This window comes from Hypanus sabinus, chromosome 4 (assembly GCF_030144855.1).
Source record: "Hypanus sabinus isolate sHypSab1 chromosome 4, sHypSab1.hap1, whole genome shotgun sequence".
NCBI classification, from domain to species: domain Eukaryota; kingdom Metazoa; phylum Chordata; class Chondrichthyes; order Myliobatiformes; family Dasyatidae; genus Hypanus; species Hypanus sabinus.
Window position 1 is genome coordinate 180,943,906 of NC_082709.1, and position 144,179 is coordinate 181,088,084.

At 42.5% G+C, this 144,179-nt stretch overlaps 1 long non-coding RNA gene across 1 annotated transcript; it reads right to left on the reverse strand.

Annotated features, from left to right (window-relative positions):
* Nucleotides 1-49,129: 49,129 nt before the first annotated feature.
* Nucleotides 49,130-115,759, reverse strand: LOC132392406 (uncharacterized). Its single transcript, XR_009511525.1, has 3 exons — nucleotides 115,649-115,759; nucleotides 67,068-67,114; nucleotides 49,130-49,261 (listed from the first exon to the last, which is right to left on the reverse strand). It is a non-coding gene; the product is annotated as an uncharacterized LOC132392406 (long non-coding RNA).
* Nucleotides 115,760-144,179: the final 28,420 nt, after the last annotated feature.

The following is a 144,179-nucleotide window of genomic DNA, read 5'->3' on the forward strand; positions in this document are numbered from 1 at the left end:
AGGGGACTTCACTGCAATAAGTCAACTGACTAGAGGGGCACAGTAATTGAAACTTGAATCCAGGAGGAAATGCCTAAAATTAAACAGATTAACTGCCTTATAAATCTCTTTTGCCAATATTTTCTTTTCATGACCTCAGTCAGTAGGAATTAATGCATCTCTCAAGTTTATATGCTCTTTCTGTGCACTTAGTGGGTTGGTAGAGGAGGGCGAGTGAGTTACACTGTATTTGTAATTAGCTTGGGCCTGTCTGACAGAGAACCGACTGTTGATAATGGTGTACTGAAAAATACGAAGAGGGAAGCACCTGTATGCGATTAAGTCTTAAATCATTCAAAACCGAAGCAGGGCAGACTCTGAATAAGTGGTAAAACTCCTGCAGGTTTAGATGGATGTTATAGGTCGAGATCAATTAAGTGAGAGGGGAAATCGATCTCATAGACATCCAGGTCACCCCATACATTGTGATAGAGGTGTACAAGATGATAAGAGGCATAGATGGAGTGGAAAGCCAGAGACTTTTTCCCAGGGCGGGTATGACTCGTACCATCATTATGTGCTGTGTCATATGACATAGGCCATCATGTTCTTGGCAAATATTTCTACATAAGTGGTTTGCCATTGCTTTCTTGTGGGCAGTGTCTTTACAAGACAGGTGACACCAGCTATTGTCTGCCTAGTGTCTGTGGTCAGGTAACCAGATTTATGATACGCACCGGCAGCTCATACGACCATCCACCTACTCCCATGGTTTCATGTGACCCTGACCGTGGTGCTAAGCAGGTGCTACCCCTTGCCCGAAGGTGACCTGCAGGCCAGTGGAAGGAAAGAGCGCCTTACACCTCCTTTTGTAAAGACATATCTCCATCCCACCGCCCTTGGCTCATTCCAGGAAGCATAATTTTAAGGTAACAAATGCAATATGCTAGAGGACCTCAGTGGCTCAGGCATCATCTGTGAAAATGAATAAATAGTCAACGTTTCAGGCGGAGACTGTTCCTCAGGACTTGGCCTGAAACGGTGAATATCTGTTCATTTCCATCGATGCTGCCTGACCTGCTGAGTTTTTCCAGCATTTTGTGTGTGTTGCTCTGGATTTCCAGTATCTGCAGACTTTCGCGTGTTTATAATTTTAAGGCGATTGGAGGAAAGCTATTGGGCGGATGTCAGAGGAGAGCACTTTACGCAGAGAGTGATGAACACATCCTTCCATAAGTACCGGTCCAAAATTTCTCAGTATTCCAAATGCAGTCTGACCAATGCCTCAGCAATGTATCTTTTCTTTTGTATTGTAGTCCTCTTGAAATGAATATCATTGCATTTGCCTTCTTTACCAATTCAGTCTGCAAGTTAACCTTTAGGGAATCCTGATCTTGGATTTACAAGTCCTTTTGCAACTCCGATTTCTGAATTTTCTCCCCACTTTGAAAATAGTCTATTCACTTTTACTCTTTGTACCCAAAGTGCATAAGGTCACATTCCCTATGTTATATTCTAACTGCCATTTCTTTGTCCATTCTTCCAACCTATCCAAGTCCCTCTGCAGACTCACTGCCTTTGTGACACTATCCACATATCGTGGCATCGTCTGCACACTTGGCCACAATGTTATCAGTTCCTAACATTGACTTGAAGAGCTAATATATTAAGGTGAACTGTAGCTATTCAGGATTAGGGCTACCTGTGACAGTTTTCACAAGTTTGTTTAAGATTATTAACACCTGTGATAATTGTTTAAGATTAGGGCTTTCTGCACTGAGTTGGGTGTTCATGTTAACAATATACTGTCCAAGATAGCTTTGAAATGTTAAGTCTGTCAAATTTGTGTTACAAAGATTTTGAGAAGGTTAGAAGTTAAGGACCCAGAAAGGGGAAGGGCTGGGTGGAGTGGTTCAGCCACAATCACTCACATCAATAATTGAAAAACTAATGAGACAGAAATTTGAAAGCACGTTTCCTACCTGGCAGGAGATCTCATCAACTTGCTGAGTAATTTGGCTTCCTAATGTTTCATTTTTGACACCTACGCTGAGATTTTGTTTTGCTGAGCTAATCTTTGCAGGCAACCCTGGAAATATGTGTTGCTTTAAAATCAGGACAATTCATGAGTGGACAATGGAAATTTCAACAAGAGTGCAACTCCCTGTAGGGCAGGGTGGGATTGTGAATCACACATAACCAGCTTCAACCAAGAGTTTAATGAAGGAAGCACTGTAACCCAGCAGTTAGCTCAATTGCTTTACAGTGACAGCAACCACGAATAGGGGTTCGAATCCTGCTGCTCGCTGTCCGTAAGAAATTTATACATTTTCCCTGAGACGATGTGCTCAGAACCACATTCAAACAATGCACAGTTAGTGTGCTGTGGGGATGCTAAGTTAGCTCTGACGCTTGCGGACTGACCCCGATTATGCAAACTGTGCATTTCACAGTACGTTTCAATGTTTTGATATACGTGTGATAAATAAAGCTGACCTTTAGGCTGCCTGAATGAGATTACTGAGCTTCACAAGACTCATAGTGGATAAAGGAGGGCAAGACAGTAGGCAGAATATCTTACCTCAGTTACTTTATATTTGTTCTTATGTTTTGAGTGTAGTTATAGAGGCATAAGATCATACAGATATAAAGTTCAATGTAAAATAAATTTATTATCAAAGTATGTATGTATATGTCACCAAATACTAAACAAAGAAACAGAAACTTAGAAATTTGCAACACTTTACAGGCCCTTCGGCCCACAATGTTATGCCTACCATGTAACCTGCTCTAGAAACTGCCTAGAATTTCCCTACCACACAGCCCTCTATCTTTTGAAGTTCCATGTACTGTACCTATCTAAGAGCTCTTTAAAAGACTCTATTGTATCCATCTCTACCACCTTCGCTGGCAGTACATTCCATGCACACACCTCTGACATCCCCCTTGTACCTACTTCCAACCTCCTTGTGTTACCCATTTCAGCCCAGGAAAAAAGCCTCTGGCTATCCACATTATCAATGCCTCTCATCATCTTATACTACCCAAGATTTGCTTTCTTGCAGGCATTCTCAGTAAAACAAGGAAGTACAATAACATCAGAGAAAAACTACACACAAAGACTGCCAAGCAATGTGCAGAAGAAGACAAACTGTATAAGTAAACACACAAAAAAATAATACTGAGAACATGCATTGTAGAGTCCTCAAAAGTGAATCTATAGGCTCTGGAATTAGTTGAATGTTGAGGTGAATGAAGATAACCATGGTGGTTCAGCAGACTGATGGTTGAAGGGTAGCATCTGCTCTTGGACGGGATGGTGTAGGACACAAGGCTCATGTACCTCCTGCCTGATGCAGCAGCAAAAGGAGAGCATGGCCTGGCAGGTGGGCGTCTTTGATGATGGATACTGCTTTCCTGTGGCAGTGCTCTTGTAGGTGGGCTCAATGTAGGAGAGCTTTGCCTGTGATGGACTGTGCTGTAATCACCACTTTGTGTAGATATTTCCATTCAAGGGTACTGGTGATTCCATAGTAGGCTGCAATGCAACCAGTCAATATAGCCTCCATCGCTCATCTGTAGACATCTGTCAGTGTTTTAAATGACATCCCAAATCTGTGCAAGCTTCTGAGAAAGCAGAGGCACTGTCGTGCCTTCTTTGAGATACTGCTTACGTGTGGGTTCCAGAACATATCTTCTGATATGATATCACCAAGGAATTTAGTCACTGGCCCTCTTCACCTCTGATGCTGTAATGAATACTAGCTCATTGACCCATAAAGAATGCAGATAGGCCTCTTAGTCCAACTTGCCCACGGTGCTCACCAGGCTAGTGCCATTTCCCCACATTTGGCCAATATCCTTCAAAATTCTTTTAAACATTGTACCTGCCTCAACCATTTCCTGTGGCAGCTTGTTCCACGTTTGCTCCAAACCCTGTGTGAAGAAGTTGCCCCTCGTGTCCCATAGAACGTAGAACAGTACAGCACAGGAACAAACCCTTCGGCCCACTATGTTAGGCCAAACCAGCTAAAAAGCAAATCAGTAACAACTAACCACTAATCCCTCCATCTTCTTCACATCCATGTGCATATCTAAATGTCTCTAAAAGCCTCTAAAGTTTTTGCCTCTGTCACCATACCAGACAGCACATTCCAAACATCCACTACTCTCTGAGTAAAAAACATATTCCTCATATTCCCCTGGAAACTACCCCCTCAGCTTCAATGCATACTCTCTGGTATTAGATATTTCAACTCTGGGAAACAGATACTCTGTCTACTCTATCTATGCCTCTCATCATCTAGTAAACCTCTATCAGTTCTCCCCTCAGCCTCTGCAGCTCCAGAGAAAAAAACTCAAGTTTATCCAGTGTCTCAGGCCCTTTAAACCAGACAGGATCCTGGTAAACCTCTTCTGTATCGTTTCCAAAGCCTCAATGTCCGTCCTGTAATGGGACCGTCAGAACTGTATTCAATACTCCAGATATGGCTTATCCAGAGTTTTATAAAGTTGCAGCATAACCACTTGACTTTTGAACTCAGTGCCTTGACTGATAAAAGCAAGCATTCCATAAGCCTTCTTAACTTCCTTATTGACCTGTGCAGCCACTTTCAAACAGCTATGAACTTTGACCCCAAGATCTCTTTGCTCAGCGACGCTGTTAAAGATCTTGTGTTTAACAGCGTACTGTTCCCTTGCATTTGCCCTACCAACACCTCACAATTATCTGGGTTAAACTCCATCTGCCATTTCTCTGTCCCTTTTAAATATTTTCCGTCTCAGCTGAAACCTACGCTTTCAAGTTTTTAGTTGCCCTTCCCTCAAAAAGACAATGTGCTGTTCATCCTATCTATGTCCGTCATGATTTTAAGTACTTCTGTATGGTCACCCTTCAATCAATTACTTTTCAAGGAATAAAGTCCAACCCTATCCCATGTCTCCCTGTAACTCAGACGTTAGACCCTTTCGTCCTGGTAGCAGGGAACATACCAACATTTATAACTTCCTGCTCATGTCGAGGCACTGGTGAGCTGTCTGGGCTGCAGCTTTAGGGTGGTTGGACCAGTACTGTGATCTTTGCTTCTAGGAATTTGAAACCTTCAACCCACTTGACCTCAGCATCGTGATGAAAGCAGGAGCCTGTTCACTATCTCCCCTCCTCAAATCAATGACCAGCTTTTGTTTCTGTTTTGCTGACAGTGAGGGAAAAGTTGTTCTCATGACACCATGTCACTAAGCTCCCTACCTCCTTCCTGTACTCGTCATTGAGACGAGGCACATTATGATGGTATCATCAGCATAGGTCAAAGTTCGATGCAAATTTATTATCAAAGTAAATATATATGTCACCACATCCAACTCTGAGTTTTGTTTTCTTATGGGCATGCTCAATAATTCAAGAAGCATAATAGAATCAGAGAAAAACCCAATAGGACTGACAAACAACCAGTGTGCAAAAGACAACAAACTGTGCAAATACATATCAAGAATAAAAGATACAGAGTCCTTGAAAGTGAGTCCATATATTAGGGTTGGGGTTAGGTTGTGGGAACAGTTCAGTGATGGGCAAGTGAAGCTGAATGAAGTTATTCCCTCTGGTTCAGGAGCCTGATGGCTATGGGTAACAACTGCTCCTGAACCTGGTGAGGCTTCTGTACCTTATTCCTGATGGCAGCAGTGAGAAGAGAGTGTGGCCTCTGTGGTGGTGGTCTATGATGATGGATGCTGCTTTCCTGCGACTGCACTCCATGTAGATGTGCCTAATGTTGCGGAGTGCTTTACCTGTGATGGACTGGGCTATATCCATTACATTTTGTAGGATTTTCCATTCAAGAGCCCTGGTGTTTTCATACCAGGTCGTGATACAGCCAGTCAATATACTCTCCAACACACATCAGTAGAAATTTTTGACAGTTTTAGATGTCATGCCAAATCTTTGCTTACTTCACAATTGCATTTAAGTGCTGGACCCAAGGCAGATCCTCTGAAATGATAACGCCAAAGAATTTAAAGTTGCTGACTCTCTTCACCTTTGATCCTCTGATGAGGACTGGCTCCTGGACTTCTGGTTTCCCACTCCCAAAGTCAACAAACAGTTCCTAGATCTTGCTGACATTGAGTAAGATGTCAGCCAATTTTTCAATCTTCCTCCTACATGTTGATTCAGCACCACCTTTGATTCGGCCTGTGAGAGTGGTGTCATCAACAAACTTGAATATGGCATTGGAGCTGTTACAGTCTCACAGTCAACTGTGTAAAGTGAGTAGAGCAGGGGGCTAAGCACATAACCCTGTGATGCTTCTGTGATGGAGATTATGGAGGAGATGTTATTGCTGATCTGAATTTACTGGGGTCTACAAGTGAGGAAATCCAGGATCCAATTGCACAAGGAGGTATTGAGGCCAAGGTCTTGAATCTTCTTGATCAGATTTCAGGGGATGATAGCACCGAATGCTAAGCTGCAGTTGATAAAGTGCACCCTGATATATGAACCTTTGCTGTTCTGATGTTCCAGGGTTGAGTGAGGAGCCAATGACATGGCATTTGTTGTTGATCTTTTGTGCTGGTGGGCAAATTGGAGCAGATCCAAGCCACTGCTCAGGCAGAAATTGATATTTTTCATTACCAACCTCTCAAAACATTTCTTCGCGGTGGATGTAAGTGCTATGAGACAATAATCATTGAGGCAGTTGAGGGAAGGTTACCACGTTCTTCTTCGGCACAGGCATAACTGAATCCTGCTTGAAGCAGGTGGGTACCTCAGGTTGTTGAAGAGAAAGGTTAATCAGCACAGGTCTTTCATACTCAGCCAGGTCTCCCATCTGAGCCAGATGTTTTCTGTGGGTTCACCCTCTTGAAGAATGCTCTCACATGAGACTTAAATCACAGGGTCATCGGGATCTGTGTGTTCATGAAGATTTATCCTTGACTTAATTGTCAAAGTGAGCATAGAATGCACTGAGCTCATCTGGAAGCAAAGCCTTTTTGTCACCTATTGTATGTTGCTAGCTTTTGCTTTGTAGGAGGTGATGGCACTCAAGTCCTCCCACAGCTGTTGAGCATCCTCCAGTGATTCAAATTTAGTTCAGAATTGCAACTTCGCCTGTGAAATGGTTTTCCAGAGATTGTACCTCGACCTCTTGTATTTTACGTAGTCACCAGACCTGAATGCCACAGACCTGGCCCTTAGCAGATCGCAGATCTCATGGTTCATTGAGAGCTTCTTGTTGGGGAACCCTCTGAATGATTTTGTGGGGACGCACTCGTCTATAACTATTTTGAAAAAGTCTGTGACAACTGTGGTGTGTTTGCTCAGATCCACAGATGAGCTCTTGAAGACGGTCCATTCCACCAACTTGGAGCATCCTGTAGCCACTCTTCTGACTCCGCAGACATTGCTTTGTTGTCCTTATCTCTGGAACTTTAGCCTCAGCCTATATGCAGGTAGGAGAAGGACAGAAAAGCGATCAGATTTCCTGAAATTTTGTCTGGGCATGGAACGGTAGGCACTTCTTATTGTAGAATAGTAGTAGTTCAGTTTGTTGGGACCCATGGTGCTGCATGTTGTACGCTGATGGTAAACGGGCAGAGGTTTCTCCAAACAAGCCTCATTGAAGTTCCCAAATGTGGTTTGAAAAGCTGGAAGAATTCTGGAGAAAGTACGAGAGCCTCCGGACTCACACCACCAGGTTCAGGAACAGCCTACCTCTCAGAAATCAGGCTCTTGAATCAAAGGGGGTAGGAAACCAGAAGTCCAGGAGCCAGTCCTCATCAGAGGATCAGAGGTGAAGAGAGTCAGCAACTTTAAATTCTTTGGCGTTATCATTTCAGAGGATCTGTCTTGGGCCCAGCACTTAAGTGCAATTGTGAAGTAAGCAAAGATTTGGCATGACATCTAAAACTGTCAAAAATTTCTACTGATGTGTGTTGGAGAGTATATTGACCTCCATGCAGAATGTGAACCATCTACAACAACCTTTTTCTTCTGCTGGCAAGCCAACTCTGGAACCACAATTCAAGGTTTCCTCGGATCCCATGCCTCCTTACTTTCTGAAGGAGTCTTGCATGGGGAACATTATCAAGTGCCTTACTGAAACCCATATACACTACATCCACTGCTCCACCTTCATCAATTGTATTTTGTTACTTCCCCAAAGCATTCAATCAGACACTGGAATCCAGTGAACAATCACGGTCAAAGACCATGATCACCCATGCCATAGGTAATGGCACATAATGCTGATGATGAATTAAAAGCCTGCTAGCCACTAGTGGTGTCAAGTTTCCCTCATGTATATAGAATAGATAGAGTTATTGCAGCCATTTAGCACATAAGCTGGCCTTTTAAATGTTGTCAATACACCTGCCTCAGCCATCTCTTTTGGCAGGTCAGTCCATATACAGACCATCCTCTGGGTGAAAAATTGCCCCTTAGAATCCTTTAAATCTCACTCTTCTCACCCTAAACTACAGTGTTTCCTCTCATTCTTCATTCCCCACCATTGGAAAAGTGCTGCACACATTCACCCAATCTATTCAACTTATGATTCAACTCGATAAACCTCATTCTCCTGTTGCTCCAATGAATAAAGTCACAAACTTCTGAACTTCTCTCTTCAACCCATTCCACCAAGTTCCTGACATCTTCCAGCTTATAGTGATAGAGCACTACAGCACAAAAGCAGTCCCTTCAGTCCATCTAGTCCATGCCAAACTGTTTTTATGTCAGTCCCATTGACATACATCTGGACAATAGCCATATGTGCCTCTTGGGCCGAAACATTGACTGTTCATTTCCACGGATGCTGCCCGATCTGCTGAGTTCCTCCAGCGTGTTGTGCGTGTTGCTTGTACCGCTCCCATCCATGTACTTATCCAAACTTCTTGCAAATGTTGAAATTGAACCCACATCCATCACTTCCTCTAGCAGCTCATTCCATACTCAAACCAGGCTCAGAGTGCAGAATTTCTGTCTCAGGTTCCCCTTAAATATTTCACACTTTCACACTTAACTTATAACCACTTCAAATAGTTCAAGTGGTCCCATTAATTAATTCAGAGAATGTATACAATATGCAACCTGAAATACCTGTTCTTCGCAGACATCCACGAAAGCAGAAGAACCCCAAAAAATCATTAGAACCCCAAAGCCCAACATCATGCCAGCAGCAGTGAAGCATCAACATGTCAATCTCCACCCTCCCCCCACCCTGCAAAAATGCATCAGCATGCACCACACACTTAGCAATACCAAAACACCTAAAGAGAGATCATGATCTGCAGTCATTAAAAAAATTAATGTTTACCCAACTAGTTCTAGGTTCAAAGCCTGTTTGCATTAATCCTATCTTGCTCCCTCAATATTTTTCATACTTCTATCAAATCTCCTGTCATTCCTCAATGTTCCACAGAATAAAGTCCTAATCAATTCAACCTTTTCAAACTTTCCTAAAACTCAGGTCCTTACATCCTGGCAACATTCTTATAAACTTTCACTGTGTTTTCAGACTTATTCATATATTTCCTGTAGATAGCTGATCAGGACTGCACACAATACTCCAAACTCGCTGTCAAATAGTATCTTTCCTTTAGCAGGATAAGTGAAAATGAACAAAATATTCCTCATGCAATCTCACAACCTCTTGCCCAACAACAATATATATCCTAATTTCTATACTCAGTGCCTGATTGATGATGGCCAGCATTCCAAAAACCAACCAATAAATTATTTAAATCTATAATGACCAGCCAAAATAAAAGTTAGCAATTATACTCAGCGGCCACATTATTTGGTATCTCCTCTACCTTATAAAGTGGCTACTGAGTGTATGTTCATGGTCTTCTGCTGCTGTAGCCCATCCACTTCAAGGTTTGATGTGCTGTGCATTCAGAGATGCTCTTCTGCACACCACTGTTGTGTTTATTTGATTTACTGTCGCCTTCTTGTCAGCTTGAACCTGTCTGGCCATTGCCTACTGAGCTCTCTCATTAACAAGGCATTTTCACCCAAAGAACTACCATTCACTGGGTGTTTACCTCACCAATCTCTGTAAATGAGTGTGAAAATCCGAGGAGATCAGCAGTTTCTGAGATACTGAAATCACCCCACCCAGCACCTCCAGTAATGCTATGGTCAAAGTCACTTAGATCATCTTTATTCCCTAATATTCTGTTTGGTCTCAACAACAACTGAACCTCTGGACCATGTCAAGGTTGATAGCTTCTTGATTTGTCAGGATGTGAAAGGTTATGGGGAGAGGGCAGAAGATTGGGGTTGAGAGGGAAATGGATCATTCATGAGCAACTGGCGGAATGGAGTCGATGAGCTGAATAATCTAATCTGCTCCTATGTCTTACGGTTCTGTGGGCATACGTCTGCATGCATTTATGCATTGAGTTGCTGTGACATGATTGGCTGATTATATATTTGCATTAGTGAGCAGGTGTACAGGTTTACCTTCTAAAGTGGCCATAGAGTGTAGTTTGACATAACTAAGAATTCCCAACCATTGGAAAGTGTGTTTGGGTTCCAACAAAATTTGCTTCAAATCTAGTTGTGACAAGTTCCATGAATCTGTTCAGATGAGTTTCATGAAGGTACGCACATATGATTCAGAATGGCATAAGCACAAATCCTGGGATTCTGTAAACTGCAGTAGCTGATACACATTGAAAACGGTGTAATGGGTAGATATGGCCACAAAGAAAGCTTTTGGCACATTGGCCTTCATAAATGAAAGTATAGAGTACAGGAGATAGGATGTTATGTTGAAGTCATTTAAAACTTCTGTGTGGCATAATTTGTAGTATTGTGTGGGGTTTTGGTCACATACCTACGGGAAAGGTTGAAGGGATACAGAAAAATATTACAAGGACGTTGCCGGGACTGGAGGACCTGAGTTATAAGTAAAGATTGAATAGATTTGGACCCTTTTCCTTGGAACATAGAATATTGAGGGGAGATTTGATACAGGTATAGAAAATTATGAGGGCTATAGATAGGGTAAATGCAAGCAGGCTTTTTCCATTGAGGTTGGGTGGGACTACAATGAAAGGTCAAGGGTTAAAGCTGAAAGGTGAAAAGTTTAAGGGGAACACAAGGGGAAACTTCTTCTCTCAGAAGGTTGTGAAAGTGTGGAGTGAGCTGCTAGCACAAGTGGTCCATGTGAGCTCGATTTCAACGTTTAAGAGAAGTTTGTATAGGTACATTGATGTATGGAGGGTTATGGTTCTGGTGCAGGCCAATGGCAGTTCAGCATGGACTAGATGGGCTGAAGGGCCTGTTTCTGTGCTGCACTTTTCTATGACTCTAATTCTAAGACCCTGGAGGAACTCAGGCTCTTTATTACTTTCCGTTGATGCCCCTGACCTGCTGATTTCCTCTAGCATTTTGTGTGCATTAGCAATATTGGGTACTTGTGGACGGAGGGGGAGAGAGCCTGTTCTGTGCAATATGACTTGAGGCAAAGTTGCAATATGGAATGCTGAACAATATGTCAATTCAATGAGATGTTTGAATGCTTGCAAAAGAGAAGCAGGAAGAAGCTAAGTTTCAGGAAGAAACATTCATTTCAGATTGGTCCCTTGAGGACAATATGGGCACTCCGAGCAATGCAAAAGACCAAAGTCAGATTGTTTTAAGTATTTCTAACATTATTTTGTCTGCTATCTTCTTGTGGAAATTTTTATAGCACAATTTTTAAGCGTTTCTTTTGGAGTTAATAAAGAAGAGAATGGTTGTTAGTTTTATAGCATGCTCAGCACACACTTCTAACCGATATAAACTTTTATTGTTTAGCGGGCTGTGTTATTGGGCTGCCTCCCTGCGTTAATTGCATTCGTGTATTCATGTTCCTTCCTGTGTACCACTCCTACATGATTGTCTAATGGAGGGAGTAAGTGGTGTACATTCCGGTGAGGTTTCCTGTGGTGGTCCCACCTAGTTTCGTGAGGGACGACATCAAATGGTTATGCCTGGGTGACAGGAACAGTCTATCCCTTTCTAGGCATTTATTACTCAGAACCACTTACTAGGGCAAGCAGCCATATAAAATTTATAGTCTTGCACTTTTCTACATATGCTAGTAATAGTTTGAGACCTAGAACTGGAATTAATTGGCAGCCTTCCTAATGTCTCTGAATATCATCCTTAATATTCTTCCATTACGCTGGTTTTAACTGTGTCTTAAATCCATAAGAATGTAAGAAATAGGAGCAGGCTTAAGGCTCAGACATCCTCAAATCTGTACTAATGATCTCTTTATTCATTCTATGTTCCTATGATATGGGAGCTACTGGTTGGGACAGCATCCAAAGACTGAAGGTGAGGTTATCTCATATGCACAAGTCGAGTACTGTGCAAAAGTCTTAGGCACCCTAAATTTTCCACATGGTTTCAGATGGTATGGCCTCTACAGTTTAAAGTACATTTGTTATGAAAGTATGTATACATTATACAATCTTGAGAGTCATCTCCTTACTAGCAACTACAGAACAGGAAACCTAAAAGAACCCATTAAAATAATTCCAAGAAACACCCAATGTACAGAGAAAGAGAAAGACAAATTGTGCAACCAATAAAAGCAAGCAAACAGCATTCAGAATAAAAAAGGGTCATTGACATGAAGCCCGGAGCAGGCCCACAGCCTCGGTGCAGCAAGGATCGGAGCAAATGTCGTGGAGTAGTGAGCGGAATTGGCCTGTTCCTTGCCTCTAAACCTGATCTCAACAACACCAGGGCTGTTTGGGAATTACCTGGAGAGACGGAAGCAAGTGAGACAGCAGAAGTCTGCAGAAGAACTGTGGCAAATTCCCCAAGATGCTTGGAACAACTTACCAGCCAATTTTCTTATAAAACTGCACGACAGTGTACCTAAGCCAATTGATGCATTTTTAAAGGAACAGGGTGGTCGCAACAAATATTGATTTGATTTTGCTTTTTACTGTTTACTATTCCTTGCAGTAACTTTTTTGATATTTAGACACTTCTCACTTCCTTACCTTTGAAAGCATCTTCGCTCAACAGAATATTTTTTTAGATAAGCCTAAGACTTTTGCACAGTTCTGTCCATGTAAGCACAGATGCAACAGGAAGTTTACTTTTAGCAGCATCACGGCCACATAGAAAAATATAAACAGCTTTCACAACAGATTTTGCCCTGACCTGCTGAGTTCCTGCAGCATTTTGTGTATGGCTCGAGGCCTTGCTGAAGCTGTAGTCAGACAGCAGCATGATCATTGCTTACAGTTCCGGTCACCACATCATAGGAGAGATGTGATTCCTCTGATGACTGTGTGGGGTTGTATAAGGATGATGTAGGGAACAGAAGACATAAGGAAAGATTGCATGAGTTGGGTTATTTTCCTTCAGAAGTCTAGAAGCTGAAGAGAGACTCAACTGAGATGCATAAAATTATTCAGATCCCAGCTAATATGAAACCATGAGACTCCATGATATAAGAGTGAAATTAAGCCATTCAGCCCACTGAAACTGCCCCACAACTCAACTATGGCTGATTTTTTAAACTCCATTCTCCTGCCTTCTCCCTGTAACCCGTCACAGGAGAAAGTATAATGAGGGCTAATGATCAGTAAAAAGGGCCATAGATTGCGCTAATGTCATAACAGGGAACTGCAAAGGAGAGACATGGAATACAGCAACAATGACACCCAAGTTTCAGGAGTTTCTCTAATTGTGTTTTAGTGTGCAGCCATTGTTGTATTAGAAAACTGGAGTCGCTATTAGACCTGTGGATAATCATTTTAATCCATAATAAGGACCTAGTTCATAACTTAATTAAGTCTTCCTGTAGCCACCATTCAAAATCAAAAGGTAGATATACTGGTAATCTCGTCAATTGAGGATGTAAAATTGCTTACTGATGTCCTTGCTTACTGGGGCACAGACCACCAACAGCAGCTTCCCAGAGTCCTCTGTCCTGGACCAGATTTTCAAATTGTCCCCAGGTGTAGCCCATCTTGTTGACATCCTTCCTCTTTCAGGGATGAGATCTTAGGAGCTTCTGTTGGCTTTTCTGTAGCTCTTTGTTTTTACAAGTTGGTTGCTGGCCCCTTGCCCAACCCTTCTTCTTTTGCAGCCAGGCTTGGGACTGTCCATGACAGCGTTTGAGAAAGAAAAGCTGTACTACATTCATGCTCAGGTAGATCAGCTTTGACTCGTCTCCTGGTGCACAACAGCTTTTTAATAAATTGCCCGTTACTTCGAACACCAGCTCCTTGTGATCATTCCTTTTGTTTCTGCACCATATATCCCTTTTATACTAAATACCTGTTTGAAGCACTTAGTTTAAAGTTCAAACTGCAAAGAGCATAGAGTTAAAGATCAGAGAGGAGATGATGAAAAATTGCTTTCACAAAGAGGCTGATGGGGGTCAGAAATTCACTGTCTGAAAGGATCGAGAAGAAGAAATCCTAATCACTTTTAAACTGTACCTGAATGTGATTGTATATGAAAAATCAAACGCTTGAAGTTCTACACACACACACACACACACACACACACACACACACACACACACACACACACACACACACACACACACACACACACACACACACACACACACACACACACACACACACATCTATGAAAAGGAATAAAGAGTCAACATTTCAGGCTGTGACCCTACATCAGGAGTTCCTGCGGCATTTTGTGTGTGTTATTCTGGACTTCCAGCATCTGCAGAATCGCTTGTGTTCTTGAAGATTTGCTGCCCATTTCTATCTGTGGCAAATGTGAGCCAATTTATCTCAGGTTTCTTTATGTGTCAGTCCCTTCGAACTCTTATTCCTGTTTCAGATCTACTTCAACAGTGACATCGAGCATACATCCACCTCAAAACAGCATGGACATCTTGTCTAACATGTGCTAAGTATAGGCCACAGCTTTCTGCATGAGTAGCAAATGGCCAACATCATTTATAGAATGTAATAATATAGAATGTCACTGGCATATGTCGTGAAATTTGTTGTTATGTGGCAGCAGTACATTGCAATTCATAATAATAAAACTGTAAATTACAGTAAGATATATATATATTAAAAAACAACTTAAATAAGTAGTGCAAACAGAGAAAAAAGTAGGGAGGTAGTGTTCAAGTATTCAATGTCCATTCAGAAATCTGATGTCAGAGGGGAAGAAGCGGTTCCTGAATCACTGAATGTGTGTCTTCAAGCTCTTATACCTCTTTTCTGATGGTAACAATGAGAAGAGAGCAGGTCCTGGGTGATGGGGAGTCTTTAATGATGGATGATGCCTTTTTGAGCCATTGCTCCCTGAAGGTGTCCTGATGCTGGGGAGGGTAGTGCCCACGATGGAGCTGACTGAGTTTACATTTTTCTGCAGCTTATTTTGATCCTATACAGTGGCTACACCAAACTAGGTGGTGATGCGGCCAGTTAAAATATTCTCCAACATACCTCTGTAGAAATTTGTGAGTATCTTCGGTGACATACTAAATTCACAATTCAGAAGATACACAGGATAAGGGACAATATCAGTCATGAATGACAGAGGAGTTGAGCGGATCATCTGTCTTATGGTCGTCGAGTCCAAGAGAAGCAGGAAGACCATAAGATATAGGAACAGAACTAGGCCATTTGGCCCATTGAGTCTGCTCTACCATTGACTGATCCATTTCCCTCTCAGCCCCAATCTCCTGCCTTCTCCCTGTATCCCTTCATGCCACAATAAATCAAAAACCAATCAACCTCTGTCTTAAATATACCAGATGATTTGGCTTCCACAGTCCCCTGTGGCATAGATTCACCACTCTCTGGCTAAAGAAATTCCTCCTAATCTCTGTTCTAAAAGGACACCCCTCTACTCTGAGGCTGTGTCCATTGGTCTTAGACCCCCCCCCCACCTTAGGAAAGGAGTACAGCTAACTGAAAAAGTAACTTCATTATTGCTTAACTCATGAGTATAACTAACCAAAGCATAAGTACTGTGCACAGTCAGTCAGTTTGGAAGGTTGAAGCATCATCTCCCATTTCATTGAGCAGCATCTTACTGAGATTAGACTGTTGCCTGGCCTGCAACCCTCGCCCCCCCCCCCCCACCCACCCCCTGTCTCTCGTTTTCTTTCTGCCGTCATCTGTTTGGCTTCCATTGTCCTGTCTGAGGGCTGGAGGAAAAGACAGAGGGAAGAGGAGCAGTAAAACAGCCGGGCAGCAGCCTGAACAAGCAACTGCTTCTCATCGTTCAGGAAGACCTTTCAAGCCATTTTCAGCAGAAGGTGCCAAAACCAACAAGAGAGAGAAAAAAAAACATTTAATTTCTTAACCCACTTGGAAAAAATCTGCAAACAAAGTAAGAAACAACAAAACAATTTAGTGCAAGAATATAAAAGTCAGATTGAAATACACTTGTGCTCAGATTGAATTATTTTCTTTCCTGGGTGGCCAGTTTGCTAATAAAGCTCCATTCAACTTCCTGTAACACAACAAACAGATTTAACCAATTTTATATTTCCTGGCTGTCTCCCAAATGTATATATTGTACTCATATATTGGGATCTCAATTATTCCTGGTAACAGATGGATTCCACTCAGTCTATACTTAACAGCCCCTGACTGTCCTCTCAACAGCTGAGGCAGTAAAACAAAGCCATGGATTATTCAGACTTATCTTCCTCTGGGGCCTCCATTTGATGCATACACACAAGGCGATGCAGTGGCGCTGCTAGCAGAGTTGCTGTTTCCTAGTGCCAAAGTCCCCACCTCAGATGCTATGGAGTCTGCATACCCTCCTGGTGGCCACAAGGTCTTCTTTCCAAAGACATTCTGGTTGGGAAGTTAAGCGACCACTGTGAGTCATTCCTCGTGCAGGGGTTCCTAATCTGGAGACCATGGCTCCATAAACTTGAATGGTAAAAACATTACTTTTTGTTTTCACTAACAGATAATTTGGAACTTCCTTCAATTATGAATGTAGGCAACAAACCACAGAAGTATTAGTAGTACCTGTGACTTTGTCATCAATAGAAATCACAGATATCATATTACAAAGTTGCTTTGTCAAAGACTATCGCATCTCTAGTTGTGAACTTCTCATGATTCAGGACACTTACAAAGATAGGTGTGAGAAAAGGGCCTGAAGGATCACTGGGGACCTGAGTCTTCCCAGCTACAAACTGTTCCAGCTGCTACCATATGCAAAACGGTACCACAGCATAAAAGCCAGGACCAACAGACTCTGGGACAGATTCTTCCACCAGGCCATCAGACTGATTAACTCATGCTGATCTGAGTGTATTTCTATGTTACATTGACTGTTCTATTTATTATAAATTACTATGATGGCACATTGTACATTTCGACAGAGATGTAACGTAAACATTTTTACTTCTCGTGTATGTGAAGTATGTAAGAAATAAAGTCAATTCGATCACCCCACAGTTTAATACTCTTATTCAAGCTAAGCAACATCAGCCTTCACACAGATATGTCTTTTAAAAAAACCTGAGATGCATAGGGACTTGGAATTCCTTGTGCAGGATTCCTTAAAAATTAATTTGCAGGCTGAGTCGACGGTGAGGAAGGAAAATGTGATGTTAGCATTCATTTTGAGAGGACTAGAATATGAAAGCAAGGATGTAATGTTAGGGCTCTATAAAGCACTGGTGAGCCCTCACTTGGAGTATTGTGAGCAGTTTTGGGCCCCTAATCTAAGAAAGGATGTGCTGACATTGGAGAGGGTTCAAAGGAGGTTCACAAGAATGAGTCCAGGATTGAATGTCTTGTCATATGAGAAGCGTTTGATGGCTCTGGGCCTGTGCTCACTGGAATTCAGAAGAATGAGGGTGGATCTCCTTGAAACCTGTTGAATGGTGAAAGGCCTTGATAGAGTGCATATGGAGAGGATGTTTCCTATGGTGGGGGAGCCCAAGACCAGAGGAGACAGCCTTAGATTAGAGATGTCCATTTAGAATGGAAATTAGGAGGAATTTTTTGAGCTGGAGGCCAGTGTATCTGTGGAATTCATTGCCACAGGCAGCTTTGGAAGCCAGGTCATTGGGTATATTTAAGGCAGAGGCTGATCGATTCTTGATTGTTCAGGGCATGAAGTGATACAGGAAGAAAGCTGGAGAATGTGGCTGAGAGAGATATGGATTAGCCATAATGAAAAGCTGGTGGAGACTTGATGGGCCAAATGGGCAAATTCTGCTCCTATATATTATAGGCTTATGATAGGTGTTTGAAGAATAAAATTAAGTTTTAACTTGCCTGTATTTTAAATGGATAGTCTTGTTATTTAATATGTTAATAAAGAAGCACATATATTACTGTATCGCAAATCAGTTTTTTAATATTTTGATAATTGTGTTTCAATATAATTGGTTTCTTTTGTAATCCTGTGCATTTTATTTTATATATTTAAATACGTTATTCGGAGAAGGGAACCATAGGCTTCAGTGGACTGCCGAAGGGGCCCATGGTGTGGGAATCCCTGTCCTAGTGTGCAGGCGCATGCTAAATGAGGCAGGAGTTGATGGAAAATAAAAAAATGTTCATAAGAGCACAAGACATAGGAGCGGAACAAGGCCATTCGGCCCATTGAGCCTGCTCTGCCATTCGATAATGTCAGATCCTTTTTTACCCTGCTCAACCCCATTCCCCGGCTTTCTCCCCGTAACCTTTGATGCCATGTCCAATCAAGAACGGCCTTAAACACAACAAACAACCTGGCCTCCACACCTGCACGTGACCTTAAGATACCCCAGACGCTTCCCCAGAGCGACCACCGTAGAGCCCCGTTGGTGGCTATCCACAGCTGCCGGAAGTGAGACCTCCGCCTCCGACCTCAGAAATCGAGCATGGGCCTCGGCTGGAGTGGAGGCCTCTGCAACCGTCACACAGTTCACAGATGTTTCAGCTGGCAGCCCGGCCCTCTGGGATTAAGTGTCGGCTTCGAGGCCCGACCCAATCGACAGCCCGGGCCCCCGACAGTTGAAAGTGGCACTCAGCCCGACCTGGAGCGCCCGATGACGCGACCCGCCGATCGATCCCCACGGGACGCGTCCACCAACCTCAAAGAGCTGCCAACCACACAATGCATTGATGGAAATCTGGAAAAATGCACAAATTGCTGAGGAAGTGTGGGAAAAGAGCTGGGCTGCTGGTCGGATTGAAGTGGAGGGGCTTTAGGATCCCTCTGCCCACCATTTTCTTTTGTACTTCAGGGAGCGCCAAGCACAGAAACAAATATCACTGCGATGATTGTATGCTCTAGTATCAATTGTTTGGTGACAATAAAGTATTTGTTTGTAACACATTCCTCAAATTCACCACCCTCTGGCTAAAGAAATTTCTCCGCATCACTGTTTTAAATGGACACCCCTTCATCCTGAAGCTGTGCCCTTTTGTCCTAGTCTCCCCCATCATGAGAAACGTCCTTTCCACGTCTACTCTGTCTAGGCCTTCCAAAATTCGAAAGGATTTAATGAAATATCCCTCGTCCTTCTAAATTCCAGCAAGTACAGACCAAGAACCATCAAATTTTCCTCGTATGATAACCCTTTCATTACCAGAATCATCCTCCTTTGAACCCTCTCCAAAGCCAGCACATTTTTTCTAAGATGAGGAACCCAAAATTTTTCACAGTACTCAAGGTGAGTCTCATCAGTATCTTATAAAGCCTCAACAACACCTCCCTGCTCCTGTATTCAAATGAATTCTGACATTGCATTTGCCTTCATCACCACCAACTCAACCTGCAAGTTAACCTTTAGGATGTTTTGCACAAGGACTCCCAAGTCCCTTTGCATCTCAGATGTTTGGATTTTCTCCCCATTTAGAAAATAGTGTGTACATTTATTTCTACTATTAAAGTGCATGACCATACATTTTCCAACATTGTATTTCATTTGCCACTTTTTGCCCATTCTCCTAATCTGTCTAGACCCTTCTGCAGCCTACCTGTTTCCTCAAAACTACCTGCCCCTCCACCAGTCTTTGTATCATCTGTGAATTTCGCAACAAAGCCATCTATTCCATCATCTAAATCATTGATATACGGCATAAAAAGAAGTGGTCCCAACACTGACCCCTGTGGAACATCAATGGTTACTGGCAGCCAATCAGAAAAGGATCCTTTTATTCCCACTAATCAGCCAGTGCACTAACCATGCCAGTAACTTTCCTGTAATACCAGAGGCTCTTAACTTGGTAAGCAGCTTCATGTGTGGCACTTTGTCAGAGGCCTTCTGAAAGTCCAAATATACAACATCCACTGCATCCCCTTTATCTATCCTAATTGTAATATCCTCAAAGAATTCCAACAGGTTTGTTAGGCAAGATTTTCCATTAAGGAAACCATACTGACTTTGTCCTATGTCATCAAGTAGTCCATAACCTCATCCTTAACAATTGACTCCATCATCTTCCCACTCACTGAGATCAGACTAACAGTTCTGTAATTTTCTTTCTGCTGCCTTCCTCTTTTCTTAAAGAGTGGAGTGACATTTGCACCATGCCAGAGTCCTATGATTTTTGAAAGATCATTACGACTACCTCCAGAATCTCTACTGCTACCTCTTTCAGAACACCAGGGTGCAGTTCATCTGGTCTGGGTGACTTACGCATCCTTAGGTCTTTCAGCTTTATGGGGTCCTTCTCCTATGTAATAGTAAATCATTCACTTCTCTTCCCTCACACACTACAACACCTGGCAGATTGCTAGTGTCTTCCACAGCGAGGACTGATGCAAAATACTCATTTCATTCATCTACCATCTCCTAGCCCCCCGTTTCTATTTCTCCAGTCTCAGTGGTCCGAAGTCAACTCTCATCTCTCTTTTACTTTTTACATATTTGAAAAAGCTTTTACTATCCACTTTGAAATTATTTGCTAGCTTGCATTCATATTTCATTATTTCCCTTCTAATGATTCTTTTAATTGCTCTCTCTAAGTTTTTAAAACCTTCCCAATCCTCTATCTTCCTGCTACTTTTTGCTTTGTTGTATGCCCTCTCTTTTGCTTTTATATTAGCTTTGACTCTCCTTGTCAGCCATGGTTGTACTATTTTGCCATTTGAGTATTTCTTTGTTTTTGGAATACCCCTGTCCTGCACCTTCCTCATTTTTCCCAGAATCTCACGCCATTGCTGCTCTGCTGTCATCCCTGCCAGCGCTCCTTCAAATCTATTAGGGCCAACTCCTCCCCCATACCACTGTAATTTCGTTTACTCCACTGAAATACTGCTACGTCAGACTTTACTTCCTCCCTATTAAATTTCAGGTTGAACAATCATATTGTGATCATTGGCTCCTGAGGGCTCTTTTACTTTAAGCGACCTAATTGCCTCCAGTTAATTACAATCCAGTATAACTGATCCCCAGTAGGCTTAATGACAAACTGCCCTAATAAGCTCTCATAGGCATTCAATAAACTCACTCCATTACCAACCTGATTTTCCCAATCAACCTGCATGTTAAAATCTTCCATGACTATCATAGTATTGCCCTTTTGACATACCTTTTCTATTTCCTGTTGTAATCTGCGGTCCACCTCCCAGCCACTGTTGGGAGGCCTGTACATAACTGCCATCAGGGTCCTTTTACTCTGCAGTTTCTTAACTCAATTCACAAGGATCCAAAAACTTCTGATACGTTCTACTGATTTGATGCCATTCTTTACCAGCAGAGTCACGCCATCCCCTCTGCCTACCTTCCTGTCCCTCCGATACAATGTGTAACCTTGGACATTCAGTTCCCAGCAACAGCCATCCTTCAGCCACGATTTAGTGATGGCCACAACATCATACCTGGCAATCTGTAATCACGCAACAAGATCATCCACCTTATTTCATATACTCTGTACATTGAGATATAAAACATTGAGTACTGCATTTGCTACCCTTTTTGATTCTGCATCCCTAATACCCTCCCCCAGCAGCTCTAACAAATCTTCCCACAAGAAATTTGGTCCCCTCAGGTTCAGGTGTAAGCTGTCCCTTTTGTACAGGTCATACCTTCCCCAAAAGAAATCCTAATGATCCAAGAACCTAAAGCTCTGCCCCATGTATCAGCTCCTCAGCCATGCATTTATCTGCCAAGTCATCCTGTTTCTGCCCTCACTAGCATATGGCACTGATAGCAATCCAGAAATTACTATCCTGGAGGTCCTGCTTTTCAGCTTTCTGCCTAGTTCTCTAAACTTCCTCTTCAGGTTGCATTGATTTTCCTGGCTATGTCAGTGGCACCAATATGTACTAAGGCACCTGGCTGCTCTCCCTCCCTCTCTAAAATGCTGTGGATGTGATCTGAGACGTCCCTGATCCTGGCTCCTGAGAGGCAACATACCATCTGGAAGTCCCGTTTACGTCCTCAGAAACTTCTGTCTGTTTCCATGATTATTGTATGTTACAGTACACATGTCATGAATAAACCTGAATCTGAACCTCAACCTGAATGGCCTGGAGGGCCTGTGTCCACGCTGAGTCTTTCTATGACTCTAACTCCTACTGATTTCCTAATCTTTGGATGGACCAACATTCTGTCTTTAAACTTTGTACTGAATCCAAACCTGTAAAGTTGTTAGCAACTGTTAATCCTGTGATCCTGTTCTAACTCCAGCTGTTGCCTATATAATATATATGTGGTCTTCACTGTTGTTCCTTTCCCTGACTGAGCCAGTTTCATCCCAAATTATGTGCACAGCAATATATTGACTAGTACAACAGAAATGCTTTGCTATCAGAGTCACAGTGTTGTACAACATCGATGGTAGTGGTGCAGTCACTCAAATTGAGTATGATGTTCTCCTAAGGGGCTGTCCATTTATTGGGTCCTCAGGTGGCTGTTGAGGCCGATCTGGGATCCATATAATCTGCCCTTAGTGGAGAATCCTTGTGCGTATCTTTGTTTAATGTGGGGAGGGTGATGCACAGACAGCCACCCTACAGTCCTTGACAGATTGGGGTCAAGGTCTAGTGATATGGATTGCTAGACAACTGAGGATCCTTTGTTTTTGCTGACTTCCACCACCTTCATTGCTGTTGTGATGTGCCATCATCATCTACCAGCTCCACTGCTAAGGTCTTGGTTGGATCACTGTTTGTCTGGAACCCCCCTCTTGACGTTACCATCATGGGTAACCCTACCAGGAGCTAAATGCCATAAGACTAAACTCCAGGAATCTCTTGGGATCTCAGAAGCTCACACACCTCTCCAGCATGAAGAAGAAAGGATCTGTGCTGTAGTGTTCTATGACTCTATAGCTCTCTGGCCTTGGTGCTTCTCTTGAATGCCGGTTATTTGCTGAAATTCTTCCAAGGGTGTGACGCTTGTTCAGAATAATACGAGCTTTCCAAGTTCAGCAAAAGGTTTCCAAACAGCCTTTAAACAATTTGCACCTCCCTCCGCACATCTGAAAAAATACTCCAGTAGAATTTACACTATGAACTGTTTAAAACATATGTGTGGCAGTTGTTCTAACTAAATTGATTCTTCCTGAGTGGGAATGTTAGGTTCTTAGGAATATCAGTGCTGTGTTTTGAGAGATTTCTTAAATGACAAACAGTGCTTAGGTTCTTAAGGAAAATGTGCATTGGTGGCTGCACTGTACTTGAAAAATAAAAAAGGCTTGCATTTTTATGTTGCTCTTCACATTCCTTCTCAGACAGCACACCATATTTCACAGCAAGTGTGGTCACTTTTGCAAGGTTCAGAGCACATTGTGTAAAGGGAATGCCACATTTCAGTCCATACTTTATATCTCACTGTCAACTACATGGTGAGCCCATTATAGGAACGATGTGCAGGCCATGGAGAGGATTCAGAAGACATCTGCTAGGATGCTGCCTCGATTGGAGATCATGTACTATAAGGAAAGAATGAATATAGCAGGGTTGTGTTCTCTGGAGCAGGGGTTCGCAACCTTTTTGTGCCATTAACCGAGGAGTTTGTGGACTCCAGGTCAGGAGCGCCTACTCTAGGGCAATGGAGGCTGATGGGAGACCTGATAGAGTTTTATTAAATTATGAGAAACACACACTCAATGGCCACTTTATTAGATACCTTCTATACCCAATACAGAGGCCACTGAGTCTATGTTCATGGCCTTATGCTGCTGTAGCCTATCCAATTCAAGGTTCAATGTGTTGTGCATTCAATGATGTTCTTTTGCGCACCACTATAGTAGCATATAGTTAATTGAGTTACTGTCACTTTCTTGTCAGCTTGAACCTCTCTGGCTATTCTCCTGTAATATCTTTCAATAATAAGTTTTTTGCACTATTGTCAGTAAACTCTAGAAACTGTTGTGCATGAAAATCTCACAAGATCAGCAGTTTCTGAGATACTCAATTCACCCCATCTGGCACCAACACTCATTCTACAATCAAATATCACTTAGATTACATTTTTTCCCCACTCAGATGTTTGGTATGAACTACTGAACCATCTTGACCATGTCTGCATGTTTTTTATGCATTAAGCTGCTGCCACAGGATTAGCTGATCTGATATTTACATAAATGAGCAGATGTACTGGTGTGTCTGATAAAGTGGCAGTTGAGTGCACATCTCATTGTTAATTCCATGGTCGTCCTATTATAGGAAGAATTTGGAGGACAAGGAGGGGTTCAGAAGAAATCTACCAGGATGCTGTCTGGATTTGAGGTGAAATAAGAAGCTGGACAAAGCAGGGTTGTTTTATTCTGGAACCACAGAGGCTGAGGGAAGATTTGATAGAAGTTTATATAATTATGAGAAGCAGAGATAATAAGCCTGATTCTAATTCTGTTTCACACTGCTGGATGCAGGTCTACTTACTTAAATAACTTCTGGGAAAAATAAAACAAAATTGTAGATGCTGGTAATCCTAATGGAAAACAGAAATCAGGTTAGTGCATCAGAGTCTTCTGATGGAAGATAATTAACTGGAAGCATTGAACCCATTCCTTTAAATACAGATACTGCCTGACCTGCTGAGTCTTTCCAGTGTACTCTGTCTTTATTGTCAACCAATGTGTTACTTGCTTTCATGAACTTCAGTTCTGAATCTTATTTGCTTACTTGTATTGTTTCACAATTTGGTTTTTTTTTGCACATTAGGTATTTGTTGTCCTTTTTTAATGGATTCTATTGGGTTTCTTTGTTTAGTGGCTGCCTGTAAGGAGACAAATCTCAAGGTCATATATACAAGTCTATAAAAATTATTGCCCCACTTGGAAGTTTTCATGTTTTATTGATTTACAACATTGAACCACAGTGGGTGTAATTTGGCTTTTTGACACTGATCAACAGAAAAAGACACTTTTGTGTCCAAGTTGAAACAAATCTCTACAAAGTGATCTAAATTCATTACAAATATAAAACACAAAATAGTAGTGTTTTACTCACCCCCTTCAAGTCAGTATTTAGTGGATGCAGCAATTACAACCTTGAGTCTGTGTGGATAGGTCTCTATCAGCTTTGCACATCTGGACACTGCAAATTTTCCCAATTCTTTTTTACAAAACTGCTCAAACTCTGTCAGACTGCATGAGGATAAAAAGTGAATGGCCCTGTTCAAGTCCAGCCACTAATTCTTAATTGAATTGAGGTTTGGACTCTGACTTGGACTCCCCAGAGCATTAACTTTGTTGTTTTTAAGCCATTCCTGTGTAGTTTTGGCTTTATGCTTGGGGTCATTGTCTTGCTGGAAAACAAATCTTTTCCCAAGTTTCAGTTCTCTTGCAGACTGCATTAGCTTTTCCTCTAGGATTTCCCTGTAGCTTGCTAGATTCATTTTACCCTCTACCTTCTGAAGCCTTCCTGGGCCTGCTGCAGGGAAGCATCCCCACAACATGATGTAGCCACCACCATGCTTCACAGTGGGGGTGGTGAGTTTTTGTGGGGTGTTTGACTTATGCCAAAGATAGCACTTAGTCTGATGGCAAAAGCTCAATTTTGGTTTCATCAAACCATAGAACCTTCTTTAAGGTGGCTTCAAAGTCTCCTACATGCTTTCTAGAAAAGTCCAGCCAAGATATCATGTGAGTTTCTTTCAACTGTGGCTTTCTCTTTGCCACTCTCCCATAAAGCACCTGGACAACCTGGTGAAGCACCTGAACAACGGTTGTTGTATGCGCAGTCTCTCCCATCTCAGTCAGTGAAGCTTGTAACTTCTCCAGAGTTGTCATAGGTCTCTTGGTGGCCTCCTTTACTAGTCCTCTTCTTCCATGGTTACTCAGTTTTTGGAAGCGGCCTGCTCTAGGTAGATTTACAGCTGTGTCATACACTTTGCATTTCTTGATGATTGACTTAACTGAACGCCAAGGTTATTGCTTTTCAATAACCTTTTTGTGGAGTTGCTTAGAGTGTTCTGTCTTCATGGTGTAATTTTTGCCAGGATACTGACTCACCAGCAGTTGGACCTTCCAGATAAAGGCACAGTTTTACAACAATCAATTGAAACAGCTCAACTAAACGCTGGTCTCCAAAAACAAATCTTAATTTAACTAATTAGGTGACTTCTAAAACCAATTGGCTGCACCAGCGATGATTTGATGTGTCATATTAAAGGGGGGGGGGGTTTGAATACTTATACAATCTTAATTTTCATGTTTTATATTTGTAATTAGTTTAGATCACTTTGTAAAGATCTGTTTTCACTTTGACACAAAAGTGTCTTTTTCTGTTGATCAGTGTCAGAAAAGCCAAATTAAGTCCACAGTGATTCAATGTTGTAAAACAACGAAACATGAAATCTTCCAAGGGGGTGAATACTTCTTAGAGGCAGTGGAGTACATATACTTCGGTAATAAATATACTCTGACTGGAAGTGAAAATGTTTACCCTTTCATTCGACTGAGGGCCTTAAATAGATCATTAATGTTTCCTGTTGTTTCCTATAGTGGGGGAATCTTCAACCAGAAAGTTTAGACTCTGAACAGAGGGATGTCCAGTGTGGAATTTCTTTGGTCAGAGGGTGGTGAATCTGTGGATAATAAGTCAGCCATGATGGAATGGCGGAGCAGGCTCATTGGGCCAAATGGCCTATTTTTGCTCCAAAGTTTTATTGTTTTACGGTCTCATTAATTTTTTAATGTAGAGAAATACAGCCTCCTTTCATCAGTCCTCCTCAAGGAAAATACAGGGAATGTTAGAGTCTGGGTTTCAGAGTTTGGACTGCTACAGTACTTTCACTAGATTACAATTATAGTTACTGTGAAGACTGTAGGAAAGGTGAAGGTGGGCGAGCAGAGTAGACCCAGGACTGATGGGGATCTTGTTGTTGAGTGCTGCGTTGCAAAGGTAGAAGGGCAGATTGATACCCAAACATAGTCTGGAATCCATAATTGGTTGTGGGCTGGCCTCTCCCATCGGTGCTGCCTTACAATGTTTTCTCAGTGGAAGCCAAGCTGGACCAGGATAACATCCCATGCACCATCAATGTACAGGTCATGCCTCTCAGGGACTTGGGCTATATTTTTTTGTGACTACATTTTTCTGCAATTGAAGCTATATGTGTTATGTGCTGTTTGTCGTTGGCACTGTCTTGCACCTTGCCTCCAGAGGAATGCTGTTTCGTTTGGCTGTATTCGCGTATATGGTTGAATAAAATTTAAGCTTGAACTTGACCTGTATTCCACACCTATTGAACAATCTGTTATTGGTTGGTTGGTTTGGGTACCATTGTTACATGTACTGAAGTATGGTGAAGAACTTGTCTTGCATACCACTCATACAGCTCAATTCATTACTACAGTGCTTTGATGTCGCAGAATGAAGTGTTATGGAGAAAGCGCAGCTCAAACAAACAATACAATCCAAGGATGTAACTGTATATATTCTGAGGTTATGATTTTGCCTTGTCATGCTAAGGGGCCATTCAATCATCTTATAATAGTGTTCTTGAAACTGTTCTTGATCCTGGTGGTACATGCTTTCAGGCTTTTGTATCTTCTGCCCAATGAGATGGGGAAGAAGAGAGAATGTCTGGGGTGGGTGGGATCTTTGTTGGCTGCTTTACCAAGGCAGGAGAGTCCATGGAGGGGAGGCTGGTTTCCCTAATCAGTTGTATGGTGATATTGATTATGGAACACCAATTTTTCTTCACCAGAACAAAACTTTTCTAAGAACTTTTTATTTAATCATGTATTTTGGTCTCGAGATTCAAGGGTTGAATTTGGACGTTTTGTAGGTTTCTCCGGGATCACATTGCAGACATCTGCCACAGGAACAACCTTCAGCTTTCAATGGGGCAGAAGTCAAGACTTTAACATTGTGAGAGATGAGATAGAAGACAAAAGGAGTGGAATTTTTATGTCTCTCTGCAATCTTCTGGGAACCATAATTCAGTTTGGGAAAAAAATTGCTTCATAGATTCGATTTTGTATGTGTGAATATGTGTAGTTTAGGATTCCAAATGGTCAGTCTCTTTGTGTTAAAAATAAGCCAGTCAAAATAGGAGACTGTCGCATCTGAAACCTTGTGATTGTAAAGTGTCGGTCATGGATTTTTTCTTAATTTGTTCTGCTGAGTGGGCAGATATGACCAATCTAGTTTTCAGTTGCCAAAAGACCATTAGCACAAGGGCATAGTCACCTGTAAACATCAACAATTTTGGTCTAATGATGTTTTGTTTTCAATACTCCAGCAGTTTTCCTGGATAATAGTACACTTGAATTCACAATTTCTGGAATGTAATCTTATATCAGGACTGCCAAACATTGTTGTATGGTTCTCTCTTTCTACAAAGTATTTTACTATGAATACTTTGAATGGTGACATTTGGAACAAAATGTTCAACCACAACAGAAAAGTAAAAAGCAAAATGCAGATGCTGAAGATGGAAGTGCAGTGGAGTCCAGATGAAGGGTCTGAACTTGAGATGTCATCAGTCCATTTCCTTCTCCAGATACCATCTTACCCACTGACTTCAAATTTCAAAATTCAAAGTAAATTTATTATTGAAGTTCATCTATGTCACCTGAGATTCATTTTCTTGTGGGCATACCCAATAAATCTATGGAATAATAACCACAATGGAATCATTGAAAGACCACCCAACCTGGCTGTTCAACCAAGTGCAGAAGACAACAAACTGTGGAAATCCCAGCAATCATCGGGTTTTGGAGAGATGTCAGAGGTAGGTTTTTTTGCACAGAGTGGTGCAGTGCACTGCGTGGGTTGATGGTGGAGACTTATACAATAGCGAGTCTCTTCGGCCTGTGGATGCAAGAAAAGTGGAGAGGTATGGGGTTTGCAGGAGAGAAGGATTAAATTGATTGTCCAGTAGGGCTATGGAGGTTGGCGCAACATCCAGGGCTGAAGGGCCTTGAAGGGCCTGTGTTGTACAATGTTCTCTGCATATGAGATCAGATCAGTCAGTGCTCTGTTTGATGGTTTTGAACGCCAGGTGTTGGATTTCTCAAATTAAGAAGAATAAAAATATAAATTCCACATGATTATTGCCACCTTGGAACTGTAATATTTCTTATATTTGGAAGAAAGTATAGGTGGGGGTGTTTGAGGTAAATTCTTTATGCAGAGAATGGTAAGTGTGTGGAATGTGCTTCCAGCGGTGATGGTAAAGGCAGATCCATAAGGGGCATTTTAGATGGGCACATGAAGGATAGAAGAACGAAGGGTTATGCAGGAGGGAAGGGTTAGATTGATCTCAGAGTAGGTTAAAAGGTCAGCACAACATCATGGGTGGAAAGGACTGACTATGCTGTAAAGTTCTATGGTCTATGCTTATCTGGTGATACTTTTTCATTTACTTAGTCATTCATTGTTTGAAATTCAAATAGAAAATCTTGGTTACTCTATGTAGATTAGTTTCCGAGAAAAGAAACTTGTTTTTCCTTAAAGTGTTGGCTGAAGCACTTCTGATGGGGCGGGGGGGGGGGGGGGGACACATAGAATTGTTAGAGGAAGTCTTGCTATGACCAGGCATTGACACACAGGGGCCCAGCTGCTGTTCAACAGCCTCCACCCAGAAATTGCCTACTCTTTTCCAGATGTCAACTAGCCCACTGAGAACTCCCAGTGTTTTCTTTTTACTTGCAGTTTGTTATCTTCAGATCTGACCATTCCAACTCTCTCCTGAACACCCACAATGCGCTATCCATATCCTATCGAGTACTGGTGTGGTGGTTCAGTCTGAAATCCGTGGTCTGGTCCGCGGACTCTGGACTCCGGGTTTTCCAGCGGTCCCTTGCTGTGGTTGGACTTAACTAGAAACACCTGAGGCTCATATTGGAACTGGGAATATAAGTGGCCCTGGTATTGAGTGTGGTTGGAGGGTTGTCAAGATGTTCATGGTTAGAATGGGCTCTTGCCAGCCTTGGGGCTGTGTTGGAGAATCATGGCTTCTGGGAGCCTTGCTGGTAGTAGTTGGAGTGGTCATTGTGCTATGGATTCAGCTATTTCCTGGGCCAGCTGGGTGGCTGTCAGCCACTCTGAGCTAGGTAGGATCTGGTTGCTTCTGTAGCCAGCCAAGGCTGCTGGCTGTAATGGCTACTCAGAGCTACCCTGATGCAGAGGTGGAACTGTCGTTGTTCCTTGGTGTTTGTCTCTTCCTGTCTTTGCCCCTGTGGGATGAATCTGGCTGTTCTGCTGTTGCCCTGTAGGGGGATCTGTCTAGTGTTGTCCTTGCCTCTGTTGGGTAGGTCAGGCTATTCTGCTGTAACCTGATGGATGGTCTTGCCCCACCTTGGTGTGAAGTTATAGATGAGTCCTGGCTAGTTGGAGGATAAGTTCTGGCTCTGTGTTGATATACAGTTCCTAGTCTGCCCCAGTTTTAAGCCTCTGAGTTCCCCAATCTCCAAGCTTGCAGCATCTAGCCTCAAGCCTTGACCTGAGCCTGCAGCCTTGACCCAAGCCTTGTCATGTCCTTGCCTGGGTTTGGGGGTCTGAGCCTGAGGCAAGACCCAGGTTCTGGGTCCTTGTCCAGTCTTGGGCTTGGAGTCCACCCCAGGCTCTTTGTTCCCAGTCCCTTGTCCTGGTCCTGCTTTCCTTGCCTAGACTGCATCCTGTTCTGTCTTGTCCCATTTCTGGGACTACAGTGTCTGTGTCCTGCAGTTGGGTCCTGATTCAACACCTGACTTATGACAACTGGTTCCTGTTTCTCCATCAGTGCAGCCCAGGCTAACCCACACTAGCTCCCAGTTAAGTATCAGATCCATTTCAAAATTATTTCCCTTATTGTCAAAACCTTTTGTGATCTGGCCCTTCATTATTTCACAAAGTTGTAATCCAATTAAATCTATCTGTTACCTTCCAACTCTTGTTTCTTGAGTTAACCTGAATTTAATCATTCCACTATTGGCAGCAATGTTTTTCTATGCCAAAGTATTAAGCACAGGACTTAGAATACAGAATAGTACAGTGAAGAAATAGGCCCTTCTGATAATAATAATTTATTATTCTAATAATAAATATTATTATTTATTCTTAGCTCAAGCTGGTAAAACCTAGGTTTGGGCATAGCAAAGCACCCTCATTTCTCAATTGCTAGAATAGACTACCCTAGTAGTGTTTAGTATTGTCTTTCTAGTGATTTACATAAATTGGTCAGGGCATGAAGGGATATGGGGAGAAGGCAGGAGATTGGGACTAAGATGAAAAATGATCAACCATGATAAAATGGTCGTGAAGACTTGATGGGCCAAATGGCCTAATTCTGCTCCTTGATTTTATGATCAGTTTAATCTATTGTTTAGTGACTTTAAGAAGATACCAGTTGTAGATAATACTATTGGGACAATGTATACCCTGTTCATGTTCCATAGACTTTCAATTTCCTCTTTTAATTCTGAATATTTCTAGAGCTCTTCACTTATTTGTTAATTGATTAGTAATAGAGCCAATGGTTATTGGGGAGAAGGCAGGAGAATGGATTTGAGGGATATTAACATTAGACCATAAGACAGACAGAATGTGTGGAGGGAAATAAATAGCCAATGTTTCAGGCTGAGACCTTTTATCAGGACTGATGCAGCTCCTTAAAGAGTATGTTAGGGAACTGGAGCAGCAGCTAGATGACCTACAGGACAGGAAAGAAATAATTGATCAGAGTTACAGGGATGTAGTTACCCCTAGTAGGAGGCGAGCAGCTGCGTGACTGTTAGGAGAAATGGAAATGTGAATAGGCAGTTAGTGCAGAGCACCCCTGTGGCCATTCCCCTGAATAATAAGTATACTGCTTTGGACACTGTTGAGGGGGATGACCTCCTGGGGAATGCTGCAGAGACGAGGTTACTGGGACTGAGCATAGATCCGTAGTACAGAAGGGAAATATAGAGATGTGGGGAATAATAGTGATAAAGGACTCAATAGTTGGGGAACAGACAGGAGATTCTGTAGACGTGAATGGTATGTTGCCTCCCAGGTGCCAGGGTCAGGGACGTCTTGAATCACATCCACAACATTTGGGGAGGAAGGGAGAGCAGCCAGATGTCTCGGTACATATTGGTACCAATGACATAGGAAGGAAAAGCAAAGAGATGTTGAAAAGAGAATTGAGAGCTAGGTAGAAAACTGAGAAGCCTGGAATGCCAGGTAGTAATTTCTGGATTGCTGCTTGTGCAACAGTGAAGGTAGAAACAGGATGATCTGGCAAATTAATGTGTGGCTGAGAAGCTGGTACAGGGGGCAGGGCTTCATATTCTTGCACCAATGGAATCTTCTGGGGGAGGTATGACCTTTTCAAAAGTGGTGGGATGCATCTGAACCTGAGGCGAACCAATATTCTCATGGGCAGGTTTGTTAGAGTTGTAGGGGGGTGGGGTTAACCTAATTTGGCAGTGGGGGTGGGAACAAGAGTGAAGGGATTTAGGATAGGACAGATGGTTTAAAAAAAAGCAAAGATAGTGTGCAGACACACTGTCAGGGAGGGCAGGCAGATGATAGGACATAATTGCAGCCAGCAGGGTGAGTATCAGTGCATTTGGGATGCAGAATCAAAAAATGTAGCAAATACAATGCATGGAGGATAAGAAAAAAGGTGGATGATCTTGTTGCACGATTACAGATGGCCAGGTATGATGTTGTGGCTATCACTGAATCGTGGCTGAAGGATGGCTGTAGTTCGGAGCTGCATGTCTAAGGTTACATATTGTGTTGGGGGGTTAGAAAGATAGGCAGAGGGAATAGCATGGCTCTGCTGATAAAGAAGGCATCAAATCAGTAGAAAGATGTGACATAGGATTGGTAGATGTTGAATCCCTGTAGGGTGAGTTGAGGAATTGCAGGGGTAAAAGGATCCTGATGGCAGTTATATACAGGCCTCCCAACAGTGGCTAGGATGTGGACTACAAATTACAACAGGAAATAGAAAGTGTGTCAAAAAGGCAGTGTTATGATTGTCATGACAGATCTCAACATACAGGTTGATTGGGAAAATCCGGTTGGAAATGGATCTCGAGAGTGAGTTTCTTGAATGCCTATGAGATAGATTTTCAGAACAGTTTGTTGAGCCTACTACTGGACTGGGTGTTATATAATAAACTGGAGGTGATTAGGAAGCTTGAGGTAAAAGAACCCTTAGGAGCCAGTGATCACAATATGGTTGAATACAACTTGAAATTTGATGGGGAGAAAGTAATGTCTGACATAGCAGCATTTCAGTGGAGTAAAGGAAAATTACAGTGGTATGAGAGAGGAGTTGTCCAAAGTAAATTGGAAGGAGCTGCTGAAAGCTGGCAGAGATGGCAGAGCAGCAATGGCACGAATTTCTGTGGAAGAATGAGGAAGGTACAGGATAGACTTATTTCAAAAGCAAAGAAATGCTCAAATGGCACAATAGTACAACACTGGCTGACAAAGGAAGTCAAAGCAAAAGAGGGCATACAACCAAGAAAAAAATTAATGGGAAGATAGCCATAGAACACTACAGCATAGTACAGGCCCTTCAGCCCTCCATGTTGTGCTGACCCATATAATCCTTTAAAAAAAATTCTAAACCCACACTACCCCATAACCCTTTATTTTTCTTTCATCCATGTGCCTGTCTGAGAGGCTCTTAAATACCCCTACTGTTTTAGCCTCCACCACCATCCCTGGCTAGTCATTCCAGGCACTCACAACCCTCTGTTTTATATATAAAAAAACAACTTACCCCTAATGTCTCCCCTAAACTTCCCTCCCTTAATTTTGTACATATGCCCTCTGGTGTTTGCTATTGGTGCCCTGGGAAACAGGTACTGACTATCCACCCTATCTATGCCTCTCATAATCTTGTAGACCTCTATCAAGTCCCCTCTCATTCTCCTACGCTCCAAAGAGAAAAGTCCCAGCTCTGCTAACCTTGTTATGACTTGTTCTTCAAACTAAGCAACATCCTGGTAAATCTCCTCTGCACCCTCTCCATAGCTTCCACATCCTTCCTTTAATGAGGTGACCAGAATTGAACACAATACACTGTGCAGTCTCACCAGAGATTTGTAGAGTTGCAACATGACCTCTGTACTCTTGAACTCAATCCCCCGTTAATGAAGCCTAGCATCCCATAGGCCTTCTTAACTATCCTATCAACCTGTGCAATGACCTTGAGGGATGTATGGATTTGAACCCCAAGGTCCCTTTGTTCATCCACACTCTTAAGTAACTGACCATTAATCCTGTACTCAGTCTTCTGGATTGTCATTCCAAAATGCATCACCTCACACTTACCCAGATTGAACTCCATCTGCCATTTTTCTGCCCAACTCTGCAGCCTGTCTATATCCTCTTGTAACCTTCGACAACCTACAGCTCCATCCACAACTCCTCCAATCTTCGTGTCATCCACAAACTTACTCACCCATCCTTCTGCCTCTACATCCAGGTCATTTATAAAAATCACAAATAGCAGGGGTCCCAGGACAGATCCTTGCGGCACTTCACTAGTCACCGACCTCCAGGCAGAATACTTTCCTTCCACGGCTACCCTCTGCTTTCTTCCTTTGAGCCAATTTTTTTATCCAAACAGCCAAGGTTCCACTTATCCCATGCTTCATGACTTGATTGGGAAGCTTTTAAAAACCTACAGAGAGAAACTAAAAGAATCATTAGGAGAGAGAACAGGAAATAAGAAAGCAAGCTAGTAAACAACATCAAAGTGGATTGTAAAAGCTTTTTCAAGTATGAAAAAAAAAGAGAAATGCGAATGGATATAGGACTGCTAACAAGTTAGGCCAGAGAAATAATAAGTGGAGACAAGGGGATGGCAGGTGAACTAAATGATTATTTTGCATCAGCCTTCACTGTGAGAGACACTAGCAGTGTGCCTGATGTTGAAGGATGTGAGGGAAGAGAAGAAAGTGCAATTATAATTACGAGGGAGAAGGTGCTCATAAAGCTGAAAGACCTAAGGGTACACAAGTCACCTGGATCAGATGAACTGCACCCCAGGGTTCTGAATGAAGTAACGGTAAAGATTGTGGAGTTAATTTGTTAAGGATGAGATTATGGAGTACTTGGTGACGCAGAACAAGATAGGACAATGTTAGCATGGTATCCTTGAGGGAAAATCTTGCCTGGTGAACCTTCTGGAATTCTTTGAAGAGATTACATGTCTGATAGAATAATGGGATGCAGTGGATGTTGTATAGAAACATAGAAAAACTACAGCACAATATAGGCCCTTCAGCTCAAAGTTGTGCTGAACATGTACCTACCTTAGAAAATACTAGGCTTACCTATAGCCCTCAAATTTACTAAGCTCCATGTACCTATCTAAAAGTCTCTTAAAATACCCTATCGTATCTGCCTCACTACAGTTGCCAGCAGCCCATTCTAGGCACTCACCACTCTGAGTAAAAAAAACTTACCCCTGACATCTCCTCTGTAACTACTCCCCAGCCCCTTAAACCTGTGTCCTCTTGTGGCAACCATTTCCACCCTGGGAAAAAGCCTCTGACTATTCACACGATCAATGCCTCTCATATTATATACCTCTATCAGGTCACCTCTCATCCTCCGTCGCTCCAAGGAGAAAAGGTCAAGTTCACTCAACCTGTTTTCATAAGGCATGCTCCCCAATACAGGCAACATTCTTCTAAATCTCCTCTGCACCCTTTCTATGACTTGCACATCCTTCCTGTAGTGAGGCGACCAGAACTGAGCACAGTACTCAAAGTGGAGTCTGACCAAGGTCCTATATAGCTGCAACATTACCTCTCAGCTCCTAAATTCAATTCCACGATCGATGAAGGCCAATACACCGTACGCCTTCTTAACCACAGAGTCAACCTGCGCAGCTGCTTTGAGCATCCTATGGACTCAGACTTCAAGATCCCTCTGATACTCCACACTGCTAACAGTCTTACCATTAATACTATAATCTGCCATCATATTTGACCTACCAAAATGAACCACTTCACATTTACCGGGGTTGAACTCCATCTGCCACTTCTCAGCCCAGTTTTGCATCCTATCAATGTCCTGCTGTAACTTCTGACAGCCTTCCACACTGTCCACAACATCCCCAACCTTTGTGTCATCAGCAAACTTACTAACCCATCCCTCCACTTCCTCATCCAGGTTATTTATAAAAATCACGAAGAGTAAGGGTCCCAGAACAGATCCCTGAGGCACACCACTGGTCACCAACCTCCATGCAGATTATGACCTGTTTACAACCACTCTTTGCTTTCTGTGGGCAAGCCAGTTCTGGATCCACAAAGCAATGTCCCCTTGGATCCCATGCCTCTTTACTTTTTCAATAAGCCTTGCATGGGGTACCTTATCAAATGCCCTACTGAAATTCATATACACTACATCTACTGTTCTTTCTTTATCAATGTGTTTAGTCATAACCTCAAAAAATTCAATCAGGCTCGTAAGGCACAACCTGCCATTGACAAAGCCATGCTGACTACTCCTAATCATATTATACCTCTCCAAATGTTCATAACTCTGCTTCTCAAGATCTTTTCCATCAACTTACCAACCACCGAGGTAAGACTCACTGGTCTATAATTTCCTGGGCTATCTCTACTCCCCTTCTTGAATAAAGGAACAACATTCGCAACCCTCCAATCCTCTGGAACCTCTCCTGTCCCCATTGATGATGCAAAGATCATCGCCAGAGGCTCAGCAATTTCCTCCCTCGCCTCCCACAGTAGCCTGGGGTACATTTCATCCGGTCCCAGCAAATTATCCAACTTGATGCTTTCCAAAAGCTCCAGCACATCCTTTTGCTTAACATCTACATGCTCAAGCTTTTCAGTCTGCTGAAAGTCATCACTACAATCACCAAGATCCTTTTCCATAGTGAATACTGAAGTAAAGTATTCAATAAGTACCTCTGCTATTTCCTCTGGTTCCATACGCACTTCCCCACTGTCACACTTGATAAGTCCTAATCTTTCACGTCTTATCCTCTTGCTCTTCACATACTTGTAGAATGTCTTGGGGTTTACCTTAATTCTGCCCACCAAGGTTTTCCCATGGCCCCTTCTGGCAGTCCTATTTTCTTTCTTAAGCTCCTTCCTAGTTGCCTTATAATCTTCTAGATCTTTAACATTACCTAGCTCTCTGAACCTTTTGTAAGCTTTTCTTTTCTTGACTAGATTTACTACAGCCTTTGTACACCACAGTTCCTGTACCCTACCATAACTTCCCGGTCTCATTGGAATGTACCTATACAGAACTCCACACAAATATTCCCTGAATACCTTCCACATTTCTTCTGTACTTTTACCTGAGAACATCTGTTTCCAATTTAAGCCTCCAGTTTCCTATCTGATATCCTCATAATTCCCCTTACTCCAATTAAACGCTTTTCTAACTTGTCTGTTCCTATCTCTCTCTAATGCTACTGTAAAGGAGACAGAATTATGATCACTATCTCCAAAATGCTCTCCCACTGAGAGATCTGACACCTGACCAGGTTCAGAGCCCAATACCAAAGCAAGTACAGCTTCTCCTCTTGTAGGCTTATCTACATACTGTGTCAAAAAACCTTCCTGAACACACCTAACAAACTCCACCCCATCTAAACCCCTCGCTCTAGGGAGATGCCAATTGATATCTGGGAAATTAAAATTTCCCATCATGAAAACTCTGTTGCTATTACACCTCTCCAGGATCTGTTTCCCTATCTGCTCCTCAATAGCCCTTTTACTATCGGGCGGCCTATAAAAAGTACCCAGTAAAATTATTGACCCCCTTCCTGTTCCTAACCTCCACCCACAGAGACTCCGTAGACAATCCCTCCATGGCGTCCACCTTTACTGCAGCCGTGACACTATCTCTGATCAGTAGTGCTATGTCCCCACCTCTTTTGTCTCCCTCCCTGTCCTTTCTGAAACATCTAAAGCCTGGCACTTTAAGTAACCAGTCTCTGCAATGGCCACCACATCATAGCTCCAAATACTGATCCACATTCTTAGCTGATCAGCTTTGTTCACAACACTCCTTGTGATAAAATAGACATTTCAAACCTTCCGTCTGAACTCGTCCCTTCTCTATCACCTACCTATCCTCCCTCTTGCACAGTCTACAAGCTTTCTCTATTTGTGAGCCAACCTCCTCTTCCCCAGTCTCTTCAGTTCGGTTCCCACTCCCCAACAATTCTAGTTTATTTGGATATTTGGACCCTCAAAATGTCTTTGGCCAGATGTCACACATGAAGCTGCTCACCAAGCCATGGTATTAAAGGAAAGTTACTGGCATGGTTAGAGCATTGGCTGGTTGGTAGGAGGCAGTGAGTGGGAATAAACAAATCCTTTTCTGGTTGTCTGCCAGTGATTCGTGATGTTCTGCAGGGATCAGTGTTGGGACTGCGCTTTGTTGCCAACTTTACAGATGATACAAAAACTTGGTGGAGGGGCAGGTAGTGTTGAGGAAGTAGGTAAGCTGACTAAGGACAGATTAGGAGAATGGGCAATTCAGTGGCAAATGAAATATAATGTTGGAAAATGCACGGTCATGCACTTTGGTTATCGAAATAAATGTGCAGACTATTTTCTAAATGAGGAGAAAATTCAAAAATCTAAGATGTAAAGGGATTTGGGAGTGATTTTGCAGAACACCCTAAAGGTTAACCTGCAGGTAGAGTTAGTGGTGATAAAGGCAAATGCAATGTTTGGCATTCATTTTAAGAGGTCTGGAACACAAGAGCAAGGATTTGATGTAGAGGCTTTATAAGGTACTGGTAAGGCCTCACCTTGAGTATTTGTACAGTCTTCATCTTAGAAAAAATGTACTGGCATTGAAGGGGGTTCAGAGGAGGTTGATGAGGATGATTCTGGGAATGAAAGGGTTATCATACGTCTGATGGCTCTGGGTCTGCACTCGCTGGAATTTAGAAGGATGAGGGGCAGATCTCATTGAAACCTTTCTAACATTGAAATGCCTGGACAGAGTGGATGTGGAAAGTATTTCTCCCACGGTGGGGAAGTCTTGGAAAAGAGGGCACAGCCTGAGGATAGAGAGATGTCTATTTAAAACAGAGATGCAGAGAAATTTCTTTAGCCAGAGGGTAGGGGTGAATTTGTGAAAGTTATTGCCACAGACAGCTTTGTGTATAATTAAGTCAGAGCTTGATAGGTTCTTAATTTGACAAGGCATCAAAGGTTACGGTGAGAAGGTTGGGGAGTGGGGTTGAGAAGAAGAGAAAACGATCAGCCGTGATTGAATAGCAGAGCAGACTCTGTAGGTCAAATGGCCTAAATCTGCTCCTATCTCTTATCGTCTTACGGACTGGAAAGGAAAGGGGAAGATGCCAGAATAAGGTTGTGGAGGGAGGAGAAGGAGTTCATCATGGATAACATTTCCATGAATTGTCTTGCAGTTCTTTTATTACATTAAAGGCACTTATATCCATGGCAGCAATTGACCTTGCCTTCCTTCCCAATTTTAATCATTTGCAGTTCTTTCCATCTTCTTGACTCAGTCACACTGCCACCTGATTGACAGTCTGGCTGCTGAATCTAATCCACATTAATCACCGATGATGTTGAGGTTATTAGCAGGGGGTGGGGTATGGAGTCAAGGTACTGCAGCTGTTAGCTTGATGCTATTTCAGCACCAGCGACCCCGGTTCAATTCCTGCCTCTGTCTGTCTGTCTGACTGTGTGGGCTTCCTCCAGTTTCCTCGTGCATCCCAAAAGGTGAATGGGTTAGTAGGCTAATCAGTTCTTGTTGCTGCTCCTCTCTGTGGATTGCGGCACATCAGATGGCAACCTTACCACTTCTTTAGCATTTTTTGTCTGTTTTTTATAAGGTCGAGATGCTCGTTCAATGCTCTCCCAGCACAGATGGAAAGCAAGCAAGGAGCCGGCTGGATTCGAACCCTGGACTACTCACCTCGAAGTCTGGTACGGATGCCATTGCACCTCTGGCTGGCAGGTTAATCAGTCACATGGATGAAATGGGGCAGTGTGGGCTCATTGGGCCAGAAGAGTATGTTATCATGCTGTATCACTTCATAAAATATAGCACTTAAGGGGAAAGCAATTAAGAAATCATATTCTGGCATCTTCTCCAAAATGTGCCTAGTCTTTCAAAGACGTTAACCAAGAGTGACCCACTGATGTGACCCACTGATGAAGCCTCCCTTCAATAGATTCTGTCTGTGCTTCTCTCTGCCTTGGTAAAGTAGCCGACATACTGTAATCCCCAACCCCACCCACTCCAGACATTTCCTCTTCTTATCCCTCCCATCAGCTAGAAGATTAAAAGCCTGAATGTATGTGGCATAGTTTCCATTCTAAGACTATTGAATGTTTCCTTTGTACCATCTATCTTGCCGTGGCCTTATTGTCTGCTTGTACTGCATTCTGCATTCCATTGCTGTTTTACCCTTGTACTACTCCAATGTACTGAAAGTTAACTGTATGCAAAGCAAGGCTATTCATTGTACCTGCGACAATACTACACCTGCTATGCCCCTGCAGGCCTCTGTGGCTTGCTGTAGAATGTCGGGCTTATAGTTTTCTGGAGTACCTGAATTTACTAATTGCTGAATTATCTAGAGTCATTAAGCCTTTGTACATTCTGTTTAATCTTGTCAAGTTAATTGTGACTGGCACAGGTTTTCTGCTTTCTGCGGTGATTTAAAGCGGACTCCCGATTAGCACTCATCACGGGGTCTTTTTGTTCAGAATGATTTGTCTCATGGTGTCACTTGGTCATGCCATTGATGCTCTGTTGGAATTCCTATGTACGGTTTGTATAACATCTTGTTTTCATCTCTTCATGGAGAGTCTGTCATTCCTCCGTACCCGGGTTGAGTCGTTGCCAGCGCTCACAGTGACAGAGCCGGCCGTTCCTCCGCTCTTGGGTTCAGTCATTGTGAGAGCTCACCATGACAACACCGATTTAACAACGTACATTTGGGCCCACTCTTGGTTAACATCACTGAAGGACTGGGCACATTTGAAACAGATACATGAAGAATTTTGCTTAATTGCTTTGTCCCTCTGACCTTAATATGAAACTTCCTTGAACATTAATGGGAAAATAATGTGCTTAGTGCAGTGATTCAACTCAGCCTGGGCCTGGCTTTACTTTCTAGAATGTTCCCAGAGGTGTCATCCCTGACATCAGGTCACTTCCTCCTTCTCCGGTGAAGTAATATAATGTTTCTTTGGAAACAATGATAAAGTACTTGGGACAGGAATCAGGTTGAATTTAAATAATAATTGCTGAATTTTAATCTATTATCAACTGCACTGGAGTCACAATGTTTCATTGAAAATGTCTGAAGGATTTTGTTGGAATGAATAGGAACAGAAATACTTCTGTGACTTTTTTATACACTTGGTGGCCACATTATTAGGTATCTCCTCTGCCTAAAAAAGTGGCCACTGAGTGTATGTTTGTGGTCTTCTGATGCTGTAGCCCATCCACTTCAAAGTTTGATGAGCTGTGCAAAGATATTCTTCTAGACACCACTGTTGAAACACATGGTTTTATTTGCGTTACTGTTGCCTACTAGTCAGCTTGGACCCGTTTGGCCATTACTCCTCTTAACTCTCACTAACAAGACATCTTCACCCACAGACCTGCTGCTCACTGGATGATTTTTTTTTTGCTTTTCAATCACTCTCTGTAAACTCTAGAGACTGTTGTGAGTGAAAATCCTAAGAAATCAGCTGGTTCTGAAATACTCAAATCACCCTGTCTGGCACCAATGGTCAAAGTCACTTAGACCATACTTATTCACCAACCTGATTGATGTGAACAACAGCTGAATCTCTTGACCATATCCGGATGTTTTTATACATCGAGTTGCTGCCATATAATTGGACGATTAGATATTTGCATTAACGAGCAGGTGAACCTAATAACATGGCCACTGAGTGTATATTGTTTAAGGAAGTGAGTGATGAGGAGAGGTCAGGTCCAGGGAACCTCCATTGCAACAATAGCAACTACTAAGGTGAAGAGCTTAATGTTTTGTAAGGGTATCAACAGGGTGAATTGACTAACAAACCAAAGGCAGGTAAAACACTGTCAGAGTGAAGAGGGTTAACGTGTTTTGGGGTGATGTCCAGAGATTAGAGATTAGTCAGATAAAAATATTTAAAAAGATTAGCTTTACTTGTCACATGAACATTGAAACACACAGTGAAACATACAGACAAATTTCTATAGATTTGTGGTGGATGGTATATTGACAAGCTGCATCAGAGCCTTGAATGGAAAATCTCACAAAAAGTAATGGTTTGGCTCAGTCCATCATGGGTAAAGCCTTCCCAACTGCTGAGCATATCTACATGAAACACTGTTGTAGGAAAGCAGTGTCCATCACTTCTTGCTGCTGCCAGCAGGTAGAAGGTACAAGAGCCTCAGGACTTGCACCACCAGGTTCAAGAACAGTTGCTACCCCTTGACCGTCAGGCTTTTGAACAAAAGGGGATAACTTCACTTTCCCCATTATTGAAATGTTCCGATAACTAATGGACTCACTTTCAAAGACTCATTATCCCATGTTCATGATACTTATTGCTATTTATTTATACTTACCTTTGCTCAGTTTGTTGTCTTCTGCACTTTGGTTGAATGCCCTAGCTGAGCAATCTTTCATTGATTCTGTTATAGACACTATTCTATAGATTTGATTATATCAACGAGAAAATGATATCCAGGGTCATATGTGGTGACATACATGTACTTTGATAATAAAGTTTACTTTGAACTTTGAAATGCTTCATTTTTGCGTCTGTGACTAACAAAGCCCAAAAGTGCGCCAGGGACAGCCTGCAAGTGTCATTATGATTCCAGTGTGAAAATAGCATGCTCAAAGCTTATTAATGTCTGTTTGGAAAATGTGGGATGAAACCGGAGAAACACAAGTGATCACAGAGTGAATGTATGAACTTATAGAGAGTGGTGGGAGTTGAACCCTGACACTCTGCTCGCTGGCGTTGTAAGGTGACATGCTGACCACCACACCACTGTGCTGATGATACATGGTTCTTAGCAATGGCCTTAAGGAAACAAAAGGCATTCAAGAAGAATGCATACTAATGAATAACCCACCACCACTGAGGTCTCATCACGAGGACTGTGAGCTGTTTACTGTTTACCTGTGCTGTGCACTACATACATTTCAAATTAAATTTATTAATTTATTTATGGTAATATTTTGTTTGATGTGCTGTGTGTGTGACATATGTTTTGTAGGTACACTGTGGTCCAGAGGAATGTTGTTTCGTTTGGTTGCATATATGGGCAGTCAGATGACAAACTTATACTTGATCAATCTCTTGGGGTTGTAGGTCATCATGAGGTTACAGAGTTGGAGGATTGAGGGGTTTGGAACTGTGCAGTGGAATTCCAAAATTTGGGCCTCAATAGACTGGGAGCCAAGATGGATTAATATGAAGGCGAGATGGGTGAATGTGACTTGGCAAAAGTTAGGATAATCATCTGCGTCAATAAGGAGAGCTATTATCATTTTGCAAGATATTTACAACACAGAAACAGGCCACTTGGCTCAGTGGGCCCCTGTTTACACTCCATAGTTCTCATCAGCTATCTCTCCCTCCCATGATTCAGTATTCTCTTCAATGTAGTTACATCAGTTACCTTAGTTACTCCTTGTCTGAGTTAGTTCCACAGATTAACCCCACTCTGGATGAAGAAGGCAATTCCCCAGTGACTGCACCAGTCCAATATTTCAGCCACCCATACCTGATGTACTTTAGTGCCCTTCTCAAAGGGTTTGCCATGATCTGTGCAACGTTACATATGGACTCAACCTCAAGTACTTTTCCAAATAGTTTAATTCAATTAGCTGGGACAGAGATCTTGGCTCCTCTAGTGTAAGGTTGTGTGTGTAAACTGTAAGTCTGACTGTGTGAGTGTATATGATTTGTGTGTGTCAGTGTGTATGTGAGTGTTTGTGTGTGTAAGGATGTCCTTTTAGAACAGAGATGAGGAGGAATTTCTTTAGCCAGAGGGTGGTGAATTTGTGGAATTCATTGTTATAGACAGGTGAGGAGGTCAAGTCATTGGGTAAATTTAAAGCAAAGGCAGATAGATTCTTGATTAGTAAGAATGTTAGCATTTATGAGGAGAGGGCAGAAGAATGGAATTGAGAGGGATAATGAATCAGCCATGATGGCATGACAGAGCAGCCATGATGGGCCAAATGGCCTAACTCTGCAGCTTTGTCTTATGATCTTACGATATATTTGTCTGAGTGTGTGTGTGTATAGGCATGCAGGGAAGTGCCTTGTTTGGAGATAGAAACAGGGATAGGACAGGACAAGAAAAAGCAGAAACAAAGGGTGAACATTGCTTTTGGAGGAAATAAAACCTTATGTATATGTACATAATTAAGGACACATGTACAAAATTAAGGAAGGGAAGTTTAAGGGAGACATCAGGAGTAAGTTTTTTTACACAGAGGGTTGTGAGTGCCTGGAATGACTTGCCAGGGATGGTGGTGGAGGCTAAAACATTAGGGGTATTTAAGAGCCTCTTGGACAGGCACATGGATGAAAGAAAAATGGAGGGTTATGGGGTAGTGTGGGTTTAGTACTTTTCTTAAGGATTATATGGGTCAGCACAACGTGGAGGGCTGAAGGGCCTGTACTGTTCTGTAGTGTTCTATGGTTCTTACAGGTTAGCAACTCAGATTGTTGATGTGGAAACAAGAGTTCGATTCTATCTGTCGATTCTATGTCTGTTTACTCTTTACCATTGAAGCTGCCTGTCCTGCTGACTTCCTCCAGCACTTTGAATGTGTTGCTACAAGAGTTTGGCACATGGAGAATTTATGTTTGTATTTATAAGTGGGATTAAAAAAGAACAAGTCCCTGAATTAAGACCAAGAAACCAAGGGGTTGTCATGGTAACCATTCTGGGTTCATTCATCTTCTTTAGGAAAGGAGATCTGCTGTTCTTACCCAGTATGGACCATATATGACTCCAGATTTATTCACGTGGTCCAGCAAGCAACCTGCTGGACAAACTCAGCACATTGAGCAGCATAATTGGGAGGAAAGAAACTGCCGCCATTTTGGGTTGAAACCCTATGGCAAGACTGGGAGTGAGAAGGCAATATGACCAGCATAGAGAGGCGAAGGGGAGTGGTGAGAATGGAGTTTGAGGTGATTGGTGGACTGAGAGAAGTTTACAATGACAGACAGATTGTACAAGGTACGGAAGGTGAGTGGGGAACCTGTGGCAGACAAAGGGGGAGAGAGGAAAGCACATAACTGATGTTACTTATGTATTGATTGATTGAGATACAGTGCAGAATTGGCCCTTCCAAACCTTCGAGTCATGCCGTCCATGCACCATTCCCCCCCCCCCCAATTTAACCCTAGCCTAATCACAGAACGGTTCACAATGACCAATTAACCTTCCAACCAGTAGGTCTTTGGACTGTGGGAGGAAACCGGAACCACGGGGCGAATGTACAAAGTCCTTAGAGTCAGTGGTGGAAATTGAACCTGTGTCACTTGCACTGTAAAGCACTATGCTAACCACTCAGCTGCCGAGGAGCAAGGTAACAGGAGGGGGGTGTAGAGATAGGAGAGAGCTCCAGGAGGGAGATCTACGGGAACTCAAATTGCTGCCAGAGCTGTGTTCAGTAAGCAAAGGAGGTGAGAATGGGAACCATTAGGGGACAGGTGAATGACAGCTGGAATCAGATGGGAGTTGGGGGGGGGGGTGATGAGAACCTGTGTCTGACGTGGGTGACCACAGCAGTGGTTAGCATGATGTTGTACAGCTCGGGGCTTTCCTGAGTCTATGGTTCTGTCAGGTGTTTGTTCTTCCCTGAACCGTATGGGTTTCCTCTCTCATTTCAAAGGCTGGTTAGTCAGTTAACTGGTCATTGTAAATTGTCTTGTGATTATGCTATGGTTAAATAGGTGGGTTGCTGAGTGGGAAGGGCCTGTTCAAAGATTCCACACTGCATTTCAAAATAAATAAATAAATACATTAACCAGGCGAGCGAAGGGTTTGAAAGTCGTTGAAGGGAGACCTGGAGAAAGGGGGAAAAATTGCCATTTGAAGTGGGAAAGCAAGCTATTCAACTTGGATGAACAATGCCCTTGGAATAAGTAAAACAGGGAAAGAGGATTAACTGCAAAAGTTAGAAATCTAGAACAGCACATAAAATATTGGACTATTAGATATAGGAGCAGAATTAGGCCATTCAGCCCATCAAATCTGCTCTGACATTCCATCATGGCTAATTCCAGACTCCACTCAACCTCATACACCTGCTTTCTTGCCATATCCTTTGATGCTCCGACCGATCTGGAAACGATGATTTTCTGCCTTAAATATACCTATGGACTTGGTCTCCACTGCAGAGCATTCCACCGATTCACTACTCTCTGCCTAAAAAGATTCCTCCTTACCTTTGTTCTAAAAGGTCGCCCCTCAATTTTGAGGTTGTGTTGTCTAGTTCTGCACACCTCCACTACAGGAAACATCCTCTCCACATCCACCCTATCTAGTCCTTTCAACATCCAGTAGGTTTCAACAAGATCCCTCTGCATTCTTCCAAATTCCAGTGAGTGCAGGCCCAAAGCTGCAAAATGCTCCTCATATGTTAACCCCTTCATTCCTGGAATCATTGTTATGAAACTCTCCAATGACAACACATCCTTTCTCAGATATGGGGCCCAAAACTGTTGACAATGCTCCAAATGTGACCTGACTAGTGTCTTATAAAGCCTCAGCATTATCTCCTTGCTGGATATAATTCCTGACTCTGAATTCTTCCTTATCGGAAGTGTACAGAGTCAGGCAGCATCTATGGAGGGAAAGGGATAGCCAACATTTCAGGACACGATACTTCATTACTGGGAGACACCCGGTACTAAAACGTGAAGGAACAGGCTGGAGCAAAAAGCTGTTGGGTGACAGGTGGATCTAGGTGAGAGGGGTAATGATGTAAAAAGCTGGGAGGTGATAGATGGAAGCTGATAGGAGAGGACAGTGGCCGCGAAATAAAAAGAAAGAGGTGCAGAGGGGGAACCAGAGGAACAAGTGAGTGGACAATGGGCTGATTGAGAGGACAGAGATAGTAGGGTGATAGGGTTGGTGGGATAAAGGCATAAGGGAATGGAGGGGAGTGGTTACAGTGCCTTAAGCCAGTTCATTACATTAAGAACTCGAAACCTGGAACACTTCAGCACAGTAGAGGTCCTTCGGCACAGAATGTTTCTGACCTTTTAACCTTCTCTAAGATCAGTCCCTGCATCCCTCCCACATAGCCCTCTGTTATTCTATCATCCATATGCCTATGTCTTTTCTGGTGGTTCTCCATTGCATCTGACGATGACATGAAAACTATGGTGGAGAGATTTTAAAGTAGGAAAGTCATTGCACTGGGGCAATTCTACTTCCAGTCTCAGAAGTCAGGATCCAGTGACATGAGTGAGAGTCACAAACTTGAGTCTTCCTCGGTTGCAGTGAATGACCATGATGTCCGCTGTGCCTCGTCATGCCCTTCACTCTCTGCAGAGCGTTGCTGCACCGCCATCCTGACCGTTGGATCGCACTCTAGATCTCATCCATCCAGTCCGCTTTGCATGCTGGGAGAGGCGTGGCCCTAAAGTTCACCCGGGAGTGAGGCCGCTGGCTACCCTCACCCGGGTTAGCCGATTGTTGGAGCGGTGTACCGGGATGTGGCTACTGTCACATCCAAACAGCTACTTGGAGCCACAGGTGACAGTTGAGTGTCCGGTGGGGATCAAAGGTGAGTGAGCTGCCCCAGAATGGATATGACAAGCCCCTCCACCAGAGGAACTACCCCTCCCTGGTCACCCCATAAACCTCATTTATCTAAGAGTTTTGAAAATGACGCCAATGTACAGCCACTTTAAAAAAAATTATTTAAAGATACAGCACAGTATCACAGAATATGTCGGCGCGTGGCCAAGTGGTTAAGGCGTTGGTCTAGTAATCTGAAGGTCGCTAATTTGAGCCTACGCTAAGGCAGTGTGTTGTGTCCTTGAGCAAGACACTTAACCACACATTGCTCTGCGATGACACCGGTGCCAAGCTGTATCAGCTCTTCCTTTGGACAACATCAGTGCTGTGGAGAGGGGAGAATGGGCAACTGCCGGTCTCCCATACAATCTTGCCCAGACCCAAGGTGCAAATCCATGGTCTCTTGAGAATAATGGATGCCTATATATACAGCATAGTAAGAAGTCCTTCCAGCTCAATGAACACATGCCTCTCAAATAACTGGTATGTCTTTGGAATGTGGGAGGAAACCAGGTCACCAAAGGCTGCAGGGAAAAAGCAGGGGAAAGGGGATGACTGGATCAGCCCGATTGAATGGCGGAGCAGACTCGATGGGTCGAATGGCCTATTTCTGCTCCTATAGCTTATGGTCTTATGGTCTAAACCAGAGCACCTAGAGGAAACCCATGCGATCAAGGGGAAAATGTACAAACTCCTTACAGACAGTGACAGGAAATGAAGCCCGGTCGCCAGCACTGTAAAGAGTTATGCTAAACACTATGGTACATTGCCTGTATATGTTATAATTCTTAAATAAGTGGAATTTATAAAGTATTTAAATATAAGAGGAATTTTGAAGGTTAATTAGGAGAACTGAATTTGGCTGACGTGGTTTTACAAGGAGTGTCACTTTATTGTTCAAGAAAAGGCAAAATCGAACGAAAGGTGATTCACAGACACTCCAGAACAATGCATCGTGCTGACAGGAAGAGCCGTCAGCTCCTGTTACTTAGCTGCAGGGGAAGGGAGTGATTGGGATCGGAAGGCAGTCTTCCCCTGCCAATCCAAACCAGGGCAGTTAATTCCCTTTCTTTCCCGGAAACACCACTGTGGGAGGATCAACAGCCCAGTGAGAAACAAGGGATATTCTGAAGAATGATTTGCAGGTGGGGCCTGTGGGAAAAAAAAATCAGCATTACTAATATTGATGTGAGAACATCAAGTCATCAGAATTAAAGCAGACTGCTTCTTAAGATCCTGTCAGCTGCTTTCTTTATAAGACCATAAGATGCAGGGGCAGAATTAGGCTATTTGGCCCATTGCGTCCACTCCACCATTTCATCATGGCTGATCCAATTTTCCTCTCAGCCCCAATCTCCTGTCTTCTCCCCATGTCCCTTCACGTCCTGACCAATCAAGAATCTATCAACCTCTACCATAAATATGCATAAAGACTTGGCCTCCACAGTTGCATGTGGCAAAGAATTTACCAGATTCATCACTCTCTGGCTAAAGAAATTTCTCCTCATCTCCATTCTAAAAGGACACCCCTCTATTCTGAGGCTGTGTCTCTGGTTTTAGACTCTCCCACCATAGGAATCATCCTTTCCACATCCACTTTATCAAAGCCTTTCTACATTTGATAGGTTTTGATCAGGTTATCTCTCATTCTTCTGAATTCGATTGAGTACAGGTCCAGAGCCATCAAAGATTCTTCGTATGACAAACCATTCAATCCTGGAATCATTTTCGTGAGCCTTACTTGAACCTTCTCTAGTTTCAGCTCATTCTTTCTAAGAGAAAGGGCGCAATCCTGCTCACAATACTGCAAGTGAGGCCTTTTAAAGTGCTTTCTAAAGTCTCAGCGTTACATCCTTGCTTTTATATTCTAGTCCTTGTGAAATGAATGCTGACATTGCAACTGCCTTCCTCACCAGAGATTCAGCCTGAAAATTAACCTTTAAGAAATCCTGCACAAGGGCTCTCAAGTCCCTTTGCACCTCAGGTATTTGAATTTTCTCTCCATTTAGAAAATAGTCAACACTTTTTTTCTACTGAAGTGCATGGCCATACATTTCCCTTCACTGTTTTCCATCCGGCATTTCTTTGTTCATTCTCCTAATCTGCCTAGGTCATTCTGTAGCCTAGCTACTTCCTCAAATCAACCTGCCCCTCCACCAATCTTCATATCATCTGCAAACTTTGCAACAAGGCCATCAATTCCATCATCCAAATCATTGACATATAATGTAAGAAAAATGTCCCTGAGGATCACCACTAGAACACCACTAGTTACTGGTAACCAACCGAAAAGTATCCCTTTATTCCCACTCTTTTTACCTCCTGCCAATCAGCTACTGCTTTATCCATGCTAGAGTATTTTGTGTAATAACATGGGGGTCATAGATTGTTAAGCAGCTTCATGTGTGGCACCTTGTGAAAGGCCTTCTGAAGTTCTTTGTCTATCCTGCTTGTAATTTCTTCAAAGAATACCAACAAGCAAGATTTACCCTTGGGGAATGCATGCTGACTATGGTCTATTTTATCATGGGCCTCCAAGTACCCTAAGACCTCGTCCTTAATAATCGACTCCAAGATCTTCCCGACTACTGAGGGTCAGACTAACTGGCTTATAACTTCCTTTCTTCTGTCTCTCTCCCTTCTTGAAGAGTGGAGTGACATTTGAAAATTTCCAGTCTTCTGGAACCATTCCATAATCTAGTGATTCTTGAAAGATCATTACTGATGCGGCCACAGTCTTTTCATCCATCTCTTTCAGAATTCTTGGGTGTACACCATCTGGTCCAGTTGATTTATCTAGCTTCAGGCCTTTCAGTTTCCCAAGAACCTTCCCTCCAGCTATGGTAACTTCACACACTTCGTGCTCCCGAGACTTGGAACTTCCACCACACTGCTACTTGTCTTCCACAGTGAAGACTGATGCAATATACTTACTCAGTGTGTCCGCCATTTCATTGTCCCCATTACTACCTCTTCAGCATCATTTTCCAGTGGTCTGATATCCACTCTCACCTCTCTTTTACATTTTATGTATCTGATTTTGTGTCCCAACTTAACCTTTTAATTACTTTTTTAGTTGCCTTCTTTTGGTTTTTAAAAGCTTCCCAATCCTCTAATTTCCCACTAATTTTTGTTCTATTATATGCCCTCTTTTTGGCTTTTATGTTGGCTTTGACTTCTCTTGTTAGTCACGGTTGTGTCATCTTTCCTTTAGAATACTTACTCCTCTTTGGGATGTATATGTTCTGAATTGCTTCCACAAATTCCAGCCATTGCTCTGCTGTCATCCCTGCCAGTGTTCTTTTCCAATCAATTCTGGCCAACTCCTCTCTCATGCCTCTGTAATTCCCTTTACTCCACTGTAATATTGATACATCTGACTTTAGCTTCTCCTTCTCAAATTTCAGGGTGAATCAGTCACATTATGATCACTTACCCCTAGGGATTCTTTTACCTTAAGCTCTCTAATCAACTTTAGTTCATTGCACAACACCCAATCCAGAATAGCTGATCCTCTAGTGGACTCAACCATAAGCTGCTCTAAAAAGCCATCTTGTAGGCACCCTAGAATCTCCCCCTCCTGTAATCCAGCATCATACCTGATTTTCCCATTCTACCTGCATATTGAAGTCCCCCATAACTATAGTAACATTGCCCTTTTGGCAAGCGTTTTCTATCTCCCATTGTAATTTGTAGGCAACATCTTTACCACTGTTTGGAGGTCTGTATACAACTCCCATGAGGGTCTTTATATGCTTGCGGTCCCTTAGCTCCATCCACAATGATTCCACACCTTCTGACCCTATGTCTCCTCTATCACATGATTTGATTTCAGTTTTTATTAACAGAGCAATCCCACCTTCTCTGCTTTCCTGCCTAACCTTTCGATATAATGTGTATCTTTGGACATTAAGTTCCCAACTATAATCTTTCAGCTATGATTCCGTGATGCCTACAATATTATACCTGCTAAACTGCAACTGTGCTACAAGTTAATCAATCTTATTCCGTATACTGCGCGCGTTCAGGTACAACACCTTCAGTCCTGTATTCACCCTTTACAATTTTGCCGCACCATGCTCAACCTTTTGATTCCTAACTTTGTGTGACATCTTACCAACGTCTGCCTCCACAGACTCTCCACTAACAATCCTGGCATGCTGGTTCCCATCCCTCTGTAACTCTAGTTTCAACTCCGCTGTGCAGCATTAACACAAGGATATTAGTCTTCCTCCTGTTCAGGAGCAAACAATCCCTTCTGTTCAGAGCAAACACGAGGAAATCTGCAGATGCTGGAAATTCAGACAGCACACACAAAATGCTGGTGGAACACAGCAGGCCAGGCAGCATCTATAGGGCGAAGCGCTGTCGACGTTTTGGGCTGAGACCCTTCGTCAGGGCCTTTTGTACAGGTCCCACTTTCCTTGGCCCAATGATCCAAAAATCTTATACTGTCCACCCTGCACCAACCCCTTGGCCATGTAGTAAAGTGTATAATCTTCTTAGTTCTAGCCTCACAAGCATGTGGCACATATGTATGCACCTAACCACTTTCAGGAAGGACAACTTCTACACCTACTGCTGCTATCGATTAGGAGGTATAGGAGTCTCAGGTCCCACACAACCTGGTTCAGGGACAGCTATTAATCTACAACCATCAGACTCCTGGACCACTGTAGATAACTTCCGTTTTCTCAACCATGAACTGATTCTATAATCTACAGAGTCCATTTCAAGGACTGCACAGCTCATGTTCTCATGTTAATTATTTAATTTGGAACATTGGCTGTCGGCAGAAAACAGAGAGTGGGAATAAAGGGATCCCCTTCTGGCTGGCTGCCGGTTACAAGTGAAGTTCCACACGGATCGGTGTTGGGACCGCTGCTTTTTACAATGTATGTCAATAATTTGGACTACGGTATTAATGGATTCGTGGCTAAATTTGCTGATGATACAAAGATAGCTGGAGGAGTGGGTAGTGGTGAGGAAACAGAGAGTCTGCAGAGAGACTTAGATAGTTTGGGAAAATGGGCAAAGAAGTGGCAAATGCAACTCAATATTGGAAAGTGTATGGTCATGCACTTTGGTGGAAGAAATAAACGGGCAGACTATAATTTAGATGGGGAGAGAATTCAAAATGCAGAGTTGCAAGAGAACTTGGGAGTCCTGGTGTAGGATGCCCTGAAGGTTAACCTCCAGATTAAGTCGTTGGTGAAGAAGGCGAATGCAATGTTGGCATTCATTTCTCGAGGAATAGAATATAAGAGCAGGGATGTGATGTTGAGGTTCTATAAGGCACTCGTAAGACCAGACTTGGAGGATTGTGAGCAGTTTTGGGCTCCTTATTTTAGAAAGGATATACAGACATTGGAGAGGATTCAGGGAAAATTCACGAGAATGATTTCAGGAATGAAAGGGTTACCATGTGAGGAATGTTTGGCAGCTCTAGGGCTGTATTCCTTGGAGTTCAGGAGAATGAGGGGGTATCTCATAAAAACATACTGAATGTCAAAAAAGCCTGAACAGATTAGATATGGCAAAGTTATTTCCCGTGGTAGGGAATTCTAGGACAAGAGAGCACGACTTCAGGATTGAAGGAGGTCCTTTTAGAACTGAGATGCGGAGAAATTATTTTAATTAGAGGGTGGTATATCTGTGGAATTTGTTGTCATGAGCAGCTGTGGAGGCCAATTCATTGGGTGTATTTAAGGCAGAGATAGATAAGTTCTTGATTAGCCAGGGCATCAAAGTGTATGGGATGACTGGAAGAATTGGATCAGCCCATGATTGAATGGCGGAACAGACTCAATGGGCCGAATAGCCTACTTCTGCTCCTATATCTTATGGTCTTACTTTTTATTTGTGCAATTTGTCTTCGTTTGTATCTGTGTTGTTTGTGAGTCTTTATGTATAACTTTTCATACATTTTATTGCATTTATTTATTTTCCTGTAGATACCTGTAAGAAAATGAATCACAAGGTAGTATATGGTGACATATATACACTTGGATAATAAATCATCAGGATCCTGGGGATTTAGTGGATTTCTGTCTCAATAATTGAAGTTTTTTAAAAAATTAATGCACAATTTAGCAATTTATCACTCATTCTATTCCATATTATGTTTGGGAGATTTACTGCATCAATCCAGACAGAAACAACATATTCAATTTGTTTCCTCGTTCCTCAATGTAATTCCTCCCAATTAGCCCCTAACTTTGTTTTCAATGTTAAAATTACTTGTAGAAGCAGCCACTTCATCTGCTTGGCTATAAGGAAACTGTGCATTTGTCTTCCCTAACTTATGTTTTCCAATTTGTCAAAATGTACGGAATTTCTAATGCAAAACCAGGTGGGCACTGATTTCAATTCAACTTCTAATTTCCATTCTGACACATCGGTCCGTGGCTCCTCTACTGTCAAATCATGGTGCATGACCAACATCTCATATTCTGCCTGGGTTGCCTCCAACCTAATAGCATGAACATCAATTTCTCCCTCTTTCCCCCTTTCCCCTTCTCTCTTTTTCCATTCCCCACTCTGGCTTCCCTCTTACCCCTTTTCTTCTTCTCAGCTGCCCATCACTTCCCTCTGGTTCCCCTTCCCTTTCTTCCATGGTTTCTCTCCTGTCTTTCATCTCTCCATCTGACCATTGCCTCACTCTGGCTCCCATTCTTCCTTTTTTTCCATGGTCCAATGTCCTCTCCTGTCAGATTCCTTCTTCATTCCTTTACCTCTTCCAGCTATCACCTCCCAAATTCTTACTTCATCTCTCCTCTGCCCCACTGAACTTCCCCCTCAATTTGTCTCACCTATCACCTGCCGGTTTCTACTTCCTTCCCTCCTCCCACCTTCTGTTCTTTCTTCTTCACTTACTTTGAATATTGAACAGGCTATATACAGTAGATGTGGTGGGAATTTTTCCTGTAGTGGGGAGTTTGAAACTAAAGGACAGTCTCAAAATAGAAGGATGTCCCTTTAGAACAATGATGAGGAGGAATTTCTTTAGCCGGGGTTATTGAATCTGTGGAATTCAATCCTACGAAAGGCTGTAGAAGCCAAATCTTTGAGCATATTTAAAGCAGAGGTTGAAAGGTTCTTGAGTAAAGAATGGGGTTGAGAGGGATAATAAATCAGCCATGATGGAATAGTGAAGTCTCAATGGCTAATTCTGCTCCTATGGCCTTATGGTCTATATCTATCCCATAAGTGTGATGATGGTAGTCTATTGGGAGCAGTCTAAATGGGGCCAAAGGCACTGAAAGGAGTGCTGTAATGGCAATAGTCAGTGCTGTACAGAGTGCACATTGGTATGGGATGGATACGAGGATGTCTCAATAATGAGGGATTTTTCAAAGCTCCTGATGGCCTCTGTAATGAGGCAGTCTTGCTCAAGAAGGTTATGTTGGTGGATCAAAATCTTGTGAGCTTAAGGGCCAGTTCTGTGCTATGTCCTATGTTCTATATTTTATAAGACATTTATTCACAACGCAGCGGGCATTGGATGTCTCTTTTGCAGATGTGTTAAAGAAATCAAAGTGTACTTGTACAATAAAGATGAATTTGATCTCACATTCTACCTCATCATGGTCCTTGCACCACATTGAATGTCTGCACTGCACTTTCTCTGCAACTGTAACTCTGCATTCTGTTGATTTTTTTTCCTTTTGTAACATGTACCTCGATGTACCTATGTATAAAATGATCTCTCTGATAACGTGCAAGCGTATCTTGCTACATGTGACATTAATAGATCATTTTCCACTTCTATTCTATTCTTTTGGTGTTATGATCATAAGAGATAGGAGCAGAATTATGCAATTTGGCCCACTGGGTCTGCTCATAAGTATTATGACATTTGGGAGTAACTGGGAATCAGAATCAGGTTTATAATCACTGACTTTTATAAACATAGAACAATCTAGCACAGGACAGGACCTTCAACCTGTGATGTTGTCCTGCCCTTTTACTCTATGCTAAGATTAACATAACCCTTCGTATCTATATCCAGAACTGTGCAGATGTCTTAAGCAGATGTAAAAATTCTTTAAGGTGAATATGCTTTCAAAAATAATGAAAAGTTCCCAAATATCAAAAAATTATTATAAAAGCAGTACACAGTAAAGAACTAAATCAAATTAATATTTGATGTGACCACCCTTTGCCTTTAAAAGTGCAACAATTCTCTTTGTTACACTATTGTGCTGTTTTATAGGAAAGTCAGCAGGTAGGTTGTTCCAACCATCTTGGAGAAGTGAGCCAAAGTTCTTCTGTAGACTTTGGCTGTCTTGCTTGCTTCTGTCTCTCCAGGTAATCCTAGACAGCCTCGATGATGTTGAGATCAGGCCTCTGTGGAGGCCGTACCCTCTGAAGCCATATAAAAAATCTAGGCTGTCTAAGACTTTTGTACAGTATTATAGCTCTCCACTTTTCTATCATCCATTTGTCAACCCAAGAGTTTCTCAAATGCTGCTAATGTATTTCATGACATATGTTGTGAAATTTGTTATTTTGTGGCTGTGGTACAGTGTAAGACACAAAATCATTACTTTAAGTTATAATAAAAATAAATAAATGAGTAGCATATAACAAAAATAATGAGGTAGCGTTCATGAACTGTTTAGAAATCTGATGGCAGAGAGGAACAAGCTGTTCCTAAAACGTTGAGTGTGGGTCTTCAGGCTCCTACACCTCTTTCCTGATAGTACCAATGAGAAGAGAGCACGTCTGGGATGGTGAGGGTGCTTAATGATGGATGTTCCTTTTTGAAACATTGCATTTTGAAGATGTCCTTGATGGTGGGGATATTAGTGCCCATGATGGAGCTGGTTGAGTCTATAACCCACTGCAGCTTTTTCCACATCAGGCAGAGGTGCAACCAGTCAGACCACACAACTGTAGAAATCTGTTGAAGTCTTTAGTGACATACTAAGTCTCCTCAACACCTAATGAAGTATAGTCACTGTGAGACTTCTTCATGGCTACATCAGTATGTTATGTCCAGGATAGATCCTCTGAGATGTTGATGATCTGGTCTTGAAGTTGCTCACTGCTGACCCCACAATGAGAATGGGTATGCGTTCTGAGAACTGGCATGGCATTAATGGGATGAATGGACTCCTTGAATGGCATAAGGAAATTGAAACATCTTGTTCCTTAATCATAGCCAAAGATGAGCAACAAAGTAATTTTGTGTGTCATGGTCAACCATCAGAAATAGTCTTTGACCATGGACTAGAAAAGACGTCTTCAGATATACCAGATTATCCCGTTCACATCCAGCATGAAAAGGGCATTCTGTATAATTGGTCAGAAGAGTAAAAAATGCCTGAAAGAAACAAGTCTACAAGGAATTTCCTCATTCAGCTGAAAATATTCTTTGGCAGACTTCCTGCCAAAATATCAAATTACTGCAAATGGGACTACAGGGGCACACAGCAGCCAAACTTGAGATGAAAAGGTGCTCGCAAGGGAAGGCCGAGACTGTGAACTAATCTTACCGGGGTGGAACTGAAGCAAGATTGTCAAAGATTCTATTCCACGTGAGGAAGAACCTGAGCATGCAATAATATCTGAATTCTGAATTTTCTTCTTAAAATAAAATCAGACAAATGGGAAATTGGAGTTGTTACTGTTTGTGATGTCACTATATTGGTCTGTGCTGATAAAATTAGTAGTAAATATAGATCATGTGGTTCCAACAAATGCGGTGCATGATTGAGTTGTCCAGGAGCAACTGGGTTATTTGGTCAGATTGTATTTCAGTAATCCCGCAACGATCCAGGCACAACAATCACAAGTGTGCAGTAACATCGGCCGAAACAACTTTGTTATGTAACTGAATCAGAATCAGAATAAATATCAGAAATGGATTTATTATCATTAACTTACATGAACATAGAACAGTACAGAGGCTTACCAGGATGTTGCCTGGTTTAAAGGGAATGTGCTATCATGAGAGGCTGGATAAATTGGGTTGTTTACTTTAGAGAGGTGGAGGCTGAAGGGAGATCTGATAGAGGGTTATAAGATTATGGGAGGCATAAACAGGGAGATTCTTTACTCAGATTTGAAATGCCTGATACTAGAGAGCATGACTTGAAAGTGAGAGGGGGTAGGTTCAAAAGGGATATGAGGGGTTAGTTTTTTACTCAGAGAGTGGTGGATGCTTGGAATGCACTCTCTGGCAAATACATTAGAGGCTTTTAAGAAACATTTATAGAGGCAAATGAATGTCAGGAAGATGGAGGGATGTGGACATGGTGTAGGTAGGAGGGATTAGTTTCTTTCATATTTACTTTTTAATTGGTTTGGCACAACATTATGGGCCAAAGGGCCTGTTCCCGTGCTGTACTCTTCAATGTTCAATGTTGTAAAATAAGATCTAACAAGGCAGTGTTCATGGACGTCATGCCTTGACTCCTGGGAGGGATGCGACAGATTTCATCAGGCTCGACACCATAATGTGAGGCAACACTTGTGGGCTGCCCCCAGCACAGATTGTGCTAGCTGTTACCACTGTATGTGTGATAAACTAATAGTTCAGATCCCGTGTGTAGAAGATCCAGCTGACATTGCCGCTGAACATCTTGGTCTGAAGTTAAGACAATGTTCTCTTGTTGTTGCCCCAATCCTTCCAGAGGAATTACTCATCCCTATAAATCCTTATCCCCTCCTAACTCTGGAATTTCCAACAGCCCTACAACCCTTTGGGATATCTGCTCTCATCTAATTCTGACTTCTGTGTGATCTCCAAGTTTGTTGACTGTACTAAGACCTGAAATCCTGTCCCAAAACTCTTTGTGCTACTTTCATTTCTTTATCACAGCTCCAAAAGGCTGTCTTTTAGTGTCTAACACAGCAGCAATACGCTGCCAGGCGTCGTGCAGAAGGCAGCTTCAGTTGCCGCAGTTTGGCCACATAAATGAGCATTTAAAGGAGAAATTAGAAATACACTGTGGATAGGAAATGCTGGAAGCACTCAGCAGGCCAGGCAGCAACTGTGGAGAGAGTCATAGAACACTACAAAGAGGCCCTTCAGACCATCTAGTGTATGACAAACCATTAATCTGACTAGTTCCATAGAACAACATAGCCTTCCCCACCCCTGTCATTATGTACCTATTCAAGTTTCTCTTCAATGTTGAAATCAACCCAGCATCCACCATTTGTGCTGGCAGCTTGTGGCACACTCTCACCATCCTCTGAATGAGGAAGTTCCCCCTCATGTTCCCTTAAACATATCACCTTTCACTTTTAATCCATGACCCCTAGTTCTAGTCTCACACAACCTCAGTGGAAAAAGCCTGCTGGCATTTACCCTATCTATACCTCTCAATATTGTATACCTTATAAATCTTTATCAGATCTATCAAATCTCTCTTCAATCTTCAATGTTCTAGGGAATAAAGCCCTAACCTGACTACTTTTCCCTATAACTCGGGTCCTGAAGACCTAGAAACATCCTTGCGAATTTTCACTGTACTCTTTCAATCTTAATTACATCTTTCCTGTAGGTAGGTGACCAAAAGTGTACCAAATTACTCCAAATTAGGCCTCACCAATGTCTTATACAATTTCAACATAACATCCTAACTCTTGTACTCATTACATTGATTTATGAAGGTCAATGTGCAAACAACTTTCTTTACAACCCTACCTACCTGTGAGTTACAGACATCATGAGTTATTCCCAGATCCCTCCGTGCTACTGCACACCTCAGAGCCTGACCAGGGTAGGTATAATACCTACCCTGGATAGTCCACCCAAAGTGCAATACCTCATACTTGTCTGCATTACATTCTATGTGCCACTTTTCAGCCCATTTTCCCAACTGGTCCAGTTTCCTCTCCGAGCTTTGAAGGTCTTCCTTGCTGTCCACTGCACCCCCATTGTTGGTGTCATCTGCAAATTTGCTGATTCAATTTACCACATTATCATCCAGATCATTGATATAGATGACAAGCAACAATGGACCCAACACTGATCCCTGAGGTAGTAATAGGGGACAAAGAAATGGCAGATGAACTTAATGCGTACATTACATCAGTCTTCACTGTGTGTACCCACAGTGTGCCAGAGGTCCGTGAGTGTCAGGGAATAGGACTGAGTGCCATTGCTATTATAAAGAAAAACATGCCAGGCAATTCAAAGGTCTTAAGGTGGATAAGTCACCTGGACCAGAAGAACTACATTCCTGAGTCCTGAGAGAGGTTGCTGAAGAGATAATGGATGCATTGGTCATGACCTTTCAAGAATCATTTGATTCTGGCATGGTCCCAGAGGACTGAAAAATTGCAAATGTCACTCCACTCTTTAAGAAGGGAGGAAGGCAAAAGAAAGGAAATAATAGGCCAGTGGTTGGGAAAGTGTTGGAGTCTATTACTTGGGGTACTTGGAGACTAATGATAAAATGTCAATGTTAGCTTGGTTACTGTAAAGGGAAATCAGCCATGATGGACTGATGGAGCAGACTTGATAGGCTGAATGTCGTAATTCTGCTTCTATGTATTATGGTCTTATAATTAGACACAGGACTCCTGTCAGAGGTAGCCACTTATAACCACCCTCTAGCTTCTCCCATAGAGCCGATGTCTAATGCAATTTACTACCTCATTTTGAATGCCAAGCGTCTATACTTTCTTGACCAACCTTCCATGTGGGACCTTATCAAAGGCCTATGTAGAGTATATCTACTGCCTTGCAACTTTACTGTTAACTTCCTCAGAAAACTGTATAAGATTAGTTAGATATGACTTACCCCACACAAAGCCACGTTTATCCCTGATCAGTCTCTGTCTCTCCAAATACTTATATATCTGGTCCCTTAGAATACCTTCTAATAACTTTCTCACTACTAGTGACAAGTTCACTGGTCTTTAATTTCCTGGCTTATTCTTAGAGCCTTTCTTAAACAATGGGAAGATTGGCTATCCTCCATCCTCTGGCAGCTCACCCATAGCTAAGGAAGTTTAAAATATCTCTGCTAGGGCCCAGGCAATTTCTACGCTAGCCTCCTACAAGATCAGATAGAACACATTGTTAAGCCCCAGGGATTTATCCACCCTAATTGTCTTCAAGACAGCAAGCATCTCCTCCTATATAATCTGTACATAGTCTATGCCCGTGTACTCACTGCTGCTTTGCCTCACTTCTGTAGACTCTGTCTCAGTCTCCCAGGTTAATACAGATGCAAAAAAATCTATTAAAGACCACCCCAGCTCTTTCAGATCCATGTAGAGATTACCACTCTGATCTTCTAGAGGACTAATTTTGTCTCTTGCTATCCTTTTGTTCTTAATATATTTGTAGAAATGCTTGGGATTCTCCTTCATCTTGTCTGCTAGAGCAGACAAGCTTTCTCTTAGTCCTTCTGATTTCCTTAAGCATTTCATGCATTTCTTATACTTTTTTTAAAAAACCATGTCCTCAATATCTGCCAGGGCACTGAAGCAAGGACCCAATCGCAGACCAAGTATTGTGCACACTGTGATACTTACTGAGAAGCAAATCCAGAGGAGCAACAAAGTTGGCATCAAAGTTAAGGCAGAGATCAAAAACTCCAGAGAAATCCAAAGCCGGGAGACAGGCAGAGTCAATATTCAGACAGACAGAGTTTAGATACAAATGCTGGAAAGGCTCAGAAAAACTCACTGGCTCAATCTGGCAACAAGCAGGTGAAAACACAGGACTGAACTACACTGAGCAATAAACAGAGAGGCAGATGATAGGTGGAGCACTATGAGACAGAAGAGGCAGCAAAATAGGTAATAATGTGAAACAGGTGTGAGGCAGAGTACTCAGTGATACAGGGGCCGGAGTAGAGCAGGAGCGGGGACAGGAGCACATGGGATATGAAAACAAACAACAGCACATGGCAATACAAAACCACAGACTGACAGCTAGGCGGAAAACACACAAAAAGACAAAGTTCAACTGGAGGTACTAACAATATCTCTCAAAAACCAAGGTTCCCTAACCTGTAATCCTTTCCTTTTATTCTGACAGGAACATGCAAACTCTGCATTCTCAAAATTTCACTTTTGAAGGCCTCCCACTAAGTACAGCTTTACTAGAAAACATCCTGTCCCAATCTACACTTGCCAGATTCTTTCTGATACCATCAAAATTGGCCTTTCTCCAATTTAGAATCTTAATGCAAGCACCAGACCTAACCTTTTCTATAATTACCTTGAAACTATGATCACTAGATGCAAAGTGTTCCCCTACACAAACTTCTGTTACCTGCCCTGTCTCATTCCCTAATAAGAGATCTAGTATCACACTCTCCCTAGCTGGGACTTCAATGTATAGATTAAGGAAACTTTACTAAACACAGGTTTGATAAACTCCTTCCCACCCAGCCCTTTTACAGCATGGGAGACCTGGTCATTATGTGGAAGTTAAAATCATCTGCAATAGTTTGTGATCTCTCTGCAAATGTTTTCCTCTAAATCCCATGGACTGTTGAGTCATCTATAATACAAACCCAGTTACAGCGTAATACCTTTTTATACCTCAGTTCTACTTACTAGGCCCCCCAGTCTGACCTGACATTTAACCCCTCCTGCCCTATCATGTCTAAAACAATGGAACTCTGGAATACTGAGCTGCCAGTCCTGCCCGTCCTGAAAGCAGGTCACACTAATGGCTAGAATGTCATAATTCCTCATGCTGATCTATGACCTAAGCTCATCTGCCTTTCCTGCGACATTCCTTCCATTGAAATATATGCGGCTCGCACCATTAGCCCCACAATGCTCAAAGTTTTTATTTCTGACCTGGTACATAGGCATAACAACATCTTTCTCCAAAACCACTCCATATCCGTTCTGGCACTCTGGTTCCCATCCCCCCGCAACCCTAGTTTAAACCATCCCACCCCCACCACTCCTGTGTCGTACTAGCACACCATCTCACTAGATTAACAGTCCCCTTCCAGTTCAGATACAAGCTATTTTTTCTGTACAGTTCCCGTCTTTCTTGGAAGAGAGCCCAATGAACCAAAAATCTGAAACCCTCCATTCTGCATCGATTCCTTAACCATGTGTTCAACTGTATGATCTTCCTATTTCTGGCCTCACTGGGATGTGGCATGGGTAGTAATCCTGAGATCACAACCCTGGAGCTCCTGTCCTTTAACTTAGCACCTAAATGCCTAAACTCACTTTCTAGAACCTCATCACTCTTCCTACCTCTGTCGTTGGTACTTGCATAGACCACAACCTCTGGCTGCTCACCCTCTCACTTAAGAATCCTGTTGACTTGATTCAACATGTCCCTGACCCTGCCACCCAAGAGGCAACAAACCTCTGGGATTCTCACCCTTATCCACTATCCCCCTTTCTTCTCGCCTAGCCCAGGTAGTGACATATACACACTTTGATAATAAGTTTGCTTTGAACTTTGAAATGGTGAGCCATTTAGGATTAGGTGGAACAAAAATTTCTTCCAGAGACTGGTAGACCTATGAAAATATCAGCTACAGAAAGCAGCTGAAGCCAAATAGCGTCATTGAGCACTACAGCACAAACCAGACCCTTTGGCCCATCTAGTCTGTGCTGTCTTGGTCTTCTACCTAGTCCCATCTGCCTGCACTCTCCATACCCCTCCCATGTAGGTACCTACCCTGATCTCTTAAATGTTACAATTGAACCCGCATCTACCACTTCTTCTGGCAGCTGGTTCGATACTTACACAACCCTCTGAGTACCTAAGTCAATCTGCCTCGTAAACGTTCTTACCATTTCTGCTCAGCCTGGGACTGAGCCTGTGTCTCTGGAGCCTGCAACACAGTTGCTAACCACTGAGCTGCTCTGCTTCAGCAGTGGGAAAGGGATCTCGGAATCTGTGAGGTTTGTGAAATCTGTGATTGCTTTGTTGAAAAATATCTAGGAAGAAAACTCAAGAGTCTCTCGCGTGTTGTCTTGGCTGTTCTCGGTCCTCTCCGCCCTGGCCTGGCACACAAGCTGACTCGCTGGAATGTGCACCTGCCTTCGATTCTCTGTATTGGATTTTACTTTGAGCATGTCTAAAGAGCTGACTTGGTAAACAAGGCTTAGCTAATTTCCTGTCTCTATTCCACTTGAATCCATAAAAATATTACTGCCATAAAAATAGATGCTCTCTGGGAAGAAAAAGAAGTTTTCAATTAAGAAGCAAAACAGATTCCAACCTGCATGGGAGGTATTGTGAAAAGTCACATATGGCTTTCTGGTATCTATGTGCTTAATCCTGTTTCATAAACAATTACTTTTGATAGTTCTCTGCTGTGCATGTATTTGTGTGTGTGTTTGGGTGTTACATATGCATAACATAATAATTTGCTTCATAAACATATTGGATATCCAGAGCAAAACACACAAACTCAGCAAGTCAGGGAATAAACAGTTGATATCCTGGGGAAAGACATTTCATCAGATTATGAGACTGCATATGTAAATGTGTACAAAGAGATGCATTCATATATATCTATCTCAGTATTCTGGCCCATCTCGTTATGATCCTGCTCTTTATCATTTACTTGCTTTGCACTTTTTCAGCAGCTTTTACACTTCATTTTGCCTTACTCTAGTTCGATGCTCTGCGTAGTGATTTGATCAGTAAAACAATTTGCAATACAAGCTTTTCACTGCATCTTGCTACATAAATCATAAGATATAAGACCATAAAACCATAAGACGTAGTATCAGAATTAGACCATTCAGCCCATCTGCTCCACTGCTCCATCATCCCTCTCAACTCCATTCTCCTGCTGTCTGTCTGTAAGCTTTGATGTGACAATTTGACAAATGACAATAATAAACCAATTATGTGTTTATGCCAGTGGATACAATGTTTTATATGTGCTGCGTACACATATGTATGTATGTTGCATGTGCATGTATATATGTTTGTGCGTGTGTGTGTGAGGGTGCCTGTGTGTATGTGTATGCTTGCATTTGTGTTTGTGAATGTATGTACTTTCACCCATATGCATGTTTGTGTGTGTGTGTCTGTGCTTTTATCAAAGTTCAAAGTTCTGAGTAAATTTATTATCAATGTATATCTCTGCCACCATATACAACCCTGTGACTCGTTTTCTTGTGGGCATTCACAGTAAATACAAGAAGCACAATGGAATTAATGAAAGACTATCCCTAACCGGACTAACAATCAATGTGCAAAACACAACAAACTGTGCAAATGCAAAAAAGCAAAATAATAACAGTAATAATAAAAAAATAATAATAATAACGTCACCAACCCCAGCACAGAATTAGCAACAAACACATAGATAATCAACTTTTGGTCTAACATCCAGTCAAACAGGGTGACGCACAAGCAAGAAGCAAGCTGGACTAGGGAGGAAGAAGAGTGCACACACACGATTGAAGAAACGCAAATACCTGAAGTTATGATGGAAATGCTAAAAGAGGTCATATAAATACCCACAAGTACTGGAAGTGATAATATTCATAATTATTGGTATAAAAATTTTACTTTTCATCATCTGTACCTATAAATGCAGATCACCAATTTCCTTAAAAATCCTGAGAAAGTGCCTGAATTTTTGAAAGAAGGTAAAACATATCTTTTACCCAAAGGGGAAATCACAAAGGAGCCATCAAAATATCATCCTATGACTTGCTTACAAAAAGTAAATAAATTATAACATCATGCATCCCGCAACTAATCACCACTCACTTAGATAACCACAATATGCTTACAGAAGAGTGGAATGGATGCTGTAAGGGTATGAAAGGATGTAAAGAACAATTGATAATAGATTCCATAATTCTAAATCAAGCTCAGTGGAAAAGCAGAAATCTCTCACGTTGCTATATTGGTTACCAAATGTCATTTCACTCTGTCCCACCCTCATAGTTAATAGAAGTTCTTATTATATATAAACTGCACCCAATACTTAGGAAATTCTTGCAGCATCTGATGAATCATTAGCATACTATAATCACCCTATCTATATATAACCAAAAAAAAACAAGCCGAGTTATCAAAATAAGCCGTGGCATTTTCCAGATTGACTAAGTCCACAATGGTTCTGTCTAGCTTTGAACCTGCTCTCTAATTTACTGAATCAAATGATAATTGGGTATCAAATCAGAAACAATGAAATGAGTACTACCTTTTATATATGGATGATTTGAAATTATACGCTCCTTCATCAGTTAAGCTAAAGTACAAGGGGTAATTGATAAGTTCGTGGCCTAAAGTAGAAGGAGTCAATTTTAGAAAACGTACCACATTTATTTTTCAACATAGTCCCCTCCTACATTTACACACTTAGTCCAGCGGTCATGGAGCATATGGATCTTGGACCTCCAGAAAGTGCCCACAGATGGGTGATTGATGACCTAAAGTTGAAGGAGATGAGTTGTACAGCTGTCGTTTCATGCACATGCAGGGCAACTCGTTGAGTGATTATGCAGAAAGTTTGAAGTTAATAACTCATCTCCTTCTACCTCAGGCCACAAACTTATCAATCACCCCTGCTGTGGACACTTTCTGGAGGTCCAAGATCGATATGCTCCACAACAACTGGACTAAGTGTGTAAATGTAGGAGGGGACTAGGTTAAAAAAATAAATGTGCTGGTTTTCTAAAATTGACTCCTCCTACCTTAGGCCACAAACTTATCAATCACCCCTCGTTATTAATTCAAATAGAAGAACTATTTTTGAAAGATATAAACATAAACTTTGGATTGGATGAATGCAGAACATTAAACAAAGGAAGGTGCAATTGAGCTAATGGAATACAAAACCGAGCAGCAGGATACAATCTAACTGATAGATGAATATGAAGCTTATAAGTATCAAGGATATCAACATGGAAAGAAAATAGATCAGTGTGATAAAGGAAAATTTTACAACAGAATTGACTTTGAAGCTTAAGAAAATCTGTCAAACAGAGCTCAACAGTCAAAATATAGCAAAGGCAATAAACACTTTCACTATACCTATATCAATGCATTCTTTTGACATAATATCTTGGTCCGAAACTGATCTGGAAAATTAACAAAGAAAAATAAGAACTGAAATGACTAATTTCAGAAAATGTTATGTACATTTAAATGCATTTAAATTGAGGCTACCTAGGACGGAAGGAGGAAGAGGAATAATGGACATTAAAAATCTACACAAATCAGATAAGACTTCTAATAATATATTTTCAACAACAAAAACAGGATTCAGCACTCCACACAAGCATACACGACTCTGATAAGAAGTACACACCACTAAACTTAAATAAGAGCACAACCCAGAGAGATGAAAACGAATTCCTACGTGATAGAAGTAGTCTGAAAGGATATTTGGCCTCCGCTTCAAGTGGTCTATCATAAACAAAAACAAAATTTGAGGAAGCAACGCTTTTGAAAAAAAACGTTGTCCTGTGTAACTTAACCCAGACTTTTCAGTAATTAAAGTAGAACAGTTTGAACAGTGGAATACAAAATACGGGCTCTGAGGGTGACTGTGGCTGGAAATTGTGCAGCATCATCCTAAATCACTGTGCATGAGGGACCCAGGCCAGTGTAACCTGGTGCAGCTTGCAGCCAGATCTGATACCTGCATCCCATGAAATAACCGCTGTAGTTAGTGCGAAATGCAGATCTTTGAGCACTAGAGCACGTTTACAAGGAGAGGTTTTATTAGCGCTCAGCATCAGCTGAATGGCAGGAGCTGACTGAAGTCATGCTCACGCCTTTCAAAGAGGGCACGCACACAGTCTGAAAACACTGCTGTAAGACTTCCCGAAGTTTAATCCGAGTTTCATCCAGACATGTGTGAGGTGCTGCACTCTGGGATGTCCAATGCAAGAGGAAAGTACTCAGTAAATCTGAATTAGAATCGAAAACAAAAACATAAGAGAGCTTGCAGATACTGGATGTCCAGAGTAGCACACACAAAATGCTGGAGAATCTCAGCAGGTCAGGCAGCATCTTTGGAAGGGAATAAATAGTCAGCATTTTGGGCCGAGACCCTTTTTCAGGACTGGAAAGGAACGGGGAAGAAACCAGAGTAAAAAGGTGGCGGGAGGGGAAGGAGTACAAGTTGGCAGGTGGTAGGTGAAGTCAGGTAAGGGGGAAGGTGGGAGGATAGGAAGGGAGTTGGAGAAAGAAGCTACGACGTGATAAGGTGGAAAAGGTAAAGTGCTGAAGAAGAAGGAATCTGATAGGTGAGAAGAATCAGAATCAAATTAGTTATTTGTAATGCAATTTGTTGTTTTGCTGCAGCGGTACAGTGCAAGACATAAAATTACTGACAGATACAAAAATAATAAATAATGTAAAGGACGAATAATGAGGTCGTGTTCATGTGCTTGAGGATGGTTCAAAAATCAGATGGCAGAGGCAAAGAAGTTGCTCCTAAAACTGAGTGTGGGCCTTGAGGCTCCTATATCTCCTCCCTGATGAGAGGGTACTGAAGAAGGTATGTGGCATACTTCCTTCATTGATTGAGGTATTGAGAATAAAAGTTGGGAAGTCATGTTACAGCTGAATAAATCTTTGCTTAGGCTAAGTTTTTCAAAGACAAAGTATATTTAGTATCAAAGTACAGATGTGTCACCTTAGGAGGCCCTCCATTGGCTGTGTCACCATGGATGTTGTGTCCTAGCTGTCCACGTGATATGCAAACATTGGCAGTATGATATGGAGAGCAAACTGCTGCTCATGTAGCAGGCTCCCCTCTCCAGAGGAACGGCAGAGACTGACGCAGTTTGGCACCAACGGTATCGCAGGAGTTGCCAGTCAGTGTTGAACTCAATGTAAGACTGCTTTAGGGACTCCAGCTCTGGGTTTTTCTCCAGGTTTATTCCTGAAGCTTTCCCCATGAGTGGGTATACCTGCAGGGCAGCAGGGGTTTGAGATCCGAGTCTTCCTTCTTCTAAATGAGCTACCAACCATTACCAACAAGCCTAATCTGGTTGAAGGAAGAGGTTTTAAGGCACCAGTAACGCACCTTTGGCCCTTCTCCTGTCAGTACAAATGATTCCGTCAGACTTAGTAGATAAGCCACATGTAAAGGCCAGGAGCTGGATTTCATTATTAGAGGCTATTTGAAACACACACCACTGGGAGCATTTAATAGGTAGTGAGAGCTTATCCCCACTAACACTCATGGCTTTAACAACATAAAGGAACCTCATAACCATATACTACCTTAAGAAACATTTTCTTGCAGGTATTTACAGGAAGATAATGAAATACAATGGAATTTATGAAAAACTGTATATGAACAGAGACTGATAAACAACCAATGTGCAAAAAAAGGAATGTTTGTGTAAATAAAAATAAATAAATAATACTGAGATGAGTTGTAGAGTCTTTGAAATCGAGTCTTTAGGTTATAGAGTCAGTATTGAGGTGAGTGAAGTTATCCACAATGGTTCAGGAGCCTGAGGGTTGTAGAGTCATAACGGTTCCTGAACCCGATGGTGTGGGACCCAAGGAGTATTGGTTACAGTTCTCGTCAACCCATTACAGGAAGGATGTGGAGAATTTGAAGAGGAGACAGAAGAGATGCCAATGGTAGGAAGACTGTATTTTCCAATTTCAAGTAACATTAATCTTCAGTGCCTCTCTACACTCCCTTTCTTTCCAGTCCTCCTCTCGCATCCCACTCCTATTTTTGTCCTTTTTCTCACTTGCTGCCCCCCAAGCCCCTCCCCTTCTCGGTTACATCCACCAACACAATTCACATACTGACTCTCGCATTCCCCCTACCCCCTCCCCTTTCCCCATCTGGTGCTGGTTATATCTGTGCTTCACTTCTGCCTTAGTGGCTCCTATCATAACCCCCTTACCTATCAGAGTCCAGCTGTGGTCACTCTTCATATTCCTGCATCTTCCACTGTGGCAGCTGTCTCCACCTTTATTCCCTCTCTCCCCTTCATGCCCCTCTCCTGCCTTCACTGTCCATTCTTTTTGCCTTCATCTATTATCCACTGATCTCTGTCACCAAACTTCACCTCTTCCTATCTGCCAGTTATCCTTTAACCCCACCCTCTCAAAAAGTTCAAGGTTCAAATTAGACATCAAATAACATATATGTTACCATACACTGTCTTGAGATTCATTTTCTTGCAGGTATTCACAGTAGAACAAAGAATTAATGAAAACTACACACAAAGACTGACAAACAACCAGTTGGTAAAAGATCAAAAGATCACTTTTTACCCTGGGTAAGTTTTTGATGCTACATGTTGGTTTGTGTGTGTGTGTGTGTGTGTGTGTGTGTTGCAGTGTTAGTAGACAGAATTTGCTAATGAACACATATCTGGTGCCAGTGACTTTTCTCTGGCGCTGTGCACAGGTCCTTGGGGTTTTGCCTGGGCCTCATGTCTCTAACACTCTCCCCGTAGTCACCTCATTTAATGACTCTTGGGAGAGTGCCTGGAGGCTTCCTGGGCTCTTGTGCATGGGGGATTTCTCCCTTCCCAGGGTGCGTGAGTCTTTGAATTAGCTGGCTGCTTTATTGAGGCAGTGAGAAGAATAGACAGAGTCTGTTGAGAGGAGGCTGGTTTCTGTGATGTGCTGAGCTGTGCCCATAACTCTCTGCAGCATTTTATGCAGAGCAATTGCCTTACCAAGCGGTGGTACATCCAGAGAGGATGCTTGCTATGGTGACTTGATAAAGTAAATAGACGATCTCCTGCATTTGTCTATTTTGAACCTCCTTCCTGCACCTATGATAAAGTAGTTTTAAAGGAGAAGGTCCAGGTCCCTCTTTAGCCTTGACCTCACAAATACCAGTATGAGAATATTCTATTTTCAAAATTGACATAAACCAATGTACAAATATAACAACAGCACAACTTTAATCATCTGTAGTCTGTTCAATGTCATCTAAGCTGTGATGAATGCTTTTAAAGAAATACTGCACCGACCAAAAATGATTCATTTTTCAATCACTTGATATGTTGATAAGTGGTCAGGAGAGGATAGAGATAGAGGTGGTCACCACAGAGTGCGGGATAAATTTGCTACATTTTTATGTAGATGGTAAATTTGTTTATTATTGCCCCATATACTGAAGGGAAGTGAAAAAACTTGTGGCCAATTCGTAACTAAAGTGTGTTGAGGGAGTATAAGGGAAAATAATAACCAAATGCAGAATAAAGTGTTACAGTTACAGAGAAAGTGCAGTACAAGTAGACGATACGATACAAAGCCAAGACAAGGTAGATTGCCTGGTCAAGAATCCATCTTACCATACTAGGACATTGTTCAATAGTCTGATAACAGCACGATAGAAGCTATCCTTAAACCTGGTGGCATATGTTCTCAAGCTTTTTTATCTTCTGCCTGATGTGATCAGGCAGAAGAGTGAATGTCCACGGTGGGAGGTTTTCTTTGATTCTGCTGCCCATTACCAAAGCAGCATGTAGTATATTCAGTGGTCATTTTATTACAGACCTGTGCAAAAGTCTCAGGCACATATATCCAGCTAGGGTGCCTAAGACTTCTGCACGGTATATTATGTCTTTCTAGTTACCAGATAATACTTCATAAGTTCATAAATCAATGTACTGAGTACAGGAGTTGGGATGTTATGCTGAAGTTACGTAAGATGTTGGTGAGACCTAATTTGGAGTATTGTGTGCAGTTCTGGCCACCTACCTACAGGAAAGATGTAAAAAATGTTGATAAAATACAGAGAAAATTTACAAAGATATTTGCGGGGCCTGGAGGGAAAAATTAAATAGTCTGGCATGGTATTCTTTAGAATATTGGAGATTGAATGGAGATTTGAAAGAGGAATACAAAATTATGAGTGGTATAGATAGGGTAAATGCAAGAGGTTGGGTGAGACTACAACCAGAGCTCTTGGGTTAAGGGTGAAAAATTTAATGGGAACATGAGGGGAAACTTCTTCACTCAGAGGATCATGGACCAAACTGCCAGCACAAGGGGTGCATGCAAAGTTTGGGTAGGTACATGGATGGTAGGGGTATGGAGGGTTATGGTCCTGATGCAGGATGATAGGAGGAGGCAGGTTAAATGGTTTTGGCATGGATTAGATGGGCTGAAGGGCCTATTTTTAATGAATGATGTGTGTGTGTGTGTGTGTGTGTGTGTCTGTGTGTGTAAAGTGCCCAAGACGTTTGCACAGTGCTCTAGGTAAAGGATGTACCTAAAAAAGTGACCACGAGTGCATGTCCCTGGGATCAAAATTGAATCAGAATCAGGTTTATTATCACCGGCATGTGATGTGAAATTTGTTAACTTAGCAGCAGCAGTTCAATGCAATACATAATCTAGCAGAGACAATAAATAATAATGATAATAGATAAAGAATTAAATCAATTATGTATATTGATTAGATTTTTAAAAAGTGCAAAAACAGTGATACTGTATATTAAAAAAAAATGAGGCAGTGTCCAAAGATTCAATGTCCATTGAGGAATTAGATGGCAGAGGGGAACAAGCTGTTCCTGAATCTCTGAGTGTGTGTCTTCAGGCTTCTGTACCTCCTACCTGATGGTAACAGTGAGAAAAAGGCATGCCCTGGGTGCTGGAGGTCCTTAATAATGGACGTTGTCTTCTGAGACATCACTCCCTAAAAATGTTCTGGGTACTTTGTAGGCCAGTGCCCAAGATGGAGCTGACTAGATTTACAACCTTCTGCAGCTTCTTTCGGTTCTGTGCAGTAGCCCTTCTATACCAGACAGTGATGCAGCCTGTCAGAATTCTCTCCATTGATTGTATTTATTGACATGCCAAATCTCTTCAAACTCTTAATAAAAGTATAGCCACTGTCCTGCCTTCTTTATAACTACATCAATATGTTGCGACCAGGTTAGAGCCTCAGAGATCTTGACACCCAGGAACTTGAAGCTGCTTACTCTCTCCATTTCTGATCCCTCTATGAGGATTGGTATGTGTTCCTTCATCTTACCCTTCCTGAAGTCCACAATCAGCTCTTTCGTCTTACTGACGTCGAGTGCCAGGTTGTTGCTGCGGCACCATTCCACTAGTTGGCATATCTCACTCCTGTACACCCCCTTGTCACCACCTGAGATTCTACCAACAATGGCTGTATTGTCAGCCAATTTATAGATGGTATTTGAGTTATGCCTAGCCACACAGCCGTGTGTATATAGAGAATAGAGCAGTGGGCTAAGCACACACTCCTGAGGTGTGCCAGTGTTGATCCTCAGCGAGTAGGACATGTTATCACCAATCCGCACAGATTGTGGTCTTCTAGTTCGAAAGTCAAGGATCCAATTGCAGAGGGAGGTACAGAGGCCCAGGTTCTGTAACTTCTCAATCAGGACTGTGGGAATGATGGTATTAAATGCTGAGCTATACTCGATGAACAGCATCCTGACATGGGTATTTGTGTGAATAAATATTGAATTGACTTTATTTCTTACATCCTTTACATACATGAGGAGTAAAAATCTTTACGTTACTTCGCCAGCTAAATGTGCAATGTGCAATTTATAGCAATTTGTAGTAAATAACATGCACAACAGGACAGACAATATAGCATAGAAATACAATTGTATCAGTGTGAATTAATCAGATTAATGGTCTGGTGGAAGAAGCTGTCTTGGAGCCTGTTAGTCCTGGCTTTTATGCTGTGGTATGGTCTCCCAGATGGTAGCAGTTGGAACAGTTTGTGGTTGGGGTGATTCAGGTCCTCAATGATCCTTTGGTCCCTTTCTACACACCTGTCTTTGTAAATGTCCTGAATAGTGAGAAGTTCATATCTACTGTTGTGCTGGGCTGTCCGCACCACTCTCTGCAGAGTCTTGCGATTAAGGGAAGTACAGTTTCCATACCAGGCAGTGATGTAGCCATTCAGGATGCTCTCAATTGCAGAAAGTCCTTAGGATTTGGGGGTCCAAACCAAACTTCTTCAACCGTCTGAGGTGAAAGAGGTGCTGTTGTGCCTTTTTCACCACACAACCAGTATGTACAGACCACGTGAGATTCTTGGTGTTGTGTATGCTGAGGAACTTAAAGCTGTTCACTCTCTCAACCTCAGATCCATTGATGTCAATAGAGTTGAGCCTGTCTCCATTCCTCTTGCAGACCGCAACCAGCTCCTTTGTTCTTCTGACATTGAGGGAGAAGTTGTTCTCTCGACACCACAGTGTCAGGGTGATGACTTCTTCTCTGTGAGCTGCCTCATTTTTATTTGAGATTAGGCCAATCAGTGTAGTATCATCAGCAAATTTTATTAGTAAATAGAAGCTGTGGGTGGTGACACAGACATAGGTGTACAGAGAGGGCATCCTCATCGATAGTCTGAATTTCTGATAGCTTGTCTTGTAACATGGCCTCCTCCATGGTTGTGATGAGGCCACATTCAGGTTGAAGGAGCAACACCTTATATTCCATCTGGGTAGCCTCCAACCTGATGGCATGAACATCGGTTTCCTGAACTTCCAGTCATGACCCTTCCTCTCCCTCACCTCTTCCCATCCCCTTTTTCCTCTCTCACCTCATCTCCTTGCCTACCCAAGAGCTCCCTCTGGTACTCCTCCCCTTTTTCTTTCTTCCATGGCCTTCTGTCCTCTTCAATCAGGTTCCCCTTTCTCCAGCCCTGTATTTCTTTCACCAATCAACTTCTCAACTCTTTATTTCACCCGTCTCCCTCTGCCACTCCCGGTTCACGTATCACCTTGTGTTTCTTTCCTCCCCCTCCCCCCACCTTCTTACTCTGGCTCCTCATCTTATTTTTCTAGTCCAGTTGAAGTGAAGGGTCTTGGCCCAAAACTTAGACTGTACTCTTTTCCATAGATGCTGCCTGGCCTGCTGAGTTCCTTCAGCTTTTTCTGTGCATTGCCCTGCAGCTTAACTACTGTGCTATCATACATCAATGCACAGCTGATCAGCTCCCTCAGTGCCTTCAACACAAATGGGGATTCCCAGAACAGGCAGTAGTTCTGACCTTTCACTTCTTGCAATTGCAAATCCCATTGATCCCACACATAGGAATGATGTTTTTTAGAGTCAGCATTAAGATTAAGGAGCAGACAAGTGGGAAGATGAACTAGCAGTGGATATAGCCGAGGTAACTGAGGCAGTGATCAGAGATAAGTACAGTAGTCACAAACATGAGAAAATCTGCAGAGGCTGGAGATCCAAAGCAACATGCACAAAATGCTAGAGAAACTCAGCATATCAGACAGCACCTGCGGAGTGGAATAAGCTGTCCTGATGAAGAGACTCAGCCCAAAACATTGATTGTTTATTCCTCAGCTGTGTTACGGCACAATGGTGTAGTGTTTAGCATAACGCGCTACAGTACCCAGTGACCTGGGTTCAACTCCCGCCACTGTCTGTAAGGCGTTTGTACGTTCTTCCTGTGACCACATGAGTTTCTTCTGGGTGTCCCAGTTTCCTCCCACAGTCTAAAATTTAATTGGTCACTGTAAATTGTCCTGTGATTAGGCTAGGATGAAATTGGGGGTTGCTGGGTAATGTAGCTCGAAGGCTTGGATGGGCTGGTTCTGTGTTGCTTCTCAATAAATATGTAAGTGAAAAAACAAACAAACAAATAAACAACTAAATAAACAGATAGATAGATAGATAGATAGATAGATAGATAGATAGATGTTCCCTGACTTGCTGAGTTCCTCCAGCATTTTGTATGTGTTACTGCAGATACAGTGCCAATCCAATCTTTGAGTTTGCTGATGACGCCACTGTCAGATCAACAACAATGATGAGACAGAGTACAGGAAAGGCATCTTGGGTCTTGTGTCATCAAGTTTCCGCTAAGCTCACGTCCCTTAATCCAGGCAGCATCCTGGTAAGCCCTCTCCATAACCTCCACATCCTTCCTATAATTGACTGTTGCAATGCTGCAGATGAGCCCAATTTAAGTTTTATAAGTTCAAGTTTAATTGTCATTCAAGCATGCACATGCATACAGCCAAATGAAACAGTGTTCCTCTGGGCCCAGGTGCAAAACTCAGTACATACAGCACATACAGCTCAAATGCTATCTATAAATTTGCTGATGATACAACCATTTTTGGCAGAATCTCAGATGAGAGAGTGTATATACCAGCTAGTTGAGTGGTGTTGCAGCAACAATCTTGTACTCAGTGTTAGTAAGACCAAAGAGCTGATTGTGGATGTCAGAAAGGGAAAGACGAGGGAACATGAACCATTCCTTATAGAGGGATCAGAAGTGGAGACAGTGAGCAATTTCAAGTTCCTGAGTGTCAATATCTCTGAGGAAGTAACCTGTCCTAACAAATTGATGCAGCTGTAAAGAAGGCAAGACAGTGGCTATATCTTATCAGGAGTTTGAGGAGATTTGGTTTGTCACCTAAAAAAACTTGAAAACTTCTACAGATAGACTGTGGAGAGCATTCTGAGAGGATGTTTCACTATCTGGTGGGGGGGGGGGGTCACTTAGGCTACTGCATGGGACTGAAAGGAGCTACAGAAAGCTATAAAATTAATCAGCTCTACCTTGTGTATCAGTTTCCGTAGTATCCAAGATATCTTCAAGGAGCGGTGCCTTAGGAAGACGGCGTCCATTGTTAGTGACTCCCATCACCCAAGACATACCCTCTTCTCATTATTATCAACAGGAGTTACAGAAGCCTAAAGGCTCATATTCAGTGATGCAGGAACAGCTTCTTCCCCTCTGCCATCTGATTTCTGAATGGACATTAATGAACACTTCCTCACATTTTTTGTTGTTTCTGTATTTGCACTATTATTTTTAATTTAACTATTTAATATACATATTTATACATAGTTTAATTAATTTAGCTTTCTCTCTATTTATTATGCATTGCATTGCACTGCTGCTGCAAAGTTAGCAGATTTCACAACATATGCTGGTGATGTCAGACCTGATTCTGATATAGTCACGATAGCAAGTAAGGTCACAAATTAATATCTGCAAGTCCCTGAGCATCATGGCCTGAAGCTTGGTGGTGCATGGGATGTTGTCTTGGAGCCATATTTCTGTAAGAACAAGCACATAGCAGTTCCACATCTCACACTGGGTCAAATGTGGATGAAAGCTATCAAACTTGTCTTCCAGGGACAATGACTGAGCCCTTAATGTAAGCTGGTCATTGACCTAAGGAAATGGGGTGGGGAAACATCACCCTAACTCTATCAGTGGAGCTGCTGTAGAGATGGCCGACAGCTTCAAGCTCCAAAGTATCCATACCACCAGCAACTTCTCCTAGTGCCTCCACACTAAATGCAGTGATCAAGAAAATACATTAGCACCTGTACTTAGACAACTGAAAATATTTTTGTCTACAATGATTCCTACTTGAAATTCCCTTGAAATTATTAAGGCAATTTGTATCTCAGCAACCGCTCTAGATGGTTTGAAGCTATAATGAATGGTAAGCACTCCCCAATCCATCACAGGCTCAACTCTGCCTTCCATCCAGACCAGTTTTATGGTGCATTGCTTGAGGAAAGATTGAGGAGAGGGGAAGGCCTGCAGCTTAGGCAACTGCCAGTCTCCCATACAACCCTGCCAAGGTGCAAATCTATGGTCTCATGAGACTAACGGATGCCTGTATAGTGGGGGTATGCTCCCACTGCCTATTGAATGCTCCCAATGAAGAAAGTCTCAAATAGCCTCTGACAACCAAGTCCAGTTCCTTCATTTGTGACTTACATAATGCCCTGGTTCATGCTGTTATGCTGTATGTATTTCAATTTGGCTGTAAGTTCTGTAAGAACACTCTGTTCTGTTTTTGTGCTAATTTGGGTTGTTGAAGATAAGATATGAGGAGAAATGTGTGCCATCCAACTTGAATGGTCGGATTAAGGGGAGATTTCTCTGGTGAGGGACACTAAGATTGAGCTTGGAGCTTTTGTTTGAGAGGAGATGAAGAGAGAAGATGCTAGGAAGAACCGGTCTTAACATACGATCCCATTTGTTCGAGATGGATTGCAAGTGACGTTCAGTAGGTGGTGTGTGCTTTTATGTTGACCGAGGGCCCAGCGTGTAAGTGATAGAGAAGTTCAAGATGAGCTCCAACTTGCGCACGTTTGACCGTTTAGTTAGAATGGGCCCTTCTCTTTTTGCTATTCTTAACTAACCATTTAGTTAAGATTCATAAATATAATTCCTTTAATCGTATTCAGTGCACTATCTGTGATTTCATGGCACTAATTTGTAACAGGGTAGTGAATTACACACCGGTGTTTGGGGTGGGATTGAGCATGCCTCAATCTCACAAGCTTGGCAGGGCTGGGGGTTGTTTTCCCCAGACCTACGCAGCCAAGGAAACAACTGTGTTTCACTTAGCTACTAAGCCCGGTGAAACCGTTTCTACTGACAGGAGAAGGGACCAAGGCAGGTTGCTAGAGTCTTAAAACCAGGCGCCTTGGGCAGATGGGGCTGATCAGCTGTGCTTGGCAGCTCATGTAGGAGGAGGAAAACTCTGATCTCAAACCTCCACTGATTTGTAACTATACCCACTCATGGGGAGGGCTTCTGGAGTGAACCCTGAGGAAAAATCTGGAGCTGGAGTCCCTAAGATAGTCTTAAGTTGAGTTCAATTCCTGCAACGTTGCTGGCGCCAAAATGTATCGGTCTCTGTCGTTCCTTTGGGTTGATCAGAGATGTCGGGGGGGGGGGTGGGCTTGCTACATGTAAGACAGCTTGCTCTCCATATTGCACTGCCCTAGTGTGCATATCTAGACAGCTAAGGTGCAACAGCCATGGGGACCTTTTCTTTTTTGTTCTCATTGCTGTATTTATCAATGAATTATTATTGCCATGTATCATGTGTACGCTGAGATATCGAGATGGGAGAATTGTGAATGAGAGGACATAGTAAAAGGATGTCAGCAAGGCCAGTAATATCCACACACACTGAATAAGTTAATCAGCAGCATTTCCCATAGGGATCAGAGACTAGGTGTGGCATGGTGGCAGAGTGGTTAGTGAAACACTATTATAGCACCCATGAACTTAGTCCAATTGCACCACTGTCCATAGGTTAATTAGTCACATGGATTTTCTGGGATGGGAGGGCCTGTTACCGTGCTGTATCTCTAAAATAAAAAATGGTGGGTGGGGGGAGGGTGGAGAGTCATTTTAATCTGAGATGTTGAGGAGCTCCCTCTCACCCAGGGTGTTGAATCTCAAAAATTCACTCTCCTCAGAGATTGAGGAGGCTGGATTATTGCGGGAAGTAAAGGGAAGTAGATGAATCTTTGAAAGATCGGAAACTGAGGAAAATGTTGATCTGGCACATATCAACCAAGGTCATATGGAATGGTAAGACAGGCAGGAGGTTCAGAATGATTTACATCTGCTTCTACTTTCTCATGTTCTCACTTGGTTTATTGTGAAGTTTTTCCAGCTAAAACACCTGCCTACAGATCCACTGAGAGTTATTACTTTCCTACCGAAAGGCCTAGTGAGTGGATTGAGAAGGAATGTTATGAAGTCTGGGGAAGGTATAATTCACTGATATTTTTTATTGTCAGGCATAGTATGCAAGATTCAGAATATAAAAGGGGAGGAAATCTCCATCAGAACAAGACACACAAAATGTTGGAGGAGCTCAGCAGGTCAGGCAACATCTATGGAGAAGAATAATAATCAGTCAAGGTTTCAGGCCTCTACTTTTTGAGACTTTATTGGAGACTTCATCTGAATAACCATTTGGGGCAGCCATTTTGAGAAGAGCCATTCTGAGGTCAAAGTGGTGTCTAAAACTGAAGGTCATAGGTTGAAGGTGAGAAAGAGGAGGTCTCAGGAGGATCTGAGACATAAATCCTTTGCACAAAGAGAAGGTGGTAAGCTACCAGAGGAGGTGGTGGAGGAAGAACAGTAGGAATATTTAAGAGGCATCTGGACAGGTACTTGAATGATCAGGGTGTAGAGGGGCATAGACTTAACATGATCAAGTGTGAGTGCTATAGTTAGGTGTGATGGACAGAATAGATGTGATGGGTGGAAGGGATTGTTTCTATACTATGACAGCAGCAGAAAAATACATAATTGAATAATTGAATCCTTTCCCTTCTAAACTGTAAATATGCTGCTTTGCACTTTCTTGTTTCATACTGCAAAGCAGTTATGATTGAGAGTTGACTGCCATACATGGGATTTTTGAGTTTCATCTTTAAAGCTGGTCCTGGGCACCAATCCTTCCATTGATTCTATTATGGTTATTATTCTATTATGGATTTATTGAGTATGCTTGCAAAACATAATCTCAGAATTATATATGGTGACATGCATGTACTTTGACAATAAATTTACTTTGAACTTTGAATATTGGGCAAAAGTCCTGGCCCACATTCCACCTTCTTTCCTTCAAAAACATGACAATGGAAGCAAAAATGCCCCACTTGGCTCCTCAAGCCTGTCCCATCCTTCTATGTGATCATGGTTAATCTGCCACAGGCCTCAGCATTGGCTTCCGTGGCACTTTCTCATGACCCTCAATACCTTGTCCATTCAAAAATTTATCTTCCACCTCTTCAAGTACATAATCTCCAGTATTTATACTTCCAGTTAATTATTGCCTTTGGTATGTGTACTGAACTTGGTTTGCATGAATGAGTTGCTATGTTTTTCTACTTCAAGTGGTTGTACTAAATATTTAATTACATTGAGGACATTCTAAGATGACAAACATATGTGTGGTCATTTTATCTTCACTCTCCTGCACCCTTCTCCATGACAGGAAAGTCAAATATTCTTCCTTCTTTAACCACTGGAATTTTCAATTCCATCTCATCCACTACATCTCTGTGTAACATTTATAATTTTCAACTTTGTCTGAGGTGGGGGAGTGGGAAGATTCTTTACCCTGGGCCAAACTATCTGAGACCATAAGACCATATAACGTAGCAGCTGAATTAGGCTATTCAGCCCATCAACTCTGCTCTCATATTCCATTATGACCCACTTAATTTCTCTCTCAACCCCATTCTCCTGCCTTCTTCCCATATCCTTTAATGCCGTTACTAATCCAGAACCTATCAAAATCTGCTTTAAATATAACCATGGACTTGTCCTCGACAGCCATTTGTGTCAATTAATTCCACAAATTCACCACCTTCTGGCCAAAGGAAATCCTCATCTCTGTTCTAATTGAACATCCTTCTATACTGAATCTATGCCCTCTGGTCTCTCTTGCACTATAGAAACATAATTTCTATATCCACTCCATGTAGGCCTTTCAAAATTTGGTAGGTTCCAACGAGAACCCCCCTCATTCTCCTAAACAACACTGAGCATAGGCTCAGAGCCATCAAATGCTCCCCACACATTAACCCTTTCATTCCCAGGATTATTCTTGCAGACATCCTCTGAACCTTCTCCAGTGCCAGCACATCCTTTCTCAGATATGGGGCCCCAAACTGCCCACAATACTCCAAATGTGATCTGACCAATGTCTTACAGAGCCTCAGCGTTACATCCTTGCTTTTATATTCCAGACTTCCCAAACTGAACTCAAACATTGTATTTGTCTTCCTTACTATCGACTCAAGATGCAAGTTAACCCCTAGGGAATCCTGCACAAGGACTCTGAAGTTCCTTTGCTTTTCTGATTGGAAAACATTAGTATGGTGGAGGAATTTAGTGAGTTCACTTGCATTCAGTGGTCGCTTTATTAGGTACACCTCTACACCTGCTTATTAATGTAAATGTCTAATCGACCAATCATGTGGCAGCAACTCAGTGCAGAAGAACATACAGGTGTGGTCAAGAGGTTCGCTTGTTGTTCCGACCAAACATCAGAATGGCAACGAAATGTGAGCTAAGTGAATTTGTCCGTGCAGTGATTGTAACTGCCAGACAGGAAGCCTCCAGTGTTTACAGAGAATGGTGCGATAAGCAAGAAACACCAACTGAGCAGCAGTTCTGGGGTCAGAGGAGAATGGCCAGACTGGCTCAAACTGACAGGAAGATGGCAGCAACTCAAATAACCATGCGTTAGAACAGTGGCATGCAGAAGAACGTCTCTGAACGCTCAACAAATCAAAACGTGAAGTGAATGGGCTACAGCAGCAGAAGACCACAAACATACACTCAGTGGCCACTTTATTAGGTACAGGAAGTAACTAATAAAGTGACCATTAAGCGGATATAAAGCAACCTCCCTATTCCAGCCTCAACAAACCTCCATCACATAGATAGAGCCAAGAGCACACTGGAATGAACTGCTCCAAGATTTTGGGTGTTTGGTTCTGAACTCCATCTATCCCAAAGGATGGGAGTTGAGCTAATGATAGAACTACTAAAAATACAAACCGTTCTTCAGCTCAGCCTTTTGCAATGGATTTGCTTTGCTTTGCTTTCAACTTTAATTAAAGCAGACACTGGCCATGAAGACTCTCAAAGTGTCTCAAGGGAGTTAGAAAAGGGAGTGAATTACAGGGATGGAGAGAGGCCAGGCAGCAGTTTGATAAATAAATAAAGTGGCCTGCATTGTTTTTACAGTGAAGCTGTATTTGAGCCTCAACCCAGCAGGATAAAGGGACACTTGTGCAGTTAAGTGTGTCCTTACCTGCTCCTATGTGGCTCGAGGACATTTGACGCACTAATACCTTGGATAAACAATGGTTTTTAAATTTGTGCATCTCTGTGTAAGTGCTTAGATGAGTATATATTTATGCATGAATATGTCTATTTAAAGATCAGTGCATGGCAGTGAAGCAATATCAACATAAAAAAGGCCTAGATCACAAATGGAGCCATTCAAACATGTTACTGTTTGATTCCAGCTCTCCAGTCCTTCTCTCCGTCCTTCTCCCCTTCTTTGCTTCTTTTTTCATCTATCCCTTCTTCTGTTCTTCTTTATTTCTTCCTTCCTTTCTTTCCTTCTTTCTCTTTCTTTCATTTTTCCCTTTTCATTCTCACTGTTCTTTCTTTCCTTTGTTCCTTTCTTTATTTCTTTCTTTCATCCTTTCTTCTTTCCTTTCTTTCTTTCCTTTTATATTTTCTTCTTTCTTTCCTTCATATTTTGTTCATCCTATCTCTGTTTCTCCTTTTATTCTTTCTTCCTTTTTTCTTTCTTTCCTTTTCTTCTATCTTTCTTTCATTCTTTATTTTATTCTTCTTCCTTACTTTCTTTCCTTCCTTCTTTCTTTTTTCTTCTTCATTTCTTCTTTTACTTTCTTTCTTTCTTTCTTTCTTTCTTTCTTTCTTTCTTTCTTTCTTTTTCTTTCTTTCTTTTCTTTCTTTCTTTCTTTCTTTCTTTCTTTCTTTCTTTCTTTCTTTCTTTCTTTCTTTCTTTCTTTCTTTCTTTCTTTCTTTCTTTCTTTCTTTCTTTCTTTCTTTCTTTCTTTCTTTCTTTCTTTCTTTCTTTCTTTCTTTCCCAGTCATCTAAAAACACTAACTGCTGGAGAAATTCAGTGGGTCAGGCAGCATCTGTGGAGGCAGAGGGATAAAGATAAGGGTGAGTTTTATTTGTCCTATGTATATCAAGACATTGAAACGTATAGTGAAGTGTGTTGTTTATGTCGAGGATGTGCTGGAGGAAGCCCACAAGTCTGCCATGTTTCCAGGTAATAGAGGAATGTATCCTCCAATCCATGATAAACTTGAGGTCCTCTTGGAGGAGTGTGACACAGGTTGCAGAGAAACTTTGAGAAAAATACAAACTCAGCTATACTGCAATCACTGGAAATTCACTGGACAATTACACACATGCCAGTGATTATATGAATTATGAGCAAGCATGGTAAAATTAAAGTACAAGAAAAATACAAGGAAGACGTTCCCTCCCCCTCCATTCTTCTATTCTCTGCTCTGGCTTCTTAGATCTTCTTACCTGCCTGTCTCCTCCCCCTGGGTCCCCTCCTCCTTCCCTTTCTCCTATGGTCCACTCTCCTCTCCTATCAGACTCCTTCCTCTCCAGCCCTTTACCTTTTGTACCCGCCTGGCTCCACCTATCACCATCTAGCTATCCTCCTTTCTCTCACCCCCCAACTTTTTTCTTCCTCCTTCCTTTCTTGTCCTGATAAAGGGCCTGAAACTTCAATTATTTATTTATAAACATGAAAACGTCTGCAAATGTTGGAAATCCAAAGCAACACACAAAAAATGTTAGACGAACTCAGCAACTCAGGCAACATGTATGGAAACAAATAAACAGTTGATGTTTTGAGCTGAGACCCTTCTTCAGGACTGAGAAGGAAGGGGGAATATGCCAGAATAAAAAGACTCATATAGTGGGAACAGAATCTTTGGAATGTAGAGTGTGCAAGGACCATAAGGTACCCATTGACACTAATCGTACTCTAATCAATTTTGTTCTCCCCACCTTCCTGACAATTCTCCCCAGATTCCAGCAGTCACTTATACACTGGGCATAGTTGGAGGACTCCACTCGTCAGGGTCAATCATGGAGCTGTCTAGCTATGCAAGCCAGGGCAGTACAATATGGAGAGGAAGCTGTTGCCCACGTAGCAAGGTCCCCCTCTCCACACAACTGATGATTTCAAATGAACAGCAGAGACCAATACAATATGGTACCAGCAGTATCATCAGGAGTTGCCAGTCAGCATTCAACTCAACACAGGACTGCCTTAGAGACTCCAGCTCTGGATTTTTCCCATGGGGTTTACTCCCGAAGCTTTCCCCATGAGTGGTTATATCCAGAAGGCAGCGGAAGTTTGAGATTAAAGTTTTCCCTCTCCTAGGTGAGCTGCCAACCATGGTTGATGAGCCCCATCTGACCAAAGCAACTGGTTTTAAGGCACAATAAGGCAAAATATACAATAATGTATATTTGCCCTTTCTCCTGTCAGTATAAATGATTCTTCTGGGTCCAGTAGCTAAGCCACATTTGAAGACCAGGAGCAGGACTTGATTGTCAGTGACTATTGGGAGCATTTAATAGATAATGGGAGCTTATCCCCACTACTTCTCCAAGCTATTACAACCTTAAGGAGAAACTTGGCATAATGTACAGCTGCTAATTAATCTGATTTAAGCATCATCGGGATGTGGAAGGAAACCAGAACAACGAGAGGAAACTCACATGGTTACAGGGAGAATGCACAAGGACACATCAGAGATCAAGGTTGAACTGGGGTCAGTGAGCTGCGAGGCTGTGGTTCATTTGGCTACACCACTCTCTCGCTGCTTATCTCTCTTTCCTAAATTCATCATCATCATCATCATTATGTCCTGTGTCATATGACGTGAGCGACCATGATTGATCTCAGCAAATTTTCCTACAGAAGTGTTTCCCCATTGTCTTCTTTTGGGCAGTGTCTTTACAAGGCAGGTGACCCCAGACATTATCAATACTCTTCAAAAACTGTCCGCCTGGTGTCAGCCGTCGCATAGCCAGGATTTGTGATATGCGTCAACTATTTGTACAACCATCCACCATCTGGTCCCATGGCTTCACGTGACCCTGGTTGGTGTGGTGGAGGTGCCAAGCAGGTGCTACACCTTGCAGGCTAGTGGAGGGATTGAGCGCCTTACACCTTCTTTGTTAGAGATGTACCTGCACCCTGCCACCCAATCCCAAACTGTCACTATTCAGATAATCACCTCATATTTATCCAAGGAATGCTGCATCTGACACTAGGCCATGGGCCATAGGAGCAAAATTAGGCTACTTGGCCTATAAAGTCTGGGGGGTTCATTACTCATCTCAACACCATTCTGTTTCCTTCTCCCTGTAACATTTAACGTCCTTACTAATCAAGAACCTATCAACCTCCACTTTAAATGCATCCAAAGACTTGGCCTCCATAGCCATCTGTGGCACTGAATTCCACAGATTCACCAGCATCTGGTGAAAGAAATTCCTCCCCAATCCTGTTCTAAAGGGATGTCTCTCTGTTCTAGCATTCATTCAACTTGCACCATTCTCTTCCAAATCATAGTAGAACTCCTTTAGATCAAGGATCAAAGACTTGAAATCCACTTTATTTACCATATATGCACATTTCCCTGTATTAAGAATTTGCTGTGGTGTGTTTGTCAGGGTATGATATGCAACCAAAAACAGCAACATTTAACAATTATAAAAATAAAGAATTATATAAAAATGAACTTAGAAGTTAAACTATGGAATAAAAATGCAAAAATACACGAATACCATTGTGTATTTGCAAGGTAAAAGCTTTATGAAAGGTGGTTTGATGGGTCTTCAGTGCAGCGCACTGACTAAAATTATGGATGTGGAGATGGTAGCTAACTAGAGTGCTCCATCTCATAATTCCTCACAGGCTGCGCTCAAAAAACAGTGAAGGGATATTTGCAGGGCTTTCTGACTGGAAGATGAAAAAAATAAAATCAAGATTCTTACAAAAATAATGGAATAAATTGAATTGATTGCAGAAAGTCTGTTTGATATAAAGTGCAGCTCACCAGATAGGCTGCTAGAGATAAAATTTTGTCCTGATGAAGGATCTCAGCCCGAAACATCGAATATTTACTTTTTTCCATTGGTGCTGCTTGACCTGCTGAGTTCCTCCAGCATTTTATGTGCGTTGTTTTGGATTCCAACATCTGCAGACTTTCTCATTTTAGAGATTCTGTGCTGTTTAATCATCTCCAAACAACAGCTCAAGTTCAGGTTACTTTCTTGTCACTGACATACATACACAGAATCTAAATGGCATTTAGATTTTTTACAGCAAAGCACAGTATATGACAAACATAACCTACTACTTACTTACTGCCCTTTACTCCACTGGCATTTAGAACGGCAGTGAAGGTCCTCCATCTCTGCCTGTCCATGACCATCTTCTCTATTGTGCTCCAGGTCTGGTTCAGAGTCCTCCTTTCTGCCTCTATGGTATAGCATCAAGTTGTCTTTGGTCTCCTATGTTTCTTCCACCATTCGGGGTCCAGTGAAATGCCGTCTTGATGATGGAGTTGGCCTCATCACGTGCCTAATCCATCTCCAACGTTTCCTCATGATGATCATGGCCATGATGATCTTGTTGACTCCAAAGGAGAATGGTGTGGTTGGTGATCTTTCTTGGCCAGAAGGTAGGGAGGATCTTCCAGAGACTCAATGATGTGGAATGACAATTGCTTGGCAAGGTCACTCTCTGACATGTGCCAGCATTCTGACCTGTACAAAACTGCGGACAAATGTGTTGCACATTGATCTGAAGACCTTTCTGGCTTTGCTGAGTCTGCACCGGATGTTGCCTTTCGCCTCACAGTTCTGTCAACTGATACCGCCCAGGTAGATGAATCTGCTGGTGCTGGGTGTGAGAATGACGATGACATCGATTCAGTCCTGAGAGGCCAGTGTTGGGCATCTTCATGCTTTACAAGACTTGAAAGACTGTGTGGCACACCACTCCTCACACGAACATTTCACAGAATTTTCTTTATTTTACGAGGTCGAGTTGCGAGCTCAACACTCAACCCGGCACAGATGGAAAGCATACTGGGGAATGGCCCAACTGGATTAGAACCCTAGGAACCTCTGTTCCAGAGTCCAGCACTGATGTCACTGCACCACCAGGAGTGGCTGGTGCTGGGTAAGTATTGACAGGAGGAAGAGACTACATTGAGGGTCATGATCTCAGTCTTCCTCTGGCTGACTCTGAGTCCAATTGGTCCATCAAAGGTAAACAGGCAAGAGAAAATCTGCAGATGCTGGACATCCAAGCAACACACACAAAATGCTGGATGAGCTCAGCAGGCCAGGCAGTCTCTAGGGAAAAGAGTACATTCGCCGTTTCGGGCCGAGACCCTTCAGCAGGACACAAAGTTACAGAGACACAGAGTATTCTCTTGCATGAGCTGTTGTGTATGTGATAGAAATGCAAGGTCTTCGACAAAGTCAAGATCTTCCAAAGTAGAGAATAGAGTCCACATAATGCCTCTCTGCGTACGTTTCATTGTTTGCCTCATACCCAGTCAATCACTAGGTTAAACAATATTGTTGACATCACACGGACCTGCCTGACTCCTGTCTGGCCTTCAAAACTCAAGCTGCTGTTCCCATAGAAATTCTGGATGAGCTGGGCAATTTTGGATGGGATCCCATACAATCTGGGAATACACCAGAGGCTCTCCCTGTGGATGTTATCAAAAGCCTTTTCAAAGTCCATGAAATTTACATACAGTTGTCTCTGCCACTCTTTGATGTTATGCAGTGTGAAGATCCAGTTGACACAGCCTCTTTTCTTCCTGAAGCCAGCTTGTTCTTTCCTTAAGCACACATCATCAGCATTTGTTGGACAATGACTTTGGTGAGAATCTCACTGGGCACTGACAAAAGTATGATGCCATGCCAGTTGTTGCAATCACTTAGCACTCCTTTCTTGGAAATCCTAATAATGACTCCCTTTGTCTGGTCCTTGGATACTTGTTTCTGTTCCCATATTATAGTAAACAGTGTTTCCAGGATGGCTGCTGCAATTTTTGGTTCAGCTTTGAACAGTACAGCGTTCAAATTGTCATGTCCTGGAGCTTTGCTGTTCTTTGCTGATTTATTTGCAGCAACAATCTCTGCTTTCTTGGGTGGATCTGTGTTGATATTGAGGTCCCCTGCTGCCTTTTGTATGTCAGATGTTTCATATGGTGGTGATTTATTCAGAAATTCTCTGTCCATTGTACCTCTTGCTTTTTCTGAGTTGTCAAAAACAAATCATTCTTATGTCTTCCAGAACCACTGGAGATTTCTGCATACCAATTTTGAAATCTTGTATATACATTTTCTTGGACACTGTGATTGGCTGCTTCTTCAGTCTGGACTGCAAGGTCTTCAGTCTAAACTTTGTTATCCTTTCTTACAAGGCTTTTCACTTTCTTGTTAGCTTCAGTGCATGCTAGCTGAACTTACACTTTAAGTTGTGTTAACTTTGCATCTAGCACTTTCTTCTTAATTTTCCGTCTTTCTTCTAGGTATGCCCATGTTTCCTGCTGTCTCTATTCTTTGTTTGTCATTCCAGCTCTGTATCCTAGACAAGCCTTACATCCTGCAGGGATCATCTCCATGTACCATTGATCATCAAAAGGACAGTCTTATTCTTGTTGTGTGCATTGAGTGAGAACCATGTTAGTTTGTGAATTTCATGGTGTGGAAAGAGACCAGATTATTCATGACACAGAATTCCACCAGTCCTTCACCACTGCTATTCATCCATGCATGCCCATGACTCTAGCATAGTGTGTGTTGTTATTTGCTATTTTGGTGTTTAGATCTCCCATGACGATGATTATGTCATGGCGTGGTGTTAACTCTACCTCCGACTGCAGCTGTACATAGAAGATGTCTTTTTCTTCAATTTCACAATTGGTAGTTGGAGCATAGCTCTGAGTCACAGTCATATTCACTTCAACACGTACAAACAAGCTGGAGGAACTCAGAAGGTCGGGCAGCATCCGTCGAAATGAGCAGTCAACGTTTTGGGCCGAGACCCTTCGTCAGGACTGAAGAAAGAGGGGGCAGGGGCCCCATAAAGAAGGTGAGGGGAGGGTGGAAAACCACTCAGAGGAAAGATCAAGGGGTGGGGGAGGGGAAGCAGGGAGGGGATAGGCAGGAGAGACGAAGAAGGAATCTAAGTGGAAAGCACTATGGGTAGTAGAAGAAGGCAGAATCATGAGAGAGGTAATAGGCAGCTAGAAGAGGAGACAGAGTGAAAGTGGGTTGGGGGAAGGGAGAGGGAGGGAATTACCGGAAGTTGGAGAATTCGATGTTCATACCAAGGGGCTGGAGACTACCCAGACTGTATATGAGGTGTTGCTCCTCTAACCTGAGTTTGGCCTCATCATGGAAGTAGAGGAGGCCATGTATGGACATATCCGAATGGGAATGTGTAGGAGAGTTGAAGTGGGTGACAACCGGGAGATCCTGTCTGTTGTGGCAGATGGAGCAGAGGTGCTCGACGAAGCGGTCTCCCAATCTGCGTCGGGTCTTGCCGATGTAGAGGAGGCCGCACCGGGAGCACCGAATGCAACAGATTACCCCAACAGACACACAAGTGAAGTGTTGTCTCACCTGGAAGGACTGTTTGGGGCCCTGAATGGTGGTAAGAGAGGAGGTGTAGGGACAAGTGTAGCACTTGTGCTTGCAGGGATAAGTACTAGGTGGGAGATCTGTGGGGAGGGACTTGTGGACCAGGTAGTCGTGGAGGGAACAATTGGTGCGAAAAGCTGAGAGAGGTAGAGAGGGAAAGATGTCCTTAGTGGTGGGGTCCTGTTGAAGGTGGCTGAAGTTGCGGAGGATAATATGCTGGATCTGGAGGCTGGTGGGGTGGCAGGTGAGGACAAGGGGAACATGGTTCCCGTTGTGGTAACAGGAGGATGGGGTGAGGGCCGAAGTGTGGGAAATAGAGGAGATGCAGGTAAGGGCATCGTTGATGACGGCAGAAGGGAAACCACGATTCTTAAAGGAAGAGGACATTTGGGATGTCCTTGAACGGAAAGCCTCATCCTGGGAACAGATGTGGCAGAGATGGAGGAACTGGGAATAGGGAATAGCATTTTTACATTGGACAGGGTGGGAAGAGGTATAATCAAGGTAGCTATGAGAGTCAATGGGTTTATAGAAGATGTCAGTGGACAGTCTATCTCCAGAGATGGAGACCGAGAGATAGAGAAAGGGGAGAGAAATGTCCAAGATGGACCCAATGAATCTGAGGGCTGGGTGAAAGCTAGAGGCAAAGTTGATGAAATTGATGAGCTCAGCATGGGTGCAGGAAGCAGCACCAATGTAGTCATCAATGTAGTGAAGGTAAAGTTGGGGAGCACTATCAGTATAGATTTGGAGCATAGACTGTTCCACATAACCCACAAAGAGGCAGGCACAGCTGGGGCCCATGTGAGTGCCCATAGCTACACCCTTGGTCTGAAAAAGAGAGAAGAGCCAAAAGAGAAGTCATATTCATTTGTTTCCCTTTCAGCCTGACTCTCATCAGTCTACTGTTGATTGGTTTCCACTCCAACAAGCACTTTCAATACCTTTCTTCAAAATGACCGCTACCCCATCATGATGCTGCCCATCTTCGCTTCCTGAGCATAAAACTGTTTCACCAGATGCTGCTTGTAGTCTGCTGGACCCTGTTATCTACTTTCACAAATGCCCTGTAGACATAGGTTGTAACAGTGCATTTATGCAGCTATTTGTTCTCGCTTGCCAGTGTTGTACATGGTTTGTACATTCCAGAAACCGATTTATTTATTTATTTATCTATTGAGATACAGTGCAGACCAGGCCCTTCTGGCCTTCCGAGCTGTGTCACCTAGCAAACCTCGATTTAACCCTATCCTATTCACAGGATAACTTACAATGAATTAACCTACCAAGTGGTACATCTTTGGACTGTGGAAGAAAACCAGAAGACCTGGAGAAAACTCCACATGGTAGCAAGGCGGGAATTGAACCCAGGTCACTGGTGCTGTAAAGCACTGTGCTAACCACTACGCTACTGTACCACCCTCATTGTGGTCTTCGTCTTGGGGGTGTTCAGGGCTTCCTTCGTTGTGTCAATAATTTCCTCTTGGTTTCACTATTGTTATCTATGCACTTGTAGTCTAATATCTACCCTTTGACCTCTATAGCATGGGTGACCCTACCAAGCATAAGGCCAAGAGAGCTCTTCAAACCATGACAAGGTTGTGGTCCTCTTGAAGCCCATTTCTTACACCTGCATAAAAATAAACAATGCAATAACCATAATGATGCGTACAAAACTGAGGGCGAGAACAAGAAATATAGCCTAAGGTTGCGCTATGGTCTCTGAGGTTGCTTTATGGCCGTGGGGAAGAAGCTCTTGTTGCACCTTGAGGTTTGGGTCTTTAGGCTCCTTACCTCCTTCCCAGTGGCAGTATTGAGAAGGTGGCATGGCGATAGTCCTCCATGATGAAGGTCAATTTTTTGAAACATCACTCATTGTGCATTTTCTTGGTGGTGGGGGAGTTGTACCCATGATAAACCTAGCTGAGTCCACCACGCTCTGTAGCCCCTTATGTTCCTGTGCATTGGAGTTTCTGTACTAGGTCGTGATGCACCAAATCAGAATGCTCTCCACTGTACACCCATTGAGGTCTGTCAGAGTCTTCCATGACATGCCAAATGTCCTTAAACTTCTAAGAAATTCAGGACGCTGGCTAACTTCATATTGAAACCATGCTGAAAACCACATGTCTCATTCCATTTTGTACCACGCAGACCCTTCCACATTCTCCATTGGCACGAGCAAGCAATAAAACGTCAGCCTGTAACACTAATTCTGTTTTTCTCTCCGCCGAGACTGTGTGACCAATCTGCTGAATGACCCAATGTGCTGATTGCTTCATTTCAGATTTTCTGGAGTCCTTCAAATAACATAGTGTGGTCCTGACTTTAATATGCCTCATTTACTTCTTGTCTGCTGTTTTGTGAAATGTCCCAGCTTGCTTGTCTTGCTCACCCTAGTTCTAAGCCAAATGGTACAAGAGTTCCCAGTACCCCGAGGCTAGGGAGGGAAAACACTGGCTAGGCTCCCATCCATGACTGATATCCAATGAGAATGGATGCCTGGGGAGGACAAGCCAGGGCTTGGCTTGGCTGTGTTGTAATTCAAAGTCTAGTAATGTTTTAATTATTAAGTAAAGCTCACACCTGAAAAGTGGACCACACAGATATCATGTGCCCTGTACAGTGGTTCCATCAAACGAGAAACCAGAAATAAAAGATGTCTCTGAGTTGCGTACGTGTCAAGCCTGATCTGAGTGGTCCACCTTGGAGAGCGCCTGATGTAAGAGCTGCCCGCCAGAAGCAAGTATTGCTAGACCAGCATTTAGTGCCTAATGTGAGTTGCAGTGACATTCATAGAGCTGGGACACTACAGAGAGTCAGAGAGAGTCAACTACACATGAGGCTGCAATTATAGAGGTGCTCAGCATGAAAGTGTGCCCTTCAGCCCACCTCATCCATGCTCACTGTAATGCCTGACTACTCTAATTCTATTTGGCTGTGTTAGGCCTATGTCTCTCTCTGCTCCTTTCCAATCCAATTACCTGTTCAAATAAGTCAAGTTTATTGTCATTTAGCTATATACATGTATATATCATATATAACCATATAATGTACATAGAAATGAGACAGTGTTTCTCTGAACCAGGGTATTAAGCAGTAGCACACATAGAGCCATAGAACACTACAGCACAGTACAGGCCCTTCAGCCCTCCATGTTGTGCCGACCCATATAATCCTTAAAAAAAAGTACTAAACCCACACTACCCTGTAACCCTCCATTTTTCTTTCATCCATGTGCCTGTCCAAGAGGCTCTTAAATACCCCTAATTTTTTAGCCTCCACCACCAACCCTGGCAAGTCATTCCAGGCACTCACAACCCTCTGAGTAAAAAACTTACCCCTGATGTCTCCCCTAAACTTCCCTCCCTTAATTTTGTACATATGCCCTCTGGTGTTTGCTATTGGTGCCCTGGGAAACAGGTACTGACTGTCCACCCTATCTATGCCTCTCATAATCTAGTAGACCTCTATCAAGTCCCCTCTCATTCTTCTACGCTCCAAAGAGAAAAGTCCCAGCTCTGCTAACCTTGCTTCATATGACTTGTTCTCCAAACCAGGCAGCATCCTGGTAAATCTCCTCTGCACCCTCTCCATAGCTTCCACATCCTTCCTATAATGAGGTGACCAGAACTGAACACAATACTCTAAGTATGGTCTCACCAGAGATTTGTAGATGACACACATGACGCACAATAACTTACAATAGACAATAGACAATAGGTGCAGAAGTAGACCATTCGGCCCCTCGAGTCTGCACCGCCATTCTGAGATCATGGCTGATCATTCACTATCAATACCCTGTCCCTGCCTTGTCCCCATATCCCTTGATTCCCCTATCCATCAGATATCTATCTAGCTCCTTCTTGAAAGCATCCAGAGAATTGGCCTCCACCGTCTTCCGAGGCAGTGCATTCCACACCTCCACAACTCTCTGGGAGAAGAAGTTCTTCCTCAACTCTGTTTTGAATAACTGACCTCCTATTCTCAATCCATGCCCTCTGGTACTGGACTCTCCTAACATCTGGAACATATTTCCTGCCTCAATCCTATCAAATCCTTTAATTATCTTAAACGTTTCAATCAGATCCCCTCTCAATCTCCTCAATTCCAGCGTGTACAAGCCCAATCTCTCCAATCTCTCTGCGTAAGACAGCCCTGCCATCCCAGGAATCAACCTAGTGAATCTACGCTGCACTTCCTCAATTGCCAGAATGTCCTTCCTTAAACCTGGAGACCAAAACTGTACACAATATTCCAGGTGTGGTCTCACCAGGGCCCTGTACAAATGCAAAAGGACATCCTTGCTCTTGTAAGGACATCCTTGCTCTTGTATGGAAGAGTATGTATGGATACATACTGGAACAGTATGGAAGTAAGGATAAAATCTACAGATGAAACACACATAAATAAGGTTCATTAATATTAAATATTGTGAGGTATGGAACAGATTAACCAATGTCACTTCGCATATGACGTGGCAGGGAGTTGAGAAGCCTAATGGCCTGGGGAGGAAACTGTTTTTCATCTTGACCAGTTTTATTTTTATGCATCTGTCTAATGGTTGAAAGCCAAAGAAAATGCTGGATGGATGGGTGGGATCTTTAATAATACTAAGGGCCCTGTGTGCACAATGCTCCTGATAAATATCCCCAGTGGATGGTAGGGAGAGCCTTATGATCCGCTCAGCCGTTCTTGTAGTTCTTTATAGGGTCTTCTGGTCCGATGCTTAACTGCTCCCATATCAGATGGAGGTGTAACTTGTCAGGATGCTCGCAGAGGTGCTCCTGAAAAACTCAGTTAAGATGGGGGTGGGGGGAGAGACTTGCTTGCCATTTAAATAATATTTAAATGTACATACATCTAGAACACAGAACATAGAACATTGCAGTAAAGTACAGGTCCTGACCTTTTAACCTACTGCAAGAGCATTCTAACCTTTCCCTTCCACATAGCCCTCCGTTTTTCTTTCATGTGTGTGCTAATCTAAGAATTTCCTAAATACCTCTAATGTATCTGACTCTACCACCAGCTCTAGCAAGTCGTTCCATTCATCTGCCACTCTCTGTGTAAAGAACTTAACTCTGACAGCTCCCCTATTTTTTCCTGCAATCAGTTATCTACCCTTGTATTAGGCATTCCACAGTGGAAAATAAGTTTCTGGCTATCCACTCGATCTACTGCGTGCCTCACATTAACTTACACACTTTATCAAGTCTCCTCTCATCCTCCTTCACCTCAAAGAGAGAAGCAATAACTTACTCAGCCGACCTTCATAACACATGCCTATCGGGGACGTTTACCAGGAGCGCTGCATACGCAGGGGCCTTAGTATTGTTAAGGATCCCAGCCATCTCTTTGACTTTCTACCAGGAGGGGACTACAATGCATGAAAACAAGAATGGTCAGGATGGGAAACAGTTTCTTTCCCCACTCACAGGGGCATCTTGTTAAGCCTCTTCTGTACCTTCTTTAAAGCTTCCACATTCTCCTAAAATGGGGTGACCAGAGCTGAACACAACATTCCAAGTAATTTAAATTGAAGCAAGAGGTGGAGAGGGAAGAGGTAAAAGAAGCTCAGAGAGAAGCTGTTTTTATATAACTGATCGGGGGCAAAGAGGCTAGACTGCGCAGGCACGTGACGTAGCGTGCCAAAGGTTTAAAAGAAAGACTACCATGCACAGCAGCCACCGTCGTAGTGGCCATCGTCAGAGTGGACTGAAGCAGAGTGGGTTGGCTTTAGCTCAATCAGGCTTCGGAGAGAACAGGCAGAGGCGAGGTTTGAATGGGGCACAACTGCGCAAGCGCGTGAAAGTTGGCCTCTGAGGCAGCGGGGGAATTTAAATGGCGAGCAGGGGCTGAGTACGAGCTTCACCCCAGGTGAGGTAAGGCTGGGTAAGCTCCTTTAATGAATCTAATTAGATTAGGAGTAGGTAATGGAGGCAGCAGTTAGGGCAGTCGAGTGCTCCGTTTGCAGTATGTGGGAAGTCAGGGTGAGCACAGCTGTCCCTGATGACTACACCTGTAAAAGGTGCATCCAGCTGCACCTCCTGACAAACCGTGTTAGGGAACTGGAGCTGGAGCTGGATGAACTTTGGATCATTTGGGAGGCAGAGGCAGAAATAGACAGGAGTTTCAGCGAGATAGTCACCCCTAGGAGTCAGGAGACAGGTAGTTGGGTGACTGTCAGGAGAGGGAAGGGGAATAGACAGGAAGAGCAGAGCGCCCCTGTGGCTGTTCCCATCAGCAATAAGTATGTCGTTTTGGATACTGTTGGTGGGGACAACCTACCAGGGACAAGTTGCAGTGGTTGCGTTTCTGGCACCGAAACTGGACCCTCAGCTCAGAAGGGAAGGAGGGAAAAGTGGAAAGCAGTAATGACAAGAGATTCGATAGTCAGGGGGCCAGATAGGAGGTTCTGTGGAAGAGATCGAGAATCCAGGATGGTCTGTTGCCTCCCTGGTGCCAGGGTCCGCGATATCTCGGATTGAGTTCTCAGTATTCTCAAGAGGGAGGGTGAGCAGCCGGATGTCGTGGTCCATGTAGGGACCAATGACGTGGGTAGGAAGAATGAGGAGGTCCTGAAAGGTGAGTTTCGAGAGCTAGGTGCCAAGTTAAAGGACAGGACCTCCAGGATAGCAATCTCAGGATTGTTACCAGTACCACGTGCAGGTGGGTTTAGAAATAGTAAGATAGTGCAGATAAACACGTGGCTGAAGACATGGTGCAGGTGTGAGGGCTTCAGATTTATAGATAATCGGGCAGTTTTCCAGGGAAGGTGGGACCTGTTCCAGCAGGACGATTTACATCTGAACTGGAGGAGGACAAATATTCTTGCAGGTAAGTTTGCTAGAGAGACTCCAGTGGATTTAAACTAGATATGAGGGAGGAGGGGAACCAGAGTGTAGGAACAGATGTTTGGGAGAAGGAAGAAAAAGAACACAGTAAAGTTCTTTGTACTGTTAGAGATAAACAGAGAGGAAGAGGTGGAGAATTTCTTAAATGCATTTATTTTAATGCTAGGAGCATCGTAAGAAAGGTGGATGAGAGAGCATGGATTGATACCTGGAAATATGACGTTGTAGCTATTAGTGAAACATGGTTGCAGGAGGGGTGTGATTGGCAACTAAATATTCCTGGATTTTGTTGCTTCAGGTGTGATAGAATCAGAGGGGCAAGAGGGGGAGGTGTTGCATTGCTTGTCCGAGAAAATATTACGGCAGTGCTTTGGCAGGATAGATTACAGGGCTTGTCTAGGGAGACTATTTGGGTGGAATTGAGGAATGGGAAAGGTGTAGTAACACTTATAGGGGTCTATTATAGACCACCTAATGGGGAGCGAGAATTGGAGGAGCAAATTTGCAAGGAGATAGCAGGTATTTGTAGTAAGCACAAGGTTGTGACTGTGGGAGATTTTAATTTTCCACACATAGACTGAGAAGCACATACTGTAAAAGGTATGGATGGTTTGGAATTTGCAAAATGTGTGCAAGATAGTTTTTTGCAGCAATACATAGAGTTACCAACTAGAGAAGGGCAGTGTTGGATCTTCTGTTAGGGAATGAAATAGGTCAGGTGACGGAGGTATGTGTTGGGGAGCACTTTGGGTCCAGTGATCACAATGCCATTAGTTTCAATATAATTATGGAGAAGGATAGAACTGGACCCAGGGTTGAGATTTTTGATTGGAGAAAGGCTAACTTTGAGGAGATGTGAAATAATTTAGAAGGAGTGGATTGGGACAATTTGTTTTATGGGAAGGATGTAATAGAAAAATGGAGGTCATTTAAAGGTGAAATTTTGAGGGTACAGAATCTTTATGTTCCTGTTAGGTTGAAAGGAAAGGTTAAATGTTTGAGAGAGCCATGGTTTTCAAGGGATATTGGAAACTTGGTTAGGAAAAAGAGAGATATCTACAATGAATATAGGCAGCATGGAGTAAATGAGGTGCTCAAAGAATATAAAGAATGTAAGAAGAATCTTAAGTAAGAAATTAGAAAAGCTAAAAGAAGATACGAGGTTGCTTTGGCAAGTAAGGTGAAAATAAATCTTAAGGGTTTCTACAGTTATATTAATAGCAAAAGGATAGTGAGGGATAAAATTGGTCTCTTAGAGAATCAGAGTGGACAGCTATGTGTAGAACTGAAAGAGATGGGGGAGATTTTGAACAATTTCTTTTCTTCGGTATTCACTAAGGAGAAGGATATTGAATTGTGTAAGGTAAGGGAAACAAGTAGGGAAGTTATGGAAACTATGACGATTAAAGAGGAGGAAGTACCGGCGCTTTTAAGGAATATAAAAGTGGATAAATCTCCAGGTCCTGACAGAATATTCCCTAGGACCTTGAGGGAAGTTAATGTAGAAATAGCAGGGGCTCTGACAGAAATATTTCAAATGTCATTAGAAATGGGAATGCTACCGGAGGATTGGCGTATTGCTCATGTGGTTCCATTGTTTAAAAAGGGTTCTAAGAGTAAACCTAGCAATTATAGGCCTGTCAGTTTGATGTCAATGGTGGGTAAATTAATGGAAAGTATTCTTAGAAATGGTATATATAATTAGCTGGATAGACAGGGTCTGATTAGGAACAGTCAGCATGGATTTGTGCGTGGAAGGTCATGTTTGACAAATCTTATTGAATTTTTTGAAGAGGTTACGGGGAAAGTTGACGAGGGTAAAGCAGTGGATGTTGTCTATATGGACTTCAGTAAGGTCTTTGACAAGGTTCCACACGGAAGGTTAGTTAGGAAGGTTCAATCGTTAGGTATTAATATTGAAGTAGTACAATGGATTCAACAGTGGCTGGATGGGAGATGCCAGAGAGTAGTGGTGGATAACTACTTGTCAGGTTGGAAGCCGGTGACTAGTGGTGTGCCTCAGGGATCTGTACTGGGTCCAATGTTGTTTGTCGTTAACATTAATGATCTGGATGGTGGGGTGGTAAATTGGATTAGTAAGTATGCAGATGATACTAAGGTAGGTGGCATTGTGGATAATGAAGTATGTTTTCAAAGTTTGCAGAGAGATTTAGGCCAGTTAGAAGAGTGGGCTGAAAGATGGCAGATGGAGTTTAATGCTGATAAATGTGAAGTGCTACATTTTGGTAGGAATAATCTAAATAGCACATACATGATAAATGGTAGGGCATTGAAGAATGCAGTAGAACAGAGTGATCTAGGAATAATGTTGCATAGTTCCCTGAAGGTGGAATCTCATGTGGATAGGATGGTGAAGAAAGTTTTTGGTATGTTGGCCTTTATAAATCAGAGCATTGAGTATGGGAGTTGGGATGTAATGTTAAAATTGTATAAGGCATTGATAAGGCCAAATTTGGAGTATTGTGTACAGTTCTGGTCACCAAATTATAGGAAAGATGTCAACAAAATAGAGAGAGTACAGAGAAGATTTACTAGAATGTTACCTGTGTTTCAGCACCTAAGTTACAGGGAAAGATTGAACAAGTTAGGACTTTATTCTTTGGAGCGTAGAAGGTTGAGGGGGGACTTGATAGAGGTACTTAAAATTATGAGGGGGATAGATAGAGTTGACGTGGATAGGCTTTTTTCAAACAAGAGGACATGAGTTGAGAGTTAGGGGGCAAAAGTTTAAGGGTAATATGAGGGGGAATTTCATTACTCAGAGAGTGGTATCTGTGTGGAATGAGCTTCCAGTAGAAGTGGTAGAGGCAGGTTCAGTATTGTCATTTAAAGTAAAATTGGATAGGTATATGGACAGGAAAGGAATGGAGGGTTATGGGCTGAGTGTGGGTCAGTGGGACTAGGTAAGAGTAAGGGTTCGGCACGGACTAGAAGGGCCGAGATGGCCTGTTTGGTTATATTAATATTGTAATGTCTTTGTATCTGCTTCCACCATCTCCTCTGGAGCCTTGTTCTGGATATTCACTGTCTTTCATCTCATCTTTAAATTTCTCCTGACTCAGCCCAAGTTCATGTCCTCCAGTTCAAGACTCCCTGCCTTTGGGGGAAAAAAAAATATTCTATCTATCCTGTTTATTTATGCCAGTCATAATTTTAGAAACCTCTTTAAGTTACCTTTCACCCCTTCGTATGAGAATAGGATCAGCCTCCTATAACTAAAGATCTCCATTCCAAGTAACATATTGGTGAATTTCTTCTGCGCTGTCTCTATTGTTATCACATGCTCCTCTGGTGTGTACGGAATACACTAAATACGCTAAATGTGGTCTAAAAGGGGTCTAATACAACCACAACTTGACACCCCAACTCATAGTCTCCTTGGATACTTCTTCAAAAAATGTATTTGTACAAACAGGCAGTTTGTGCGAGGCAGTCTAACTCTAAAGGGCAGAACTGAGTATGATAATCTCTTATACCCAGTACTAGTTACCAGCTTTCTAGATGAACTAATGTAGAGTTTCAACCCAAACCGTTGACAATTGGCTGTCAGTAATCTTTCTGCAAGGGTTGGTGCTGGGTCTCCTTTTTTCACGTAATATGCTAAATGTTTTGGATGACTGAATTGACAGCTTTCTGGTCAAGTTTGCAGACGATACGAAGATAGCTGGAGGGGCAGGTAGTGTTGAGAAAGCAGGAAGTCTGCAGAGTAGGGAAGTGTATGGTCATGCACTTCGGTAGAAGGAATAAAGGCGTAAACAATTTTCTAAAAAGGTAACCAATTCAGAAATCAGTCCTGCAGAATCCCCTAAAAGTAAGCTTGCAGATTAAATCACTGGCAAGGAAGGCAAATGCAATATTGTTGGGGTTCAACTCCTGCCGCTGTCTGTAAGGTGACTCTATGTTTTCTCTGTGTCCACATGGGTTTCCTCTCAGTGCTCTGGTTTCCTCCCACAATCCAAAGGCTTAGTAAGGTTTGACATGCTATGCTGACTCCAGAAGCATGGCAACATTGACAATCTACCCCAGCACATCCTTGACACAAACAACGTATTTCACTGTGAGTTTCAACATATAGGTGACAAATAAAGATAATTTAATAGAGTCATTGAGTCATAGAAAAGTACAGCACAGAAGCAGGCCCTTCAGCCCATCTAGTACATGCTGAACCATTTAAACTGCCTAGTCCCATCGATGTGCATCAGAATCATAGCCCTCCATACCCCTCCCAACCATCAACTTCTCTTAAATGTTGAAATCAAGCTCACATGCATTGGCAGCTTGTTCCACAATCTCACATCCATCTGAATATAGATTTAAATATTTAATAACCTAATTATTTATCTTTCCGATCTGCCTTGAATTTCTCCCCTCTTATGTTAACCTGTGACCTCTAGTGCTGTTGGCAAGACCAAGATTTTGTTCGAATCCCTGTCTCCAGCACTGGGTCACTTATCAGGATCAAGACAGAATCAACTATGTTGCCAAGATTTAAGAGTTGAAGGAAGACTAGTCCAACAGTTATTCTTCTGTTAAGATTAATTGTGAAACATCTTAGAAAGTAATTCCTTAGTTAATAAAGTGAATTTTCTTATGGAATTTGAAAATTTCTGTGTTTTAAAGATCCAGACAACCTTTAATAACTCAAAGTTCAAAGTATATTTATTATAAAAATACATACTGTATATGTCACCATATACTACCCTGAGATTAATTTTCTTGTGGGCATTGCAATAGAACTAAGAAATAAAATAGAATCAATTAACAATTAAACTACCTTGGATGCTGTGAGAGCAGAGTTTGTATATTCTCTCTGTGACCATGTGAGTTTCCTTCAGTTGTGGGATAATGGGTTAATTGACTGCTCTAAATTTCCTCTTGCATGTAGGTTTGTGGCAGAATCTGTTGATCAGTATGCGAGGAGATTAAAAGGGGGTTAGTATAAATGGGAGATTGATGATTAGTTTGAACTCAATGGACCAAAGGGCCTGATTCTGAATCTGAATCTATGGCTCTAACATTACGGACTCATGTGATCTAAATTCAGATTTGGATTTCAAATTTATTTATCACATTGGAACATACAGTGAAATTCATGCAATGCACACAAAGTTCTGAATGAAAGTACAGTCCACGTTTTGGGCCGAAACCCTCTAGCAGGATTGGATAAAAAAGGCTGACAAATAGATTTGAGAGGTGGGGGAGGAGAGAGAGAAATGCCAAGTGATAAGTGAAGCTTGGAGGGGCAGAGATGAAGCAAAGAGTTAGGAAGTTGATTGATGAAAGAGACAGAAGGCCATGGAAGAAAGAAAAAAAGGGGAGGAGGGAGAGGTCCAGAGGGTCAGGAGATAACATGAGAGAGGAACAAGGAAATGGGAAATGGTGAAGGTGGGGGTGGGGAGAGGCATTACTGGAAGTTTGAGAAATTGATGTTCACGCCATCAGGCTGGAAGCTACCCAAATGGAATATAAGGTGTTGTTCCTCCAAACTAAGTGTGGTCTCATCATGACAGTGGAGGAGCCATGGATGGACATATTGAAATGGGAATGGGAAGTGGAATTAAAATGGGTGGCCACTGGGAGATCTGCTTGTTCTGGCAGATGGAGCATAGATGCTCGGTGAGGCAGCCTCCTAATCTACATCAGTCTCACCGATATACACCAGGTTACACCGGGAGCACCAAACACAGTATATGACCCCAACAGACTCACAGGTGAAGTGTTGCCTCACCTGGAAGGACTGTTTGGGGCCCTGAATGGTAGTGAGGGAGGAGGTGTAGGGCCAGATGTCGCACTTGTTCTGCTTGTAAGGATAAGTGCCAGAAACAGAAGTTGTTTGCATCAACAACCATCACATTAGGCCCAGTGAGTCCAAACTGACCATCGACCATCCATTTACACCAATCCTATTTTGTTCTCCACACATTCCCATCAACAGTCTCCTGATACTGCCACTTACTATATCATGAGCCCTGCAGTCCAGTACAGGGAGCCATAGAATGTTGGGCTCCGAGGTTACCAGAGCACCTGTATTTGTTAATTGTTGTCTTATCTGCCGTCATTAAGCCCTTGTGCTTTCTGTGCAATCTTGTCAAGTTTATTTTGACTGGCACAAGTAAGCATGCAGGTACAGCAGGCAGTGAAGAAAGCTAACGGCATGTTGTCCTTCATAACAAGGGGAGTTGAGTACAGGAGGAAAGAGGTCCTTCTGCAGTTGTACAGGGCCCTGGTGACACCACACCTGGAGTATTGTGTTCAGTTTTGGTCTCCACATTTGAGGAAGGACATTCTTGCTATTGAGGGAGTGCAGGTGAATTCCCGGGATGGCGGGATGTCATATGTTGAAAGATTGGAGTGATTGGGCTTGTATACAGTGGAATTTAGAAGGATGAGGGGGATCTGATTGAAACATATAAGATTATTAAGGGATTGGACACGCTAGAGGCAGGAAACATGTTCCCGATGTTGGGGGAGTCCAGAACCAGAGGCCATAGTTTAAGAATAAGGGGTAGGCCATGTAGAGCGGAGTTGAGGAAAAACTTTTTCACCCAGAGAGTTGTGGATCTATGGAATGCTCTGCCTCAGAAGGCAGGGGAGGCCAATTCTCTAGATGCTTTCAGAAAGAGTTAGATAGAGCTCTTAAAGATAGTGGAGTCAAGGGACATGGGGAGAAGGCAGGAACGGGGTACTGATTGTGGATGATCATCCATGATCAGATTGAATGGTGGTGCAGGTTCGAAGGGCCGAATGGCCTACTCCTGCACCTATTGTCTATTGTCTATTGTTTTCCGTGTACTGTGATTATTTAAAATGGGCTCCCGATTAGAGGTTATCATGGGGTTCTTGTGTTGAGAATGATTCATCTCGGGGTTTCGCTACGTCGAGCCAATGATCTTCTGTTAGAATTCCTATATATAAACTCTCGTTTCTGTCTCTACATGGAAGTCTGTTGTTCCTCCTCACCTGAGTTCAGTTGCTGTCAGCACTCACCGCGATGCACTTACACATGAAGGGAAATTTACTGCAGGCAATTAACTTGAGGATGTTCTGGGGGCATCTTGCAATTGTCACCAACCATTCTATCGCCAACATGGCATGCACACTGTGCTCAGCAGAGCACACAGCACACAAGCAACAAAACCGTGAAACAAGTCCTTTTCCTCCACCCCCACCCCCAGCCACACACATGGAGAGTTCTCCATCTCTAGAACAAAACTAGAATGCTAAACCAGTTACATAACCTCTCAGCTATTTTATTCTGCACTTCTTAACCACATTTATTAAACACAAGAAGCACGTTGTAAAATAATTATTTTTCTTATGTGCAAATTGTCCTATCCACACAGGAAAGAAACATTTCTCAATATAACTGCGGTCAACTAACAGGCTCTTTCCTAAGGACGTTAGGTAATGAGGCATCACTTGTACTCTTATTTTTCCTGACGATAATGCAGTTTCAACAGTTATAGATTCACTTTACGTTCTCAGACATGTTGCTGTGGCAGCCCAGTCCATCATGGGAACCAGCCCTCCCTTCAACAACTACGTCTACGCCTGCCACTGCCTCAGCAAAGCAGCCAGCGGAACTGAGAACCCCTCGCACCTCAGTCATTCTCTCTTCCCCAGCATCCCTCTCCCTCAGCACCCCCCTCGCATCAGGCAGAAGCCACAAAGTGACACAGTCAGAATGCTGGATGAACTCACCAGGTCAGACCACATCTATGGAAATGAATAAACAATACTTCTCTCCACAGATGTTGCCTGACCTGCGCACTTCCTCCAGATTTTGTGTGTGTTGCTCTGGATTTCCAGCATTTGTAGAATCTCTTGCATTGAGACAGTACAAAAACTTGTGGGCACTTATAGCCAGGCTCAAGGACAACTTTTATCATGATCTTCAATGTGTCCTTATCCTCTAAAAGATGAGCTCCGGATCCTTCAACCACTTCCTGGCCCCTGCAGTTTCGAGGTACAGCTCGGTGACAGGCTCTTCTGGCCAAATGAGCCCGCGCTGCCCAATTACACCCACGTGACCTATCTTCAGAGTGTGGGAGGGAACTGGAGCACCAGGAGGAAACCCATGTGGTCATGGGGAGAAACTCCTTACAGGCAGCAGTAGAGATTGAACGCCGATTGCTGACACTGTAAAGCGTTGCGATAACCACTACACTATCTTGCCTCAGCTAAACTCGTTGTTCTGACAAAATGACAGCAATTTACCTTTAAATATTAGAAGATTCAAGATTGTTTAATGTCATCTCTTGTACATAAATACAAAAGAGACTAAAATAATTGTAACAACCCACACAAAGTACTGGAGGAACTCTGCAGGACAGGCAGCATCTAGGAAAAGGGTACAGTATAATACAGAATCTGAGGCCACAAACCAGGCACGCCCGGGATCCACTTCAGTTTGCATATCAGGAGAAGGTGGGAGTGGAGGATGCTATCACGTACTTGCTGCACAAATCCCTCTCTCACCTGGACAGGGTCAGTGGTGCTGTGAGGATTACATTCCTGGACTTCTCTAGTGCCTTTAACACCATCCAGCCCAGGATCTTAAGGCACAAACTAACGGAGATGGGAGTAGACTCACACATGGTGGCTTGGATAACGGACTACTTGACAGACAGACCTCAGTATGTGCGGTTGGGAGACTGTAGGTCTGACGCGGTGGTCAGCAGCACAGGAGCGCCGCAGGGGACCGTGCTCTCTCCGGTCCTGTTCACCCTGTACACATCAGACTTCCAATATAACTCGGAGTCCTGCCATGTGCAGAAGTTCGCTGATGACACGGCCATAGTGGGGTGTGTCAGGAATGGTCAGGAGGAAGAGTATAGGAAACTGATACAGGACTTTGCGATATGGTGCAACTCAAACTACCTGCGTCTCAATATCACCAAGACCAAGGAGATGGTGGTGGACTTTAGGAGACCTAGGCCTCATATGGAGCCAGTGATCATTAATGGAGAATGTGTGGAGCAGGTTAAGACATACAAGTATCTGGGAGTGCAGTTAGACGAGAAGCTAGACTGGACTGCCAACACAGATGCCCTGTGCAGGAAAGCACAGAGTCGACTGTACTTCCTCAGAAGGCTGGCGTCATTCAATGTTTGTAATGAGATGCTGAAGATGTTCTATTGGTCAGTTGTGGAGAGCGCCCTCTTCTTTGTGGTGGCGTGCTGGGGAGGCAGCATTAAGAAGAGGGACGCCTCATGTCTTAATAAGCTGGTAAGGAAGGCGGGCTCTGTCGTGGGCACAGAACTGGAGAGTATGACATCGGTGGCAGAGCGGAGGGCGCTGAGTAGGCTACGGTCAATCATGGAAAACCCTGAACATCCTCTGCACAGCACCATCCAGAGACAGAGAAGCAGCTTCAGCGGCAGGTTGCTGTCAATGCAATGCTCCTCAGACAGGATGAAGAGATCATTACTCCCCAACGCCATTCGGCTCTACAACTCAACCACCAGGGGCAAGACATGTTAAAGTGCCGGGGTTAGGACTGAGCTTAAGTTACCACTCAATGCACTTTAGTAAACTATTTAAGAACTTTTTAAGAACTTTTTAAAAGCTATTTATTAATGCTTTTTGGGAGGGTGATTTTAGATGCATATCATATTTATACTGAGTTAAATACTGTATGTAATTAGTTTTGCTACAATAAGTGTATGGGACACTGGAAAAATGTTGAATTTCCCCTTGGGGATGAATAAAGTATCTATCTATCTATCTATCTATCTATCTATCTATCTATCTATCTATCTATCTATCTATCTATCAGTCAACTTTTTGGGCTGAAACCCTTCAGCAGGACAGCATTTTGTGTGTGTTGCCTGGATTTCCAGCATCTGCAGATTTTCTCTTGTTTGTGAATGAAATAATTGTTACTTCAGATCTGATGCAGCATAATAAAACACAAACAATAAAAAACACAATAATAAAAAATCTCAATAACTATAAATACATAAGATATCTTATATAAAGTGACGCTAGGCTGTACATAAGGAGACTGACAGAAAATAGTACAGTAGTTGTGAAGTTAGTGGGTGGAGGTGTTAATCAGCCTTATTATTTGAGGAAGTAACTGTCTTTGAGTTTGGTGGTCCTGGCTGGATGTTATGTAACATCCCACTGATGGAAGTGGGACAAACTGTCCACGAACACAAGAACATGAGGAAATAGAAGCAGGAGTACTCAGCCCCTCAAGACTGCTTCATCATTCATTATGATTATTGAAGATCTCCCTTAGGCCTCAATTCTTCAATTGTCCCTGTTAGTCAAAACCCTTAATTACCTAATCATTCAAAAATGTCCAGTACTGTACAATGTTTCAGGCTCATATACAGAATATAGCTCCGGTTTTGCACAGTACTGTAGTAATTTTATGTTTTGCACTGTACTGCTACTGCAAAAAAAACAATTTTATGACATATGTGAGTGATGATAAACTTGATTCTGATATGGGTCTCTCTTGTGGACTGAGAACGGGAAGGAAGCAGGGAGAGGGGAATCATGGTTAGGAACAGGGGTAAGGAGAGTGTAGACAGCGGGAAGCACCAGAGAGACATTCTGTAATGATCAATAAACTCAAATTACCTTGCCTGGTGTCTCACTGCTGGGTTTGTCTGCACCCGCACCACCCTTTGCCCCAGCACTTTTTCTCTGCTATCTGACTCATACCCCTCCCACAGCACTCCACCCTTCCCATTCCCAACATCCTTTACTCCCACCAGATTTACAAACTTGCTCTCTGCTCCGTATTGACAAATACAGTAGCATGTGAAAGTCTCAGGGACCCTAGCTATATACAATATATGTGCCTAAGATTTGAGAGATTCACTACCCTCTGTGGAAAGAATTCTTTATGGTCCTTGATTTTAAATGGCAAACTCCTTATTTGCTAACTATGTCCCTATATGAGATTCCCCCACTATTTTAACCTTGAGTGGAGAGAAACAAATTTGTAGGTGCATTGCCAAACCGATGATGGCAAATTTGAACTTGCTTTAACTAATGCAGTGAAAAGGACCAGGACCCTATTACTTAAACCAATACATTCAGAAGTTGGAATGAAGGAAATTATCTGCTGTATTTCCTATTCTGGTTTACAAGCAACTTGATTTAGGTTTCTGGGAATACACATCTCAGAAGACCTTACATAATCCACTAACACCACAACAACAGCAATGCTTGTTTTTCCTCAGGACGCTGAAGAAAGCTGGTCTACCTGAGCAGATGCTGGTGACCTTTTACCACTGCACCATAGAGAGCACCTAAGCATACTGCATCTCTGTGTGGTACCTCAGTTGTACAGCAACTGATAGGAAAGCACTTCAGCGGGTCATCTCTAGCGCACAGAAGATCATCGTGTCACAGCTCCCAACCCTGGACGACATCTACAGCTCACACTGCCTAAGGAAAGCAAAAAGCATCTGTAAGGACAATACATATCCATGCAATCATCTGTTTGAACTTCTTCCATCTAGCAGATGTTATAAGATTTTCTATGCCACACTTCCAGACTGAACAATAGCTTTTTCCCCAGAGCTATAATTTCTCTGAACCAATCGATCAAACGTCATCCATAAATTTGTTATATTGCTACTTTTAATACTGGCTTTATGGCCATCATGCATCTGAGTTGCGCTTTTGTACTGCAGAACATTGCTTGTACTGGCTGGTTACTTGATTTTATGTATTGTTTATTTATTTTATTTGTTGTTTTATAGCATTGAGTACAAGAGTTCCAAAGTCTTTTCCGCTGTATTGGTGCATGAAAATTGCACTATGCAATGACAATAAAGATATTTCATTCATTCTTTCTTTCATTCATTCATTCATTCATTCAACTTGAGTCTTGTGTTAATAGAATCATGGAGTCATACAGAATGGACATAGGCCCCTTGGCCCAAATGGTCCACGTTGACCAAGAGTCCCATCTAAGCTGGTTAGTTCCATTTGCTTGTGTCCCTCAAAACCTTTCTGATCATATACTGTCCAAGCACCCTCCAAATGACATTAACATACCTGCATCAACACTTGCCCTGGCAACTCATTCCATGCACTGACCTCCGGGAGAAATACTACCCCTCAGGTTCCTATTACAATTCTCTTCTCCCACCTTCAATCTATTGTCACTGGCTCTTCAACCTCCCAAAAAACGACTGTGAAAACGCACCTATCTATGACTCTCAGAATCAGATTTATTATCGTTGTTATATGAGGATGGCATGGTAACCTAGTGATTAGTATCTTAGTAGCTTAGTATGAGCAATCAGGCTCATTTCCTGAGGCTCTGTCTGAAAGGAGTTAGTATGTTCTCCCCAAGACCATGTGGGATTCCTTCAGGTGCTCCGGCTTCCTCCTACAGTCAAAGGTGTACCAGTTGGTAGGTCAGTGTAAGTTGTCCCTTGATTAAGCTATGGTTAAATCAGAGATCGCTAGGTGGTGTGGCTTGAGGGGTTGGAAGGACCTACTCAATAAATAAATAAAGACAAATAAAAACGCTATGAAATTTGTTATTTTGTGGCAGCAGTACAGTGCAATTCATAAAATATAAAGCACAATAAGAAGTATATGTAAAAACGTAATTAAGTAGTGCAAAAAGAGAGCAAAAATAGTGAGACAGTGTTCCCAGGTTTATTGTCCATTCAGAAATCTCATGGTGGATGCGAAAAAGCTGTTCCTAAAATGTTTGATGTGTGTCTTTGTGCTCCTGTACCGGCTCCCTGATGGTAGCAATGATAAGAAGGATGTCATGGATGGTGGGACTCCTTAATGACGGATGTCACCATATGAGACATCACCTTTTGAAGAAGTCCTCAATGCCGGGAGCTCGTGTCCATGATGAAGCTGGATGAAGCTACAACACTCTGCAGATTTTACTCATCCTGTGCAGTGGCCCTGGTTGTATCACAGCCTGGTATGGCAGGGCCAATGCACAGGGTCGTAAGAATCTGCAGAGTGTTGTAGACTCAGTCTGCTCATCTTATGCACAATCATTAAATATATATGATCCTCCTCACCATCAATGATTTCTTCCATCAGCAGTGCCTCAAGAAACTGGCATCCTAGCTTCATCCTAAGGATCTTCTTCATCCAGATCATGACTGCTTCTCATTACTAGCATCAGGGAAGAGGTACAAAAGCCTGAATACCCACACTCAATGACTCAGCAATGGCCATCAGACTTCTGACTGTTCCATGAGCCTACAGCTGCCTCATCAATTTTGTCGCACCATTCGTTTATTTTACAATTTAATGTAATGTTATGTCTTTGTACGATACTACTGTTTACAAAACAAAAAAAAATTCACATCACCCAAGAAACCAGTCAAGCTTGAATACAATCCAGAATGGTGAGAATACTTAGCAGGTCAGGCAGTATCAGTGGAGAGAGAAACCGAAATCGGTAGTTCTAGTCAATGATTCATCATCTGAACTGGTAATCATTGCCATGCACTTTGGTAATACAAATAAATGTGCAGACTATTTTCAAAATGGGAAGAAAATCCAAAAATCTGAGATGCTAAGGCCTTGGGCGCCCTTGTGCAGAATGCCCTAAAGGTTAACTTGCAGGGAGAGTTGGCGCAAATGCAATGTTAGCATTCATTTCAAGAGGTCTAGAATACAAGAGTAGGGTTGTGAGGCTCTATAAGGCACTGGTGAGGCCTCACCTTGAGTATTGTGAACAGTTTTGGGCTCCTCATCTAAGAAAAGAAATGCTGACATTGGAGAGGGTTCACAGGGATGATTCCGGGAATAAAAGGGTTATAATATGAGGAATGTTTGATGGCTCTGGGTCTGTACTTGCTGGAATTTAGAAGGATGAAGTGGGATCTCATTGAAACCTTTTGAACATTGAAAGGCCTAGACACAGTAGATGTGGAAAGGATGTTTATCCATGATGGGGGTGTCTAGGCCAAGAAGGTACAGCCTCAGGATAGGGGGGCATCCATTTCAGACAGAGCTGCTCAAGAATATCTTCAGCCAAAGGGTGGCGAATTTGTGGATGCCAGGTTGTTGGGTGTATTTAAGACAAAGTTTGATCGGTTCTTGATTAGATACAACAACAAAGGTTATGGGGAGTGGGGCTGAGGAGAGGTAAAAAGGATCAGCCATGATTGAATGGTGGAGCCAACTTGATGGGCTAAATGGCCTAATTCTGCTCCTATCTCTTATGGTCTTATTATCAAGGCAGTCATTAGATTAAGATGAAGAAGGATCTCGGCCCAAAACGTCATCTGTTTATTCCTCTCCATAGATGCTGCCTGACCTATAGAGTTCCTCTGGCATTTTCCATGTGTTGTTTTGAATTAGGTCACTGCCCAACAAACATTCCAACTGGATCAGGTATTGGCTGACCTTCAGTCATAACATTGTTGGCTTATTACGATGGTGTCATTCAGTTGGCTAATTTCTTCCAGGAATTCATGAGTGGTCTGGGTTATGTTTATAAGAAATTACAACTTGGAGGTCAAATTTTGAAAATGCCAATCTCTGCCAGGAATAAGTTTAAAACCTGGGTAAGGAATTTTCCTTTCCCAATCCTCTAATATATTTTGTCCACTTATTTCAAATCAGTAGCTAGCTGTTAAATATTCAGTGCAGGTGGAAATTCTCAGCTGGACACCAACACACTCTCCTTTAGGTTTAGTATGCTATATAACATTGGGGCCGGAATGTGGTGACAGTTGCTGGCTGTCCCAGGATAATCCTCGCTAATTTGATTTGGTGCAAATGATGCATATCACTGTACATTTCAATATACATTAGACAAATAAAGCTAATCTGAAGAGTAGACAGGGTGGTGTAAAAGATGTCTAGTACATTGGTCATCAGGCGGGATGCTGAGTACAGGAGTAGGGACATTATATTTCAGTTGTATAAATCATTGGCGAGGCTGCACTTGGCGCGCTGTACACTTTTGGTCATCCTGTTTTAGGAAAGACATGGGTAAGCTGAAAAAAGTGCAGAAAGACTTTATGAGTATGTTGCCGATCTAGAGGACCTGAGTTATGGGGATCAGATGGCCAGGCTAGGTCTATATTCTTTAGAAAACAAAGAAGATATAGTCACACAGGATTCTGTCAGAAACAAGTCATTTAGAGGTAGGGTGGTTTGATTGAGGAAGGTCTGATCAATAAGATGGGATCATCCAGATGAGATTTACCAATGGAAAATTTACCTCACAGTTCCATTTACCCAGGTTCAGTCCTGACCTTGGCTACTGTCTGCATGGAGTTTGTATGTTCTCCCGGTGACCCTGTGGGTGTTCCCTGTGGGTTTTCCAGTTTTTTCTCACTTCCTAAAGACATTGCAGTTGGCAGGTTAGTTGGTCTCAAAGTTACTCCTAGTGTGTTGGTTGGTTGTAGAATCTAGGGGCAGTTAACTGGATTATGGAGAAAATAAAAAAAAAACTTTATTATTAGAGTCATAGAGTCATAGTACATTTTCTCAGTACTCTTTCAAACTTGTTTACGTATCTCTTCCAGGTAGGTGACTAAAACCTACCTACAGGAAAGATGCTCTGGGGTCGCGTCTGAGGACTCACTTTTGTTCCAAATGCTATTTGCTTACTTTTATTGCTTGTACGATTTGTTTTTATTCTCTCTCTGCACATTGGATATTTGTCAGTCTTTTTTTAACAGGTTCTTTTGGGTTTCTTGTTTTGTGGTTGCCTGCACGGAGATGAATCTCAAGGTTGTATAATGTATCCATACTTTGATAATAAATGTACTTTGAACATAAATAATGTAGGATTAGTGTGTATGGTTATTTTTATATTATAGAGATACAGCACAGTAACAAGCCTTTCCAGCCCAGCGTGCCCACACTCCCATGTGACCAATTAACCTGCTAACCTGTATGGTCTTGGAATGTGGGAAGAAACTGGAGAACCTGGAGAAAACCCTCTCGGTGACAGGGAACATGTACAAACTCCTTACAGACAGCAGCAGAATTGAATCTGAGTCACTGGCCCTGTAAAAGCCTTGTACTAACTGCTAGGCTACCATACTGAAATCACTGTTGACAATCAGTGAGCCAAAGGGCCTTGTCCCCAGCAATTTGATCCCATGACTTTTTGCTAATTTGATGGCATTAAATTTAGTTTTGATGCCTTGTGTATTGCAAGATATGGTTGAAGGGAATTTCAGAATTGTTGCTTCAGAAACTAAACAACTCAGAATTAAACTCACAAACATTAGCGAAATATTCCCGGAGAAAATAATTGAACTGGAAAACTATTCCTGTGAGTAAAGGCTTGTGGGAAGCAGCCAGCAAGCTCTTTAGTTGATGACAAATGTTATGGGATGTCACAGATGCGTCAGTATAGTTTTGCCCATGCTCTTAGGTCTGATTGGCACACATACTCAGGATACCACTACAGAAACTCTGAGTTGACCAATTTCCGCCCTTTCAGCATTTGGTATTTCACTCAGCCTTCCAGGATGCTCATTCAGTGGGATTTGCAAGTTCCCATTTGACAACTTCCTTTCGAAAAACAGCCAACACTAACAAGCAAGTAATTAATGTCATTTCTCTGAGTTCTGCACTTTGTCAAAACAGAGGCAATAGTGTTGCAAGTGCCTGTATACATCTTTTAAGTTTGTTTTTAAGGCCAATGCTGATCTTAAATGTTGGAAGACCAAAAGTCATGGGAGCAGAATTCGGCCATTCAGCCCATTGAGTCTGCTCATCTCTAATTTATCTTCCCTCTCAGCACCATTTTCTAGCCTTCTCCCCATAATCTTTGAAGCTCTTACTAATTAAGTACCTATAAACCTTAGCTTTAACTTGGCCTCCACAGCTGTCTGTGGCAATGAAATCCAGAGGTGCATCACACTCTGGCTAAAGGAATCCCTCCTCATCTAAAGAGGATACCAAACGTTTCTTCAGATACAAGAAGTGGTAAACAAAGGCAAAAGTAGGTATTGGACTGCAGGAAATTGAAGCTGGAGAGGTAATAATGGGGGAAAAGAAAACTATGAAAAACGCCAGCAGTATGCCGGAGGTTCGAGAGCATCAAGGGGCAGAAGTGTGCATAGTTGACATTCCCAGGGATAAGGCACTTAAGAAACTGAAAGGCCTGATGGAAGATAAGTCACCTGGATCAGAAGGACGACACCCCTGAGTTCTGAAGGGGGTTACTGAAGACATTGTGGAGGCATTACTAATGACTTTTCAGGAATCAATTGACTACAGCATGGTTCCAGAGGACTGGAAAATTGTAAATGTCACTCCACTCTTCAAGAAAAGAGAAAGGAAGAAAGAAAGAAATTATAGGCCAGTTGGTCTGACCTCAATGGTTGGGAAGATATTGAAGTTGATTGTTAAGGATGAGGTTTCAGGGTACTTGGAGGCTCATGATAAAATAAGCTGTAGTCAGCATGGTTTCCTTAAGGGAAAATCTTGCCTTACAAATCTGTCGGAATTCCTTGAACAATTAACAAGCAGGATAGCCAATGGAGAATCAGTGGATGTTGTGTACTTGGATTTTCAGAAGGTCTTTGACAAGGTGCCACAGATGAGGCCACTTAACAAGTTAAGAGCCCATGGAATCACAGGGAAAATACTATCATGGATAGAGTATTGGCTGATTGACAAGAGGCAAAGAGTGGGAATAAAGCAAACCTTTTTTGGTTGATTGCTGGTGACTAGTTATGTAAAACAGGGGTCTGCGTTGGGACAGTTTTATATATTATATGTCAGTGACTTGAATATTTTGTTGCCAACTTTGTGGATGATACAAAGACAGATGGAGGGGCAGGTTGTCTTGAGGAAGTAGAGAGGCTATAGAAGGAATTAGACAGATTAGGAGAATGGTCAAATAAGATTTGGATGAAATATAGTGTCAGAAAGTGTATGGCCATACACTTTGGTAGAAGAAATAAAAGAGTAGACTATTTTTTTAAATGGAGAGAAAATTCAAAAATCTGAGGTGCAAAGTGACTTAGGAGCCTTGTGCAGTATTTCCTAAAAGTCAACTTGCACTTTAAGTCCATGGTGAGGAAGGCAAATGTGATGTTAGCATTCATTTCAGGAGGAATAGAATATAAAAGCAAGGATGTAATGTTGAGGCTTTGTAAGTCACTGGTGAGGCCTCACTCGGAGGAGTATTGTGAGCAGTTTTGGGCCCTTATCTAAGAAAGGATGTACTGATATTGGAGATGGTTCAAAAGAGGCTCACAAAAGTGATTCTGGGATTGAAAGGCTTGTCATATGAAAAGTGCTTAATGGTTCAAAGGTTTCAAAGGTGCATTTAATGTCAGAGAAATGTATACAATATACATTCTGAAATGCTTTTTCTTCGCTACCATCCACAAAAACAGAGGAATGCCCCAAAGAATGAACAACAGTTAAGTGTTAGAACCCCAAAGTCCCCCCCAGCACCCTTCCCTACTCACCCCACCGGCAAAAAAGCACTGGCACCCGCCACCAATCACTCAGATGTGGCCAAAGCAACAGTAAAGACACAGACTTGTAGTACTCCAAAGACTATATTGCTCACCCGGCATTCGACATACCACAGGCTCCCTCTTTCTCTAATGGGGAGAAAGAGGTATCCGTTTCACAGCAAGAGGGGAGACATAACAAACAACTTTTTGGTTTATGATGTTAAAAGTCCATTACATTGCTTTTTTCGAGCTCTGTACCCAAAGATCTCAGGTCTCTGGGCACACAGCCGTAGATCTTCCAACACCCCCACGACATACGGGTCTCCTGCCATGACACCGACCTTCAATCCACCTGTCTCCAGAGCCCTAAGATTCTAGGCCTCCAAAGGCAAGCCGTACTCTTAGGCCGAGCCCTTGGCATGTCGAACAAAGGCCAGTTGTGAAACCCCGAGAGTGGGCCCCATTCCTGCAAAGAACTGTATTCAGCGTGTAACTCCAGGTCAGGGTCTTCAAAAGAACCCTGAAAGAGAAAAATAGGGATATTAAAGATGGAAATAGATCTGTTCCAAAGATGCAAGCAAAGGAGTTGCTTCTAGGTGCCATTAACCCTTCTAAGCCCCACCGAATGGTTGTGGCCTGTATTCACTAGGATTCAGAAGTATGAAGGGTGACCTCATTGAAACCCATCAAATGTTGAAAGGTATTGATAGAGTAGATGTGGAGATGATGTTTCCTATGCTGGGAGAGTCTAACACTAGAAGACACACTCAGAGTAGAGGGGGATTCTTTTAGACAGAAGATGAGGAGGAATTTCTTTAGCCAGAGCATGGTAAATCTGAGGAGACTGATAGATTTTTGATTGGTCAGGACCTGAAGGGATATGGAGAGAAGAGAGGAGACTGGGGCTGAGAGGGAAAATGGATCAGTCACGATGAAATGGTAGAATATACTCAATGGGCTAAATAGCCTAATTCTGCTCCTATATCTTATGGTCCTTCTATTCTGAGCCTGTGCTCTCTGGTCCTATATTCCCTACTAAAGGAAACACCCTCTCCATGTGCATTCTATCTCAGCCTTTCAGTATTCGATAGGTTTCAATGAGATTCTTCATCATTCTCCTAAGCTCCTGCTAGTACAGGCCTAGAACCTTCAAATACTCCTCATACATTAAAAGTTTCATTCCCAAGATCATTCTTGTGCATCTCCTCTGGACTCTCTCCAATGCCAGCACGTTCTTTATTAGATAACAGGCCCAAAACTGCTCATAATGCTCCAAGTACAGTCTGATCAATGCCTTAGAAAGCCTCAGCCACTTCTTACAAGGTTGGTTTTGCTTTAAAAAGAAATACTTCTGTTTACATAATGTTTTTCACAACCTGAAGCAACTATAAATATGCTTTACAGCCAATAAAATCATTCAAAAGTTTAGCAGTTGTTATCATGTAGCAAATCAACAAAAATAAACATTTGCCTCTCAGTGTGAACATCTGGCTTCGAATCTCAAAGGGATAATATGGCGCTCATCTTAAATTATATTGATGGGAACAAACACATCCGGTGTGGGAATTAAAGGGAGGCTCAATTTAAAAAGTGTACTGATTGCAACACAGACTTTACAGGTCTTTAGATGGTATCCATGATTAATGTGGTGGATGACTATCAGGGGAAACCTAACGTAAAAAATGCAATCGGATACAATTCGGGAAACATAATAAGGGAGACCATTTAGAGAAGCAGGGGATATTGTCGATGCAGTTTCAGATTTATCTTAAAGCAGGCAGTACTGTTTCAAAATGAATTTATAAGTAGCAGTACTTTATGGTGAGGCAATGCAAAACCTATTAAAATATTATTTATATAATTTGAATATAAAGTCCAGTTTGAACATGTCTGGGCAATCTCAGCTTTAGTGAAATGCATATCATGGATCTGTATAATGGAGTGTGTATCGATTTGAGAGGCGGTGAGAACAAAAATTTATGCTATCATTTCAGGAAAGATAATAAGGCAACCAAAAAAGCACAGAGGAGATTAATTAAAAGCACACTAGGCTTGAGAGATTTTCGTAAAGAGGCGGGGATAGAGAAAGGGGTGCTTTCCTCTTAGAGGAAAAAGTAAGGGGAAATGTATTAAAAATGTTGATATCAAACATAAAAAATCTGCTTGAAGTATTGTTAACTTAAATTCATCCCATTCAATAGAGTCTATAGTTATAGGAGAAACAGGCTTTTGGCCCATCATGTTTATGCTGACCTTCAGGCATCCATCTATACTAATCATACAGTACCGTGCTAAAGACTTTTGCACAGTCAATATGGAGCGGAGAGCGAGTTTTTAAATCAGATGAGAGCAAAGGGTGTTGGGATTGATGAGGGTGGAGCGCATTGGGAGGGGTGTGGGACGTAGTAGAGAATGAGTGCTGGGGTGGGGTATGGTGTGGGTATAGACACACCCAGCCCTGAGACACCAGGCAAGGTCATTTCATTCTAAACAATTGATCATTACAGAATATCTCTCTGGTGCTTCCTGCTCTCTCCCCTCTCCCTTCTCTTTTCCCAACCGTGATTCCCCTCCCCCTGCCCCCTTCCCATTCTCAGTCCACAATAGAGACCTAGATCAGTATCAGGTTTATCAGCACTCACACTTGGCATGAAGTTTTTTTTGTTTGCAGCAGCTGTCCAGTGCAATACATAAAATTACTACAGAACATAGTCTATGGACTTCTATCCTCTGGAATTCAAGCATGTATCTGGATAAAAGAATTGCAACATTTTGGGTAAGAACATGGATAAGAGGGATAAGGAGGGCTATGGTCTAGATGGCCTAGGCAGAATAACAGTTCAGCACAGACTCGATGGGCTGAAAGGTCTTCTTGCTGTAGCGCTCTCTGACTCTGAATCAGGGGTTCCCAGCCTAGGGTCAAAGGAACGTTCAGTTAACGTAGAGTCATATAAAAATGATTGGGAGCATTTGCTATGAATTTTAGATGAGTGCCCCTACAACCACCAGCCACTCAGGCAGTGTGTCTGAAATCCCCTATCTCTTGATTGGTTATTTTTGTCCACCTCTTCTCTGTGGAGACATTCATTTATATCATACTCCTGGTTTGAGGTGGCACTGCTGAAGACAGGTGACAACTTACTGACCATTCATAAAGCAAGAAATACAACTAAATACTTTATTAGTAACATGTTTTATGTAAAAAAAATCATGTTAAATGGTCACCACAAACAATGAAGAGGTGAGTGAAGGCATGGCTAATTTGAGGGTTGAGGCGTGTTCGGGGAGAAGTGGCTGGTGTGAGGTCGATCTAAGCATCGAGCCAATTTGCAAAGGTTGGGTACTGGCTGGACCGTGGCAATGGGGTCCAGGCCTACAGCATATTGATGTGACAGAGCCCTGGTCCTAGTGCGAGGGATGATCCGATGTTTGGATGATGAGCTGGATAGATTGAAAAGGCAGGGTATTAGGACTGGAGGTGAGGGTCAGGCCGGTTCTGCATGGATGCTGCGCAGCCTCCTCCCTGATATACTTATATACTTTACTTTATTGTCACCAAATAATTGATACTAGAGCGTACAATCATCACAGCGATATTTGTTTCTGCGCTCCATGCTCCCTGGAGTACAAATCAATAGTAACTATAATAAAAATTTAAATTATAAATCATAAATAAAAAAAAGAAAAGGGAAAGTAAGGTAGTGCAAGTCAGGTCCGGATATTTGGAAGGTACGGCCCAGATCCGGGTCAGGATCTGTTCAGCAATCTTATCACAGTTGGAAAGAAGCTGTTCCCAAATCTGGCTGTACGAATCTCCAAGCTCCTGAACCTTCTCCCGGAGGGAAGAGGGACAAAAAGTGTGTTAGCTGGGTGGGTCTTGTCCTTGATTATCCTGACAGCACTGTGGTGTAAAGTGAGTCCAAGGATGGAAGATTGGTTTGGGTGATGTGCTGGGCTATATTCATGATCTTCTGCAGCTTCTTCCGTCTTGGACAGGACAACTTCCATACCAGGTTGTGATGCACCCTAGAAGAATGCTTTCTACGGTGCACCTATAAAAATTAGTGAGGGTTTTAGGGGACAGGTCAAATTTCTTCAGCTTTCTCAGGAAGTAAAGTTGCTGGTGGGCCTTCTTAGCAGTGGACTTTGCTTGGTTAGAGCAAGTCAGGTCATTTGTGATATTCACCCCGAGGAAGCTTTTGACCTGTTCCACCTGCGCACCACCGATGTTGATGGGGTCGTGCGGTCTGTTACTCCTTCTGAAGTCAACAACCAATTCCTTCGTCTTGCTGATGTTGAGGGATAGGGTACTGTCTTCGCACCATGCCAGCAGGTTCTTAATTTCCTCTCTGTACTCTGACTCATCATTACCCAAGATGCGGCCTACAATTGTGGTGTCGTCAGCAAACTTATATATTGAGTTTGATGGAAACTTGGCTACACAATCATGGGTGTACAGTGAGTACAGCAGGGGACTGAGTACACAGCCTTGTGGGGCACCAGTGCTCAAAGTGATTGTAGAGGACAGCTTCTCCCTTATTTTTACAGCCTGGGTCCTGTCTGTGAGGAAGTTGAAGATCCAGCTGCAGATCTGAGTGCTAAGACTGATGGGGTGGGGCACACAGCCCATGAGCAGGGTGGGTGGGATCCTTCATGATGTTATTGGCACCTTTCTGAATATATGTCCTTGATGGTAAATACCCTCGTGTTGGAGATGCATTGGGCAGATTTGTAGAACTTTTCTGTGTGCTGCTGTGCAGTTTCTGTACTACACAGCATGTTAGGATGCTCTCTGCTGTGCACCGGTAGGATGTTGTGAGTAGAGATATGCATAGTCCATCTCTCTTCAGCCTCCTTAGAAAGTAGAGCGATTGGTGAGCTATCTTGACTGTGTAGAATGTGTTCTGGGACCTTGAGAGGTTGTGTGAGATGTGCTCCCCCAGGAGTCTGGAACTGCTCACAGCTTCCACTGCTGTGCCGATGATGTAAAGAGGAGTGTGAGTGCTGAGTTGTATATCTCTCACAGATGTTTTTTCGGGCTGGATACTGTCCAGATGCCAAGCAAAAGTGAGTAATTCTAAGCTTTAATTGGTCCTGATGAAGGGTCTTGGACCAAAACATTGACTGTCTTTTCCATAGATACTGCCTGGCCTGCTGAGTTCCTCCAGTATTTTGTGTGTGTTGCTTGGATTTCCAGCATCTGCAGATTTTCTCTTGTTTACAATTGGTAATTGAATGACTTGGGTGGTGGGGTGGAGGTATGTCTCACCAAAGGAGGTGAAAGGTGCTCCTTCCCTCTACTAGCCTGCAGGTTACCCCTGGGTAAGGTGTAGTACCCCCCCATGATCAGGGTCTTGTGAAGCCATGGGAGCAGGCGGTGTATGATTGATTGAGCGGCTGGTGCATATCACATCCTGGTTGTGTGGCAGCTAGGACGCGATTTCCATGGTTGATCCAACCAACGGATGGCCTCATGCACACACAAAGACTGACAAACAACCAGTGTGCAAAAGTAGACAAATCGTGAAAATAAAAGAAAATCAATACTGAGCCACGAGTTGTACAGTCCCAATGTGAGTCTGTAGGTTGTAGATTCAGTTCAGAGTTGAGGTGAATGAAGTTATCTACACTGGTTCAGGAGCCTGTGCCTTTAGCGTAATGACCGTTCCCTAACCTTGTGGTATAGGATTAAAGTTTCTGTACCTCCTCCACAACAGTAATGCATGGCCTGCAGAGCGATGATGGATGCTGCTTTCTTGTACTTCTGCTCCATGTAAATGTCTTCATAGAAGGGGAGATAGACTGAGATAGACCTGGTTGTATCCACCACTTTTTGTAGGATTTTCCATTCCTGGGTATTGGTGCTTTCCATACCAGTCCATGATGCAACCAACTTTCCTATAGCATCTTTCCTATAGCAGGGTGAGCAATATATCACCACTAAATCATCTGTGCATGATCCAGGTTTAGATTCAGATTTATTTATCATGTGTACAATACTTTGAAACATTCAGTGAAATGCGTAGTTTGCGTTAACAACCAATATACCCAAGGATGTGCTGGAGGCAGCCTGCCAGTGTCACCACACGTTGTGTTGCCAACATAGCATGCCCACCACGCTTGGCAGAACAACATAAAACACAGCAACAGAACAGAGTACAACAGGCAACAGAGTACAACAGGCAAGAAAACCACAGCAGCAAATCACGCCCTTTTCCTTCTCATCCACAGAAAGTCCTCCAACCCCAGGCCTCCAGGGCTCCAGCCTCCAATTTCCAGGCTTTGACTTCCACACTTCCAAACAACTTTGGGCTTCATTCTTTAATATCGATCCCAGGGCTAGCTGATGACAGGCTCAAACTCTGGACTTGCTGAGTCACCTGCCACTTTGCTTTCTGCTCACAGAAATATGATACAGGAATCGTCTTTCTGAATATTTCTGCATCTTTCCTGTACCATAAAAACAGACAAAGTGGTTGTTATTTTGTTTGTTTGGTTATTGTCGTAGTTTGTGTTGTTCTGCCAAGCATTATGGGAATGCTATGTTGACACTAGAATGTGTGGTGACCCCAAGTACATATTCATTTGTGTTGGTCATTAACACAAACAACACTTTACACTGTATGTTTCAATGTTCTTTCAAAGTTCAAAATTCATTTATCATTAAGCTACATTTACTCTACCCTGAGGTTCATTTTCTTGCGGGCAGTCACAGTAAGTACAAAGAAACACAATAGAATCAATGAAAGACCATATATAACAGGACGGACAAACAACCAAAGTGTAAAAAGAAAACATTGTACAAATACGAAAAGATTAAAAAAAAGAATTAAGAAATAAATATTGAGAACATGAAATGAAGAATCCTTGAAAGTGAGTCCGTAGGCTGTGGGGACATTTCAGTGTTGGGGTGAGTGAAGTTATCCCATCTGATTCAGGAGCCTGCTGGTTGAATGGTAATAACTATTCCGGAACGTGGTGATGGGGGTCCTGAGCTCCTGAACCTCCTTTCTGATGGCAGCAGCGAGAAGAGAGCATGTCGTGATTGGTGGGTGTCCCTGATGCTGGATGATGGATTATGTGTGTTAAATAAATGAGAATCTGAATAGTAACCCAGGAGTGGAGAGAGGGTCCTGTTCCCTTAATAAAATGAGAATAACTTGGAAACAAGAAAGCCCACACAAATGCTGGGAATCTAGAAATATAAATAGAAAGCTAGACATACTACGACCAATGAGAGACTGGAATGGGAAAGTCATTTAGAACTCTGGGTGTGACCATCTGTCAGATGTCACCCCTGATATAGGTTCTATCCCAGAATACTAGGTGGTAATTGGACTTTTGTACACTCCCAGCAATTGATTTATTTGCTTTCTATTTTTATTGAAAGATTGTGTGGTTTGTTCGACACAGGAAGGTTAAAAAGCCCCACATTAAGGAGAAGGATTGGCTTTAAGTTATAGTGTGTGAACGAAAAATGCCTCCCAGTAATTGGCACTGCTGATCTGAGAGGCTAAAGATCAAACTGTAAATCAGCCGAGGAGGATGAGAGGTGACTTGATAGAGGTGTACAAGGTGATTGGATGCCTAGATCAAATGGAAAGCCAACTTTTTCCCAGGACGGAAAAGGCTAAAACGAGGTGGGTATAATTTTAATGTGATTGAAGGAACATATAGTTGCAGGGGGGTGGGGGGATATCAGAGGTAGGTTTGTGCCACAGAGGGTGATAGATGTGTGGAACACACTGCAATGGAGGTGGTAGAAACAGATGCAATAGGGACATTTAAGAAACTCTTAGATAGGCACATGGATGAAAGAAAATTAGAGGGCTATGTAGGAGGGAAGGTTTAGATTGATCTTAGAGTATGTTAAAAAGTTGGCGCATCATCCTGGGCTCTAGTGCCTGTACCATGCTGTACTGCTCTGTGTTCTAGGTTTTAAATCAGGAATTCTTGACCTTTTCCAGCTCCAGGCTCACACACTGTCTGATTATGCCCTTACTGGGGCAGCGCGATAGCAAGGCAATTAGTGCAACGCTTGACAGCACTGGCGATTGGAGTTTATTTCCCGCCCCATTCGTTCCTCCTATGTCCTCCCTGTGACTGTGTGGGTGCCCCCTGCTTTCCTCCCACTGTGGCGCCAGTACGGGCTGCCGCCAGCATTATCCTTGGACCTTGTTGGTGTTGACGCAAAAAGACACATTTCACTGTAAGTTTCAATGTACATGTGACAAGCACAACTAATCTTTAGAAAAATAAAACTCTATCTTTGCAGTTTCTGGCTGAGTATGACCTCTCTCTAAGTACAATGAAACATCTCCAAAATTGTCTTAATTTATGATAAACATAAATTTCATAATTTTTATGATGCTTTTGTTTTTAATGGATGAAAAATAGATATGACCTTATGCTAATTATTTTACCTTAAAATGCCTGAGAAATTACGGTGCCTCTGAGAATTCAGCTTAATTTGATATTCAAAGACACTCATTAATTTTCCATCTGCTGCCGACTCTGGGCCGTCCCTGAACTGGTCTGGGTTTGAACTCAAGTCACACTGACCCGAGACAGTGAAAGTCGGATGTAAATCTCGAGGCGCACATCAGCTTTATTCTGGGCTCCGTGTCTAATCCTGAGCCCACAATAACATCTATCCACTGAGCCCATAAAACAAGAGAGCTCGGGAAAAGGCTGCCGTCTCTAATAACACTTGCACTGAACCAATATCAGTTACAATTTAATGCTGTTTGGCTATTCTGTTTGACATTCTTCTGCGGAGCAGCTGGAAAATCATGAAGGATGCTACTTCTTGGAATTTATTTCAAAGTTCAAAGTTCAAAGCAAATTTATTATCAAAGATACAGGAGCAGAATTAGGCCCTTCAGCCCATCAAATCTGTTCTGCTATTCCATCATGGCTGATTTATTATCCCTTTCAACCCTATTCTCCTGTCTTCTCCCAGTAACTTTTGATGCTCTGACAAATCAAGAACCTATCGTCCTCCACAGCCATCTGTGGAAAAGAATTCCACAGATTCACTGTCCTCTGGCTAATGAAATTCTTCCTTATAACTATTCTAATGGGACATCCTTCTATTCTATTCTGAGTCTGTGTCCTCTGGTCCTAGACTCATCCACTATAGGAAGCATCCTCTCCACATCCACTCTATCTAGGCCTTTCAAAATTGAATAGGTTTCTATGAGATCCATCCTCATTCTTCTAAACTCCAACGAGTACAGGTCCAGAGCCATCAAACACTCCTCATATATTAACCCTTACATTTCCAGAATAATTTTCGGGAACCTCCTTTCTTAGATAAAGGGCCCAAAACTGCTCACAATGCTCCAGATTCAGTCTGACCAATGCCTCATCATTATATCCTCGCTCTTATATTCTAATTCTCTTGAAATGAATGCTAATATTGCATTTTCTTTCCTTACCACTGACTCAACCTGCAAATTAAACTTTGGGCAATCCTGAACAAAGACTCCCAAGTCCCTTTGTAGCTCTGATTTTTGCATTTTCTCCCTATTTCAAAACTAGGTTATCCCTTTATTCCTTTTACCAAAATGCATGTCCATACACTTCCCTCCATTCTATTCCATCTGCCAATTCTCCAAACCTGTAAGTCCTTCAGCAGACCCCCTGCTTCCCCAACACTACTTGTTTTTGTATTTCCTGCAAGCTTGGCCACAAAGGCATCAATTACATCAATGAAATTGCTCACATATAATGTGAAAAGAAGCGGTCCCAATACTGACTCCCACGGAACACCAGATGCCAACCAGAAATGCCATCATATACTACTCTTCACTTTCTTGCAGGCATCCACAATCGAACAAAGAAATACAACAGGATCAACGAATAACTACACATAAAGACTTTGAAACAACTAATGTGTAAAAGACAACAAACTGTGCAAGTAAATAAACTAAACAAATAATACTGAGAATGTGAGTTTAGTGTCCTTGAAAGTGAGTCCTCTCCTTTGTTCCGAGTTGAGGTAAGTGAAGTTATCCACACTGCATTTCCTGTTTCTGGTTTTTGGCTCAATCTCTGGTTATGAAGGACCAATTATATCAATGCTTAGTGACTGATGGACAACTGAAATCCTCGATTGGGTTATGAGGAGGATGAAGAGAGTGTTTGGGAAGATGTTTCAGATTCAGATCTATTTATCACAAGTACATTAAAACATACAGTGAAACATGTCATTTGCATTGACAACCAACACCCTCACTGATGTGCTGGGGTCAGCCTGCAAGTGTTGCCACACATTCTGGAACCAATATAGCATGCCCACCATGTTCTGCAGAAGAACACAAGCAATGACAACAACAGCAGCAAAACAAGCCCCTTTCCCACCTACTCACACACACAGACAGGCCTCCAACCCCAGGACGGTTGACACCTGCCTTCCTGTCCTTAGCCCTGGACTCTCAAACCCACAGACATTGGGTCTCCAACCTCCAGCCCTGGACTGGACATGCAGATTTGTAGTCATCAGGCATTTGACTACCATAGGACTTGTCAATCATGAGATTTTGATCCTTGGGCCTTCACTTCCAGATTAGTACTTCTGGTCTAGACTTTGATCTTTGGGCCTTGACTTTTGTGCTTGTGTATCATGGGACTTTAACTTTAGAGCCTTAAATTCTGGACTCACCAGTCATGGGACTATAACCTTTGGGAGTCAGCTTCTGGACTCGCCGAGCACAGAACTTGGACTATCAGGCCTCTGCGATGAGCACTGCAGGTTGTGGTTTGCAGATCAATGGGATGAGAAATGGGTAACAAAAATTAATCTGAAGTTAAGTTTTTTCATCCAGAATGGACATTATTGATAAACAACCTCCTCTTGCACTCGGATTCTAGAATTTTGAAGGCTTCAGTCAGGGTGTCATCATTGGTTGAAAACCTAAGAATAGAGATAGAAGAGAGTGTAGATGATGGGACCTGTTGGAAGTATCATAGCCAGTTGCATTGTGGTCTAGGATACAAACATAAGAAGCTGCTGAGTGACGTGGGCTCTGCTCATTACATCATGGGCACATTTCTCCCAACCATCGGTAAAATCTATAGGAGGTGCTGTCTCAAGTTCATTGAGAGGCTGAGAGAGAAATGGATCAGCCATGATGAAACAGTGGAGCAGATTCAATGATCAAATGGCCTAATTCTGCTGCTGTATCTTATGGTAAAGAAGCCAATATCCATCATCACCTGGGCTATGCCATCTTCTCATAGTTACTGTCAGCAAGAAGTGCAGAAGCTTGCATTCTCTCACAACCAGAGTCAAGAACAGCTACCTCCCTACAACCATTAGGTTCGAACCAACCAGCAAAACCTTAATTACTACCTCAGTATTGTAACACTAACACCACTTTTCGCTATAACAAACTTGGTTATTTTTTGTTTTAATTGTGTTCTTCCTTGTAAAACATAGTTTATTACCACAGATATACGTCATGAACCTTGTTGTTTTGTGGCAGCAGTACAGTCCAATGCACAAAAAGCTGTTGCAATAAGAGATATATAAAAAATAAATAAGTAGTACAAAAAGAGATCAAAATAGTGAGGTAGTGTTCATGGGGACATTGACCATCAGAATCCTAATGGCAGAGGGGTAGACTGTCCCTAAAATATTGAGTCCACCTTGTGTGGTTTTTCATTGATTCTAATGTGATTCTTTGTACTTACTGTGAATAACCACAAGAAAATGAAAATCAGGATTGTATATGGTGACATATATCTACTTTGACAAGAAATTTACTTTGAACTTTGAGTGTGTATCTTCAGACTCCTGGGTAGTGAGGGTCCTTAATGATCAGCACTATATCTCAGTAAATCAACATAGGTATAAGGTCAGGTAATCCTGATCATTTCTGATTTTCCTATGATAGGAAGGATGTGAAAGCTTTGGAGAGGGTGTAATGGTTTACCAGCATGTTGTCTCGATTTGAGGCCATGTGCTCCAGGGAAAAGTTGATCAGTCTTGGGTTGTCTTGTGATTTACATTCGGTTGCTGTGTCTTTGGGCTGACATGGTGATCTGGTGCTTTACTGTCTCTGAGGGTGTTCCATGAGGCTTTGAGTGAAGTGTCCAGCTTCAAGGCCAAGAAGCCTGGAGATGGGGCACGAGTGCATGATTGATTCTAATGCTTCTCTCTGACTGAGGCATCGAGCAAGGTTGAAGTCGACGAAGACAAGAGTGGAGGGTGGGTAAATGTTCGGTTCCATCTGCCTGCATTTGACCCAACTTCCTCTCTCTCTCCTCCTTATCTGCTGTTGGAGCAAAGTGCAGGGGTCTTGAAATCCCCATTGCATGGTTTTATTGGCAAGGCTGTGGACCCATTTGAGAAACTTTGAGGTGAATGTTCCTTGTGTTTCTGGATTCCCATTTTTTGTTGCTGTTTTTGAGTGTTTTGACCAGAACGATTTTCAGGCTGTGTAAAAATTCCTGCTTAGAGCAATGGTAGGTCCATGCTGCTGTAAAAAAAATTAGAGTGAACATTGCATGTGAAGTACCTACTGCTAGATTTTAAACATTAGCACCACAACGTAGAACATTACAGCACAGTACAGGCTCTTTGGCCCACGATATTGTGCTGACATTTTAACTTATTCAAAGATCAATCTACCCTTCCTTCTCAAATTGCCCTACAGTTTTCTAATAGATCCAAGATTGCTTGCTGATCTACACAAGGAATGATCAACGTTTATGTTTGGTAGACTCCAACACGGAGTTGAAATATGTTTGAGAAATAGATCTTCAAGCTGAAAGCAAATGCAAATCACCTGGTAGGAGATTAAGTTGTTTAAACAATAGTGCTGGCAGAGATGTCTTGGTTGGGGATCTGTGTGCTTGATGAGCACAAGAGGGGATCACGGAAAGCTATTGAATATTGAAAGATCTAGATAGAGTGGATGTGGAGAGGATGTCTCCTATAGAGGGTGAGCCTAGGACCAAAGAAGACAGCCTCAGAAATAGAGGGACTTCACTTCAGAACAGAGATGAAGAGGAATTTCTTTAGCCAAAGAGTGGTGAACCTGTACAATTCATTGCCACAGGCAACTGTGGAGGCCAACATATTTAAAGTGGAGGTTGATAGGTTCTTGATTAGTAAGCATGTCAAAGGTTACTAGGAGAAGACAGGAGAATAGGGTTGAGAGGATTTTACCAGCAACATGTCTGAGAACGTAAAGTGAATCTATAACTCTTGAAACTGCATTATCGTCAGGAAAAATAAGAGTACAAGTGATGCCTCATTACCTAACGTCCTTAGGAAAGAGCCTGTTAGTTGACCGCAGTTATATTGAGAAATGTTTCTTTCCTGTGTGGATAGGACAATTTGCACATAAGAAAAATAATTATTTTACAACGTGCTTCTTGTGTTTAATAAATGTGGTTAAGAAGTGCAGAATAAAATAGCTGAGAGGTTATGTAACTGGTTTAGCATTCTAGTTTTGTTCTAGAGATGGAGAACTCTCCATGTGTGTGGCTGGGGGTGGGGGTGGAGGAAAAGGACTTGTTTCACGGTTTTGTTGCTTGTGTGCTGTGTGCTCTGCTGAGCACAGTGTGCATGCCATGTTGGCGATAGAATGGTTGGTGACAATTGCAAGATGCCCCCAGAACATCCTCAAGTTAATTGCCTGCAGTAAATTTCCCTTCATGTGTAAGTGCATCGCGGTGAGTGCTGACAGCAACTGAACTCAGGTGAGGAGGAACAACAGACTTCCATGTAGAGACAGAAACGAGAGTTTATACATAGGAATTCTAACAGATCGTTGGCTCGATGTAGCGAAACCCCGAGATGAATCATTCTCAACACAAGAACCCCATGATAACCTCTAATCGGGAGCCCATTTTAAATAATCACAGTACACGGAAAACAATAGACAATAGACAATAGGTGCAGGAGTACGCCATTCGGCCCTTCGAACCTGCACCACCATTCAATCTGATCATGGATGATCATCCACAATCAGTACCCCGTTCCTGCCTTCTCCCCATGTCCCTTGACTCCACTATCTTTAAGAGCTCTATCTAACTCTTTCTGAAAGCATCTAGAGAATTGGCCTCCCCTGCCTTCTGAGGCAGAGCATTCCATAGATCCACAACTCTCTGGGTGAAAAAGTTTTTCCTCAACTCCGCTCTACATGGCCTACCCCTTATTCTTAAACTATGGCCTCTGGTTCTGGACTCCCCCAACATCGGGAACATGTTTCCTGCCTCTAGCATGTCCAATCCCTTAATAATCTTATATGTTTCAATCAGATCCCCCTCATCCTTCTAAATTCCACTGTATACAAGCCCAATCACTCCAATCTTTCAACATATGACATCCCGCCATCCCGGGAATTAACCTGCACTCCCTCAATAGCAAGAATGTCCTTCCTCAAATGTGGAGACCAAAACTGAACACAATACTCCAGGTGTGGTGTCACCAGGGCCCTGTACAGCTGCAGAAGGACCTCTTTCCTCCTGTACTCAACTCCCCTTGTTATGAAGGACAACATGCCGTTAGCTTTCTTCACTGCCTGCTGTACCTGCATGCTTACTTGTGCCAGTCAAAATAAACTTGACAAGATTGCACAGAAAGCACAAGGGCTTAATGACGGCAGATAAGACAACAATTAACAAATACAGGCGCTCTGGTAACCTCGGAGCCCAACATTCTATGGCTCCCTGTACTGGACTGCAGGGCTCATGATATAGTAAGTGGCAGTATCAGGAGACTGTTGATGGGAATGTGTGGAGAACAAAATAGGATTGGTGTAAATGGATGGTCGATGGTCAGTTTGGACTCACTGGGCCTAATGTGATGGTTGTTGATGCAAACAACTTCTGTTTCTGGCACTTATCCTTACAAGCAGAACAAGTGCGACATCTGGCCCGACACCTCCTCCCTCACTACCATTCAGGGCCCCAAACAGTCCTTCCAGGTGAGGCAACACTTCACCTGTGAGTCTGTTGGGGTCATATACTGTGTTTGATGCTCCCAGTGTAACCTGGTGTATATCGGTGAGACTGATGTAGATTAGGAGGCTGCCTCATCGAGCATCTATGCTCCATCTGCCAGAACAAGCAGATCTCCCAGTGGCCACCCATTTTAATTCCACTTCCCATTCCCATTTCAATATGTCCATCCATGGCTCCTCCACTGTCATGATGAGACCACACTTAGTTTGGAGGAACAACACCTTATATTCCATTTGGGTAGCTTCCAGCCTGATGGCGTGAACATCAATTTCTCAAACTTCCAGTAATGCCTCTCCCCACCCCCACCTTCACCATTTCCCATTTCCTTGTTCCTCTCTCATGTTATCTCCTGACCCTCTGGACCTCTCCCCCCTCCCCTTTTTATCTTTCTTCCATGGCCTTCTGTCTCTTTCATCAATCAACTTCCTAACTCTTTGCTTCATCTCTGCCCCTCCAAGCTTCACTTATCACTTGGCATTTCTCTCTCTCCTCCCCCACCTCTCAAATCTATTTGTCAGCCTTTTTTATCCAATCCTGCTAGAGGGTTTCGGCCCAAAATGTGGACTGTACTTTCATTCAGAACTTTGTGTGCATTGCATGAATTTCACTGTATGTTCCAATGTGATAAATAAATTTGAAATCCAAATCTGAATTTAGATCACATGAGTCCGTAATGTTAGAGCCAAAGATTCAGATTCAGAATCAGGCCCTTTGGTCCATTGAGTTCAAACTAATCATCAATCTCCCATTTATACTAACCCCCTTTTAATCTCCTCGCATACTGATCAACAGATTCTGCCACAAACCTACATGCAAGAGGAAATTTAGAGCAGTCAATTAACCCATTATCCCACAACTGAAGGAAACTCACATGGTCACAGAGAGAATATACAAACTCTGCTCTCACAGCAGAGCAAGGTAGTTTAATTGTTAATTGATTCTATTTTATTTCTTAGTTCTATTGCAATGCCCACAAGAAAATTAATCTCAGGGAAGTATATGGTGACATATACAGTATGTATTTTTATAATAAATATACTTTGAACTTTGAGTTATTAAAAGTGGACTGGATCTTTAAAACACAGAAATTTTCAAATTCCATAAGAAAATTCACTTTATTAAATAAGGAATTACTTTCTAAGATGTTTCACGATTAATCTTAACAGAAGAATAACTGTTGGACTAGTCTTCCTTCAACTCTTAAATCTTGGCAACATAGTTGATTCTGTCTTGATCCTGATAAGTGACCCAGTGCTGGAGACAGGGATTCGAACAAAATCTTGGTCTTGCCAACAACACTAGAGGTCACAGGTTAACATAAGAGGGGAGAAATTCAAGGTAGATCGGAAGGATAAATAATTAGGTTATTAAATATTTAAATCTATATTCAGATGGATGTGAGATTGTGGAACAAGCTGCCAATGCATGTGAGCTTGATTTCAACATTTAAGAGAAGTTGATGGTTGGGAGGGGTATGGAGGGCTATGATTCTGATGCACTTCGATGGGACTAGGCAGTTTAAATGGTTCAGCATGTACTAGATGGGCTGAAGGGCCTGCTTCTGTGCTGTACTTTTCTATGACTCAATGACTCTATTAAATTATCTTTATTTGTCACCTATACGTTGAAACTCACAGTGAAATACGTTGTTTGTGTCAAGGATGTGCTGGGGTAGATTGTCAATGTTGCCATGCTTCTGGAGTCAGCATACCATGTCAAACCTTACTAAGCCTTTGGATTGTGGGAGGAAACCAGAGCACTGAGAGGAAACCCATGTGGACACAGAGAAAACATAGAGTCACCTTACAGACAGCGGCAGGAGTTGAACCCCAACAATATTGCATTTGCCTTCCTTGCCAGTGATTTAATCTGCAAGCTTACCTTTAGGGGACTGATTTCTGAACTAGTTACCTGTTTAGAAAATTGTTTACATATAGAAAATAGTACATCTAGAAAGCTGGTAACTAGTACTGGGTATAAGAGATTATCATACTCAGTTCTGCCCTTTAGAGTTAGATTGCCTCGCACAAGCTGCCTGTTTGTATAAATACATTTTTTGAAGAAGTATCCAAGGAGACTATAAGAGTTGGGGTGTCATGTTGTGGTTGTATTAGACCCCCTTTAGACCACATTTAGCGTATTTAGTGTATTCCGTACACACCAGAGGAGCATGTGATAACAATAGAGACAGCGCAGAAGAAATTCACCAATATGTTACTTGGAATGGAGATCTTTAGTTATAGGAGGCTGATCTTATTCTCATACGAAGGGGTGAAAGGTAACTTAAAGAGGTTTCTAAAATTATGACTGGCATAAACAGGATAGATAGAATGTTTTTTTTCCCCCCAAAGGCAGGGAGTCTTGAACTGGAGGACATGAACTTGGGCTGAGTCAGGAGAAATTTAAAGATGAGATGAAAGACAGTGAATATCCAGAACAAGGCTCCAGAGGAGATGGTGGAAGCAGATACAAAGACATTACAATATTAATATAACCAAACAGGCCATCTCGGCCCTTCTAGTCCGTGCCGAACGCTTACTCTCATCTAGTCCCACTGACCCACACTCAGCCCATAACCCTCCATTCCTTTCCTGTCCATATACCTATCCAATTTTACTTTAAATGAAAATACTGAACCTGCCTCTACCACTTCTACTGGAAGCTCATTCCACACAGCTACCACTCTCTGAGTAATGAAATTCCCCCTCATATTACCCTTAAACCTTTGCCCCCTAACTCTCAACTCATGTCCTCTTGTTTGAAAAATGCCTATCCATGTCAACTCTATCTACCCCCCTCATAATTTTAAATACCTCTATCAAGTCCCCCCTCAACCTTCTATGCTTCAAAGAATAAAGACCTAACTTGTTCAACCTTTCCCTGTAACTTGGGTGCTGAAACCCAGGTAACATTCTACTAAATCTTCTCTGTACTCTTTTGTTGACATCTTTCCTATAATTTGGTGACCAGAACTGTACAAAATACTCCAAATTTGGCCTCACCAATGCCTTGTGCAATTTTAACATTACATCCCAACTCCCATACTCAATGCTCTGATTTATAAAGGCCAACATACCAAAAACTTTCTTCACCTTCCTATCCACATGAGATTCCACCTTCAGGGAACTATACACCATTATTCCTAGATCCTCTGTTCTACTGCATTCTTCAATGACCTACCATTTACCATGTATGTCTTATTTGGATTATTCCTACCAGACTGTAGCACCTTGCACTTATCAACATTAAACTCCATCTGCCATCAATGTGGGAGGAAACCAGAGCACCCAGACAAAACCCACGTGGTCACAGGGAGAACATGCAAACTCCTTACAGACAGTGGCTCTGCACACCATTATGCTATGCGACTGAGCTGCCCCAGATGACTCAGCTAAAATACTATCCAAAATAGCTCTCCAAAGTGGCCCTCCAAATTCAATATAGCCAAACAGAAACACACACACACACACACACACACGAAGAGACTCTCACACATTTGCTTCCTTTTTTTGTTTGCATGACTTGTTTTTTCTCTCTGTGCACATTGGGTGTTTGATGGTCTCTTTCTCTGGGTTCTTTTGGATTTCTTTGTTTTGTGGGTGCCTGTAAGGAGACGAATTTCAAGGTATTTATACATACTTTGATAATAAATGTACTTCGAACTTAGCACTTTGTACTTCATACTTAGCAGATGCACAAACACACACACAGATTCACACAACAGCACGTGCATACACACACACACACACACACACACACACACACACACACACACATACACACACACACACACACACACACACACACACACACACACACACACACACACACACACACACACACACACACACACACACACACACACACAGAGTTAGCTTGCTTCCATCAATATTTAGCAGAGGCTTGTTAGTCATGACAGACCAAAAATTTCGACGGAAAGAGCCCGGAAATGGGAAAATGAAGCCGACATAAAAACACTCTTACTTTCAAAGGTAAAACTTTAGCAAATCACTTTCTCTTGGGATCTGTGGTGAGCAGGATGCATACCACGGAAAAAACGGCAGTCCCACAGAAGTAGATCAGGTCATTGAGAGCAATAGGAAGCCTTTGAAATACGACTCAGAGAATCAGATATCACTGATCGCCCTGTCTGTTTAGAAATGGCTTTAATTGAGCAATTAAGGGAAGATCATGGCTGGGTGAGACAGACCATGGTAGTTTATTCTCCTGAGCTGTTGCCTCTGGACTGTCACCTCTCCTTGTGCTAGGGATCCACAAACCAATGACCCGTGGGCTTGAACAAACATTCACTGTGCATTTTCAAAGTTCAAGTCTCCACATAGTCGGTGGGTGGTCTTTAATTGAGTCCTTGTGCCACATTCTTGATTCATTTAAGTAATGATCGGTGGTTAAATCATAATTTCTGGCATTTCACCAGCTGGTAGGGCTTTGGGAATGGCATCATGCTGAACAACAGAGGCCGGCCCTCCCTGTAGATCTGTCATCCGTTGCTACACTGAGCACAATATCTCGGCTTCAACTTGAAAGTGCTTTCTCGTGTGGGAGCAATATTAGTGTTTAATTGCAAATCCATGCCACCAAAAGAGTAAACAAAAATGACAGAGAAGTGGATTAATTATGGTTTGTGGGGTCACTTTGTTTTATGGAACGGAGGCTTGCAAATGCTAGAAGAAACCATGTTCCAAACAGAAACCATTTTCATCTTGTTAATTTTCCAGATGTGATTCAAAATAATTTCAGAATCAAAAACAATTCATTCCAATGAATAGAAATTCACTTTCTTCAGATAAAACGACTTGTGATCTCCTGAAGTAAAAAATTTAAAAAAACCCTTCCCTCTTCTTCCATTCCCACTCCGGCATCTTATCTCTTCTCTTCATCTGCCTATCAAAGTTCAAAGTTAAATTTATTATCAGAGTACATATATGTCACCATAGAAGCCTGAAATTCATTTTTTTCCCATGGGCATACTCAGAAAATCTATAGAACAGTAAACAGGATCAATGAACAACAGGTTGTGCAAAATGCAAATATAAATACATAGCAATAAATAATGACAGCATGAAATAATAGATAAAATAGACCTTAAAGTGGTTGAAGGAGCACCAGAAATAGAATGAATGTAATTATCAACCTTTGTTTAAGAGCCTGATGGTTGAGTGGTAGTAACTCTTCTTGAATCTAGTGGAGTGAGTCCTGAGGCACTTGTACCTTCTACCTGATGACAGCAGTGAGAAAAGAGCATGGCCCAGGTGGTGAGGATCTTTGACGATGGATGCTGCTTTTTTATGGCAACATTTCATGTAGATGTTCTCAATGGCAGGGAGGGCTTTACCCATGCTGTACCTGGTCAAATCTACTACCTTTTATAGGATTTTCACTTAAAGGCATTGGTGTTCCCATGCCACCTCATAACGCTTCCCCCTGGTGTCCCTTTTTTCCCATAGTCCTCTCTCCTTTCCTAGCAGATTCTTTCTTCTCCAGCCCTTTATCTTTCCCACCCACCATCATCTTCTAGCTGTCCTTCTCTCCCCACTTTTTTATTCTGATGTCTTTCTTCCTCCTTTCCAGTCCTGAAGAAAGGTCTCAGCCTGAAACTTCGACTGTTTATTCATTTCCATAGATGCTGCTTAACCTTATGGGTTCCTCCAGAATTTTGTGTGTGTTGTTCTAGATTTCCAGCACCTGCAGAATTTCTTGTGTTCAAAGTTCAAAGCAATTTATTTTCTAAGTACATATACATCACCATACACAACTCTGAGATTCATTTTCTTGTGGGCATATTCAGTAAATCCAAGAACCACAATAGAATCAATGAAAGACCTCACCCAACAGGACTGACAAACAACCAATGTGGAAAAGACAGCAATCTGTGCAAATATAAAAGAAAAAAGTAATAATAAATAAATTAGCACTAAATGTTGAGAACATGAGATGAAGATTCCTTGAAAGTATGTTCATTGTTTGTGGTCCTGAAGAAAGGTCTCAGCTGAAAGTGTTGTTTGTTTACTCTTTTCTGTAGATGCTGCCTGACCTACTGAGTTCTTCCAGCATTTTGTGTGTGTTTGTTTGGATTTCCAGCAACTGCAGATTTTCTCGTGTTTGTGGGAGCTGTTCAGTGATGGGGCAAGTGAAGTTGAGTGAAGTTATCTCCATTAGTTCCAAAAGCCTGATGTCTGAGGGTTAGTAACTGTTCCTGAACCTGGTAATACGGGTTCTGAGGCTCTTGTTCCATCTTCCTGATGGCAGCAGTGAGAAGGGATAATTTCCTGGGTGGGGGGAGTCTCTGATGATGGATGCTACTTTCCTGTGGTAGTGCTCTGTGTAGATGTGCTCAGTGGTGGAGAGGGCTTTACCCGTTCTGGATAGATAGGTCTCCTGGACCAAAGACGTGGCAAAACATTTCAATCCCAAGATGTAACTGTTCTGTGTTTAATTGTGAGTTTATATATTAATACAGTGATTCTTAATCTTTACCTGCTTACTTTGATTTGATGTGGAATATTTCTTTACACTGGTTCATCATTCAGTGCCTTATCAATATGGTATACTAAGGTGTTGATAGTAGATTAAGACATTGCTTAAGGACATGTTTTTTAATTAGTAGTAATAATCAGATTCCTTAAGGTTGTTATAGTGGGATGTGGCAATGGGGATAAGCTCCCACTGTCTATTAAATGCTTCCAATGGTGTGCGTCTCAAATAACCTCTGACAAGCAAGTCCAGCTCTTGGCCATCACATGTGTCTTAAATACTAAGCCTGGTGGAACCACTTCCACTGACAGGAGAAGGGGCAAATGCGGGTTACTGGCACCTTAAATCCAATCACTTTGGGCAGATGGGACATCAGCCATGGTCGGCAGCTCATCTAGAAGAAGGAAAATTCTGATCTCAAATCTCCGCTGCTTTACGGCTATACGCTCCCATGGGAAGGCTTCTCGAGTAAACCCCAAGTGAAAAATCCAAAGATGGATGGAGTCCCTCAGGCAGTCCTACGTTGAGTTCAATGCTGACTGACAACTCCTGTGATGCCACTGATCCCAAACTCCATTAGTCTTTGGCATTCTTTTGGGTTCATCGGATGTGTGGAGACGGAGAGCATGTTACATGGGCAACAGCTTGCTCTCCATATCGTACTGTCCAGGCTTGTGTATGTAGACAGCTAGGACAACAACATCCATGGTCAACCCTGACCGTCAAAGGCCTCATCAGTAATTATCAGCACTCAGAGGTTTCCAATTTCTACTCATAAAATGTTGGTCAAAGTCAAAGTAATTTTATTATCAAAATACATATATGTCATATATATATATATTGCCTTAGACCATTAGACCATAAGGCACAGGAGAAGAATTAGGCCATTGAGTCTGCTCCACCATTCCATCATGACTGATCCTGGATCACACTCAACCCCATACACCTCCCTTTTCTCCACAACGTTTGATGCCCTGACCAATCAGGAAACAATCAACTTCCAACTTAAATACATCCACAGACTTGAACTCTACCACAGTCTGTGGCAGAGCATTCCACAGATTCACTACTCTCCGGCTAAAAAAATTCCTCCTTATCTCTGTTCTAAAAGGTTGCCCTTCATTTTTGAACCAGTGCCTTCTAGTTCCAGTTCTGGACACTCCCACCATAGGAAGTATCCTCTCCACATCCACCTAGCTAGATCTTATAACATTCCATAGGTTTCAATGTGATTCCCATCCTCCCCACCTTCTTCTAAATTCCAGTGATTACAGGCCCAAAGCTGCCAAATCTTCATCATATGTTAATCCCTTCATTCCCAGAATCATCCTGGTGAATCTGCCCTGGACTCTCTCCAATGACAACACATTCTTTCTGAGCTAAGGGGCCCAAAACTTGTTAATATCCGAGTGTGGCCTGATGAGTGTCTTACAAAGGCTCAGCATTCTCTCCTTGCTTTTATATTCTATTCTCCTTGAAATAAATGCCAACATTGCATTTGCCTTCTTTAACACAGAACGTTACTACTTGCATTTATTTACAGGAAAATAAAGCAAAACAGCAGAATATGAAAGTTGAAGTTTAATTGTCGTTCAACATGTATACAGACAAATGAAACAGTGTTCTTCTGAAGCCAAGGAGCAAAACACAGTCCACACAGTCACACTCAGCACACAGCACATATAGTTATGTTAGCAGAGAAACATACAGTTACCAAACAGAAGTAATAATATAGCCTAAGTACCTGAGGGTTATGACTTGTAGATTAATAGTGCATATATGTCCCGGAGTCATGTTTCTGCAAGAACAAGACTGACAAGGGTGCAAAAGGAGAAAAGTTGCACAAGTATAAAAATGAAAAATAATTTAAAAAATTAAAATATAGTGCTTCCTGTTGTGATGGAATGTGGTCCATGAGCAATGTCATGGTCTGGTGTTAGCCCAGCTCCTGAGGTGCCATCCCGTGGCCCTGACTCCCTCACCCTCCTCACAATGTGTTGCTACAACATCCTGCCTCCGGCAGCTAAGTCCCTGCTCTCAGCTGAAAATTAACAATCGGATGTCTGCAGGCCCCCTGTCTGCCTTAATCAGGAAGTGGAAGCTGTCTGCGACCTTTCATTGATTTGGGCTCAGAAAGTGAAGGTGACAGCTGGGTTTCCATTTTCATTAGGAAGCAGCAGCCGTTCCACGAGACCACCATTCTGTGCCATTGATTTTAATCAGGCAGCGGGGAATGTTTATGTGACCCCCGATCCTCTTGCCTTCAGAGTGTCCTGTCAGCTCCTGAATGGCCTATCCATACGGATGGGTCCTTCCCATTCCTGAAACGGCTGTTGGATGCTTCCTTTGTTTTGTCGGTGGTGTAAGCTGGAATCACACACGCCTGTTTGCTGTCAGACAGCTTGACCCAAAGGTCAGTGTTAGACTTGCTTGGACGGTTCAATAATATAACACTGGGACTGTTGACAGATGACAGCTCGCCTGCTATTAATGAGGTTTTCCGATGACTGTATGTGCTGTATGCAGCATCTTCCACAGCTGTTGGACATCCCAAACCACTTTGCAGTCAAAGGGGTACTATTTTTTAAAGGATCATTAATATCAAAGTCAAAGTTAAAATTATTGTCATCTACACAATTACATGTACAACCCAGCCCATCACAGGACAAGCCCTCTCCACCATTTAGCATTAGAAGGAGCACTGCACAGGAAAGCAGCATCCATCATCAAGGAGCCCACTATCTAGACCATGCTCTCTTCTCGCTGCTGCTATCGGGAGGGAAGTACAGGAGCCTTGAGTCACACACCACCAGATTTGGGAACAGTTATTACCCTTCAACCATCAGGTCCCTGTATCAGCATGGATAACTTCACTCACCTCAACATTGAACTGATTCCACAAACTACAGACTCACTTTCAAGGATTCTCCAACTCATGTTCTCAATATTATTTATTGCTTATTATCATTATTTTTTTTTCTTTTGTATTTGCATGACTTGGCATCATTTGCACATTGGTTATTTGTCCGTCTTTGTGTGTAGTTCTTCTGCATTTCTTTGTATCTACCGTGAATGCCCATGAGTAAACGAATCTCAGGGTAGTATATGGTGACATATTCTGTATGTACTTTGATAATAAATTACTTTGAACTTATGAACTTTGAGACAGAATGAAAATCTTACTTACAGCAGCATCACGGGCACATAACTTAGACAAATTATAAGCACTTAGAATTAAAAAAAACCAAGTCCTTTTTAATGCAAAGTGATCCAAGTTTTCATAGTTTTGATAAACTGTAGTGATTAGGGTTGTTCCTACTTTGTCAAGAACCAAATGGCTGAAGGAAAGTTACTATTTACTTTGCTCTTGGAAGGTGGGGAAATGCTTTGGATGCGTCTCGGCCCGAAACTCCGACTGTTTATTTCTCCCCACAGAGGTTGTCAGATCTGCTGAGTTCCTCCAACGTTCCATGTGTGTTACTCTTGATTTCCAACATCTGAGAATTCCTTGTGATTTTTGGCACTAGTAGTTATTATTGGAGTATGGTCAGACGGACAGACAGACATACTTTATTGATCCCGAGGGAAATTGAGTTTCGTTACAGCCGCACCAACCAAGAATAGTGAAGAAATATAGCAATATAAAACCATAAATAATTAAATAATAATAAGTTAATCATGCCAAGTGGAAATAAGTCCAGGACCAGCCTATTAGCTCAGGGTGTCTGACACTCCGAGGGAGGAGTTGTAAAGTTTGATGGCCACAGGTAGGAATGACTTCCTATGACGCTCAGTGTTACATCTCAGTGGAATGAGTCTCTGGCTGAATGTACTCCTGTGCCTAACCAGTACATTGTGGAGTGGATGGGAGACATTGTCCAAGATGGCATGCAACTTGGACAGGATCCTCTTTTCAGACACCACCGTCGCAGAGTCCAGTTCCACCCCCACAACATCACTGGCCTTACGAATGAGTTTGTTGATTCTGTTGGTGTCTGCTACCCTCAGCCTGCTGTCCCAGCACACACCAGCAAAAATGATAGCACTGGCCACTACAGCCTCGTAGAATATCCTCAGCATCAATCGGCAGATGTTCAATGATGGAAATTATTTATTTGGCAATACAGTGCAGAACAGGCCCTTCTGGCCCTTCCCCAGCAACTCCTGACAACCCTGATTTAACCCAAAACTAATCACGGGAGAATTTACAATGGCCAGTTAACCTACTTTACCTGCTGCATCTTTAGTCTGTGGGAGGAGACTGGAGTGGCTAGGGAAAACTCAAGCATTCTATGGGGAGAGCATTCAGATGGCACCAGAATTGATCTCCCACTTCCCGAGCTGTGATGGCTGTGGTACCCTCAGAAATGTGGAGGAAGACTTACAATTCCATGGTATTTTACAATCATGAAACACTTTAAAGATGTTTTATTATAGCATATTTGACCCATCAAGTCTACATGAGTTTTGATAGCAAACCAGTTCATCCACTAATTTGATCTGTATCCATTTTTCTCCACGTGCTCTTCAATTCCACCACTCACCCACTGTAAGGGTAATTGCACACTAACCAATTAACCTAAGTCTGCATGTCTTGGGAATGTAGGAGGAAACTGGAACACCAGTGGAAACTCATGCAGTCAAAGGGAGAACTTGCAAACTCCACACAGGCAGGGCCAGAGGTCAAGATTGAACCTACAGTAGGTCACTAGAACTGTGAGGAAATATTTCAACCAGCTGTAGTAATGTGCAAACTCAAAAGCAGTGGCTATTGTAATGCAGAAGGAAAATTAGCATTCTGCAATATACCTTATACAGATTACGGATGCTATCTTTGCCTAGTAGACCTGGGCAGCTGTAAGAATAAGGCCTCTCCTTGAACTCACCTCCACACATCTGGTTCCATTGAATTCTGGTTCTACTGAACATCACAAGTAGCTTGTCCTGATGCATCTACGTAGATGCCATGGTTCCATGGTCAAGAAAGATCACCGGTCTCTACTTCCTCAGGATGCTAAAGAAATGCAACGTGTCCCTGTTGACCCTCACCAAGATTCACTGATGCACCACAGAAAGCATTCTATCTGGATGCATCTCTGCTCTGCCTGTTCAACGTTTTCCTGACAGGACAACTCCTCCATAGTTGGGATCATCTTTCTAAATCTTCTTTACATTAGCAAATTGATTTGTGGATCTGAGGGGAACTTTTATCCCCCTTAGAGTGGTGAGGAGCTGAGTTACTCTGCTTAAGAGAGTTAGGCAGGGATTCCATGGATACACCGGGAGGTTCCCTGAGGTAACTGGCCAAACCATCTGGCTGAATGCCTCATTGCCAGAACTCCCTGACCTCACTCGGCTGTCAGTGATGGGGGTCCTCACAGTTTCAAAATGCCGTCCCAATCCATGCTGCCCTCGGGATGGCTGCAGTGGGGAAGGGGCAAACAGCCACCGCTTTGCAGACTAAGAGAGCATGGGGAAGGAGGTGAGGGTTTATGTCCCAGCAGCTCTCCGATCTGTGGGCTGTTCCCAAGGACACACATGAAGACAAGCATCGGGTTCTGCTGGAAAGTTATCAGCTCAATGAAGGACACCATTTAGTGTATTTCCAGCATAGCGAGATATCTATTAGGGAATGTACATTCCAAACTGTAGATATACACATCATGCACATCTGAAAATCTTACTCCTCATGTCCCCTTCAATCTCTCCCCTCTCAACTTAAGGGGCAGCACGGTAGATAGTGATTAGCATAGTGCTATTGCTGTGCCAGCAATCTGGTTTCAGTTCCACTACTGGCTCTAAGGAGTATGTACGTTCTCCTTGTGACCACGTGGTTTTCCTCCAGGTGATCTGGTTTCCTCCCACATCCCAAAAGTGTAAGGGTAAATAGATTAATTGATCACATGGGTGTAATTGGGTGGCGTGGACTTGTTAAGCCAGAACAGCCCGTTACTGAGCTGTCTTGCTAAATAAAAGTAATTTTAAAAATGATGTAATTTAGGTTTAGCCTCTCCTACACTGGGATAAAGACTGACCACTCACCTTATCAATGGCCTCCATGGATTTATACACCTCTATAAGGTCTCCCCTCAGCACCCTGTGCTCCAGATATCCCACTCTCCAGATATGCCTTTTTAAGGTCTCCCTTCAGATTTCTACACTCCAGATATAACACTCTCCATACACAACAGCTCTATAAAGTCTCCTCTCAGACTCCAACACTCCTGATATAACACTCTATAAGGTTTCCCCTCAGCCTCCTATGCTCCAGATATAACACTCTCCGCTTATTCAATTTCGCTTTATAACTTAAGCTGCTCAGTCTCAGTAGCATCCATTCCCATCTCCTCCCTTTCTTTTGCTATCTTGGGTAAGCGCACCACTAACTGAGGCATGTGATTGAAATATGTCAAAAAACCGCAGACACAAACATACAGTTAGACATGGACCCCAGAAACACTACGCAGTCTGGTACAATAGGAGAGTTTAGGGCCTGACAGGGCTCTCAAGTTAAACCTCATACTGGTAGAGCAGGGGAGCATTGCAGAGTTGGCACAGAGCCTAGTGGAACAAAGGTGTGAGATCGTGTATGGCCCTTTCAACTTTGAAAAGTCAGCACCCTGCCTGACAGAACTCTCAAACTATTTCAGCAATTTATATATACCCAGAGTCTGATTAGGCACCAAGCTAAGTTGGAAACATTAAGAGTTCAGTTTGAAATCTCTTGTACTCAGATAAAATATGAAATGCCTCCAAGAGATATAATTTGAGTTGCACCAGGCATGCTGATTTCTATCAAAACCTGTCCAAGAAAAAGAACAGCTGTTAAAGTTTCTTTTCTTTGATGTTTGAAGTTCCTGTTGAAGTATCAGGATACAAAGTGTAGATTAATATCTACTCACCCAGTGGAATCTAGTGGCATGGTCGCAGCATCATTCCTCTCCACCAGTCCATCAGCAACCATAATGTTAATGGCCTTTAGAACATAGAACACTACAGCAAAATACAGGCTCTTCATTCCATGATGTTGTGCCAACTTACAACCTACTTCAAGACTAGTCTGACCCTTCCTTCCCACATAGCCTTCCAATATTCTGTCATCCAGGAGCCTATCTAAGAGTTTCTTAAATGCCCTTAAAACATCTGCCTCTACGACCACCCCTAGTAGTGTGTTCCATGCACCACCACTCTCTTTATATAAAAGAAATTACCTCGGATATCCCCCTATACCCAGGAATTCCCAAACAGGGGCCCATGGACCCCTTGCTTAATGGTATTGGTCCACGGCATAAAAAAGGTTGGGAATGCCTGCATTATACTTTCCTCCAATCAACTTAAAATAATGTCACCTCATATTAGCCCTGGGAAAAAATCTCTGGCTGTTCACTTGACCTGTGC